At 36.4% G+C, this 139342-nt stretch overlaps 9 protein-coding genes and 1 long non-coding RNA gene across 15 annotated transcripts; 4 read left to right on the forward strand and 6 right to left on the reverse strand.

Annotated features, from left to right (window-relative positions):
* Positions 1–23042: 23042 nt before the first annotated feature.
* Positions 23043–24994, forward strand: LOC116167176. Its single transcript, XR_004144472.1, has 5 exons — positions 23043–23368; positions 23431–24008; positions 24067–24253; positions 24303–24668; positions 24717–24994. It is a non-coding gene; the product is annotated as an uncharacterized LOC116167176 (long non-coding RNA).
* A 4826-nt stretch (positions 24995–29820) lies between these two features.
* Positions 29821–61502, forward strand: LOC116166728 (cadherin-99C-like). Its single transcript, XM_031481807.1, is given in 23 exon segments — positions 29821–30077; positions 49439–49517; positions 52747–52812; positions 52864–53042; positions 53090–53476; positions 53523–53672; positions 53719–53937; positions 53985–54179; positions 54226–54831; positions 54884–55024; positions 55069–55353; positions 55403–55576; positions 55621–55830; positions 55879–56010; positions 56059–56175; positions 59374–59623; positions 59671–59775; positions 59778–59947; positions 59993–60477; positions 60523–60750; positions 60798–61042; positions 61094–61202; positions 61249–61502. Coding segments are annotated over 22 exon segments (4656 nt in total). The 5' UTR covers positions 29821–30077; positions 49439–49447; the 3' UTR covers positions 61382–61502.
* Positions 61503–65191: 3689 nt separating this feature from the next.
* Positions 65192–66967, reverse strand: LOC116167104. Its single transcript, XM_031482343.1, has one exon. It carries the CDS (start codon positions 66965–66967, stop codon positions 65192–65194), a length of 1776 nt encoding a protein of 591 aa, XP_031338203.1.
* A 4733-nt stretch (positions 66968–71700) lies between these two features.
* On the reverse strand, positions 71701–88489 carry LOC116166743 (aminopeptidase N). Of its 3 annotated transcripts, none has more exons than XM_031481832.1 (13): positions 88336–88489; positions 78347–79038; positions 78141–78296; positions 77797–78090; positions 73800–73983; positions 73594–73750; positions 73466–73547; positions 72762–73413; positions 72515–72714; positions 72154–72465; positions 72026–72107; positions 71819–71979; positions 71701–71766 (listed from the first exon to the last, which is right to left on the reverse strand). In XM_031481832.1, the coding sequence occupies exons 2-13, from the start codon at positions 79033–79035 to the stop codon at positions 71754–71756; spliced, it is 2982 nt and encodes a 993-aa protein (XP_031337692.1). In that variant the 5' UTR covers positions 79036–79038; positions 88336–88489; the 3' UTR covers positions 71701–71753. The 3 variants fall into 3 exon arrangements, with proteins under 3 accessions (XP_031337692.1, XP_031337693.1, XP_031337694.1); XM_031481833.1 differs by having other exon boundaries at positions 78347–79055; positions 88336–88482; XM_031481834.1 differs by lacking the exon at positions 88336–88489 and adding an exon at positions 79589–79652.
* Positions 88490–94114: 5625 nt separating this feature from the next.
* On the reverse strand, positions 94115–97656 carry LOC116167299 (V-type proton ATPase 116 kDa subunit a-like). 2 transcript variants are annotated; one of them, XM_031482630.1, is made up of 12 exons: positions 97483–97656; positions 97085–97434; positions 96858–97034; positions 96470–96811; positions 96248–96424; positions 95989–96201; positions 95786–95936; positions 95258–95741; positions 94863–95208; positions 94599–94818; positions 94380–94551; positions 94115–94329 (listed from the first exon to the last, which is right to left on the reverse strand). In XM_031482630.1, exons 2-12 carry the CDS (start codon positions 97199–97201, stop codon positions 94230–94232), a joined length of 2499 nt encoding a protein of 832 aa, XP_031338490.1. In that variant the 5' UTR covers positions 97202–97434; positions 97483–97656; the 3' UTR covers positions 94115–94229. The 2 variants fall into 2 exon arrangements, with proteins under 2 accessions (XP_031338490.1, XP_031338492.1); XM_031482632.1 differs by having other exon boundaries at positions 96473–96811; positions 97483–97655.
* A 5789-nt stretch (positions 97657–103445) lies between these two features.
* On the reverse strand, positions 103446–108703 carry LOC116166726 (V-type proton ATPase 116 kDa subunit a-like). 3 transcript variants are annotated; one of them, XM_031481803.1, is made up of 12 exons: positions 108474–108703; positions 106560–106703; positions 106335–106511; positions 105943–106287; positions 105721–105897; positions 105461–105673; positions 105263–105413; positions 104733–105216; positions 104557–104681; positions 104066–104509; positions 103845–104016; positions 103446–103797 (listed from the first exon to the last, which is right to left on the reverse strand). In XM_031481803.1, exons 2-12 carry the CDS (start codon positions 106674–106676, stop codon positions 103698–103700), a joined length of 2505 nt encoding a protein of 834 aa, XP_031337663.1. In that variant the 5' UTR covers positions 106677–106703; positions 108474–108703; the 3' UTR covers positions 103446–103697. The 3 variants fall into 3 exon arrangements, with proteins under 3 accessions (XP_031337663.1, XP_031337662.1, XP_031337665.1); XM_031481802.1 differs by lacking the exon at positions 108474–108703 and adding an exon at positions 108108–108255; XM_031481805.1 differs by lacking the exon at positions 108474–108703 and adding an exon at positions 107787–107934.
* Positions 108704–115307: 6604 nt separating this feature from the next.
* LOC116166958 lies at positions 115308–116691 on the reverse strand. The gene is made up of 4 exons (XM_031482180.1): positions 116396–116691; positions 116245–116340; positions 116017–116157; positions 115308–115957 (listed from the first exon to the last, which is right to left on the reverse strand). Exons 1-4 carry the CDS (start codon positions 116629–116631, stop codon positions 115657–115659), a joined length of 774 nt encoding a protein of 257 aa, XP_031338040.1. The 5' UTR covers positions 116632–116691; the 3' UTR covers positions 115308–115656.
* Positions 116692–118588: 1897 nt separating this feature from the next.
* On the forward strand, positions 118589–120778 carry LOC116167105. The gene has a single exon (XM_031482345.1). The coding sequence runs from the start codon at positions 118589–118591 to the stop codon at positions 120776–120778; it is 2190 nt and encodes a 729-aa protein (XP_031338205.1).
* A 4367-nt stretch (positions 120779–125145) lies between these two features.
* On the reverse strand, positions 125146–126396 carry LOC116167106. Its single transcript, XM_031482346.1, has one exon. It carries the CDS (start codon positions 126394–126396, stop codon positions 125146–125148), a length of 1251 nt encoding a protein of 416 aa, XP_031338206.1.
* An 8234-nt stretch (positions 126397–134630) lies between these two features.
* Positions 134631–135477, forward strand: LOC116167111. The gene is made up of 3 exons (XM_031482351.1): positions 134631–135110; positions 135168–135301; positions 135349–135477. The coding sequence occupies exons 1-3, from the start codon at positions 134795–134797 to the stop codon at positions 135475–135477; spliced, it is 579 nt and encodes a 192-aa protein (XP_031338211.1). The 5' UTR covers positions 134631–134794.
* Positions 135478–139342: the final 3865 nt, after the last annotated feature.

Raw genomic sequence — 139342 nt, forward strand, 5'->3', positions numbered from 1 at the left:
ACCGTCTGGGAGCATCTGTTCGTAATTTTTGGAAAGGAACCAATCAAACTTATGATTTAAAAATAGTGAAATTGGGACGAGTCTGTATGGATAGTTTTAATTTTCAGGTTTTTTTTCGCAATGGTACTTTTCTAAGTAAACAGTTACAGGGAAGTGATCTGATCCACTGGTTTCTTTTTCAACATTGTAGGTATTAATTTTGTCGACTAGGTTGAAGGTAGTTAGAACAAGATCAATGTTTGATTTTGGTTGATGATGCAAGACAATATGTGTAACAGAGTCTTGATTGTGTATAATTAAATAATTTTTGACTATAATTTGTAACAATTTTCGCCCATTGCTCTCAGTATGACCGCAATTCCATACGGTATTGAGATGAGTTTGTGGACATGCTTTAAAACTTCATCGAAGGCAGTTTGATTATCAGAATATTTTAACAGAATTTCAGACGCATTGGGTTTATCGTACATACGAGGGCCGTTTTTTTTCAACTATATCTCATGCGGTGACGGCTAGACAAGTCGCAGGCCCGCGGTGTGCGTCGATCGCACATCTTCCCCACCACAACATATGTCACTGCCGAGTTCAAGTAGCCGCAGCTTGTGCTGAGCTGCAGTCGCATAAACATTGCCGTGTCTATTGATTCTCCCGCCAAGTTGAGAAGTGTTATTCGTTTCTTGCAAGCAGAAGGAAATAGTGGAGCAGAAATCCATCGGAGAATATTCCGCGTTTACGCAGAAAACATTATGAGTGATGGTGTTGTACGGGAATGATGCCCTAAGTTTAAAGATGCCCGAACTGACGTGCATGATGAAGGAGGTCAAGGACGCCAGTCTGTCGCTACAGACGTCCTTGTTGAATGAGTTGACAAGGTGGTTAAAGAAAACCGTAGATTCACAATAAGTCCTTTGTCTGTGGAATTTCCAGAAGTGTCAAGATCTTCTCTGCACTCTATTGTTACTGAACATTTAGGCTACAAAAAGACTCATTTCAATACACTGGCGGTAACATTTTATGAAGAGGGTATTGGAAAGCTTGTCCACAGGTATACCAATGCCTCAATCTTCATGGTGTTTATGTTGAGCAATAAGCGTAAGTTTACGTACATTTTGGTAATAAAACAATTTTTTTCTCTTTATTTGTCTTTTATTTATAGCCCACCGGAGGTTGAAAAAAAAACGGCCCTCGTATTTCTACAAAGAGTGGTAATGTTTTCAAAGTTGAAGCCTTTCACTTACTCCACTAGGTCAACGCATTTATGAGCAGCTTCTAGTTTTTTAAGTTTTAGGCTCCCCGACAGTTTGGTGACTAATTACTAAGACATTTTCTTTTGAGGTTTGGTTATTAATTGATTTAGCCAGTTGGTTTCCGGAATTTGATTCTGAGTTTTTACAAAACTAAGCCATCTGCCGTTCATTTCTACACATAAAGTTCAGTCGACAGATGGATCCATTATTAAGTCGTCGACTGGACATTTCGAATTTGTCTGAGTCCTTTTTGGAGTTTAAACAATTGTCATATGAAACTGCAGCGACTGATTCAGACGTGGACGGCGAATGTTCAGCTATCTTTAACAGGATTTGTTAAATTTTGCTAACTGCTTCCTTTTATAATGAATTTTTTTTAATTTTCTTTGGTCAAATTATTTATATAACGTTGTCTCAAAAGCGGTCCACAGCCCCAACTTAAAAATTCTAAATGCGCACTCCGCGCGCGTTTTTTTAGTTTTAGGTCAATTCTAAGACAAATCTATAGAAGCTAGATCTACGAGTATAATGTTTTTACCGTTTTCGAGATAAAGGCTTTGTATCTTGATAATTGCAATATGAAATAGAAATTGAATTACTTATTCCAAATTGTGACACGTAGATTTTTAGTAAATGAAAAATATATGTAAAAATTTAAAGTTAAGGGCATTTTAGTAATTTCAAAATGCCGGCCAAATATATAAATTTTTATGCTAGACGCATTTTAGATAGTTTTTCGGATTGAGGCACAGAAATTGCATTATACAGACTACACGATAACAATATATACCTAGATATCGGCAAATTTTATATGCCCTCAAGATGTGAAACCTGGCTGCGTCAGAAGTTGGCGGGAGTAGTTCTGGAGCGGGCATTTTCCCAAAAAGAGCAGCAGCATTTGTAGATTTGTTCACTATAAGGGGATGATTTCCAAAGCCATCCTGCAGCTTGGACATTCCACGTTTTTAATTAGAGCTTTAAAAGGATCGGACTTATTTCCAGACTCCAGAGAACCATCAAAGGGGTACCGTGGAGCTCATGCTTAAGAATGTCGATTTCTCCCTTATTTGCGAAAGCAACACGCCACCGCCTACAGTCTAGAGGACTTACTTATCACCAATACCACACAAAATAATTCTGACATCGGGCGGTAATTTTTTCTTTTATGATCGTAAATGTATTTTGGCGTGTCTCGATTACCATTTTTAATCGATAATCAGCTCGTGCTCTGGGTGTATACGTGAAACCAAGGCAAGCCAAATATGTTTTAACCGGTACCGGCAACCTTGTAGACAACATATGTAGGTATATTTTGATATACCTATTTATTATTTAAAAATTTTTTATTTAACATTAAGTTTCGACAGGTCGAGGGGGAAGGTTGTCACAAATCAAACGGGGCAAGTTGTCACCAGTAAAATAATCTAAAAGCGCTAAAAGAATCTGTCTTCCACCCAAAGGCTAAGACAAAATAAATTTCATCAAGGGAGGAAGACTGTATGTGCCTTATTTGCGGAAGACTCTACAGATTTTCAGTTGAAAGGTGTATTAGATGTACAACTTGCAAACAATGGGCACATGAAAACTGTACTGATAGAAATCCGTTTTATGTATGTCACAATTGTGACTTAGAAGACGATGTGTGCGTATAGTACTTCTTCGTAACTGTAACTTCTTTTTCTGAATACAACCCTTTGATTTCTTATTATCTTTATTTTTGTAACACTGTGACAATTTGCCCCAGCTAGGGGCATGTTGTCACAAGAAATCTACTGCAGGTTAAAATCCCATACTATTTTAATGGTTGGTATCTAAAATTTCAAAAATATGTAAAGGGGCAGTCTACATACTAACTGAGTATTTAGAGTAATTTTGGTTCCAAAATATTCAAAGGCGTCCGAGTTATAACGACTGAGTCCAAAATTGTGTTAACTAGCCCCGGTCTCCCCTACTTTTTTATTAAAAAAAAAGTACAAAATTATATTTACAATATTTTTTAGACAATCGTCGAAATGAAGAGTTATTAGAAGAAGAAACAGATATTCAGTACGGCTACAAAGGTACTGGTAGAGGGGGGACCTTTGAAATCACTAACCCCGCCAGCTGGCCTGGAGGAGCGGATTTCTGTATTAATGTCCGAAATCGGCCTATGTTTGCTATACATACACTATAATCATATTCCTGTCATTTTAGTGACCATCAATAATATGAGGATTCTCTTACAAGAGTTAGTACCCCGAACATTGACAGTGCCACCAAGATGCAACCCCAACATAGACGCCCGCAAAAACCAAAGAATAAATTAGGTGAATTCTGTACTTGAAGAGTACAATATAGGTAGCCAACTTGCACTGCAATTAGCCGAATCAAACTTTGCTATTGCAAGGGCACGATGCTATTACTTTCGCAAATTTCCTCCAGTTATCACCTGGTAGCCTCCTGAACCATTGAATTGGATCGTTGCCAAAATCTTTACAACCACTCGGCCATCGAAGTTGTTCTTTAACTATGCTGCATGCGTGGAATATGCATAGGTATCATTGATAATTCTTACGGCATCTTTAGTTAATCTAAACTTCTCTTTAAATCTTGCATCCTAATGTCACCAAAAATCCTATTTAAAGGTATAGGTAGTAATAACATGAAATTTTAAAGAAAATGTATAGTTAGTTAAAGGCTTTTAAAATTTATAGAAGACTTTCGCAGATTCTTCTGCTATTAAAAGTTATTGGGAGATTCTAAAGAAGTTTTTCAAAAGTTGTTGATGATCCTTCAGATTTTTTCTAGTATTCTGCAAAGACTGTTCAATGGATTTTAGAGGTTGAGGTTCTTCAGATTTTGTCCAGATTTGTGATGGGTAATCCCTGTATGTATTTTAACACAAAACTTAAAAGTCACCCCCGTCTCCCACGTATCGCCACCCCTGGGTATCGCCGGGAGGGCAGATCTGGAGTCTGATGCGACCGCACCGAGAAGGTAACGATTTCCGAGCAATTTCTCGGTATGGTTAATTTCTCACCCCACTGCACTCCCCGGCACCCCATAGCGTCTCGCCTAAGTATGGCCTCGAGTAATTTTGAGGGTATATCTGGACTCTGCGTTCCTAAATAGCCCGAGTCACAATTTCCAAGCGACTTCTCCAGCTTTTCGTATATACTTATGTATAATTTTGCAATAATGAATACATTTTTTGTACCGGAATTTTCAAAAAATGCCTCAACCAGTACCCTATAGTAGGTACAACATTTTTCTTCGTACTTTTCTGAACACTATGCCGAAAACCGCATTTCGATACGAGTTGTTTGCAAAAATTTGCAACTTTCGTTCTAATTTCCCGGGTATATTATGGGATAAGAGGCCTTTCTTTGAAAAATCGCTGTACCTATCTTATTTGAGCAGAAAAGAATGCTTCCAAACAGCTCGGATTGATGTCTAAATTTGAGCAAACCTTCGGTTATTCACTGATTTCGTCGGGTGAACGACAAAGCCCATTGCCTTGGTGCAGAAGAAGTGCTCTAATTTCGGTATATTTGTACTGAGTGGAGTTGCATACTTTTTCAAGGTTTCTCATTAGAGCTTAGGAACAAGGGACAGCTACAGAGGTAGAAATAAAAATTGCACCGTCGTTGTAAACCTTCTCGTGACAATTTTCTTAATTTTCACTAAATGTCTTAAATTGTATACTTAAATCTCACACAATTTAATCTTCTTTTATATTTACAATTCTATATACCTAATGTAGATCGTCATCTCGTTTTGCTTCAGGCTTGGTAAAAGAGAGTGTTTTTTTGTAATTTAACGGCATATAACTTGAAGGTAAAATTAATTGCCTAAATTATTTCATATTGTGTAATTTGCAAGTCTTAGGTACATGAAACATTTAATTCTTATTCACCTCGCCTTTTGCAATTTTTTTGTTACCTCATTTATTACTTAATACTGAGACCCAAACAATTCATTTTAGAAACAATTGAATAATGGGTCGACTGGTGCTTTTTTTTCCTGTGAGAAATCATTGGAAGATACATAATGAATTTCAAATGCCTAGTTATATACGATAGATCCCTATATATGTAATACCTAATTGAAGCTCTTTAGGTAGGTGAAACCATTCAAAGTAGAAATTAACGCTATAGGTAGGTATATAATTTCCGCTAGTATTAAAGCGCTACTAATTGATTGTTCATTTTATAACATACAGACCTATCTAATTAAAGGAGACTATGGTATACTGAAAAAAACTAATTAGGTATACCCTCCATTACTATATAATTGTAAAGTTACACCTTAGGCTTCCGCTAATTTTAGCAAGCGTTAGAAAGGAAAGATAAACACGCTGTTTGTTATGATGTGTATAAACTTCTGTGATTTCAAAATGGTTTCTGTTGTAATTTTTTAATATAATAGGAATAATTTTCAAATATGGTCGGACTTCTGTTACTTTTAACGTTTTACCATTGGTAGATAAAAGCACAATGGAGCAAGGAACCTCCTACTTTATGACGATAGATGTTGATGTTTTGAGCCTTTAGCGCCCTTCAAAGGGATCGATACACAGGGCCTCATTCAGTACATTTTCCCCTTCACGTTGTTTACACGTCTGTAGTATAAACGCGATGCACTTTTCCAGGACCACAGATACCAAAGTACTTACATACCTCTAACTATTTAAACAAGTAGGTATATACGGTCGAGTTATAAGCGAAAGTTAATACCTACCTATGTCCATTTTCAGAATCACAAAACGCAACCTTGTGCTAATTATTTGATTGTCTCATTACACGAATTAATTGCATTTTTACACACTCTATTTCATATCTGATAAGTGGTTTATTTAAAATTTAAACATTTATAAACTTCGCATTGCATATATTTACAATCCATTTCTGGACCATTAAGCATGGTATTAATAAGAAAATGCTATCCAAAAGATGGCATATTTTGGCTGTGCGCAACACTTGCTAGGTAAGCGTCGCGTCCGTCGTGCAGAAAACGTTAAAGAAATATAGACACAGAAAAGTACCTATGTGGGTATCAGTATCATTTGTATTATATATCCCTTCTATCTAGGTATAGGTAGGTACATGGCTGTATGTTTAACAGGTGACTAAAGAAAGTACCCCATCAGAAGAAATTGACATTGTAGTACTGTATAGAGTACCTATATGATCTTATTCAATGGTATACCTTATATCACGTACCTACTTTTAGTGTACAGTGCTGAGTGCATACTTTTCAGTGCATTTTCTACGAATATTCCGCTAAAACTTCGCCACCGGTTCGCTTAATTTGTTACGCCGAATTACACGGGGAAAGCTTATTATTATAACAACTGTAGGTACCTATGTAGGCATTATGTTGCTAGTCGGAAAACCGCAGCATTTTCATCTGAAGGATGGTGTTACAGGTTACACAATCTGTGAAAGATGTTAGAAAAGCATAAACATTATTGACCATCCAAACGTGCGCAATAAAACTGCACTGCATGCCTGGAGTGACTCTGTAACGGTAGGTGTAGTCTAAAGTCACTAAAATCTAAATATTCTGTAGTATTCAGTATTCACTATTCAGTGAGTGATCAGTGTTGGCAGTCAACGATTTGGCTATTCGGCATCGATCGGCAATTCGCTACATTGATGCCCAAAATAACAAATGCTACTGAGGTGAGGTACCTGCGTCCTGCCTTTCACGAAATGACGAAAATAAGAATTTTAAATTTTTAAAACAGGAATTTTTTTGCCCATAACCTTTGATTGAGACGTCTAATCGAAAAAGTACGAATCGTTTTGGATTCTACGCACCCAAATTAATAAGAAAAAGTTTTTTCCCGATAAATTTTGGTGCAGTCGATTTTTGGTAAAAAAGGAAGGTTATACACTGCCTTTTTTTTGGCGCGAAAAAAAAATTGTCTCAGATCAACCGGAAAAAAATATTTTCTTATAGAATGTGGCCTGTAGAATCCATAATTTCAAACAGTTCCAAGATCGGACTACTAGATCAAAAGTTACAGCCCTTTGAATTTTTTGTCGAAATTGGTTGACTAATTAAAGCAAAAGCAATAAAGGGGCCTGTCAGCAGTAAGAAATAAAATACCGTTCTAATCTAATCTTTTTCGCCTGTACAATAATAAATAGATAAATGACTACCAGCATCAGCAACCTGCAACCCAATTTCTATTTCTTACCCTCCCCCTTCTAGTACGCACTGGGTGACTGTATGTGCCACGAATTGTTTAATCCCCCCCAGAATACATTTCTACGTACGCCACTGACTTATACAAAACTATTTTAAATACCCACTAGCATGTCTACAGTAGATTGTGACCCCAGTTCAGTTGTCTTTCTTTTCTATTTTGATTTGGAACACGTTCTCAGCTACTATAACGAGCAATCACCTATTAGGAACGTCTAAAATCTAAAAATATTCATTTAATACGCAGAAAAAGGATTCAATTCCGAATATCTTTTAAAACCTCTAGTATTATGTACCAAAAAAAATTGAGAAATTCACCCAAGAGGCTTAAAGGTATTCATTTACCATCCCCTCAAAAAGGTTTCATATTATATTTCTTATTAGAAGGTTAAGATTAAGTCCTAGTTTAACCAAAAAAATCGGCGATCATCGAAAAAAGCGAATCAGTCCTTAAGTAATACAAAAATTTACCTATGTACCTCCCGTACAAATTCACAAATTCAAATTTAAATTGCTTTTAAAATATCACGATTAGGCTATTAACAAATCATTACCATTCACCAAAGTATATCGATTGTTTGAGGGGATGAAAATCGACGTTAAATTTCAATTTATTTAACACCTCTGAAACGAGGTTTCAAGTTTTATTTTCTTCTAGAAGCTTACAATTAATCGCTATTACAATAAAAGGGTTGGGATTTACGTAACTAACGTCTAAAAGGAGGTGAAGACCGTCCTTAAGTATCAGAAAAATTCATATAACACCCTCAAAAAGAGGTTTCAAGTTCTACTTTCTGTTGGAAGCTTTTTGTATTAGGTACCAAAAAATGTGGATTCACTGATCCATCGTCTAAGATGGGAAAATCCACCCTTAAAGCCCAGAAAAATTTGTTGAACACCCCCAAAAAGAGGATTCGGGTGCAATTTGCTTTTAAAAGCTTGAGATTAGCCTCTACTGTACAAAAAAATTTCTCTTTATTTAGCAACCCTGTAAGAAGCTTATATTTAACACCAAAGAGATTTCAAGTTCTAACTTCTTTTAGAAGCTTAAAAAGGATTGGCATTCACAACTTAGTCACCGTCTAATTAGGTATAGAGTGGCCTTTAGTTTAAAGCATTTTGTAATAACTCTTGTATAGGTGTGGAGATCCCGCGCATCCTTATCTTGGCCACAGTGTATAAGTGATAAAGAACGCAAGAAAGCCGCTATACGGTCCATTCCACCAAAGTAGGTGAGCTGGCGTAAATCTGTACAGCGCGTGTTCTAATTCATTAATTCATTCATTTATTCGTTTAATACCCCCAAAAGGAGGCTTCAAGTTCTAATTTCTTTTAGAAGTTTAGGTTTAACCATTATACTATCAAAAAATTGACACTCATTTAACGACCCTTTGAAGAAATGAAATCTGCCTTTAAAAATGTTAGAATTTTTCATTTAGCATTCCCAAACAAGGTTCTAATTTCTTACGATTAATCTCTAGTAATTCTAGTTTAATAGGTGTATGTTTAAAAGTTGTGTGTCCGAAGTCCAATTTTTCCCCTACATATTAAGTACATAGGTACCCTACTAATGTGTAATCCACACTTAAATTTATAATGTAAATTCCGTTGCGTATTTTATCTTAAGCCGCTTGATGAAGAGTTACTAAACATGTAGCAACGCAGCACACCCTTTTTAAATAAAAAATAGATGAGGTTTAAAGTCTTTTTTCAATTCAATTTTTAACCGTCTCTAAAGTCCCTCTCATAGTCGATCTGACTGGGCGCATAAAAATATTACTGGAGAGCGAGAGCCTCAAAGAGGAAAATACTAGGTATCTATTGCGATTCAATCAATGTATCTGTACGCGGCGGAAGTGTGGGGAGGTGCAGTGAAGTCGAAAATTCTTGAAACGAAGAACCGTTGAGCTACAGGCAATATTAGTGGTGGCAGGATTGCCATACACCCAAAGGATTGTGGGATGAGGGATGCTAAAGACCATGCGGTGTTCGAATATGTTAGGTGGAGACCTCAAAGAGAAACACTGAAGGAAGAACTTAGACAAGTGATTTCCCATAACAACATCATCGAAGGTAGGTGCTCTAGCATAGAGTAAATATATTTGTATTTACTCTATGGCTCTAGTGAGGAGAACTGCGACAAAATAGCGAAACTCTCTGCGGAGATATATCGGGCAATAGAAACTGACTAGGAAATGCCGGCACGTTATAATGAAAGGAGACCCTTCATTAATCGAAACTATCCTAGAAACCAAGGTGATAAAATCACCTTGCTAGAAGCTATTGTGACAATATTATTGTCACCATAACAAAATTAATCAATTCGAATACACCAATCAGCTCAGGCATAAATTCGAAAAAACAAGGCTGACATGCTCCATATGGCCACACTGTCTTTATAAAGTCTCTGTAGGAGTATGCCGTAGCGATTCCCGGGGAACGAACACTAGTATGGAAGTCCCACACTACCACTAATGGATGGTGCTTATACCTCACGAACTTACAAATTAAGATGGACTGCTGATCAAACAGTTGCATAGAGGTAGAAATGGCCCTAGCATGGGCGCCGCCATGATGTGCACATTTTAGTTACCTTCTAGGGGAATTTTCCTAGTGCTCAAGTTTTGAGACTATTGCAGGAAAATGACATGTGTCACAGTAATTTATTTAGAAAACGTGAGGTTAATGTTGGGTTAATGCTTGTTTATTAGTTGATTTGAATTTCGCGCCATTTGCCACCAAGCCTATTCAAATCAGGTGCGCGATTACTTTGCACTTAGTTTCAAACTATTAAAGTAAATGGGTATTTAACATCATTTACAATTCCATGAATATCATGTCATATTTTTCCATAAAATTCGATGGAATAGTATATTAAAGCATAAGTTGCAGAAGGCGCTATATTCTAGCACGAGTTCAAGTTTCGAACCTGAGCCGCGTAGCGGCGAAGGTTCGAATGAACGAGTGCTAGAAAGGCCTTCTGCAACATATGCTTTATACTATTTTCTCTGTTGAGCATTTTAATTGTATTAAAAAAATTAACAATTCTGACATTTTCTGTAATAAATATTTCAATAAAGAAATTAAGTTGGCAACACCAACAATTTTTCAATAAAGAAATTAAGTTGGCTACGCTACATTTTGAAAAAATTCAATTTAACAAGCGCGTCAAATACGAATTTGTGCAGTATATTTTAGTTTTTTCAATAAAAAGTGAATAATGTGCGAAGAAATTCTTCCTTCCACTCCTCCAGAGCTTCGACAGTTAGCAGAAGAGACTGTTCATAATTTGCTACCAGGCAATAATTCCACAATTATTCTAAAAGTTTATAATAATTGTACATTTAGCGACAAAGATTAGTTTTGTAATTTTGTTAGGTTATAAAACCTCATTTGTATTAAATGTGCATTTATCTAAGTACCTACCTACACTGAATTTTCAATACCTAATGATTTCAATTACCCGTATCGTTAATAACTGTAACATAATGTTATAACAATAGGTGAAATTAGTCCACATTTTACTAAACCGTTGAGATAAGTATTAACGTCTAAATCATCCAGGCAGAACTTTGAATTGAACATTCGCGTATATATGGTCAGCCTGGATGATTTAGACGAGCATGCTAACCACTGAATACCAAATGTTCTTAAAAATCTGTCAGTTGTGGAAAATAGTTACCAAAAATAGTGTTGGAATGAAACTCATTCCAGCACTATTTTTGATGTCGGAATAGTGTCATTATAAACGCAAAACAGAGAAACAAACTACCCCTTTGTCATTTCCGTCAACATCGTTCCTTCTTCAAGACCAATACTCTCATTCAACTGTTGCGATAATTGTGTATTTCATTTTTATTAAAAATCATCGCTTATTCCTCTCCAGTTTTTTATACCAGTCCGGTAAAGAGTTGTATAAATTAGATATTTGATACGTAAAGGATCTCTCGAATAGAGTTGTATTATGATATGGAGGAGTAAGTAAATATTTCAATCTAGGATTAGTGCTAAACTTAATTTTATCATAGTTACAAGTATGAAGGTACTTGTGTCTTAATGCATTTGAACGAGGCCTACGATACTTCGTAGGCCTCGATTTGAACTAAACCCAATAAAAGTTAGTTGACTTATTAATATTTTATGAATTACGGTATCAAAGGGCCTGGAAAAGTCCAATACCGCAACTAACGAACACTTACCACAATCTGATGCTGTCAACACATCGTCAACTAAATTAAGTAAAGCAGTGTTGCAACTGTATCCACTTCTGAAACCAGATTGATTTTGTGGTAAAATATTATAATTCAAGATGTGGCTACGCATTTGCTGCATCAAAACCTTTTCCAGTACCTTCGATAAAACCGGAAGAATGCTGATGGGTCTTAAATCCTTGTATTCAGTAGGTGGATTAACTTTGGGTAAAGGTATAATGTTTGCAGATTTCCATACATCTGGGATAGAATTGGAAGTTAGACAAAAGTTTATTATATAAGTAATATATAAGGTAACAAAAATGGACAGCACAGCAAAATCATGTTCAAACCATCTACACCAACCGCTTTGGATTTTAGCTTATAAATTATTTTCATTATTTCAATCTCCGTAACCGCATGAAATTCTAAAAGTTCATGAAAGTCATCAGCCGAATTATTTTTATAAAAGTTTATTAACTTATCGTAATTCACATTGTTAGGCTCGGAGCTAAATGCAGTATTGGATTTCGTTGGGGATACATAGATGAAGATGATAAGGAATTTCAGTATTCCGTGGTTTATTAACAATGTCAAGTTTTTTTAAAGCGGACCAAACTTGCTGTGGTTTATGTTTCTTAAGTTCATATTCTATAAAGGCTTTTTTCTCTTTATTTATTGCGTGATTTGTGTAATTCCTCAACTTGTAAACCAAGGCGGTTGCTTTCTTCTTATGCGTACTGTTCTAATTGGGGCATGAACATCAAAAACATATAATAAACATTTGTTAAAATAATCAATTATATCGTTAATATTAGAAAAAGTATATATAAAATTCCAATAGATTGAATGCAATAGTATGTTGAATTCACTTTCAACAATTTTATTTAAATTTCGAGTAGTTATTGAAAAAGGGGTTTGCCTTATTATATGAGCTTTGTCAAACCTCGGTGGCTGTTCCACCAGAAGACCCTTTTCCCCTGGCTGGCCGTGGCCAATTCCCTCTCCTTCTCGAGGTTCGCTGCAGCTTACAATACCATCCCCTAAAATTGACTAATGACTGTATACCTACCTAATAATATACGAAAAGGTCAAAGTAGTGCGCCGATCTAGAGAGAGATACTTTTCAGTTATCATTTCTTGTATAAATTTAAGCAAATTTACGAAAAAGCTCATTGGAAGTACGAACATTTTCAAAAATCAAGACACCGAGCGAGAGCACTACCTACAAAGTAAAATAGTGAAAGATAATAATCATATTGGAGACGATACCAGGCAATCATACTGAATGCTTCCGGTTGGTTGAGTTAGGTGGCAGTTCCTATCCGACAAATTTTCCGCTGTAGTATTTTCGCACGGTAAGGGCGTTGTACGCGGGAGCACCATCCTGTTGAAACCGACAGTTTTGAACTTTTGTTTTTGTTTTGGTGTCGTACATCACTACAGTTGATGACAATTTCTCCGAAACGAAACGTTGTATTGAACAACGCTGTCTTGTGGAGCTCAAAAGGTGGCAATAAGAAAGTGGTTTTTATTTTTTTGTATCTGTTGAAATAGAAAAAAATAAAAACAATCGACGAATTTCGGTTTTTCTGTTATATCATGGGAAGTAATCGGGATTCTTGGTTTCCTCTACAGCTGATAGTTAGACTTTCATTGCGCAACTTTTCACTAATTTGACCATCTTAGTGTCATGTATGGTTTCCGAGATCCCTATGATAGACATCTTTATCAAAGATAACCTTTTTATGGTATCCAAAATTATAAAAAGTTTGCTACCAATCTACGTACTTTAAATTTGTGGTCAGTGGTGTATTTCTACATGGTGAAGGGGGGCATATTTTTTTTAAATGCCAACAACTGCTAGGGCAATTTTTTCTTACTTTCATCGAATCTGCCACACATTGCTCTGCTACTGCGTCACTGTCCCAATAGCCGTGTCTTTTAAACAACCTAATATCGGCACCGCTCTCTGCCAGAATTGTTGCAGAAGTCCTTCGGAATGAATGGTATACAGTTCAGCATTCGGTAACTCCAAATACGTTCCAATATTCGTAGGATTCTGTCTAAATGTATTGATTTCTGCGGGGTTGCATTTATCTGTAAAACATGTATGTACATACTTTTTTCTACAACTGTCAAAAAAACAAATGCAGATATTTTTCGTTTGGCGCCTTTGTCAAAAGCTCCGTTAATTGCTCCTTTGCAAATGCATTTTCTGGTACATAAGCAATGGAACAACTTTTTATGAAGACAAGCAATTTTGGGAAACTGCCAGTATCCACGTCATTTTTTACTTGCAGCATACATTTCAGCTTTGAAAAAGTGCACCATAAAGATGGGGCTTTGTAAACCTTCGACTAATAAAAGAAACGGGAATAAATATGAGAAAAATTAAAAGGCTCCGTAATACCTGGTCCAAAAAGTAAGCAAATAGAACTTGTTCTGGCTAAGAGGTTTCAGGTCTTCTGGGAACCAAACTAAGCCCTGTTTCTTCCCCATTTTCACTAATTTCGTAGTTTTTCTGGAGCAAATTTAATTGTTTAGAAAAAACGTCACACTTTGCCATTTTGTGTTTTTCGTAGTTTTGTAAAAATGAAGATTTAACTGGTTTCCATTGCGTTTACTCGACTACAAAATAGCTTAAAACATTCGTTTATAATGTGCGATTATGATAGTCGTCTCTGTCACTCCTATCATAATCGCTTGCATTATAAACTAATGTTTTAATATACTATTATAGCAGATATTTAATAGAAATTTTAATAGGTTTGAATGAGTAGAGTAGAACTCTCTTTAACAGTGAGAGTAGATAACGTGATCACTTTAACGACAAAGGTATATAAAGTAAAACAAATCATTGTGCATTCTAGTGACATCAGTCATTGGAACGTGGACCACGAAATAAAATGAAGTTCACAACAGGAAACGACGGGAAAAACCGAAGCTTGCCATTTTTGACGTTAAATTCAGAATTTTCAGAAGTTTTCTAATGGCTTGGGCTATATAATAAAGTTTTGTATTCTACAAACGATAAAGAGAAACCAGCTTGTAAAAGTTAAATCAGTCGGTGGTTAAAAGATCCATAACTAATGAATAAAAATAATAGTTTTAGTTTAGAATTAAGAATACATGAATCTCGTATATAATTTAAGCTATTTTAACACCGTGACCACTTGAAATTAATCTGTTCAAAGCTCCGTACAAAATTTTAATTCCGAAATCATTTCCTCAAACTTTCGTATAACAATAAATTAATTGTAAGCACTTATGAGGCGCTAAAATCGTAAATGAGATCAACATTTATATCCATTTAATGCAAGTCCACAATTTCCAATACTGGAAAATTAGAAAAAATTGGACAGGATACAGGATTGGAAAATAAGAGATAATAATGCGCCTTGTAATTTTGACAATGGATAGGACTTCCTACTTTCTCCCTAAGCTTTACACGGGGTGTTAAGCAATAAGCATTATATTTAAAATCATTCACTGATATGTAATTAATTAATTAAATATTTCCGCATGTTTTGAGTTTTCGTAGAGGACAGCTTTAGCAGATAAAAGTCCAAACATTCGCAAAGCAGTTGTGAACATGAAAAACAATTTTTCTTCGTTCTTTACGGCGGGGGGTGTCTATTGCTTTTAATTTAATATGCGGTATACTTTTGAAATTTTATCGCTGACCGTCAACTTTTTAAGAATTAGTACAACCAATGACCAAGTATCAATCTTGTTGAGTTTGTATTTTGCATTAAAATGAATGAAACATGTAACAACTTTTAATAAGGTTAAGTACCACTATCCTTTACATACAAAATAAAGAACGTTCAAAGTTAGCCTATGGCGCTGTCACCACCGATTCTCCGCATAGAGGGGGTTATATACAATTTATGAGGGCGCTGAAGTCGCTTACGCTACCATTTTTAAAACGTTTTCGCGCTTTCACGGTATCTAATCACACAGAAGGATTGAGACTCAAAGAATGGTACTTACTTAGTACTTAATGATTTATGTATCCATTTCAATGTCATTTCCACAAACACACTAGAACCGAGCTTCTCTTTCAACTATTAAGTACGGGTGCACGTTTGACTCGACTGTCACGCGTCAGAGGAATAAGGATTGAAGTTAAGTAGGTACATCGGGGTAGGTACTTTACAGAATCTCATCGTCAACTGTTGTAAAGTTATTACTAGCAATATACAGCAGAATTGGCCCCCAAATGTGCCGTGATGGCCCCAACACATCCTGCACGCCCTGTTGCGTGCTGCACGGAGGAATGCGTCTCTTCTGCAGACTGTTGCACTTAAACACGCATATATGACAACAAATTAAAATCCCTATACATATTTGTGTATTTATGGTACTAATCATAAATTGTAGGTAAATACTGACTAGACGCCGTTGAAGTGTTTAGTAGATATTAACGCAGCTCTTGATTTATACGGCTTCGTATTATAGGAAAGTTAAACAGCTTCTTGCAAATTTTTAGTTTTTGTAGATTAGTATTGAATATAAACGTTTTAGGCGTTAGGTAAATATACCTAATGATAGCCAAGTTACAATTGATTGACTCGACAGCAACTCATTTTTCATCGCATAGTATACTGATCCATACATATTCTTATGCGTTAATGTGGTACTCATGTGCTGTAACGTCTGTAACCGTACGTGTTGTATTGAATAAAAAAACGCAAGAGACAGGATGCAACTTTTACGATAAATACTTTAAAAAATTGTATATAGAATTCTAAATTTTTAGAATATTCAGAATCCTTCTAGGACTGTTATTACAGATCTAGAACCTGCAACACCTTCAGGGCTCTTGGAACTTTTAGGATTAGGATATTAGAATATTCTTAGAATTCCCTTAAAATCACTTTATCACGAAAATATTTTTCAAATTTTCAAAAACAAAGAACATTTAATTGCTATTTTAATGTTTGCTGTTTTTGGATATGAATTTTGTTAGTTTTTTCCTGAAAATGGAATAATCCTGGGAAGCAAAAACAAATTAATACATTAAAACCCGACACTGTGTAGAAAAACACTTTGCAATATGTGGCTTGCACTGGTTCTCATCTCTCCACACTACCACAATTATTTTGTCACTTTATAGATCTCCGGGAACGATGGGAGACATTTCAATATTCATTGAAAAACTGAATGATGTATTACATAAAATATATAGACCTGGTCATAATATAATAATAACGGGCGACTTTGATGTGGATCCGGTAAGAGACATCTGTGAGTATGAGAGGATTTGTAATTTGTTGAGATCTTTTAATTTAACATTAGTTATCAATGAAAGTACACGCGAAAATCGAACTCTTGGCCATTTGTATGTAAACTTTGAGGCCTCTGCGTCATATAGGACCTTAGATAATTGTATTTCGGATCATAGAACTATTCTTTTTCAAAGTAATATTGAGAATGGTTCTATATCCGAAACAATATATACATTTAACCGCTCCTACTATCCAAATAGAGTGCTAAAATTTAAAAACTTTCTAGAAAATGTAAATTGGTGCCCTCTAAAAGAATGCAGAGATATCAATGATGCATACAGATGGTTTCATAATGTTTTCTCAAATAAATTTAATTCCAATTTTCCCATATTAAGGCGACGCCATAAAGCGAACGGCCCATCAAAAACATGGGTTGATAATGGTATAAGATCATCGTCTAAAAAACTACTCGATTTGTTCGTTATGAAAAAACAATTTCCTGAACCAAAGAATTATTACCGTACTCAAAGACTGGCACAGTTGATACAGAAAACGAAGATGCATTACTATCAAATGAATATTGAAAACTCACAATACTCACCTAGGGCGATTTGGTCAGTAGTGAAGTCAATGCGTAACAGTGGAAATAAGAGCAGCACTGTTGACTATTGAGGTCAACAATAGAACAGTCAATCAACCCACAGATATAGCCAATCATTTTAACGACTTTTTCTGTCATATAGCACAAACTCTAATAAATAATAATCCACAAAACAGAAACCGACATTACATCCCAAAAATGAACAATAATCCCCATACATTTGTTTTGCTTCCATTTACCACTAGTGAACTATCAGTCCTTATAATTTCCAAATTAAAAAATAAACACTCAATGGGGTACCACCAGTACCTACTTATAAAACAAATTTTACCATCAATAATATCCCCACTGACATACCTTATACTTTCTCTAAAATATTTGAATATTGTTTCCTTGAACGCCTCCAAAGCTTCATTACAAAACACCAACTAATGTCGAAACAACAGTTTGGTTTTCAACCGAAATGCTCAACAACAGACGCTCTACAAAATTTTTATTGTAAGCTAATTAAATACATAGACAACGGAGAATGTCCAATAGGGATCTTCTGTGATCTTACAAGGGCCTTTGATTGCGTACACATTGACAAGCTGCTCTTAAAATTAGAGAATTATGGCATCAGAGGTGTTGGACTCGGCTGGATCTTTTCTTTCCTTTACAACAGGGAACAGTATGTTTCTATTACCGGACTAGTAAACGGCACCAAGCAAATATTTAAATCGCAGAATAAAGTTACAAATGTTGGGGTCCCGCAGGGATCGGTACTGGGACCAACGCTGTTTCTGCTGTATATAAATGATCTACCCACTTTCCTCGGGACAGAAGTACCCCATTTCTTATATGCGGATGACACGTCATTGCTGGTGGACGAGAAATTACTCACAAACTTGTGCAATAATTACTTGCATAAGCTTAGTGTTTGGTTCAAGGAAGCTTCACTTGTTCTAAATGCAAGCAAAACCAATTATGTTCGTTTTCATCACCCACAAAAAACCATTAACCCTGTCGCTCTACAAATAGAGGACAACACTCTGCAAGATGTTTCCACCACTAAATTTTTGGGTCTACATTTTGACAACCACTTAAGCTGGAAAGTACACTGCTCCAAACTCGCAGCTAGATTGAGTTCGGTTAATTACCTAATTAGAAATCTCAGACGCGTCTTAACTCTAAATCAACTCGTTAATATATACCACTCGCTTGTGGAGTCCATCCTACGATATGGGATATGTCTATGGGGTTCGTCTACTCACTCGCATGCTATTTTCATTGCCCAAAAGCGCATTATAAGAACAATTGCAAACGTGTCAAAATTTCATTCGTGCAGAGATCTCTTTAAAGATCTGGAAATCTTAACGGTTCCTAGTTTATTAATTTTTGAAAATTGTAAATTAATCTTCACTTATTCTCATAAACTGATTAGGAACAAGGACACACATAGCTATAATTTACGTGATAATGACCTTTTCCAAATCCCCACTTTTAAAAGACAATTAACCGCGAACTCTCCCATGGTTCTTGGAGTACAAATGCATAACAAGCTACCTCACTACTTAAAAGGCTGTGACACTCTAAAACTGTTCAAACAAAACCTGTTAAAGTACCTTATTCTTAACCCATTTTACACTACACCACTAGTGAATTTTTTAATCTTTAATTGTTACCTAATTGTTAGTTTGTAAATATATTATTATTATTATTATTAAAAATGAGGCTGTGAAATGTCTTGTAGGTAACTGGGTCTACAGTACAATAGTATATACTACAGGGTGCATTTGTTTTATTTTGATGTAGGATATCTAGATTAATGTTACTGATGTGATTATAATACGTTTTTTTCAAAAAATTTATTTGTATTAGAGTAGTAACATGTTATATCATCGAAAAGAGAAAAAAAATCTCTTTCAAATGAGTCTAATGAAAAGGTGCACTGCCATTTAAAAAAAATCATTTGTTTTTCGTTATTCATTTGTTTTCTGAAATAAAAACAACTGAATGCTCGTTCTTCAAATAATTGAATTTTAATATGTCTTTGGGTATCGATTTATACACCGGTTCATCATCAGACCTGAAAATATAGAGCGTAAATGAAAACGAAATCGATAACCTAAAGAAATATTAAAATTCAATTATTTGAACAACGAGTTTTATTACTTATATCAAGAAATAAATCATATGGAGCACTACATCAAGAAAATCAAAAAGAGAAATTGCAATAACTAGATCTCTCAACACTATATTTATTTTATATTTCATTTCGTTTGCAAAAAGTCAAATTGATGTTCAAGGACGCATTAAAATTTCCAAAGCAACCAAAGCACAATCTGAGTCAACACTGTGGTACCAGTTGAGGTGTTGTAGAATCAATGCTTCAAAGTTTAATGAAATTGTGCATTGTGTATTTCAGCTGCTTTTAGAGATAGAGATTGCGGTTTTCGCTACGTTGTTTCGGACATACAGGGTGAAAACAAAAAGTTTGACTTTTTTGATGTTATCGTATCTTTATTTACCCATCTAAGGTAGAAACAAGGTAAAAAACTGCGTATTTTAGATATGTTGACGTAGAATTCGGTGGCGTCGTATAAATTTTTGCCCGCAGTTTCTGAGATTTGACCCAAAATTGGTATTTTTTAAATGCAATACCCTGTATATCTTAACGTAAATGTTTTGACATTATTTTTCCTGATTACATTGATGTATCACAACCTATATTTTTTTAAATTTTAGCCCTGAACCAACAATAAAAACCTTACTTTTTACGGTTTTTAAATAGTAGGCCATGGATTTATGGAGATTTTGTTTTGTTTTTTGTTTCCATTACTAAATCACAGTTACATTATGGGTTTCCTGTCACTAGCTTATAGAAACTGTAATAAAGCCATCGACACTTCCTCATCAGTACTTCCATTATCAATAGATTTCAATGCAATACATGGACCTATTTACTTGTCCAGTATTTGTTGCTAGCAATGTTGGTGCAATACTCTTCAAATGGATGTGAAGTTCCTCAACAATGTGCAAACAAATTCGAAATTATTCAAATTTGGCGAGCGTAACAGCATTTAAGATTCTATTGCTGTAAATTTCACATGCATTTTAGGTATGCATGTAGAACAGCTCCAATTACGTTATGCCCACCTCATATTACCATCTACCTTCAAAAAGTGCCGAATTTATCTCCTCTTAAAATAATGCAGCAAAAAGTCGCTAAAAATGCGCCGAGACAAGAAGTAAGGTAGGTGCAGTTTGCCCAATTAAACTTAAAATACCACCTGCTATATCAATTACACTAATTATCTTATTCTTATAAGCAATAATTAAATAACGTTGATTTTATAATTAAAACCCATGGCAATCGAATGCAAAATACTTTCTTTTACTGGTTCCTCGCAATTCCTTTTTTACATCGAGCGCGTCAAAGAGTATTTTTTTACCGTTTCCCTTTTATTTTCTAAAATTAGTGCAATTATAGTTAATAGCCGTCGGTTTTCGGATTATCTCCCGAAGACTAATTTTCTTGTGCAAGAAACAAATTGTGAGCGGCTTGCGGAATAAGGCTTGCGGGTCTGGGATCAGATCGTACGTCTGGTCCGACTTTGCTCTCATTTAGCTGTCACGATTTCATCAAACAGCCCCTATAATTTAACTAGAAAATAAGCCGGATAAAAGCTGGACGGAACGATTTACCTACAATTTTAAAACAACAAACAAAGAAAATACTCGGTTCGATATACGCTTTTTCTATTATTTCTTAAAATCGCCGTAGACAACCGTTACACGTAAATATCAGTTTTGGAGAAGAAGCGCCAGGAGTCAGACTACGAATTAAATGTGATTAGAAAATATTTTTTTGGGTTCGATAACATATTTTTTTTATTTGAATAATTATTGATAATTTTTATTCAAAGTATATTATTAAATTCCTGCCTACCGTTCAAGACATAAGGTTAAGGCATATTATACCTATAGGTAGACCCCCATTAAAGTGCACAAAGAATGATTGGAAAATTGCAATCATACGAAGGGTGGGTGAAAAAAGGTGAAATACCTAAAAAGTATGAGAATATTGATAAAATCTTCAAAACACGACGGATGTTGGTAAATTTGATTTTAACAATTACATTATCTCCCTGCAGCAGTGATTAATGTTCATAATATTATAGTAGTTCTCAAACGAAATATTTTGGACGCTCGGTTTATTCGTAAAAAATGCCCCCCCTACATTCAAATGTAATTTTCTCCATTATCGGTTTTTCGAAATTTTTCAGTTTGTATTTTTCCTCTGCATCATTATTCATTAGGAAGCAAGTTAATTCATTTTTACTATATTTACTTGCTTAACTAGACAAATACCGTCAACTATATGACTATTTTCAAGCATATGTACGGCAACGCTAGATTTATCCCAACGATTATTAATTTTGAAATCATGTGCTCTTTATACCGATACATATTTTATTTAAAATATAAATATGTAGATAGATAGGTAGCTAACAGGTTACTAATGGTCAACTCTCATTGCTATCTTTTCTTCGTGATCTTCATTGTTTTGGAAACACGTCTATCAGTATACACCCTTAGAAAACAAGGGAGGGAAAATATGTGAACGTGATTGCACATTTTTAAATTTATTCTGTTTTCATTATTAATAAAAACGTTACTGTCTTCTGGTGTCGTGTACCCTGTAACGAGAGGGTTTTTTTGCATAATTTTTTTGCGATGTTTTTCCACTAAAATATGCGGAGGGAAAAGTTTTCAAGTTTAAAGATGGTCAAGGTTTCAGTAATATTCCACCAAACATAATATTCATTATGTCGTATTCAAGTTTTTATTTTGTCGATTGGATTCCGACGAGCGATTTATCATCTCTGTCAACTCTAGCAATAACGCCTTTGTTCTCATTTGACGAGATTTTTTACGGGATTAAAAGAGGTCGTATTAAGTTTCAAATCTTACACTGCGAAAGAAGTTTAATTGGGAAAGAGATAAGTATATTTCTGTCATATCAGCGTTTTTGTAGACCACCTTAGAGTTGGCAAACCAAGAAAAATTAACTAATTATGTTAGTTCAGTATAGAGAGAGGGGATGAGCTTTGCACGAAATAAGGGATTCGTGTTTGAGCCGTGGTGCTAGTAAGATTCTGTTTTTGGGGCCAACCAGAGAGAGTCTCGTTTTGGCATCCGAAGAGTTTATACGAGAGCTTGGTTTTTTGGTCAGTACGACGTAAAGCGGCCTTTAGAGCCTAAGTAATTCCATTTAGGGTTCTGGAAAACAGAGCTTCGAACAAAAAGTTAATCCAGATCAAAGCGATAATTAGTGTCTATTCTATCCAGTAGTTTTCTGGAATTTAATATTTTGCCCGGTGGAAAAAATTAAGCGAAAAAGTGAAACTTTTGTTTTGTGCGTGTTAGGCCATAATTCCTATCAAGGCTGTACAAAATGTACAACAGAGGATGTATTTATCAATAACAGGATAACATATGCCGATATCCCGACCATTCGCATATATGCTCAGTGCAGAGTAGACGCGCTGTTGTGTGCTCTCTCAATTCCATACTTGTATTTTAGGTAATTCAAATTTTCCGGTTTCTACTATCTATTGATATGCCTCAAACACGGAAACAAACGCAACTTCATGAAATCAATAATACAGTGGCACAGTCAAGGGTCTGCTGGAAGATGGAGACTTCTTCAACAAGTTGGTTACCAGCATTTCCGAGAGGATTTTTGAAAAGTTAAATACCTACGTCGCTGAAAAAGTGTGGGAAAAAACTACTGTGCTCAATCGTATACCCATAGAAATAATATTTTGATATTTGGCGTTCGTGAAGAAGATAACGAAGTTTTAACGGACAAGGTTATCTCACTATTGAATACAAGAATGGGTGTCAAGTTGGATAAAGGTGATACAGACCGCCTGCATCGGTTTGGGAAGTTTGGTGACTTATTATAATTAAATTTAAAGGATATAACCTAAACAAGACATCATTAGGAAAAGGAAGCTTCTTACGGGGACGCCCGTCGTTATCAAGGAAGACCTAACTAAAGGACGACTATCCTTGTTTAGGGAGTTACTATCCAAGGTTGGGAAGAAGAACACTGGTCCAGGGATGGCAAATTGCATTGCAAAATAAATAACCAAAATATTTACTTAGTTCATGTTTTCTCCTGATTTTCGAATGTATTAATTTAGGTTACCTTGCTATATCTCACCTTAAATTATGCAAACTTTTGCCGGAAAATTATTCTCATTTTTTATGGGCTAGATAATTAATATGTATGTTTGAACAGGACCAATCAGCTTTGGGAATACCGGCCAAACAACACGTGTCATTATATACCTATTTCTTTAAGTTTAAGCAACCCCTTTTTAATACTTGTCTTACACCCCTGCACAAGGAGTTCTGGTTCGGATGTATGTTTTGTTTCAAAACTAAACTGCTCTACCGTCATTATTAGTGTCCAGGTCTGGTTCTCAAGAGGGTAATAATCCAGTATTTATTTAACCTCATATCGTACATACATACTGCAAACTAGGTGATGGTATTGCTCCATTTCATAATTTTCATTTGTGTATTGCATGTTCAAATCTTTCTTCTAGGTGAAGTTCCCGATTCTCAATCCCCAATGAATAAAATTGAGGATTTTGCAGAGGATTTGAGACAAGAAACTGTTCCTACTATATGGAATCCAGGGTAGGTATCATCCGCTGGATCACATGTTAACGGGTATTATAGACATACTAGCTGCTCCAGTAATCATCACTGAAAACCCACACTATACCTCTTGTAAGTAATAAAATTGTGTAAGGGTAAAATATGGAACATTTTGTTTTAGTTGAACAATCAGTTCTTAACCACTTGGTGGAAATTAAAGCCACACAACAGGCCCATTACAATTTTGTAATGGATATGCTAAAGAGAATAGGTCTATCCAATCACAGTGCCACAATTAATAATTATGACCCATTATCGTCTTTGCCCTGTACCTCACTTTTAGAAATACAGGAACTGGGAAATCTATCAAATGAAAAGAGGTGGTAAGTGTGGGAATATCATAACGAAAGATGAGCTGCCTATTCCAAAAATTTCGTGGGGAGATGCTTGTCAACTGTTTTTCCCATTGAAGTGGCACAACAATGTTTGTGGACGGGACAAAGGCACAACTAAAATAAAGATTTAAGCATTACCAAGGCAATAAAAGGTGATTCAAAAACTCGCCATCAATCCAAAACTAAAAATTAATTTGCAGGAGGACTGAGGAGTAATAAAAGGTTTCCCAGAAATAAGCTAACGAAAGTTTGAAGAAGCAGTTATAAATTGGTTCCGATGTGCGACCCAAAGAACCATAAGGGAAACTGGAAATAAATAATGTCGTACAGTTACAGTATTTGGCTTGTTTTATACTCCTTTGGTATTTAGTAGGAAAACTCAAACCCACCGAAAAAGCAATATCTCAAACGAGTTACTTATACCAAAGCTTGACTTTCAGCATTTTGTATGATCATATCTGTCATTCATAATGTATGAATGGGATACAAACTACTTTCTTGATTCTTATTAATCTTGTTTAATTAAATAAAAAAGAAGAGTAGCGATATTTTTACGTTTCCTTTTAAAACCTCTTACATTCTGATAATATAAATGAAATTATTTCTTATTACCGTCTAACATAGAAGAAAAAAGATCGAAAAATCATCATGCATAGAAAAATACAAAAATTAAGTACCTAATAATATAATCTAAAAGTGAAAAACAGAAGAGATCAGTCTTACGGATAGCAAAATATTACAAAAAATTATGAAAACAGTCATTGTTACTAAGGAACACCTTATAAATCGTCTAATTGTGCCTGTGGGACAATCGGAAACACTTTACTCGTGTCCGTCTTACTAAATGAATTTTACCATTATTTACACATACAAATTTCCAGTTTTGTTGAATTTTGAATTTACGCACCATTGCCAGAAGTTTCTTCCTTACGGGGGTTAGGGTTTCGTATATATAGGCGAATTGTTATGTAAATCTATATGAGTAGTATTCAAATCACTTTTTAACTTCCTACATTGGAGAAACTCAATCTTCTCGGTCTTCCTCAAAAACTTAATGAGTGTAGTAGGGGACTCAATGCCTGGAGTCTTTTTAGCTGAAAACAAGTATCTATTGCATCCGAATTTTCACCAATCAATTGATCAATTATTACCTGTTACTTTTCAATAATCTAAATTAGCTTGGCTGGAGGCAACAACATTACTACTTTTTAAATCCGCAAACATTTCAATAAGGTTTGTTTGGTGACTGACTGAGAGCCTTAAACAAAAATTGCTCCCCGTCCTGAATTTTATCGGCTTTAGTTTTAGTGGACTTGGAATCCTTCGCCATATATTTAATGTAGAGTCAGAGAACGTTCTACTGCGGCGTCCTCGGTGGCGTCTAATTTGTATTCATTATTGCTATTCCACTTACCACTTAAAATTTCAGCTTCAACTTGTGAGATATCCACACAGACTCCTCGGGGAGATAAACCACGTCATGTTAACATTTCACCTTTTCCGTGCACTGTCTAATCACAAAATTAGGTACTAACACTACATGTACCTACTCATAGGTAATGTTCCATTCTATCACTAACACCGGCGACTAAACAGCTATTTATTTCGCCTAGTATAATGTAAACACGATAATTTCTAATATCTTTATCTAAAACCCAACCAGTTTTTATAATGATAACACTGCATATTGCATAACTCTATGAATAAATATACAATACACAATTAAGAGAACGACCAAACGCACATTTTTACAGCTTCGATTTCTGCTTTTTTTAATGCTTTTTTATGCTTTCATGATAAATTCCAACAGCTACCGTCACATTAAAAAATTAATTAAAAGTTGCTGCTGAGAAATGTCATTGGTTTTGCTCTAGGTCAAATATTAACGCCAGAAAAGAATAGTTCGTAAAATCGAAAAATGCCCTTTTTTACAAATATTTAAAACACCAAAAATTTTTCAGACATTTCTAAACGCTGTCTTCTTGGACCTTTACTTGCGCAACTTTTCCACATTTAGCCAAATTTGTATCTTTGGCGGTTTTTAGAATGCCCATACTGGCCATCCTTTCGGACAGTGTATGTTGAATAAACCATTGGCACCTTGACACTTTTGGACCGATAGACAAAAAGTAGGTACCTACCTACGATTTTTAAACAATGAAGGGTTGCTTCTTAATCATTTTTTAGTCACAACCGCTTTTCAATAAATCTTAACCAACCTGAAAAATTTAATTGTAGGTCTCGTGTTTGGCTAAGAAACTGAACAAGGGTTCATTCACAATAGTGTTGGGCATATGATAAAATGAACTGCTTTGGCTGACCATTAAGGCGTAAGACGCCAATAAGATTGTAAATTACGTTAAATACCTTAAGAATTTCGATATTTTGGAAACAATGGGCATTTATTGTTCTGACACAATTTATATTGCCTTTCACAGGGCGAATGCTCGCTTAGTACCTAGTTCTGATTAATCTCTTACGTAAGAATTATAGAAACTAACCAATCGGTTGTACATACTGGCACTTTGCCTTTTTTTAAATGAAAACAATAATGAAACAAAATTACACATTTGGTGTCGATTATATTTAATTCTGCAGCAACTCAAAGCGCACAAAACTATGCAAACGTTTTTACTTCGCCCTGTTATTTGTGTTGCATGGTATTCAGGCGGGTTAAACCTTAAAATTGTTAAAAAAAAATAGTTTGTTCCAGTTCCAAACAATAAAAGGCTCATTTAGTAATATTGAATCTCATCATTAAATTAATATTCTAATCGAAAGGGTAAATAAAATGTTTATAATACCACTTTATTCACACAATTATTGACAACCCAAATCAAGTGAATAAAAAGTACCTACTGTTATAAAACATTCGACCTTTCTCGGAAAATTCGTCTAATTTACTACGTGAAAGTGTGCTTGAAATGGCAAACACGAAGAAATCATACAACAAGATATTCTAATTGATGCTGGGGTTGCAGTATCCAATTTATTGCTAGAAAAATCGAAATTATCGTACGAAAAAGAATAGGTACAACACTTTTGTGAATGGAAGGCAATAAAAAATCTGGAAAGATGTCGAGAACGTTATATCGATGAATCAATGACTCAAAAAATACCTACGTCAAACCTACGCAAATTTAAAGGAAAGACTTGGAACCTCCACTGCCTACAGAATTTTCTCACCAACCCTCTTCAGTATGACAATAGCCCCATTCCTTGATTCTGAAATGGTGATTTGGTTTCCATATTTCGTCTGAAGACCATTTTTCATAATTATGCAGTGGAGTAGATTGTCTTTCCCAATCAGATGAATCAGCTGCTGAATGGAGAACTGGCATTCCTCACTGTTCTCGCCTAGGTATGAAAATCTCACTTGCATGACCTCGTCAACGCGCAATCCAAGATTACATTTTTTCATATATAATTAGGTATTACAAATTTCGTCAATATCTTAAAATCTTTCAAAAGATTACCCAACTGCATCTCATTTAAAAAAGGCAATTTAATGAACTTTATTGGCCCTTTCCTGTCTGCTTTCTCTCCGAGATTCTTCAATGATCTTCACAGCTTTCTAGGTGGTCTTTGAAGTCCATACCAGGCCTTTAAGAGATATTGAGAGTATTGAAAAACCTTTAATTTTTAACAGTATTTCATATTCGAATCTTGAATATCTTTCAAAACCCCTTTCGAGCCTTACGGATCTAATATCTTGAAAATCTTTTTTAAAAGTGTGTCTTTAAAAACCTTGTAATCATTTGAGCGCCTGTAAAACCTTCTATGATCTTTAAACACCTCCTAGAAGAAGAGTCAGGGTCGAATTAATGCATAAGCAGACTAAGCACGTGCTTAGGGCACCAGCCACAACATAATGAGGAAATAAGAAAAAAGAGAAAATAAGAAACTTCATTAATTTGAATTAATTTTTTGTATCTAATTTATTAAACAAATATTAATTTAGTAAATTTTAACAAGTTTAATGAATAATTTCGAAATAATAATATAAAATATGGTGATTTAGTGGTAGATTGAAAATAAAATTAATTTCTTGTCATTGTGGTAATCTCCCTCTAATGCTGGCTGTCTTACCACGTTGAATTGCTAATAAAAACCTTTATAGAAGGTAGTTTTTGGCCCTGCACTTAGCAGATTCGTAGATGAGCTTTGAACCAAGAAGCAATAAAAAAGAATTTATCTCTTTACTACCGAGCCCTAACGTTTTGAAGGCAAGTGATGGACTTGCCCGAGTTAAGTTGGATATATATTATGATCTTCTGTCGCTCATCAGCTATTTCGTTGAGTGCTCCTGCAGTTTTTGAAGTATTGTGGACATAGAATGGAGCAAGAGTGTTAACACATGTGACATCTCACACAAGTCGTAAAATATGCACTGGCTAATATTACTTTATCTATTCCATGTGACATAACTCACGTACGGTGGAATAGTCGCACTATAGTCATTGCGTCAGGCAGGAGTTATGCGCGTTTGCAAGATCATTCCGACGACAACAAATTAAAAACCAAAACTGTACAGAACAAAAACTGAAAAATCACCACGTTAGTAAACCACGCTCGCGCTCGGAGATGGCGCCCAGATGTCGCCGACTACACATCATGTATCCCCGTCGTTTAAAATTGTTAATTACACGGCTCCGCTACAAAGGTACACTGCTTTTCTACAAGCCCTCATTTGCTGCCAGCAAGCCAGTCAGCAAATAGGTCACAGATTAAAAGCTACCAGCTTCTCCACCGTTTTTAGATGAAACATTCATAGGATGATGAGTCTGTAATCCTTCGCCATGTCATATTTGGCACGATTCGGCTTAGGTAGGTACGTACACAACTCTTACCTTTCTCCAGCTTTTGAGGATATACCCTAAAGCCAGAGAGGCTCTAAAGAGGTGCAACAAATGTAATAGCAGCGGTTCCACACCCTTCTGCAGAAGATCTGGGAATATTCCGTCCGGTCCTGCACTCTTAAATGGGCTGAAAGTGTTTATTGTCCCTCTTTCAAGACTACTACCAAAGAGTTGGGTACTCTTTGCTAATACTTAACCAAATGCATTCTTATTTTCAACCCTCTTTGAAAATTTAGGGTACGTAGTACAACGCGGCCAATGGAGGCTGCCAGAAGTCGTTTTTGTGAATAAACAAATAATGAATATTCAGTGACTAATGAAATGTCAACTCAAGTAAGGTGTGTTGCGTACCCAATTTGCGCCCGTAGTTTAGGCAACCGCCACAACGAGAGATTGTTTAAAAAATTCCTACCTGTAGTATCTAGAAACAATCACCGTACCTGGTAAAGGTAAGTCGTAGGCACCGCTAGCTCAAGAGGTGGGCCGCGAGTGTAACGGACAGGTGCGGCTTGTGCATTCTGTAATATTTTTACACTTTTCTCACAATATCTGTATGTCAGTGAAACGTGCCTGAAATAATTCCGCCTCTCTTATAATTTAAATTATTCAAAACGCGGAGGAAAACTTAAACGGGTACGGTGTTACAAGTGCCCGTGTAGCCGACGAACATGACTTAGGATTATGTTTAATATACAATTCAAAGTAAGTACCTGTATGTTAATTAAAACTTTTATAATTAGCCACTAACGCTTGTTTTACTTACCACTTCAATTAGATATCTACTAATTATATTGACTTTTAATCAATGGAACCATTTGGCAAAGTGTATTGTTTAACGATTCACATACAGGTACGGGAATGGTAATGGAATTACGCAAGTAATGTGAAAGTATCTTAGATATCTGCATAATATTCAATTATATGGAATAAGAATTCCTACCGGTAACAGGTATATTATCTTGTAAGAAGAATCGCAGCTTCTTCGTGGTACTTAAACGTGTCGCATATAATTAACACATTCACCTTTCGAGAATGAAGTTTAAGATTATCTCAGCTCGGCCAATGTAATCCAGTTCAAAAGGAAAGAAAGAGTTAACGTGCCCACATACACACACATTGCGATAAATCTGTAGGTTTAAGGAAGTTACTGGTTACTAACACCCATTTTAAATTAACCAAACGAGTTTTAGTGAATTTTATTTTTAGTAATGAAATTAAAAGGTCAGTAGACACGAAGTACTTAAGAAACAAGTTATTTGTATTACTTATATGAATGAGGTGCCTTTCTATTCTTGTAGGCGGTTGTAAAGCTGGACGATTTATCCATTAGCCCTACGAAACGAAATCGCTATACGTATTTTCCAAAGCCACATTCGAAAATTCCAACACTTATTGTGTTCTAATGGAGCTCATCTCATGTTAGTTCTGGTTCTGTATATACCTTGCACTACCACCGCAATTGACTTGCAGCTGAAAAAAGAGCCATAAATTACTTGTAATCGCTCTTTGCAATTTTCTAAGAATATGGTCGAGAAAATCCACAGCCAGTTTACGTTCATACATGGTCAAAATCCGATGCCATAACATTGTGTATGGTTTTGTTGAACTCGTACTCAATTTTTACTTCTTTATTGATTCTAACGGTTTTTAAATGAACGATTCATTATTTGGACCATGTTGTGTTTGGCGAAAAGAATTTATAGACAAATTAGCATAAAAGGTTAATTGGTAACAACAGCGGGGGCATTTCTACAAAAAATATTCATTTAGAAAGTACCCTTCATCAAAACAACATAAAAATTTTAATTAGTAAAATTTTCATGTATACATCCATATTAAAGTGAATGTCACATCGCGTAATATGAATACAAATGGAGTTATTTATAAATTATGATTAATATTAATGCTAACGGCTCTATTCAATGACATCTCAGATGCATTGTAAATATTTTCTCATGTAGTAATCCAGGTGCTACTTGATGATTTTTTAAGTATTATGATTTTAGTAACGTATGTAGGCCATTCTTCAATGTACAGTTACGGGATTCCTCACTTGAAATTTGGACGATATTTAATTTTACGCCCGAAACACCGTGACATTGCCAATGAAATGATTGAATAAGGTAATACGAAAAAATGTGTTATTAGGAATATAATTACATCATAAAAGCACATCATTACATAATTAAACTCGCACTTCTAAAAGTATCTCTTTTCCACTTTATATGGTATTTACATACGGGGTATAATTACCAGTCAAATTATACCGTGAATATGTAATTTAGAAATTAAGATTTTTCTCTTTGCCAACAAGAGCTTAGAAATCATAAGATAAATCAGCAGTTAATGCGGTAATCTTAAGATGATTCACTTTCACTGATGGGAAAACTTTCTACGGTTGGCAAACACTTTGTGCGTATGGCCCAATAGTAAAAAAATACCCATTTTTTAAAAATTCAGTTTTGTATGGTCTAGTTAACACGAATTCAAGTTGATAACACTCGGCGAGTATTACATCCGGCAGATATGCGCCATTTAACAAAAAACATCACAAAAAAAGTCAGGGAACTTTTGCTTATTTTTTTAGAATGGACATTATTAATAATTCGTTTTGGAATAATTGCGGTTGATTATGCGACAAATATAACGTTTTTTAGTGGGTAGTACCTAATAGATTCGGTTGTGAAATTGCCGTGTAATAGTAGGACATTATAAAACTATAAAACGTTGCTTATAACGACACTGTTTATGGTGTACCTTTAATCGGTTTTTTGCTGAAATGCAAATTTAGATCTGTTTACAAACATAGAGTTTGTAACAATTGGATATGTTGACCCATTGTTAGTAATTATGATAACATTACCCGGAAGCGTTGTAGTGTAGGTACGGTGCGTTTTTTGTTGACATTGTAAATTGAGAAAGCTTTGTGCCAATAATAAAAGCAAAAGACTTAAAATCTTAGTTTCATTTCGCAATTGAACGAAATCGATATTAAAGTTCGCGAATATGCAATGAAGTTGCTCATTCAGACAGTAACAAGTGCAATTTGGCCTCGATCAATTGACCATATTCCACGAAAAATGGGACGGAAATTTGTTAAATCTTGTACGTTTAAACCCAAAGTTTGTAACCTCAGAAGTACATTGCGGCACTTTATGTGCTATTATCAAAATTTGAAGCAGGACAGTAACAGTAATTTGAGAACAGTTCCTTTATGCTTATTCCAAAATTGAGCCTATAGTACAATGCAAATAAACCCAAACCTCAACATCCAAATAAAAGTTTCTCTCCAACTGTAAATTGTTCTATACAGTCCACAGATTGTTTGATAAAAAGTTACACCATTTTAGTTCAGTTTTTCTTAAATATTTAGAAAATTATACGGTTTGGCGCCAAAACTGTCGTATACTAACAGTCAATTGAAAACAAAAATGGTTCTTGGTCTTTCTCGAAACAACCAAGCATTAATTAACGGAATACGGAAGAGGCTTTTATACAATTCAATTCTTAAGCGTCTCTTCTCAAGATACTCTCGTGTAAAGTTCCTCTCCAGTTCCCCCTCAAGACCTATCAAGTTTCCCTGTGTTATTCCTCTCAAGTTCCTCTTTATGTTCTTCACCTACTTAGCTAGCTCAAATCAAACCATTATTTTCTTTTCTCTTTTTAAGTTTCTCTCAGGGCCCGACTGGGTTTCGAAGCAACAACAAAAATCCTAACAGTGATTTAAAATTCATATAAATGCCTCAATCAAATTCCGTAAATTTCAATGAAATCTACTACTCACATTTTGAATTGAAATTAACATTCGAATTAATTAAAAAAATCTAACCCTACCTGGATCTCAAATTGGGATACAAATTAACATATAATTGATTAATACAAAGAAATTATAAGAATTTGTTCTAACACACATCACGAGAATAAAATCAAATACAAAAACAAAACCTGTAAGAAAAATTCAAGCCTAGCACACCCCGTTGGAAAAAAAACGATTCAAGAGATCTAAAAAAATGACTCACAGTTCCGTTAATTATTATCCTAATTATATGGTCAGGATATGGGAACGTAATGATCGACGAACCAAACACTTTGCACAGAAATTACGTTAACAGTACGTATTTTTCTTCCCTACAGGGTGGCCCGCTCTCATCTTCGGCATTGTTTTAACCTAGAGAAACGACGCCCCCTGTAGTTTATACAACATGCTAAAGTGTTATTGAAAACTGTAATTTTCAAGTTCTTTTATGCTATACAAAGCTTTATTTAATAATAAAGGTATTTTAAAGGATTGGTGGGTTAGTTTGACCAAAGATTCAACATATATACTTACGTGTTGAATAATATAATGTGAATTAGGAAGAAAAATTGAGAAGAATCTGAGAGAAGTCTGGGGAGAGGAGCTTTCTCCTCTTAATCCCATCAAGTTTCCCTAAATCGCGTGTTCCTCAAGTTCGATCTTATGTATTCATCTTTCAATCTCCCATTGCATTTCCCTGAAATTTTTCTTTCCCATTGAATTTTTCTCACTTTCTTCTCCCTCCATCTTCACCTTAAGCTTTTCTTAATTCCTTCATAAGTCGCTGGGGCCTCCTCAACTCTTAGGGCCTTATGTGTTATATACGAGTATAATCAGGGGAGCACTTATATTATGTCTCCTTATGCATATAATAGGTACGCAATCAATCTCACAATGTTCCAAAATACCCCAATTGTATCTCACATGGCCTAACTCCGAAATTTCTCCTCGAAGTAGTTCTTAATTTGCTTACAAGCATCTTATTTTCATAGGTAATTAGATACACACGTAAGCAATATTATTTTCTAACGGCAACGTAACTTTCTTCACATTAACAGCAGAAAAATACTTTCCTTAATTTCGAAAACGACATACACAAGAGAAATAATAAACAAGCAGGTTGTTAGTTCATTGTCTTCAGTCTAGTTATAGTTAATGTATTTATTGAATACATGAGTTTTCCTTGTAGACGATGATGAATAATTAAACTCCCACGGCACATAAATTCAAAACAAAGTTCTATTTTAGAACTTGATATTGTTCTAATTGCCTCTATTTTTAATTTTTGGGTAATCTTACGCTTTCATCCACTTCTTTAGCCGTTAGCATTTACTTATTCAATCCCTTGAGTATCAAAGCTATAGTGATCGTTACACATACAAATCATTTACGATATGATGTTCCAAAACGTTGAGTCTAGTTCTAAAAATAGACACCACGACAAATTTAGTAATTCTGTTCTGTTCATGTGTAGTCGCCTATACTTCTTTGGTACTAAGCAGGACCATTGTTTAAATACTTTATTACTTTATTGTTTAAATACTTTATTTAAACAATGGCAGAACCCTAATTAAGGACTTATACTGCAGAACTTGTGTCGGTGTGAGGGCGGAATGGGCCCAAAATAAGTTTTTGTCGCAGATAGAAGACCTTTGGTTAATATTGCCTGCTATAATTTATATGTATTTTATTACAATTGCCAAAATATTGCACTTTTAATTTTAACTAAGAACCCGATTGACAATAAATTATTCCACTGATTAGTCGATGACTGGAAGCATAAGAACAGTGTAGGTAATACACAACCCATCAGTGTAATGTATGTACCTATAGGTAAATAGGTAAATAGGTGAGAATTTGCAATAAAAACATCAAATCTTGCCCTTGGCCTCCTTTTAATGCAAAAACATCGCATAAAAAACATTATGGTTTCGGTTTTAGTTGGAATTCTAATTACAATACAATTTTAGAGAAAAGAAAAAATGTGCGCTTATCTCTAGTTGTAGGTTTTTCGGTTTTATTTGGTGCTAACAATACAATTAATGTAAGTAAATAGTTTCACAAGAACCTAAATAAACAGACAGAATCGAGGACAGAATGTTCGAGCTCTTTTTGAAGTGGGAAGGGCTATTGCTAATCTATCTATCTTGTTAATATAAACTAGACTTCTGACATCGCTCTTCTTTTATAAACCTAGTCTGATTGGTTTTTTAGTAACCCTCCCAGTTTTATATTAACATAAAACATTGTCAGTATTTTGGCTTACATGTTTTAGAACTCTGAGCCCCCAAAATAGTTATCTCGTGATTCTTTTGAAATAAATCTTAAAAATAGATTCAAGCCATATGGCTATATAGTCTAGGCTGAATAGCTCTAAAATAATTTATTTTCAAAAAAAATTAGTTACCGGGCTAAACCGGGTTTTTCATGCAGGTGGAATGATTAGAAATTTGGGAACAACTGAAAAGGGATGGAAAGTGGTGTTTTGCAAATTATCGCAAAACTATAATCCACAACAATAATCCTGGGTTATTTTTTTTGTGCAACTGGCCGTTAGAGAATAAAAAAATAAACAACTTTTGTATCTACACTATTTTCAAATAACCTCCAATTTTCCTAGAGAACCTGGAAAAACTGTTTTTTTCGATTTTTCTTCTAATTTTTACGAAAAAAAGTCGTAGGGGTTTGAAATTTGGAGTAAAGATAGCTTGTTTTATGATAAAAAAGGAGACATTTTTTTGGGTTCGTAAAGTTGAACCGTTTCCGCGATCTCAAGACTTCTGAAAAATCGCCTCTTTTTCAAGGGGATGAAAAATCTATTTTTTTTTTCATCGTACACAGTTGCTCTAGCCTCTAGGTAGCAAAATGTTCGTCAAAAAATAAAAAATATTATTCCAATAGAAAAATGTCAAGAACAGCGGCAAAAACTGGGGGAACAGTTTTAAGATATACATGGTTTTTGACATTGGAAAATAGCTTTTTTTTGCAACTAAATTAACGTATTGGATCCGCGCTAAAGAATTTTTGAAATCTGTCTTCTCTCTCCTCTTTAATGTTGCTAAAATATTTTCTTTTGTTTCCTAGTGCCCAACTCTGCATTGTTACCGCAATAAAAGCAATCCGAAATAAAATCGAATTTTTCGCTTCCTGAAAAATTTGTTTTTGTTCACTAACTCTTCTTCCTGCCTCGAGTCCTGACTGCTTTACACCTGATGCAATTGCACTGGGTCTGTTGATTGTTAATTTACAGGAATTATGAATTAACTCCTTCCATAGGAGTAACTCGAGGAATAATATTTTTTATTTTTGTTTATTACAATATAAGTCTTCCCGAAAAGTTTGCTACCTCACGCACCTCTGTACGATCATTGAATAATAAATTATTATTCAATGGTACGATGAAAAAAAATATATTTTTCATCCCCTTCAAAAAGAGGTGATTCAACTTTACGGGCCCAAAAAATTGTCTCCTTTTTATCATAAAACAAGTTTCCTCCAAATTTCAAACCCCTACGACGAAAAACAGTTTTTCCGGTTGTTCTAGGAAAATTGGAGGTTCGAGGCTTTGTGAAAATATTGCAGATATAAAAGTCGTTCATTTTTTTATCTGTATAACTTTTCTATTGAACATTTTCGTATAAAATTAATAGTTTTGCCACAAATTGCAAAATACCATTTTCCATCCCTTTCAACCCCCGGGATATAACCCGCGTAAAAATTCAGCTGTTTTAATTATTTTTCCCTAATTTCTAATCATTTCACTTGCATGAAAAACCCGAATTGATCCGGTAACTAATTTTATTTGTCAAAAAATATTATATAACCTGGACTAATAGGTACAGGGCCCTAAAGAAAAGCAGTCAAACGTAAATTTTGAAAACCTTGATGCTGGGTATAGGGAAAATGTCAAACGACGTAGATTTTCATGCAGATTTCGAAAATGCAATAAAATATATAGTGTTGTATTTAAAATGAGAAAGTTTGCTATCCTCATCCGGTAAAACCGGAAGTGAAACGATTATGATAATATTTTCTTTCGATAGAACATGAAAAATTATGTTGGTATGCAAATTTTCAGATTTAAATTATTAATGTGAGTCTGAATATTTTTAGGTATAACGGTTTGCGTGAAATAGCCTGTATAGCATCCTATTGATCAATTGTTTTAGGGATGGTTCGAAGCGTATTTTGCAATTTACGAGTACATTTCCAATAGAATTTCATTAAACTATTACTAAATATGTGGGCATGCCTATTTTACGCTCTTATTACATAATAATTAATACAACTTTTGCAGTAGAATATAATAGTAAGATAAAATAGAACAGACATTTTTACTAACACAATTTTCATTGATTCATAAATGATAAATATTTTAATTGCTTTGTACGTTTCTACTCTACAACCAAAGCATCTAGCAGCCTAGTCTTGAAAAAAAAAATGCTTAGTAGTAAACCTCAATTTGCCTTCTGGCCTTTTTTGGAGGAACGAGAGTGTAGGTTGTAACATTACCTGAAACCATTTACAACATAAATAAGTAGCTCCGTCTATATAATTCTAAAGCTCCAGTCTAAATACTTACCTACTTTTCATTGCGCCAAGCCAATACTCGGTAATAATTCCGCACCAATGTCTTAAGATAATGGGAAGATTAGGAAGGAATAGTTGCATTCCAAGTTCAATAAGATGATTTTTTCACAAATTATGTATCCATAGTTTCGTCATGGCCTAATTTCCATAAGTCATTTATTAAAAAGTTCACAAAACCTACGCGGATTGGGAAAACGATGATGTCTTTTTGAATTCACTGCACAATACCTTTTATGTCAACACGACGTATCCATAGTTTTAATCTCGGTTTTAATGTTTTGAATTGACGCCTAGAAAAATGGGAAGATTGCACTATATGTATAAAATCGATTAAGGTTTCCCGAAAAATAAAGTAGGTTTATCTGCCTGTGTATGTGCCTGTATTTAATTTTTGGGAATAAGGAAAAGGTACACAGGACCTAATTGGGAAAGGCACAAGACTTTTGTTTTTGAGTACGTTTCGCTGCTTCACAGATAGGATTTTCAGAACTTCAGAAGTGCCACTAATTAACAACTTGGTCTTCTGGAACCCAGTCGGTGACTCGAATGTGACAGAACATCTCGGTTTGCTTATTTTGGCTTTTTTCAATCTGGACGGAGAAGGAGTCGCAAGTTATCATATTTTTTTTAGGAAATGTAGTGCCCTGGAATGGATTCCTAGGGGTTGTCATTTTAAATTACGAAGTACTAGCTACTTCCGGTATTTAAGGAAGTTCCACCATTTGAAAATATTGTACATCGAATTGACCTTCAGGATAACTCCTAAGTACAAATTTTTAAAAAAACCTACCTATTTTACTTTCCCATATAAACATTTAACCGAGCATTTAACTAAAGCTTCCAATTAGACTCTTGCGTTATCTAACCGTACATAAAAATTGTGCACCAGAGCAAATTTAATGAATATATACGTAACTTCATCAATATTACGAGGTTTATGGAGCAAGATAATTTTTCTTCCCTAAAGGAATAATGAACTCAGTTTGAAGAATTGAGGGATTTCTTTCAAGCACTAACAGCAGGCAAAGAATTAGTTATCCAGGATATGATTTGTTCTTCGTCAAGACATATATACATATCCACAATTTGTTATCAAGCAAAAATGTGGTTGAAGTGTGGTTGAAATAACCTTAGAATAACCCTTTCGACGCACTTTTAATTTGAACCCGTCGAAGAAAAGATGAAAGTCACGCTTCCTCCTTTGATCCCGTTACTCACTGGCATCTAATTAGTAATCCTAAGTTAGTCATGGCTTCACTTCTTCATTAATACTCATTAGGGTTTCACTAACGACAATTTATACGAGATTCTTGCATGATACATTTCTTGCGGTTAGATCCGGATGTGCGCTTCGAAGGAAAAACGCGAATAAAATATTCTCTTCCAACATTAAAAAAAAATGCTACATGGATGTGTGACATGCAAAGCAAACGTTACTAAATTACGGTAACAATAATAATAAACTTTCCAGTTTGTGGTTACTTTCAAAAACGATTCTTTTCAAACGACTGTAATAGTAAACTTTTATATCACAACGCGTCAACCTTCAAGAATTCAACTTCGATCCTTGGGTTTAAGATGAAAAATGCCAAGACTTTCACATTTTAAATATTAACTCTTTATTTATAGAGCGTTGCTGTGGACTGGTGATGTGTTTTGCAAACGGTACTTATATGAAACCAAAAATGGTAACAGACAAATATTAGAGAAAGGAGTTTCTACAGCTACATATTAGTGCCTGCTAATTAAAGTTTAAATTCCCTGTAATGTAATTGGTGACATACAAAACGGTTATAATTCCGTTATCATTACCGTGGTGCATTTGAAGAACATAAGTAGCTATTAATTTTATTGCAGTTAGTGAAAGTAATAGTTTCAAAATGTGGAAATTTGGGAAATACCAAAGATGATTTTGGAAAACTGAACTGCTGCGAACATTCGGCTAAACTAACTGAATACATTTTTGTGATCTTACATAATGGACCTCACAGTTTCGATTTATAAATACCTAACTAATAATTTTTCTTTGATAGTAAATTTCGTTAGTTATAACATACTACTTTTGTGAATTTGTCATTGTAAGGCTTTTGTCACGTGCTCCGTTTTACCTCTTCAGAAATTAAGTTTCCAAGGAACAAAAATTACGTTTTCTATCAAGTTATGAACTTGTAAGCCTTTGACCATGATTACTAGTAACACATCAATTTTATGGCTATTTACGACGGAACTAAGCAACGATTATATTACATCAACGATAATTAGTGGCAATCACCAAATAATTTAATGATTGTTTTTCTTTTTTTAATTAGCACCTACACTAATTACACGTTACGGAATAAATTCGAATTTTATGAGTTTTGTTGTGGCGCTTTCCTATAACGTAATGTGTTGTAAGTACCATTTGCTAGTGCGCACTTAATGGCCTAACTACCCCAAACTTGATACATTGAACTACTTTAATGAACCTGATAGGGTTTGCTGCTGTTAATTGTGATTATGAAATAAGTAACCGGTAGAAAACGCCAAATTAGCGTGAAATAACGAAAGTAGAAATGACATTTTTTCTTCAATGTCTCTCTAATAGAAACGCCAATCGCCAACCTACATGTTAAAATTGTCGAACATTTGGAACACCTAAAAGACAACAAAGAAATCGTCGCAAAACCGCGACTGGCATCGGCGAGACGTGACGAACAAATTGATAATTAAGATAAATTTATTATAAAATATCCACCGTGAACGACACAATCCGGTAGTGATTACAGCTCTATAATAAGTAATTACACTTACTTACCGGAAAAAGTATGAAAAACAACGCCATTCGTCGAAAATTTTTACACGTACTTTCCTTCGTAATTGCTGACTGATGAAGTAAAGGTCTAACCATTTTTTTGTGCCGATTTAGTGCAGGCAAAACGCCCCAAAACGGAGCCTTTAATTCTAATAGATTTGGAAATTATGAATTGTCAAGCTGACTTGAGAAAATCCGAAGCATTTCTTGTAACAATTGAGTTACAAGTGCTTTCCCCCTATTTCGACTCTGCTGAATCCGATTCTGCCTGTTGCTAAGTCTGAAAATAGACCGGAAGGGAGATATTCAAGATGACATCCAATATGGGGGCTTTTGCTGCCACCCTCGCGTATTCTTCGTCTAAAAGGCCTAATTTTTACAATTCAAGGGTCAAGGAACACAATAGAAGGGTTAAAAATGTGACCGGACGTAGATGATTTTTCATATTTAGTCGAATTAATAGCCAAATAGTTAGTGAAACCAGCAGGAAATTTTGGCGCATTGTTTCTATACTTAATAACCTTTAAAAAAACACCGAGACACAAGTTGACAGACAGATTATACAGGGTGTTCAAGATTTCAAAGACTTGCCATTCCTGTAAGTCAGATATTTTCTAAAATTCATTCAATTTTTTATATTCTTACTTGGCTAAAAACCTTGGACGGCAGCAGTACGATCCTTTTGTTAGAGAACGTCTTATGAAAGGGAGAAAATCTATCCATGAAATAGGCAAGCGAGACAATCTGAAGTTGTTGCATCGTTGCAACATTAGAAGAGCATGTGCAAGATTGTTATTTTTATTATTATTATTTTTTTATTTCGTACTTTAAAGTTAAAGAATATTTTTAAGAGAGGTCTGTCGCCATCTGCCGGCGAAATACCTTTATCTCTAAGAATGTTTATTTTGGAACACCCTCTATTAACTTCAAAATGTTCTGTAACCTATGATGGTTAATACCTATAAATTAGTCCAGGGAATAGAGGGTTTTAGCATGCAAAATGAGAAGTAGTTCCAATTTCTTTTGCATGTCATAGACAGTCATCTGGTGGTTAAGAATCTAAGTTTTCGATCTCCCACCCCTTGTGCTTCCCCCGTACCACCCCCAAAACCCCGGAAATTTGGTTGGTTTCTTAGTTTTTCAATCATATCTTTTTAATGGTTTACTTTAGAAAAAAATATTGTTATCAGAAATTGTAGACCATAAAATTGTACACAACTTTGATATACACTACTTTTTTGTGAAATGTTTATTAAAAAAGATATAGAGCTTGAGAGTTGGTTATATTTTTAAGAATTCTGAAATTTCTATGTAGATGTTTTAACCAAATTTCATACTTTATCACTATAATTAAGAGTTTTATGAGAAAATATCTTGAATTAATCGTGGTATAAATCCCTCTACCCTGCACCCTTACCAAAGGGGATGCATAATAATGAAACTTGCAACCCTTGCTAGTGAGGATATTTGAATCACTGTGAGATTATAGCGCTTTCTAATATACTTTTGAAATTAAAAAATTATCTCACTTCAGTTCAGTTTCACCCCCTCCCCTCGCGCGGTAGGAATAGATATTTAAACGCTCTTGTGGCGATTGTGAAGTTAGTCAGAGAGTACAACGCTTATTACATAATATTTTCTATTCCTCTTAAATATCTATTCCTACCGCGGTTGGGGGGAGGGGGGGGGGATGAAGGATTTGAAGCTGAACTGAAGTGAGATAATTTTTTTGTTTCAAACGTATATTAGAAAGCCCTACAATCTCACAGTGATTCAAATATCCCCACTAGCAAGGGTTGAAAGTTGAATTATTATGCATCCCCTTTGGTAAGGGTGCAGCGTAAGGGTATTTATGCCACGATAAGTTGAAGATATTTTCTCATAAAACTCTTAATTATAGAGATAAAGTATAAAATTTGGTTAAAACATCTACATACAAATTTTAGAGTTCTTAAAAATATAAGCAACTCTGAAGCTCTATATCGCTGTTAATAAACATTTCACAAAAAAGTATGTATATCAAAGTTGTGTAGAATTTTATAGTCTACAATTTCTGATAACAATATTTTTTTGTAAAATGAACTTATAAAAAGATATGATTGAAAAACTAAAAAACCAACCAAATTTCTTTGGTTTTAAGGGTGGTACGGGGGAAGCACAAGGGGTGGGAGGTCGAAAACTTGGATTCTTAACCACCAGATGGTCTTTCATGACATGCAAAAAAAATTGGAACTACTTCTCGTTTTGCAGGAAATGGTCCATTTTCAGTCTCTATTTCCTGGACTAAAATACCGCAGCTTTAGTTTCTGCTTGGCTCAATAGAATAGAGAGAATAGAAGATTCCTAATGAATTCCTGAAATTTATTCATACTCATACTATGATACCTGGATTTCGATTAAATTGCACTGAAAGTTCATATGAAAGATATACTTATAAGTTTTTCAAGTGGTTCATGTGGTTTGTAACACCCTGCACTTACCCTGTCTTCCGGAATAAACATAAATAATAAAGAATATGAATAAAAATAAGAAACTTTGTCAAAATACAAAGAATTAATGAATTTGAAAACAACCAGCATTTTGAACACCCTGTATAATCTGTCTGGGTGACCGGTCAACTTGTGCCACGGTGTTTTTTTCAAAGTACCTCCTTCAGTATAGAAGTTATGTGCCAAATTTCATGCTGGTTTCACTAACTAAACTATTTTGGCACTAATCTACCGTACTATAAAATTATGGCGCCAAAATTTCGAAACGTTGCTACTTTTTTCATAATAATGCTCGTAGATTAGCGAGTCCGATGTGTTTCTTAGGTCAAAGGGTGCCATTTAAGGTACTAGAGCCTTTTTTTAAGTAACCCAGCAAACAGACTTTGAAAGGATAAATTCGGTATTGGTAGTATGCAATACGTTTTTGTATAGACCGATTTTATACCTACATTTAAAATACGATTCTTATTCATATATATAAGCCATAGAGTTCACTTTCTACGTTGATAATACGCATATAAATATCGGTTTTATAAACTTATATAAGTAACACCACTTTAATATACGCATATAAATCGTATACCAATGGGAAATAATAAACGCATAATATTCCTACAAGAATACAGCAAAATCCGTATTGGATTTTTTTATTACTTTGCTCGAAATTCTGATGGTCTGTACGGTGGAGAATCACATCTGAATCTGATCCCACCGGGGGCTGTCCCTTGTTCACACCGGCTGCAGCTTTTATTTTTGGGTGCCGCCTTTATCACTGTGTACTGGGTAGCAAGCCCAATGCACAGGTGTTCGCAGGAATGTTCGAGAGTCGCGATTGGTGGCCTCGTCTACTTCCTGGGACATCAAGTCTGTGAAAACCATGGATCATCGCCCACTTGCTCAGGTACATCGGGAGCGCCAATCCCCGTATGGTTGATTAACATCCACCCCTTATTTTATTTATTTATTTATTTATTTTTGTTTAGGAATTTTTGAGTTATAATAATAATCATAAGCATTTTGTTACACGAAATCCTTCTTACGTAAATAGAATAGAATAGATTATTTGCCATGAATCACAAACGAATTACAATGGTATACTCAGAACCATATAGCTGTGTTGAGTGTACGTTTTCCTGCTCCTTCTTAAAACTAAAAATTTCACAAATGAAAAGAATATAAAAAATATGATTTTGGAGTTATCATAACAAAACAAAACAAAGATCATAACAAAATGAATATAAATAAATCATAAAAAGAAACAACGTGGCGCGTTCCAACTCAGAAAAACTCTTGCTCCACAATATTCGGGTGAAATGTGAACAACCAATCTTTTAACTTCGGAAAAAACTTATTTTTCCTTTTTTCACTGATAATTTCCAATGGAAGTTTATTGAAGAAGGTTACGGAGGTATAGGAATAAAATCGTTTAAACGCTTCAGATGTAGGTTTCGGAATTACTGCACAATTTAGATATCTTAACCTAGCTGAATACACCAGAGAGTTTGAAACTGATTGGCCACCCCTTAAATAAATACGTAAAACTATGAAGATGTAGAGGTGTCTAAATGGAAGTAGGTAGTTTCAGAATTTTAAAGAATGGATAAGAATGCTCACCCCTCCTAACGCGAAAAATCTGTCTATCTTTTTTGCGCTACAAAAATAGGATGGACTGTAGTAGTATAGGCCCCATCCCAGCAGGACAACGACAACCCGTACTGTATTTCACTTTCTACAATCGCAAAATAAATTGTTCGCAAGACAGCCAGTGGACAAACAAACTTTAATAAATAAAATTTCCTCAAAACCATATTTTTTTACCCCAATTATATGGTTCTTCCAATTCCAGTTTTCATCCAGATGTATACCCAGATACTTTATATTACACACCTGCTCAACCACAATACAATTAACAAACATTTGAATTTTTTTCTTCCTTTAAACAGTTTCCACATTTAAAATACATATTGTTAATTCTGTTGCCTTTAAGACTCAATGAAAAATTAACCAACTTGGTTTTTTCACTTAAAGCTGATTTGTAACAGTAAACCATATCTTTAAATTACCAGTATTTAGATCTTTTTGTATTATATTTTCCAAGCCACAAGACGTACCTATTTGCTGTATAACAAAAAGCCGTGTCGCAAGAAGAGCTTTTACTGGAAAGTGGCCTTGACTAGAAGTCGCGGGGGAATATCTAGTATCATATCGAGGGCGTCATGGGAGAAGGGCATATCAACAAAAATGTGAGTTTTCAGGAAATGAAAAAAACGATTTATTTCACAAATTTATTATTCTACTGAAATTTAATTTAGGGTGGTTATTTCTCATTACTTACAGTGAATATGCTCTAGTTATTCTTGTGTATCTTTGAATAAAAAAACAATCAGAGTATATTTTTGATCTTACCCCCTTTTTTATCAGTGGTTACGCCTTTTTTAAATAAAAATTCCCACATTCTAAGGATATATAGTAATACGCCCTTTCTGCGGGACATTATTGGATTGGAAGTTATTCATTAGGCGTAAAAGCAATTTTTGATAAAAAATGTTCATACGCACTTCTCGCATGACGTCCTTAATATAATTATGTTATATGTGACTTTTTTGTATACTCGATGCAAAACCTTTAGCCGAAATAGATTTATACAAATGGGAGTATTGCTCGGAGTATTGAAAACGAAGATACCATTGAGTAATGAACTACAAAATTAGCAAATGCACCGTGTAATCCGTTGGTATGAACACCCTTTTTCGGTTGCCAAAGAAAATCGCCGAGTTTCTGAAACTTTTGGATTTTACTGAAGATCGTGCATCCTCTTCAACATTCCCTGCAGTCTTCGTCAAGTGTCGACACAGCATCGAATCATTTTGTGTCCACAGACTGCATTTTCAAATTTAACAAATTGTGTGCTTCTACAATCATTACTATCATTAGATCATTAAAAAATGACCAATAGAATCAAGGGTTATTGTGCGTCGCTAACGAACGAACCATGTTTTTGGGTGGTAATTGTGTCGTTGAGTGTCTTCAATATCAAGAGATTGATCTACTTACGCATGATTTTGAATAAATCGTCCCAGCATGATTTATCTCGTTTGTGAATCGGATGTGTGTTCCAATTTATATAAATGATGGACTATTACTAGAAAACGTAAGGGTTGCAAATATGTGTACCATTATCAGGTACGTGTCGACCGTACTCTTATATTCTCTATATACCGTTTCGATGGTTTTGCCGATAGTAATAGGTAATTTATTCAAATCGCAAGACCGTGACACAGAAGCAAAAAGCAGGACGTAAGACACAGGTCAAAAGACTCTTCGATTATGGATAACATCAGTATCGTGAAAAATATTGCAATGGGGTACCACATACGCCCCATCCTGTATCCTTTTGTTTAGCAAATTTCACACTTGTGGCAATCGTTACCTTCCTGTGCGCCAGGAACGTTATGCAATAAAGTACATCCGATATCTGTAAATTACCTACTTAGAAGTTATAAATTAAATCTATACCTAACTGTACAGCATCTACTTACACAAGATTGCCGGGTCATGCATATATTAGCGTACTATGTAGGACATGACAAAGGTTACTGTTGAGAAGGTGAAAATTTCCGTCAATAATTTAAATTTGTTTTCAGTCCCAGGTGAACATTTTAAATAAGTAACCAAGTTGTAACCCAGAGAGTGAGTCAATGATGAAATCGTAACGGTAATCCGGTCTGGTTAAGTAGCTCGAGCGAGATGATAAATGTAGTGTTCTCTGTAGTCGTTTATGTTTTATTTTAGGTAAAAAAAGCTTGATCTTGTACTTCATTCGATTCGGTGATGCATTCTCTACATCAAAGTTCTTATGACATTCTCTCGACGAGTATTTTTATTATGTAATCCTTTACTTAAAGAACTGTTACACAGAGTTACTGCATTAAACCTCATTACAAGCGCGTCAACAATCGCGCAAAAAAAGGAATGCAACTAATTTATCAAGTAACACACTTATTTCAGCACAGATTCGAAGTGTGTCAATCACGAGTTTACTCCTGCCGTTTCACAGAGATGTTTGGTACTAAATCCATTGTTGGCGGTTAGATGCCTCAAATGGGGCGTAGTATATTACATCAGCACAAGACAATAAGGCGCAAACACAAAAAAGCACGAGGACAAAAGGGCGCGAAGGCAATAGGGCGCCGAACATTCGAAAGTTGGACACTATGCTGCGAATAATTTTTCAAAATCTATTAATTGGGGAGGGTGAAAAGGGGCGAAAATCGCATGACGGCAATTTCCGGCAAAAGTGTTTTTTTGTTTTTTATTGTTCATTTCCGAAAAAATGATTTTCTTTTAACGAGACAAATAACTACACATTTTTTCAATATAAAAAATTAAAAGGTTTCCGTAATATTCGTTTTTTTTGGCAAAAAACTTTTTTTTTTAAATAAAAATTGTTAATTCACCTGGACTTAAAGGATTTGGACGTTTCTATAATGAAATTGTGGCCTATGTCAGATAGGTGGGATATTATAATAGTTATGTGTCCAACATAACTATTATAATATCCCACCAAATTGTCCAAATGGACAAGCGTCATCTATATAGAAAAACCCATTAAGAGCGGTTGTTCAGACTCCAATACAAATAAAAGATTATATTACGAAAGGAGGTATGCATCATGAATAAATACATTAATACAAAAATTGTACAAAAAAGCGCCATTCTCTAAGGGAAAAATTGTCTCGCTTTCAGAGCTGGGCAGTATTTGAGCACTACATAGTAAATACTTTACACAAATCAAAGGTATTTGAATACTAAATACTTTTTCGTCCAGCACAAGCGAATACTAGATACAGATACATTGAAAAGTATTCAAATACTTTAAAAAATAAGTATTCATAATACTTTAGAATGTATTCGAATACTTTCAAAAGTATTCTATTCTAATACTATCAAAGGTATTCGAATACTATAAAAAGTATTCAAACACGTTTTGTCACTCAAATACATTAAAAATTTAAAGTAGTATACTAGATAAAAGTTTGAATACTACTTAAAAATCAAGTTATACTTTGTATGGGGTTAGCTTTTTTTATATTTCTATTGTTATACTCGTATACAAATTTAAGGGGAGTAAAAGCGTATTATTATTATTATTAAATTATTATATAGGAGGTACTTACCAGGACCTTTCTTATACCAGTTATATCCTTAAGAATATGCGTACCAGTCGTCGTGAACATGATACGTACGCCTTTCTGAAATTAATCCTAGCGATTTTGGAACAGATCCTTTTTTGACCATCCGTTTGTCCGTGTGCATGATAGTTTATTTAGAAACCTGCGATCGCTTTGAAAATTGGTACATATGGTCTTAAGGATATAAGAAAGGTCCCTATTGTACTGCCTTTTTTTGAGGCCGGAAAAAAAAATTCTCTGAGATCGACCGAGAAAAAACATTTTCTTATAGAATTTGGCCCGTAGAATCCATAATTTCAAACAGTTCCAAGATTGTGCTACTAGTTCAAAAATTACAGCCCTTTGAATTTTCTTTCGAAATTGGTTTCTAGTCTATAACTATTGATTGAGAAGTCTGATCGAAAGAGTACGAATTATTTTGGATTCTACGCACCAAAATTAATAAGAAAAAGTGTTTTCCCGAGAAATGTTGGTGCAGTCGATTTTTGGTGAAAACGGAAGGTTAAGTATTCAAATACTATGCAAAGTATTTGAATATTTCTCAAAGTATTCAAATTCCTTGCGAAGTATTCGAATACTTTACGAAGTATCCAAATACTTTGCTAAGTATTCGAATACTAAATATTTGTGAAATACAAATACAAATACTGCTTCCATAAAAGTATTTAATTACAAGGTATTTGAATAGTTTAAAGGATTTGAATACTAAAAAGTATTTACAAAATCGAATACTACCCAGCTCTGCTCGCTTTTAATGTTTTAATTTTGGCAAAATTCTTGCGACAATATCTTAAAAAATCGAGCACACACTTCGTTTTGTTACGCTAAAAAAGGCAAGATCATTTACTACACACGTATGTAAATGTAATATAAACATCTTTAGCCGCTTGTAGCGGTAAATTAATTAAATACAGTAGATGAAATGGACTTCGACTGCTTAATTTTTTGGTGGGCATCTTATTTAATCACTACGTTAAAATACATTAGCTAATGCTTAATAAAAGAAAATTCTGCAGAATGTTAAATGCGAATAAACATGTAGTTAGTACCATTGTATATACACTTTAATGGTAGTACCTAACATGTTACCAAGTTATTGCACTATAATGTTTCGTAATGCTTCCTGTATATTACAACAAATCGCAGGTTATTGTTTGTACAAGATAATGACGAGGATCGATCGTAACATACAATGTTCTTTTCAGGTGCACTGAATGGCTGTCACCGTTTTGAAGACGTGCATTCTGCTCCTGGGGTTTGTTCACGTGACCGTGGCTAAAGCAGGTAAGAGATGGAAACTGTTATTTTCTTAATTTTGCTTTTTTTTATTTTACGACCTTGATGAGCGACTAATTTAAACTAGAGTCTTGCTTTTATTGATTGTTTCAATCATAAATAATTATCTTCATGACATGGCACAACATTTATGGCACTGAAAAAAACTTGAGGACAGCTAAAAAAGTAAAAACCACTGATTTTTGTATGTTTGTTTTAAATTATTGGTGCGGTAAGACCTATGCCAGAAAGCGTTAAGCTATAAAAATCTAGGAAACCTTCTTGGTAGGTATTGAAATCGCCACGCTAGGAAATAAGCATTTACTTATACTGGATATCAAGTTAAGATTTAAATAATTACCCAAGTATCCTGGTATGTCCAAATTTCTAATCCCGTTTTTCACTGAGAACGGTACATAGTATCAGCAGTGATCCATGCAGTAAACGCAAAATAAAAGCTGAACGGTGTATCGGTGCGGATAACTTAGCAGGGCCGTCTGCATTAAACGCGTGAATGGTCGATTAATTCCATAATGGTCCATACTGTCCTTTTTACATTGTTATGTAAGTGGTTTGTCCATTATAAGTGAAATGAAAATGATAACCATTAGCCTTGTAATACCATCAATGTGATATAATTAAACAGCGCACGTTTTATGAACGTAATTACGACACTAATAACACCATATATTAACATATTTGTTAATCAATGGTTTAAGCACCTACACATGTTTGGGGACAATCAAATGGTTTTGGTACAGATTCTGATACTGGAAGCTCACATGACATTTTTTTAAAATTCTATAATTGTCGTACAATTCGATAGTGAAGCTGTATATAAGACGATGGATGCGAAATATTTCGTTCGAACGAATTGATTTGAAAGGATTCATCCAAAAGAATCCATAACTGATCATGAACAAATCAAATGTAAATTTAAAAAATCGATTCAAGTAAACAATCTGATTATTTTTAATTTACAGAAAAATCACGATTTTTATCAACACTTCCTATAAGCTCCCTTAAATTCTCCCCTATTTACTCTCAAATGATTCTCAAATTTCCTCAAAGATTTTTTCTCAAGTTCTCGTATGTTGTCGTAATTTTTTCTCGAAGTACCTAAGTAAAATTAAATTCATATCTCTAGCATGTTGAATTTTAGACACTTTTGAAACCGACATGTAGGAAAAAACTAGAGTGGATGGAAAACGAAAACTGAAAATTGTCAGAAAAGTAAGAGAAAATGTGTTTCTGCGAGGCAATCCATTATGAACAATGTAAATAATGAAAAAAAACGGCGATAAGGTCTTTGTTTTCAGTATATGCCTGAACGTGAAGGCTTTTTGTTCATTTTTCCCAGGTTATTACGATTGATAACTGAAAAGAAATGGGCATTTGCGTAAATAGCACCATAAGCTCAATGATAAATTTGAAAAAAAATGGCGGATATGAGCATATGGCCACACTGTCTCTAATGTAGATTGATCCTTAACTTGCTAAAGGTACTTGTGGGCACAGGGAACTCGATTTTTTGCATATCAACCATATGCATATTTTGTGTTGACGTACAGAAAATTGATTGCTCTTTTCAAATATCGTAAAAAAACATAGGCATTGTATTTGAAAAACAAAAGTTGCATCGATTTTCGGTTAAACCGGAAGTTGGGCCTGAAGTTTGAATATACGATCAGATAAATCGTAATGTCACATATAAAACTATATTTGACAAATTTTTCGTATCTCGCCAAATAAAAGAGATATTGAGGTGACCCCCTTATTTCAAACGCACTGTAAATTCACTCATTATTTTATACTATACAGAATAATTTATTTAAATTTTTTTCCGTTCAAAAAAACGAACACGTCGTGTGCCGTAGTTTACACAAGTACCTAATTTGATTTTAATTAATCTTGTGAAATGTGTTAATTGCGAATACAAATATCAATGAATATTCTTTAGCAATGATAACCTATTATTTCATACAATTCTGAGAAAAACTTAACATTTCCTTAAAATGTTATTCGCCGTGGCCCTTTTTTCAGAACGCACAATTTTGGGAGAATTGTCCTGTTTCTAAAAGAAAAATCTGACAAGAAAGTTTCTGAATTACAGAGAAATGGGAAAGCAAAGGAATACGATTCTTTCAAAATGCACATTTGTGGAACGTTCGGAGCTTAAAAACTTGGAAAGGCACTTAAATCTTGTCCGCTTTTTTTTTCTTCTTGTAACGTTTTACAATTCCTTTTTTATTATACAATGAAATAAGCTTTAAAAACAATCGCTAACACCGAATTTTAATTAACGAATTAATTTTGATACAATTCTGACGAGTATATCAAAAGAAAAAGTGAAAAACCAGTCTATAAAACAAAACTAGATAATTCTCATGTAATTCTTTAGTTCATTCGAAGCATTGGGGTTGAGTTTTGAGTTAATAAAGTAACGGGGGGTTGGACTAAAAAAATCAGTCGGCCTGAGTCGATCAGGTTATAGATTGTCTTTGTACAAATCATTCGCCCTCTTGAATGTTGAGTATTAGCCTTAGATGCAAGCAAATTCCGAACGGTGTAAGTATACATGTTTTGAAGAACATCCTGATGCAGACAAAAAAAGCAATGCTAGGGCTTATCAATTTCAGTTTGTATTATGTCAGTAATTTGTCTCCAACATCATGCTGCTTGTCAAAATTAACCTGATTAAATTATGCTAACTAGCATAATTATGAGGATTAACAAGTCCGCGGCTTAACTCACGTACAGAACAGTTTAGATGCGCCTTAATGGCATCGTTATGTTACAATGTAGCACAATGGTGCCAAAAGTTTCCAAAAAGAAGTGCTTTGATCAATACTAATTGCCATTATAGCAAATCAAACAATTATGCTAGTTACAACTGTGAAAGAGAATGAAGTATTTACAAGTCTCTGTGTAATTACTCACAATCACTTCTGGATATGATCTGACGAAAGCGATTATTCAATTTTTTTACATTGAGTGCAGACGACTATGTAGCTAATTACCACATGCCATATAAGGGTGCCATATTACGTATATTACAGTTCTTATATTGACAAAATTAAATACGCAATCGATTTTCCCAGGAGTCTCATCAAGGTTACATAAATTTAGGTCATTTTTCCAAAACGAGAACAGTGACTTGAAACTTTCGTCTAAACATTTAGACCGCATCAACACTTAAATTTCTGCATTACCTGCTTAATGTGTTATCATTTTTTAGGACCATGCGAGGTAGAAAACGGTCAATCAAATATAATTGTAGATATAGAAGAAAGTAGAGGGACATGTAAGTGCTTATTATTTAATACTTAACGTAAATTACGTAAAGCAATTTCAGCCGTAAGCCAAGAGACAAACCCGCCAGAGTTACCAATAGGAGGTGAACCCAACGTAGACGTTTTTCTAGATTTAGTTTTTCCAAAGGGGGCGCCGATCTTTTTTCTTAACGGAAAAAAGCTGCAATTACTGTCACCATTAGATAGGGATGAAGATAGTTTATCTCATATAGTCTTTCAGGTAATTTGGTCCTTTCTTTACAACGTTTCATTTTACGAATTTTTCAGTTATCATGTACAGTAAAGTTGACGCGTAAGAAGAAAACCATTCCTGTGATTGTAAGACTGACTGATATTAACGATAATGCACCTGAATTTATAAATACACCTTACGAAGTTAGTATATCTGAATTGACACCAATTGGAACGACGATTTACCATCATGTCTTGGCCAAAGATAAAGATATCGGAGTTAACGGTCTCGTCGAGTACAAGATAGTCGAGGGAAACTCGACGGGAGTTGGCTACGAGCAAGGTATTGGAAGGGCGAGGGTGACGAGTGCTGATGGTTACGGATTCTTCGCGATCAACCTGCCCCATCAAGGACAGATAACTGTCAATAGAACGCTTGATTACGAAAAGACCCAGCGGTACTACGTCACCATTGTTGCGTCCGTAAGTTGGTGCATCTTCCCGCAACATTTTTGACGTAGTGTTCTAGGACCGAGCAAAGAATGTCGAAGAACGACTGTCATCAACTACAACGCTTACGGTGAATATTAAAGACGACGATGACCAGAACCCTGCGTTTATTTATCAAGGTTGTATGTTACTCGACGGCGCTTGCATCAATCCTGAATATTCTGCTTCGGTACTCGCCTAATTGCCAAATGAAGGTAGTAACACTATTAGTTTAGGTATCAAGCGGCATACTCCACGGAGTACTTGCAATATACCCCGAAAGGATTCAAGCGGTAGACATGGATACGATCAACTCCCCTATTGAATACAGCTTTGCAAGCGGCACCCCACTGTCTTACTCTGAGTATTTCAAAATCAATTCAGAAACGGGAGCTATACACCAAATTAAGGCAGTAGACACCTCCACCACCAAAATGTTTACAATCATCATCAAGGTAACAAACAATCGATCATATCTCAGTAAAATGACGCACCTATTCAGGCACAAGAAAAATCAGAAGCAAAGCGCTCAACTACCGCCAAACTGCTTATAACGGTTAAACCTGTGGACGCGAATCCACCCGAAATCTTCGTGTCATCAGCCGAAGGTTTCGTGGATGAAAATTCTCCAGTGGGAACCGTAGTCGTGGATTCCGAAGGAAAACCGTTGGAATTCACAGTGGTAGACAAAGATTTTGTGAGTATTCATCCAAGCGTCTCCTCATTAAATTTGTATTACTCAGGGTCCTAACGACATAAAACCCGAGTATGTGTACGAACTTACGACGCCATTCTTTGACATCGACTCCCAAGGCCACCTTATCGTGAACGATAATAATCTCGACCGTGATCCGCCAAATCCTGGTCGATTTCGATTTCAAGTCGTCGCACGCGAGAAAAAAGGAAAGGCCGCCAGTCCGCCCATATCCCTAACGATTCACTTGAATGACGTTAACGATAATCCACCTGTACTGCCCATGGTACCACCAGTCACGGTACCTGCAGGTGACACTAGACGCCCGATTATAACGGTTACCGCAACAGATAACGACGTGGGGGAAAACGCGCTTGTAACATACTCAATTTACCACGTTTCGAACAATGGCAATAATAAATTTATTATAAACTCGAAGACTGGACTCCTCGAGACTGTTGGAAAGTTGCACGCTGGTGAACAGTACAGTTTGACTGTGAAAGCGACTGACAGAGGAGGGTTGAATAGCCAAGTTATTGTTGAGGTAACAGTGAGTCCGGGTCCCAATACAAAAAGTCCGGTTTTCGAACAGGCGGTGTACGACATAGAGGTGAGCGAAGGGGCGACTATTAACTCCACGGTCGCTACTATTGTGGTAAGTTTCTTGCAATTTAGGCTGAATGGGATGCTCGAGTGTTTAATTCCAGGCAGTTGACCCAGAAAACGACCCAGTTTCTTATAGTATTGTCTCCGGTAACGACTTAAGACAGTTTGCGATCGGCGCGACCTCGGGCGTACTGACAGTGATTCGGAAGTTAGACAGGGAAGACTTAACCCGCTATCAATTGGTACCGTAAACACAATTAATCAACTTTTAACCGAAGAGTTGTAGGTAATCAAAGCGGAAGACAATGGGAAATTGTCCAGCACTGTTATAGTTAACATTAAAATCACTGACGTCAACGACAAGAATCCTGAGTTTATCGGAGATCCCTACACCTTCTCTGTCAAAGAAGGTATTAGCAAAACTACCGTTGGGTTCGTGCACGCTACGGATGCAGATGAAGGGGTAAACGCCGTCATCAGTTATTCAATTCCCAGCGGTCTTCCTTTTAATGTCGACCGTGAAACAGGGGAGGTAACCACGACTCAAGCCTTAGATTACGAAGAACAGCAGGTGAGTCCGATTTGGAAACAAAGGGAAAGGCGTTATTCGATATTTCTAGAGTTACCAATTCGTGATCACCGCAAAAGATGGTGCTCCCGATCCGAGAATTGCCACCGCTACAGTGTCAATTGCAGTAATCGATATTGAAGATGAAGTTCCTATATTTCGTCAGTCCGTTTACGAGGCATCGGTACCCGAAAACATACCCGACTACTTTGTGACTGCAGTCATGGTATAAGTGGCATCAGTTATACAAAATGATCACGTCATTTCTAGGCACAAGATCCGGACACCATCAAGAAAATCACTTACGTCATTCAACAAGGCCCGACCGATCTCTTTAGAATTGATGAAACTACGGGATCTGTTTACACGACAAGGGGTTTGGATTACGAGCGGGAGAATGAGCATGTTTTAGTAATAGGAACCCTAGAAAATATGTCAAATGAAAAAGGAAGTACCACAAAGGTGATGGTTCATGTGGAGGTAATCAGGAAATTTGCCAATAGTTGGAAGTTAAGCCATTTGTTTTAGGATCGCAACGATATTCCACCAGTGTTCACCATAATTCCGCACCCCATAACTTTGGACGACGACGTTTCGATCGGTACCTCCGTTACGAATCTCATCGCAACAGACTCCGACGGTACCGCGCCGGGTAACAAAGTAAGCCTCCTCCTTTCCGCTTTTCAATTTAATTTCTCTGCTGTCTAGGTCCGATACGAGGTGATTGGAAGAGGCAAGGCAACTAATTACTTCCAGATCGATCCTGATTCGGGCATTTTAAAGGTCATTAATGATTTTCGGAAAGAAATTGACACAGAGTACCAGGTAAGAGTTGCAACGGGGGGTAATTTGTCGACTGGAATATGTACACCAAATCCCAAATATTTCATAATTTTCATGTAACTTCCGCAGTTACTGAATAATTTCTTGGAACTGTATTTTCGAAGCCGATTTTATGTCCAAAGTGGTTAAAAATCTGACATACCGTAGCCAATACAGAATGTAGACCTTAGTAACTTTATTGAGCTGACGAACCGGCCCAATCTTTTTTTACCATCACAAGCGGGCAACTGAAAGGACTAGTCCAGGGTTCGATGGCACCCTTATCCAACATTTGCTGCAATTCAATAAAGCAGGCGAAACTGGATAATGTCGCTATTTGATGGGTTTGACATTTTCTACAAGTTGAATTTTATGCTCTCAGCAGTCTCACTAAGCCTAAGTTGCTGGTCAGGATTCAGGTTTTTGTCTTGAATTCACGGTCTCTAATAAATTCACCCCGATCCAGTTGAGGATGTACCAGCAGGTTGAGTAGGCTGGAGCCTAGGGCGGCAAATTTCAGGGGGCGGCAAATTTGGCCTAAAAATTTGTATCTTACAGAAATAAAAAAAGATATTATTGTACAAGGTGAGTTTTTTTTTCATTTTGACTATGGTAAACCGTAAGAGATACAAAGTCGCTTAAATTGGCAAAGTTATGTAGAATTTTATGCTGATTAATTTTCCCTTTCAAAAGTTCTCGTAGTTATGACCAAAAAACCGAAAAATGTAATTTCCGAGAACGTGCTAGCGTTCATTTATGTTGGAAGATATCAGAAAATAATTTTACAAACTTTTAGTGATTTTTTTTAGCTTTCTGACGATGCTAAAATCAAAGTTTTATGACTTGTGGGTTTCGAGTCAATCACATCAACTTTCTTATTTCTTATGGACATCATATTGGATTTTTACACTACCTAGATAGAGAAAAAAATATAAAATCGGAAATACCAATATATTTGATATAAATACATAAATAAGAAATTGCAGACAATAAACGAAAAATAAATAATTATAAGCAAGTCATGAAATTATTGCTATAAAAAATTCATTGTAAACTTCAATGCAAACCTTCAAGATTAATTTCCGAATTGATTACTAAGTAATTGGTATTATTAATTTGGGATCTCTAAAATCTTTGAAAACACTGATACTAATAAGCTGATTGGCTTTATATTATCCAACCTTATCGTAGGCTCTTTTTTGAAAATTGGAACTATCACACTTAATTTTAAGACTTCAGGAAATTTACCAGTACTAAAACTTAGGTTAGCTATGAACAAGAACAGGTACAATTAAAGGAGCTATGTTTTTATAATATAATATAAGTTAAAATTGCAGTCGTAAGGACGCTTCTTGGCTACATATAAAGCTTCCTTCTTTTTTTTTGCGTTTTTTTAACAGATTAATGTTCTACCAGAGGGTAACAGATTTAGCTTTAGTTAATTTTTTGGGCATATTGTTGTGCAACTGACAATCATTAATTTCTGAATTTAGTAAATCTATAAATTTTGCAAAATAGACGTTTATATTTTGTGTTGCATAGCATTCGCCCTACTCAGTATTTCGCAGATTCGTTTTTAGCTTATTTACGTCCCAGTACAAAATTTAGCGTAATTAATTATCGTTTAATTTAAGATATGACATCCAAATTATATTGAATTCTGTAAGAGGTCATCAACAATTTTCCTGTGGGAAACAATGTAGTGTTTAAGTAATAAAACGGCACATACAGCAAATTAATATGACTTTTGGCAATGCATATTAGACATAAATGATGTCAGACTGTCAAAAACGTTTTTTTTTTGTTAAATATTTGCTTTGAGCTAGGAAGCTGCTCTGTCAACATTTGGCAACTGGATTTCTCTATCGAGTGAAAAAAATTCACTATGGCGTCCATAAGAAATAACAAAGTTGATATAGAAAGATGAGAAACAATCACTAGGGTTTGTTAAAATTATTTTTTGATATCTTTTGATCGCCAGTCCATTCTCGAAAATCACATTTTTCGGTTTTTTGAGCAGAGCTTAACAATTGTAGAGTTACAAGAAATTTTGAAACGAAAAATTAATTAGCATAAAATTCTGCATAACTTTGCCTACTTAAGCGACTTTGTTTCTCTTGCGGTTTAGGAAATCCTTATAGTGAAAATGAAGATCAGATGCCAAATTCTTGACAGAACAGCTTCCTAGCTCAAAGCAGATAATTTTAAAAAAGTCTTTTCGAGTCTTTTATGTCTGATGAACCCTGCCAAAATTTGAAAGAAATCAAAATATCCGTTTTGTCGAAAAAAAAATTTGGTAGAAAACCATAATGTTCGTAGGTTGTACACAGAACAAGAAAGTCTTTCGCATAGTTTAATAGAAATTTTGCGTTGCGATAAGAAAAATAAAGTTCGTGGCCTTTATGACACTCCAAATATTTTTTTTCAAAATCCAGTCCGTTGTTTTTCGTTTCCGTATGATTACTATACAGATCTAAAATTTAAACAAAACCGTCGAGTCGTTATCTCGGAACAAAAATGTTATTCTTTAAAAGTTGCTTAAAATAAACGTCGACATTTGATGAAATTTTGGCATGTCCAAAAAACGATGATCGTAATAGTCATCTAGCTCAAGCTAGGAAGCTGAAATACTCAATATGTATAAATAAAGAAAATGAGTCTATAAAAATTAACAAAAATCTCAATATTTAGGTACTGGACTGCAGTATACTCTACGTGTGTATATGAAAAATTACTAAACGCTCTGTAAAATATACTTTGAGATCATGAATTTTTAAAATATCTCAATAGCGATCCAATATTACAATTTAAATTTAGTAGTTTTGTGTAAGCCGTTTTCCTATTGGTATAAGAATTTTTAAAGCATACCTTACTGCAATACTTATAATCAGTAATCAGTACATGATTGAGCTTTTTTTTAGCTCATAAGTTACCCAAAAATAATTTCGCGTGTAATTTGTACTAAATCGTGGATTGTAAAAATAATCAAGAAACTGATACAATGATCCCCTAGGGCCTAATTCACAATAATCATGCTAATAAGGGAAAAAACTGTTTTACGAAGACGATAGAACACAAATCAAAGTTGCAATTTCATTGTTAGAATAAATGTAATTCAATAATTCCCTAAGAATATCTGGTTCCCTCCCCAGTGGATTACCCCTCTGTAGGTGTAATGACAAGCTACAAGTGTTGTTCCAGATCGATGTGCGCGCCTACGATTTGGGTGACCCTCAGCTGTCTTCAGTAATAACCGTGGAAGTCTATATACAGCATGTTGCAACAGTAGCGCCTGAGGTAGGATTACGCTTCGCCGACAATGCCTACAGTGTACAGGTTTTCGAAAACGCAACCGACGGAGATTTGATCAAGACGTTGACGATTGTCAACAGTCGGGCGCACGGCACTAATATTCCTCTGAAGTGTCACATCATTTCTGGAAACACGCAAGGTACCTTCAGCTATGAAAGAAAGGGCCCTTTTCACTCAGTATTGTAGGGAAATTTAAGGTGAACATAACGGAGGAACGAAACTGCGCTTTGCACCTGAATGGAAGCTTAGATTACGAAAATGAGGAGTCGTACCAATTAGAAGTCCAACTGATTTCTTACAAGGCTTTATTAATCGCGACTTTAGCACAACGCAAGTTACAATTAACGTGGCCGATATCAACGATAACGCACCTTTCTTTATTCTCTCGGAAAATTACGGTGGAAAGTACTATGCAGCAATACCCGACAATGCTCCAGTATCAACCACCGTAACTCAAACCAAGGTAAGTTTCAAACTCACTTACGACATGCGTAAAGTGTGTATTTAGGCGGACGATAAAGACAGCGGTAAATTTGGCAAACTGAAGTATTCCCTCTCTGGCAACTACAGTAGGGAGTACTTTGCGATTGATCCAGGTACAGGAATAATAAAAACGAAACGTAGCTTAAGTGCGTTAAACGACGATCTCCCATTACGATTGACAGTTACGGCAAGAGATAATCCAAACGCCAAAACTGACTTCAACTCGGTTGACATGGAGCTGATTGTAAACCTTATTTCGGAAATAAACCGAATGATTCTGGTAATAGGGGATGCGAAACCGGACGTCGTTGCCATCAAGACCGATACAATTATACACGCCATTCAAGACCAAACTGGCCTAATAGTAGGAGTAGAGAGACTAAATACACGGGAATACATCGGAGAGAATGGTACCTTGGAGGTTGACCCCCATGGAACCGATATTTGGTTTTATGTCATCGACCCAAGCACCGATTCCATTCTTCCCGTCAATGACTCGATTGTTGAACGGTACAGTAGACGCGTAAGGTACAACTGTGTAATTTTACATTCCAGGGTAATTTTTGACAAGGCGTCAATGGACAACATCACGTTTTATGTGACCGGCCAAATAAAACACACCGCCTTCAACATTCACACCCCCATTGTATTAATAAAGCCAAAATCGACAGCCATAGCCGCTTTTAACGGAGAAGTTTTCCCCTATGCTCTCATCATTATAGCCTGTATTATATTTATATTTGGAACGATCGGTATCATCTACATCTGTGTCTCGTGGTCCAGGTGAGGGTTTGAGATTGTAAAGGGTGGCGCTAGTGATGTGTTTCCAGATACAAATCTTTCAAGGACCAAATGCAACGGTCGTATGTTACCCCCTCAAGCCCAACGCGCTACGACACGGTGTACGTAGAGCCCAACCTGAAGGAGTACGAAACGCAGGTACTACAAATGTGCGTACCGGTGGACGACCAAGACGAATACAACGACTTACATTTAGACTTTAGCAATAAAAACCATGCGTTTAGTTTAGACAACGTTAGTTACATATCAAAGGATAATAATTTAAAGAAATACAGTAAGAATAAGGTTGCAATTTCTAGCGGGGAGTTTCCACGCTTCTTTTCAGATCAACGAAGCCCTGTCAGTAGCGAGTCCGAGACAACAGTCAGAGCATCGAGCGTCGGTGATCACAATTTATTACAATCAAAACTAGATCGTGATCGCATGTATCATCGGTAAGCTTCCATATAGTGAATCCTACACCTAATGGTGCCCTTGCAGATCATCAGACGACGATGAAATGAGTACAAGTCCAACAAACGACAATGTGATGTTTAGAGAGAAAAAAGACTACTCTCATCTAGGTTTCTCATACAGTGATCATTCGCCCATCGAAACAACGACGGAATTGTAGATATTTATACATACTGTAAAGAAATTTAGCAAACTAAGCAGGTTTTAGGTATATTATTATGAAAATTTGAAGCCATCTTTGTATTTTTGTTTTTAAATAAATATTTATGTTTAGTTTTCTATATTCGACATTATATATCACTTGCATTCTATCAAAACGGCTAAATCACCTTGGCAACTAACACGCAAAGCTATTTTCGGGTAAATATACATATATACATTTTCCTCTCTTTTTATTGTAGGTATTTATTTCTTTGAATTTGCTTATTGAGTATTGACTAGGTCATACATGAAATAAGTGCGGTGCTTAAAGCTATAACCGCCAATTATTTTTCCGGGATGAAACCGCGCCCCTTTTCCCCCTAAGGATAAAACCTATAGTGATACCCCTGGTGTATTTACTACGTACAATAAAAAAACGCTGATTTCTTTCTTTGGACTCCTATGCCAATTATAGCTAGAATGCCTCAATTTCGACAAACATTTTTTTTAATCCGCTCCAATTTCAGTTCCAATTCCTCAGGTTTATCGGCTCCTAACGCATTCATTTTGTTTTTAATAAAGATCGATCGACCGTGTATATGTATTAAACAAAAGGGCACAAAAGACAAAAGAAATTGGACAAAAACAGCGGAAAGGGCAGCGTTTGACAGAGTAGAAAGGGAAAAGGTATGGGAAATGATGAAAAATGGAAAATAGACAAAAATTTAAAGAACAGAATAAATGAGTTATATGTAGAGACAAGAAGTAGGGTAAGGATATAGGAGGAAACGAGTCATAACTCATAAGTGTTCTGGATAACAAAAGGATTGAGAGAGGGATGCCCACTTAGCCCCACCTTGTTTAATATAAGACATATGGAAAAAACATTAAGACAAAGTAGAGGAATCGCGATGAGAAAAAGAAAGATATGGTCCGTGGATTACTCGGATGACACAGACTTATTGGCAACAGAAGAAAAACAGATGAAGGAAATGATGATAAAAAATAGAGAGGTACCGGGATGATAAGATTTGGGAAGGGAGTAACGATGAGGCAGGTGTGGGGATAGGAGTTAAGAATTAAAAAGAACACCTTTTTGATGCAATGGTGGAAGGGGTTTTGATGTATAGAGCGGCGGAAGTATGGGGAAGGAAAGGACGGGACGAATTAGAACGAATACAAAGAAGGACACCAGATTACATACAAGAGGAGGAAATAAAAATGAAGAATATAAAGAATAGGGTCCGGATGCAGGGCAGTAAGATTCGAGGAAAGGAGAGAAAAGGAAAGTGAATTACAAGAGAAACGGATACGGAAAGGCAGATGTCAAAAGGAGAAGAGAAACAGGGAAACGATGGAACAAGAACTTACAAAAAGGAACAAACATATGTACAAGTTCAGCTGTGGAGAGTGAGGAGCGAGAATTCAAGAGAAAACAAAAGGTATAGGGAGGTGATAACGGAGGGGGTACCGAAGTATCTAATGGAGGGAAAGAATATCAAAATAATTGCAAGGTTCAGATCTTGAAACGAGGAGAGAGGAAGGGAAAAGTGGAAAGAAGAGGAAGAAACGAAATATGGAATATGCGGAGAGAAAGAAAAAAATATTCATCGCCTAGTACTAGAATGCAAAGAAGTAGAAGGAACAGGAAAAGTCGAGTGTTGTAATGTAAATTTTTGTAAAAAGTTTTTTCCAATTGGCGTAAATAAATAGGTATCTAACTTCCCGGTTTATTTTGCAGAATCGTTGCTTTCTTTTCTTACCAAGCCCGTAGGTATACAGTCGGTATGGGAGGGGTTCGTTTGGCTCATGGTCAGTAGCCTAACAGTCCATATGTATTTATATGCATTGTACTTATCTTTTATTATATTGTTATTATACGTTGTGTGTTGAATTGTGCAGTACCTATTTTTGTATTACCCGGGGGAAATAAATCAACGAAACAGTACCAGAAAGCAAAGTCAAGTAGCTATCTATTTACTCACAATACTTTCAAATATTTAAAATGTGCACAGTGTGAATTTTCAACACATCACCACCAGGTCCTCAAAATGGCTCTTATGCCTATTTAAATGATTAATTTCGATTGCGATGAAACATTGGGGAAAGATTGGACGACTAACTCAGAATCTTTCGCGGGCATACGTAACGTATACTCGCGAAAGATTCTGAGTTAGTCACTTTCCGAAATTCCCACGGGAACGGGAAAAATTTTAAGTTTTTCAGTCGAAAAGAGACTTTTAGAGCGTAGGTTTCTTTGAAGGCTCTGACTCTGATTCCGAAAGAACTCCCAGAACTCTCCACGGGAACAGGGGTACCAAAAAAACTGGATTTCCCAAAGGCGGTAGGAAGTTCGCCGGGGCTGCTAGTAAGTTTATAAAACTAATTTTATAGCCTTTTTCTGCGCAAAGCAAGTTTCTGTTTTTAAGGTTTCAGAACCTTCGACCTCTATTCGCAAAAATTAATGACATTATGCAATATTGCAGTTTCCGAGTTAAAACGTGGGCATTTGATTTATCTGTTGTAATTTGGAAATTTGCTATTGATCTTCTCTACTTCCATATATGGGGAAGGTTTAAACCCTATAAATCCCACCCTCCCCTCCTCCTCCCTTTACCTACGTGCTTGTCTCTTACTGTTTTAAGATGAACCAAATATTAACCGGTTGCTGCTCATAGCGTTAACTGCACTGGATCCCTTCAAGAATAATAACATTCACCATCTGAAGATGCTGCAAACGTAGAGAAGAATTGGATTCCACTCTTTCTCTTAAATTAAACTTTTGAGTGGGTATATAATCAATATATCATAATTTAATGTATAATAAATTAAATTATATCTGATTTAAAACTTTACTACGAAATGTCAATAAACTTACTCTTACAATTTAAATTTTCTTAACTACCGTGAAAATTATATTTCTCCATAAACTGTGTGGCTATTGTTTAAGCAATAAAATTAATTACGTATATTGAAATGTTATTGATTTTATTATGGAATGAAAAACATGCAAATTAAATAAGCAGGCAAGTATTTTAGAATACCATATCTACCATAGGGAATCAAATTCATTGCTTATGGAGAAACCTATTAGTACTCTGATTATAGTATTTAAAATACCATTAACAATGTATTTCAAATACAAACTGTATTTAAATAAATACATATTATAAATACAAACTATCCCCGAGAGTATTATTTGACATTTCTTGGTTACTATAGCACAATGCACAATAAACTCCTGGTAATTTTTTTTAATTCTTTTGTCTTGATCAAATTACCATTAATCATTAAATGCACTACAAATCTGTTCATGTGTAATTTTCACAGATCCTTTAAGGATATTATGCTTACTTTAAATAAATATCCCTTACAAATTCGTAGATAATCGACCAATACTTTATTATACAATAAAAAAGTAGCTTACGGATATCGCTGCAGTCTGTGTTTTTCTTTAGGTTACAAATGGTGCGACTCTCCCTTGAAAAAGACTCCCCCCAAGAAAAATGGAACCTGGATCGTGATACGATAAAACCTTCGAGACCCACTCTGATACAAATTTGCCGCCTCTACTACTTACTATTTTAGTTTTCTAGTACAAAAAATGCAACTTTAATGCTCTAAGGTCGCTCATTTTTCGCAACAATAAATACTACCAAAATTGCCGAAGGTGACAACTGAGTAATTTGCTTATACATACATATGACGTCTTTATCCGGGAGGTAGACAATTAAAAAAACGCCCTCGTATGGAAATCGATTCATACTGTTAGCGATAAAAATGCACTAATTGTATGAAATCATGTGCTAAGTATTTGAATGCGTAAGATTTATAGTTTAGGCATGACATACAATTCGATAATAAGTACTATAAAACCACATACATATCCCGTAAAAAGTAAAACGAAAACCATCACCAAATGCGACATTCCCAGTTGATTTTGGCTGCCATGTCTTCCCTTGTTCACCTTACTCTTCAACTTTGTGTTGTACACCTGCTTTTCCCAATGAGAAATTAAACCGGACGATGTAATCCTGCCAATCAATTTGCGAAAATCGCGCGTTAATGGGAAACCCTTCACAAAAAGCATTTCTAAAGGCATAGACACAATGCTGTTCTTGAAACAGTGGATAAGAGGTTCTTCATTATCGATGTACTGGTACGCAAATTCTAAGACGTGTCTTGGTGCACAAGTAGCGGAATGTTTGTTTATTGCAGTGTCCCAAAGGCAAATCGCTATGTCCTCACAAACTTTCGTCAATTTTTTTAACTTTAACGCGTTTGCGTCATTACGTTTCTGAAAGTATCTCCCATGATTTTCCATAACCCACACAGTCCAATTTTTTTCCAACACATCTCCTAGGTTGTTGACTTCCTGGTCATATCGAGGCTTTGTTAACGTACTGATAATCGAACTTTCGTACACCGCGGTTATGTGCAATGAGTACAGCACCCACAGTATAAACAAGAGTCTTGCTTTGGTATATCTGGGTTGCGCCTTTACTGGGATATTATATAGTATTGCGAAAGAATTCTGTAATCCTCCGGCGAAACTTTTGTAAGTGTTTGGCTCATTAGACTGAAGAGAACACAGTCCCCACAGACACAGACCAACAGCGATGCAAAGAACGTAGTTGGAAACAAAGATTTCAAGTGGTAGCACCATTAACAGCTTTTTCCATTTATCCGCATCTTTGGCGTGAGGGACGCACCAAGTGAGCGTCTCGCGAAAACTGTAGATGGCATAATCAAAATAGCGACTTCGTTCATTAGTTGCAGAAAATGACCCAATAAGCAAATCGCAGTGTTCTTCTTTCAACTCCAGCAGAGGTCCTGTAGCACTACCGTTTTCATGAATGTACCCCCATTTCTGGGATGTATTGGAATACAGGTATAGTATGGAACCGTTAATTACTTCCGCTATAGTATTTAACAACTTGACTTCAATGCCATTTATAAATTTACCAAGTACTGGCGGTAACACGTACGGTGGCCAAATGACCGCCAATACCTTTAATGGACACCCTTTTAAATTGTGGCGAATTTTGTCGGGATACCAGTTTTTACCAACCATCAAACTTCCGTTTGTACAACGGTCAATAATCGCAACATCTTTCGGAGTAACATCGCAAGTGAATTCCCAAGACGGGTTCCAAGCATAAACATTAAAGGTACTGCTGCTGTTTGGTTCGGACAACATCACAACGGCGTTCAAGGCTTTCTTTCTCCATAACTGCTTTATAATTTCGTCAACCACAAATTTGGGATCAAAAAAGATGGCCGCCGATATGATTAAGAATTTCGCTTCGGAGTTCCACGTGGGCAAACTTCGCAATACCTGTAAGCTTTGCTCAAATTCATCTGGGTGTCTTATTTGCAGAATGTAGTTGTTAATAGTTTTAATGTAAGATTCTCCAGCGGGAGCGTTTGTTTTTTTTATAACAATCGTCATATTGCTCCGGGTAAACAGCTCGTCCAAAACTAACGCATCGCCAGCGATTGGTGCCAGGTTCATAACTTCTGTGATAGATAACGATAATACAGTTAAGTCACCTTCATAAAAAAATAGAGCCGATGCCTGGCCCACGCATTTTGACATGGACATTCTGGTGGTTACGAAATTGTTTGAAATGGGTTCCATTTTACACCACGTCGTCGTGCCTAAAAAACTGATTAAAGCTGCTGCGACTATAAACGCATACATTTTTCGAGTGCGAGTAGTGCCATCAACTATATGTAAAGAATTGCGACGTTTGCGTGTGATCGTATCTCACCTAGTTATTGTGCAAACGCTATAAAAGTAATGTGTTTGGCTTACCTCGATAACGAGCTCTTTCGATTAATTCAAAGATATCTTTTCTCTAATTAGTTTCAAAAAGTGCGATCGGACATACTACTCTATGCACGTGTATAGAAACATTGGGTGTTATGCAATATTTTTCTGGGTAAATTTCAACCCAGAATATTATCCCCATGAAAACTTGATCCGGCAGATCAGCCTCGTAATATTCACCCTCAGAAGGTCGGAAAGTTTCGCTCTTATACCCTTAACCACCACAAAATTAGCCTTTAGAAAATTTTTTCCGGAATATTCACGTGGCTCTCCACAGATATTCCCACAAATATTCGCTTGTAGAAGATTCTCCTCGGAGTCTTATGCGACATTCGGGAATATTCGTCCTCTCCGAGGGATACGCCTATGGAATATAAATAAGACCTCAAAATATTCGTTCGAGGAAGGATCACCCCAGAATATTTGCTCCCTTAAAATTCTTTCTAGATGATTCGCTCTCAAGAAAAATTTCTCTCCGCTAGAAAGTGCGCTCGCTAAGAACTTGCTCCATTAGAAAATAAGGCTCGAGTTTGAGGATACGTCGCCTTTGAGATCAATTGGCGAATTTTCCAGCAACGAATTTGGCGTAGGGGTGAGTTTTCGAAGGGGAACGTACTGCCGCGTGTCGTCTTAAGCGAATTTATCTTACATGTGGATAAGATTGCGTGATGGGAATGGGCGAGTAACCACAGCTACAAATTACGTTTCACGATCAATTTTAATTGATGATAGAGGTGGTTACTTTGTCTACTCCTATTTATACTTTAAACCTTTAATAAAAATGTTGTGACATCGGATCATATGTTTTTATTAACTTTCTCAAAGCTGGTTTATTAGGGGGTTTAAATTGTACTGAAGATACCCTATACATATACGTACCCAAAAATCTCAACATTAATATTTGTCGTAGTAAGCTTAATGCAAATAGAAGGATGAACAACATTACACTACAATTGGGTATTATGTAACCTGTTGTAAAGTATGCAAATAAATAAATAAATAAATAAATAAATTTCAGCTATTACAACGCATAGAAAAGAGCTAATAAGAAAATTACTCGACTCTAGCATTTGATGATTTTTTCAAAATTTTGAAAACCTTGGAATCAAGTCTTACATCTATGTTTTCTAGTTGGGGGGTGGTTACCCCTTTTAATTCAATTGCACATGAGGCCGTGTGAAATATATTTTGAAATGATATTCAGTTCTGCTACCAGGCTTCACTTTAGTTTTGGTTTCCAACCCTTTTGACTACAGAGTTTATATACAGGCTGATTCAAATTCGAGGGCCACCATGGGGATCTCGGGAACTCTAAGAGATAGGTCGGTAGTTTAAATTTGACAAAGTTGCGTATTCTAATGGTTAACAAAATGCAGTTTGGAAACTGAAAATATTCCGACTACTTTCGGAGCATAATCGCTTTATTTTTTACTGAAGTTATTTAAAAAGATATTTCGAAATAACTGAAAATGAAACATTGTTATGACCTTTTTTTTCCCTCTACAAGATGCTATTTTTAAATTTTAATTTTGACGTTTCGTCTCCCGTCCATCAACGTAATTTTTGTTTTTTCTTAAGGAAGTCATTCTTACTTTTTGTGTCATTTGATTTTTTTCTGATTTCAAAAATGTAAACATCACTATCTTTTAATCAGAAATGACGCTATTAATTCGTAAAAACTCAAGAAATACGTACGTACACTACCCAAGAAAAAATTTTCTAGGTAAAAAAAAGATATTTTAGAAATATTAAAAAACCGTGATGTTTACATTTTTGAAATCAGAAACAAATTCTCTATCAAATGGCATAAAAAGCAAAAAAGACTTCCATAAGAAACAACCAAGTTCATGATGATGGTTAACCGGTGACGAAGCGTCGGATTTAAAATTAAAAGTAGCATCTTGTAGAGGGAAAAAAGTGGTCATAATAATGTGTATTTAATTCAAAATATCTTTTTAAATAACTTCAGTAAGAAATAAAAACGATTTTGCAAAATTTCGTTTTTTTAAATGGAACACCCCATATTTTATTATCTACTGATTTGGAACATACTTGAAAAATACTTATTTTTTTATGTAACTTGTTAAACCCCTAACTTTAACGATTTCGCTGTTATAACCTCTTTTCGTCAAAATTTGACAGTTTTTCGAAAATTTTTTGGAGAGAATCTAAATCGCGTGGACGCTTTTGGACTGAGGTATAGGTCCTCTTCTACATTCACATAATTTTTTTTTAGGTACTTTATAGAAGAAATAAAATTTTTTATTGACCGTCAAATGTCATATTTTTTAAAAATTTCAAATGGCACCCCTTTAAACAAATTATACCTTTGGGTAGCCAAAACTATAAATTTTCCCAATAACTTTATGTGTGTGATGTGGTTAATTTATTTAGTTTCAAAATGAGCAAGCAATCAAATCTGTTTGGATTTTTAACGAAATCTGGAAGTGCTAAAGACAATAACAAACAACATAAATCGCTCAATGTCAACATTTAGTTTTTTTTTGTTAATTATTAAATTTTTTAAATTGTCTTAATAAATATTGACTTTATTGGAACCACTGGAAAGCATTTTTCAGTAGCTTTCCAACGATGTGTCACAAGTATGGGGTTGCTGGGGAGTTAAGAGGGGTGGTGGGGGGTTGTTGCTGATAACGTCATTCTGGTTCACCCTCGGTACCCCCGAAACGGTTTTGCGCGATTTTCAATATCTTCTTTAGTTTGGAAAATATGGCCGACTGCATAGTTTTAAAATTGACACTCCGTATAAGGGAATTACATAACTGTTGTATGTATTCAACTCGCTAACAATAAATAAAAAATATTTAGTTTAGCGTGTAGTTCATTTAACTGGGTTCCTCAATGGCATTAACAATAGGATTAAGTACTAGGGGGTCGCGATTACAAAAAGGTTGAGAATCGCTGTTATAACGTGTTACAAAAAAAACAAAAAAAAAAGTATTTTTTAAGTACGTTCCAAATCAGTAATAAAATATGGGGTGTTCCATTAAAAAAATGCAAGTTTGATACGCCACTGGAATACGGCACGCCCCTGGTGATCAAAGATATATTAGAGAAATATGCCGGCGGTAATTGCGTACAATTTTGCTCTAAGACTTTTTTCGGTATCTTCTATGGTAACGTAATTATGATCCGAGGGATCTTAGGTGCTACACCCTGTATATAGGTTAACTGTGTAAAGTTTGAACCTAAACGGACCAAGTGTTTAGCAGTTCGGGTTCACGGACAGACGGACACCATCGATTCTCCTATTAAGTTCCATCGCATTGCTCGGCCGCTTGATAGGATTTATACGTCTTGTGGATGGGGAAAAAGTGAGTAATAGCATAGAGGCTATGGTAATAGCTATTAAGATAACTAGGTTTTTTATGGGTACTTTAAAGGACAATGGCTATTAAAATCCGAGCGACCGAAGGGAGCAAAGTTTTAACGGGTAGAGTACTTTAAACTATAAAACACCGTGTTACCTTCGAGATTTTTTATAACACTGAAGCATATTTTATCCGAATTCGTCTTTTATTAATATTTTATCATGAGAGAAAAATGTTTCTCAAGATTGACGTAGGTAGTAACCATGGTAATAGAATCAACAACATTTCAAAAAAAATTAAACAGCGTACTTTAAATAGTGTATAAAGGACGTTACCATTGACGACGTCGAATTTGATAGATAACTTAAGACACGAGAATGAATCTTAGAAACGGTTTAAAATATATGTCAGTGTTAAAAAATGATTTTAATTCAAAAATATATAAAGAATTAACCAGGGAATTAACTGAGAGCAAATATAAAAGGGAATACCTTTCCAGATGCCAATATTTCGTAGACAAATATTCGGAGGAGTTTTTCAGTGGCAAATTTACATGGAGCGAATGCTCCCAGAGCGTGCGTTTTGGAACAAATTTATCGGATACGCAAGTTGTACGTGCGTATCGGAATAATTTTATAATCTTAATATTCTTTTCTTTGTTCGGCAAATTACAATTGAAATGTTCAAAATCACAGACGCGTTTGTAGCTTGTTTTATACAACGCAACGTACGTTAATTTAGCTACAGCAATTTAAAGTGTAATTTTATTTTAAAAAAATCTGTTTGATTGTCGAATCAACATATTTTGAAATTTTACGATTATTGCAATCTAAATAAATGTCCACTGCTTATTAAATTGTGATTGCATTTCATTTATTCTCACTTCTAATCGCCAGACGTTTCTTGAGTCGACGGCGTACAAAAAATTATTAGGGATCTTAAATCACTCGATTTAAAGTTTGTGCATATTTACAAAAATAAATAATGTTTCTAATCTCTTAATTAGTTAATAATAAACTAATTTTTGAAGTAACTGTGACAACTAGTAAACCTTTCTACATTTGCATCTTAAAATTAAACAAAGGTTTATGATCTTTTATTTTTATTACATTTAGAACAACGCATCCAGAATGTAATTAATGTATAAAATTGGCCTTCGATAAAATCATTATATAAAAACTTATACTAGAAAATTTATTTAATATTATAAATTAAGTATTTGTACCTCAACGATTATTACTAAAACAAAGCAATGTAGTACTGTGAAATTACCTAAACCCAGAAAACCTACGCGCTATCATGGCTCCTTTGATACCTAGCTAACCACCGCACGATCTTATCATAATTACTATTCATCCATCGTACATTTCCCTCAACTTGTTCTATCGATTGCTCGATGGTTTTGGCCACAACGCTGAACTCACCAACGTTTTCCCTAACGAAGGTTTTGAGCTGGAAATTTAAGGTAAAGATACAAATAATTGAAAATTTGACTCACATCATTAAGCTCCTCTTGGGTATTTATGTGCGAGATACAGGCTTTCACAATGGAATTGAGCAGTGATAACGACGAACCAACCCTGCAGCGTTTACTCAATTTATCAAATTATCGGGAGTCGTACTTACGATTTCTTCAACAGGGCCCAATTGTTTTTGAAAAATTTGTAAGTCAAATCTTGCCCGATTATGTTGTTCGCGACTGCGGCAAAGACACGAGGTGCGTCTTGTTTACGTATGCCGGAACCTTCGGTGATGGCCCAGTACAAATAACGACTCAGAATCCAAGTGTCGCGCGAGCACCCTAGAGCGGAGAGAATCGTTTCCTTTTCTGAGCCGACGTTTGTGCGTTGGTAGCGCTCCCACGCAAATTCCCATTCTTCCTGCCCGCCGGCCCGGATTGCCACGCAATAGACTACATTCTTTTGATTTGGTGAAATTCTGAAAAGTGGTAATCATTTTGTGCCATGGTCGATTATGGGAATCATACGGATTGTACTGATCCGAGTTGGGAGCGGTTCGCCAATTATGGAAATAAGTCACCGCGTTCCTAATGCAATCGATGTTACCCAAGAGGCAAGCGCGCCACAACACTTCCATACGGTTATACACCGTAAGCTGGGAATCTTTGGGAGAATCCTCAAATCCGACATGCGCATACACCTCTTTTAGCAAGGATGACAAGTACAGCTGCAAGTAAACGATTTGAATAGCATCAGTCGTCACCTTTGCCTTACCTTTAATTTATCAAAATCGGCAGTTTTCATGAACATTTCCTGAATGTAATCCAAACCAATGAACGCGGTCATCCACGGAACGCAATCGCGCTCATTGGTCAAATACCGTGTGAGATTAAGCGCTATATCGTAATCCAAGAAACCGGCCGCCGCTAAGTTTAGGGAATCGTCCAGCAATTGTGCCCTATTTGTGGAACTGAAGTTCTTAAATCCATTCTTATCCAACAGCTGTTGCGTTAATAACTGCCAATTTTTATTGTCGTAGTTTACCCGATAGTAACCCCTTTGGTCAATATTAACTAGCAGCCACTCATTCTTGTCGAGCTTAGCGTCGGTGAGGACTATTTCAGGTTCGACAGGTAACCACTCAGACTTGATCTCCCGGTCATCTTTCGACACGTACGTTAATGGTATCCACCATAACGAAGACTCGGGGTCTGTTCTGTTTGAACCGATTAGAAAGCGTTCCTGTTTAAAACTGATGAACTTGGAGTCGTAGCTTCTCGTCACGGTAACAAGCGGGAAACCTGTCTGCAGGGTCCATGTATCCATTATTTGCTTCACGGCCAGTTCTTTCTTCAAAGTTCCATCTTTGTGGGCCTGTTCTGTTAACGCATGCCATAAATCGTCTTGCTCGGCGCTGCTATACATCCTGAAAACCACGAGATTAAGCTTCGTGCAATACAGATGTCTCAGAGACCAACCTGCTGGTTAAGTAATTTGTCAAACCCCTTCTAAACACTTCAGATGTTAGAAAATACTCCATCATCCTGATGATGGTAGCACCTACGCAGAGTATGACAGTATTCTAGTCTAAAAAACCATCGCTTACCTTTCGAGTAAGAGATCCTATCAAATATATCGTTTATCTCCACAGGATTGTTTACCTTAATAGAAACTGGATGCGATGATTTCAAAACGTCGAGAGAAAAAACGTTTTGAAGTTCAAGTACCACAAACTGATCCATAACCTTCCAATCGGGTTGCACCTTTCGAAGAACAATGCTTATTCCTAGTCTTAGAGAGGGTGAAACTTACTGCGTCAGTGCCTATGTACTCCATGTAACTAGCAAAACCTTCATTCAGCCATATATCCGTCCACCATCTGGGTGTTACCAAATTGCCAAACCACTGATGAGCAAGTTCGTGAGCAATTACGCTTGTTACCCTCTGAAGGCTCGACCTGCTCGATACGCCTTCTTCGTATAACATTGCCGTTTCTCTAAAAATTTCATTGATTTACGGTCACAGTTAATAAATGTATTCATTGTGTCACTCGTAATTTAAGGATAAATGAAGTCACTCACAAGCTCTAAAAGTGCCAGGAAATTGACACAGATATTGCCAATTGAGTGAAAGATATTTTGACAATGATCCAGCACATCAATTACATTGGATCACTGATGGCGTATTAACACGCTCAGGGTGTATTTTAGTACTAGTGCGTTCGTTCAGTGAACTGAAAAAAATTGCTCGAACTTCGATCTCAACTAACGACACAATTTTTATTTTTAACCCATTCACACATTTTGTATTTTTTCGTAAATTATATAATCGAGATCTCGCATATCACAAAAAAGCGTGTCGATAATTTATGGAAGCATAGGCTTCGTAGTATACCTAATAATAACGTGACTTTTTGGAATCACGGTTACGTTATAACAAAATTAGATCTATCTATAGAAAATCCCATTGGGCGAAGATTAATTAAACTTATGCTTTGCTGTAGAAAAATGTTTAGATTATTACCTACTTAATCTAAAAATGTTTAATTTTTAATGCAGTTGGCGCGTGTACATGAACCCAATTTAAAATAAAATAAGAAAGTTAAAGAGCCCGCTTTCACAAGCACCAAAACTTTTCTGCAATTTTTTTCATTTCGTCCAGTTTATGTCTTGAAGCTAATTATTAAAACAAAACTTCTTTCTACGTGTTCTCAGTGCTAAGATCTTAAACCCTCGGGCGGACGGAATTAGTTAACATCTGTTGTATTTGTCATAAAAATACGCAAAATGTATAATAATAAATAAATCCCTGTAAACATGATCATAATTAGACGCTCGGGAAAACTCTCTCCAGTAAATTCGATCCCGAAACGTTAATAAAACTTGCCTTTGAAATAACTGCTAGATATAGCCTGTCCCGAATTCTTGCGTTTATTAAATGGCTCTCATAATGAGATACAATTCTACCAGAGGTTATTATGGTGGATAGATAGAGATGGTTTACAGTATACAGAATTTCGCTTCCTGATTATCCTCCTCTCCCACAACATCATTTAGGCTCCACAGTATTTGCCCTCGATGTACCTACCTAGACCCTTGGAAAATTCGCCACCAGAAAAGTATCCTTCAAACCCAAAGTGCAGATTAACTCGTTTCCGGGGGCGAATTTACCACTGCGAGTTTTCCAGAACCGCACAAGAATTAACAAGCCTTTTCTCAACAAAATCGCTAATTAATATCAAAATTGATTAGAATTGCAAAATCCGATCCAATATTTCGAATTTTATTTTAATAGATCATATTTTAATATTAAAAACAATTTCAAAGTTTTGTTATTTTAGAATATGTACAGGGTGTCCTATTAATAAGGGTCACAGGCCATATCTATGGAACCGTTAATTGCACAGCTTGGGGAAAATATTTTTTTAACAAATGCGGCCAAGAAAAATCGCTGGAAATTATTTTCAAGTTTCTAGGCTTGCCGCTAGAAGGCTCAAGATTAATGGTTAAGCATAAAATTGATTTTTTCTTGAAATATACATGTATAAACAATACGACGGATATTGTCCTCTTATTTCAAAACAATATTTCAGCTAGGCCTGACGATGGGACGTAAGTGCCCGAAATCATCGCCATAGAAAAAATTAATAAAAGTCTGTTCGGAATATACTTCATACTTTAACATAAAAAATACATGCACCGCCATTTTGCATCATTTTGATGCAGCAAATATTTCTCTCGCTAGCTCATAAAATATGAGGGGTGGGGAAGAGGAACATGAATTGAGTGTAACTTAAGTTTAGGTTAACCGATTTTTGGTCTTATTGGAAAGTTTAACCTGATTTTACATTAAAAGAGTGTTTTTATGGTAGAGGGCGCGGTTTGACATCCACAGTCACTTGGCATTGGCACGTTTTCTAAAAAAAATTCAAATAGAACGATATAATTATTATAATATGATATCAAATAAGATGAAAAAAATGAAAATATCAGTGAAAACCGCATTTTGATATCTGTTTCCTAAGCGGAGATATGACGAAACTACGCACATGCACAAGTTTAAATTGCAATATTTATGTTCATCCAAGTTGGATTTGAAACAAAAGAAACACCCCCACCCTTCGCATTTTATGAGTTAAAGCAATATGTGCTGCATCAAATTCGCCCTCTAGCGACAAACCTAAAAACTTGAAAATAATTTTCAGGATTCTATACAGATTCTATGAAAAGATGCTAAGGCGATCCGAAGAACATTCCAAGTGTACGAGTATTTGAAAATAAGAATCTAACAGAAGGTTTTATAGAGATTAATAAAAAATCCCATGTGATAATGATAATGAAACATATGCCGAGAAGATTCTATAAAAAATGCTAATTGTATGATGTCTAGGAAGGCTTCAAACTACTCTAGAGTCGCGTAATCCTACGAACTTTCATACAGATCCTAACATCCTAAGGTGATGCTAAGACTAGAGAGAAGATTTCAAAACATTCTCTAGGAATCATTAAGAAGATGCAATGGCCATTCTAAGGAATCTAATAGATTTATAAAAGTTCTAAGACGGATATTGTGAAATCATTAAGAAAATTGTGGGGAGATGAATACTTTAGAAGAGAGTTCTGAGAAGATTACAAAAATATTCGGAAAATGCTTCAAGAAAATTCCTAGAAGATATTGTGTTTGTACGAGTATTTCTAAGATGAATGAATGAGACATCGTATATGTACTTATTTTGAAAACAGCAAATTACTCAGCAAGTACTTTTGTAATAAACAATTGACAATTTTTGATTTTCCCCCGTGTCTCTTAAGCGAGAGAATATTTTCACATTTTGATTGTGCCATTGTGACCCAAAAAGAACACATGTCACCAGTATTAGAAGCTTTTTTGATGGCACTAAAAATTACGGAATTTTTGCTTTATATCATTTTTGAATAGTTTATCTTTCGGTATGTGATTTGAAAGGGCCCATATCCCGATTAGATCTATGGGATCGTATAGAACTTGTTCCATTCAAACATCCTTCTTTTTTAAAGGTGTCTGTAGATTTACACCCGTGGATACTCTAATAACTTTTTTCAAGAAATTCACGTGCAATAAATCGTTCGCTTAAATGTTGGAATTTTTTCTACATCCCTAATCCGTAAAATAAACTAAACTCGAGCCATACTTTTAAAAGGCACTTTTTTACCAATCATATGCACGGTTGCGTATCTTCTGAAGTAGAATCAGTATGAAAGTTTAAAATTTTTTGCTATTTAGCGGAATTCAATTGGATTTAGGTGTATTCAAATGGGATTTAAATCTATTTAACGGAATTTATGTGTAGTGAAGGGGATTTAAGTGTATTTAATGGAATTTAACTATTTTATTGATTTTAAATGTATTTATTAAATATATTTTTTTGTAAACTTGGCTGAAATTAAAAGATCTTCAAAAACTATTAAATATAATATTCTTCCGAATTTTTCAAACACTCAAGTCAAGCAAATCAAAATTGAGAATTGAAATTTTTATAATTTCTCCTCGTACTTCCGGCATCAGCTACAAGGAAAGTCCCAATATTTACCTAAATGAATGATTTGGGAGAGTCAGTGGCCTCGCCAACTTCTGAAGATTCCAAAGAATTTACTACGCAAATTTTGACCTGAAATAAATCTTGGATAGGAAAAGAAAAAACTGACATGAACACTCTCTCCGGATCGGAGAATGAGTTCGAATAATCACAAAATTAATTGAAGTATTTAAAGAGATGCCTTCATTTTACTAACGTCTTCCATACCGAAAATTCCAAAATAGTTCAACTTACCTATAAGTAACCAAACCCCAATTCTCCATTGCTCCAGCTGCGAAATCTGGTAACGCGATCATATCGACTTTCGGAAGAGGAAACTTGATTTGGAAAAAGTCCTCGTAAAACTTCAACACTTTCGGTCCAATTTCCAAGCTATACCTCGCCTGAGGTTGGGCGCCCTGCCGAACCCAAACGGAAAAATTGCCGCTTTTTAAACTAACAAAGTCGGAAACAACAAACGCGACTAGATACGTCGACATCGGTATCGACTCTTGATACACATCCCACTCGTAATCCTCAAGACCATCGCTACAATAAAAGAAAATGAATGCAACTAAATCGAACAATCCTCAACTTACACGGGCTTTGATAACACTTTAGGCATATTGGATATCGACGACATATTTTTAAACCTCGCTAAACTGATTTTAAATTTCGCTTTCATAGCCGGCTCATCGAAACATGGAAACGCTCTTCTCGCATCCGTCGCCTGAAATTGGGTCGCCGCAATCCACCTTTAAAACAAAGACTTAAAATTCTCGATTGGAAAGATGGAGGCAATTACCTCACTTCAGTCTCAACATTGTAGGAACTTCGATAAAACCCCTGCATTTGGTCATTTAATATTCCTTTAAACTCGATGTAAATGTCGTATTGACCGGCTTGGAGTTTCTCCTTCGGGAATATTATCAGAAATTGTCTTTCGGTGTCGTTCTCAATTTTCTCAACTGCGAAAGTGTTATTTTGTAAATCGTTGACGGTGATTGACTTCTGGTTGATTTCCAGCTCATCAGAGTGTAAAGTTATGTTACTAACGGCTTCAGTAACATTCACCCTTATAGTTATTTCCCCTTTAAAAGTGAAATTTCCTTCCAATATAAACGGGATGAGCTTTACATCGTAAGCATCTGGCAGGATGGAGCGAGGAAGTCTGATGTCAACTATTTTCTCTTTTGGCACTGTTGTGGTCACCGGATCAACAGTTGTGGTTGTGCTGTATTCCCGAACTTCTGTTGTAGTCGTACTAAAGTTTTCGTATGGCATCTGGCCGCATATTTCTACTTGCTCAACGACCTTTGTTGATGGCGACGTACACGAGGATAGGTGGTACACGAGCAACCCCGTGCCGACCAGGCAACCGATAAACAACAGTGCCAACACAAAAGCCAAGCTCTTTGATAGTGACAAATGATTTTTTTTTCCAAACGATGTTACTGCATCCATCATACTAAAATTGTCTCTATCATGAGTCATTACCTAAAACAACAGAAAAACTGATTTCATTAATTAGATTTAACAATGTTACAGGGAATAAAAAGTGCATTCAGCATAAAAAGCAGCAAATTAATCAATGCATATGATTTGCCATCATCAGGGTGGAATAATTTGCAAATTTATCCATCATTACATGTTGAAGATTACAACATAACACGTAACATTATTTTATTATATCAACAACGAGTAGTTAAAGATAACGTTGGGCAAAGGCTATTTTGACCTTGATATGAAATCTATTACTTGGGCCACAACTTAACCAACAACTTCGGAAATTGTACAAAAATACTAAATTTATAATCAATGATACGTTAATTTTCGTGCAAGAGAGAAATCTTTAAAGAATAAATAAAAATGTTGTGAAGATCATTTTTCGGAACTTTGTAAAAGCATGAGAGGTACCTATATGTAACCGATACCTTCAAGAAGTTTGTAAAAGATTGCAAAGAATTGTAAAAATCTTTAAAAGATCCTTGAATAGTCTTGATATTTGATTAATATCGAATGTATTTAATTGTTATATCTTTCTCACCCTTACTAGTCTAATTGGAAGTTCAAAGCGAAGATACTTCCGTTGTATAGTTTGGTCAGCAGCACTTAAAATCTTACTATAATATTATTTTTATTTTTCAACAAATTTATACCATCATAGATGCTATTTACATAACTTTTATCGGATCGGGTTTTCCATTTGGACGGGTACTTCCAACGCATCATCGGTTATCACGGAAGTTGCTAGCAAAGATAAGGTGGATTGGTTTGACTCTGTTGTTTTAACTCAGTGATTTCAACCCCTAATTTGGTTATTAAATCTTTAGCTAATTAAAAATCAGTATTGGGCTATTGGCGAAAAAAATATTGTTGATTGGATCCTTTTCCCTTTGACAATCGCAGGTAGCCGTCCACTGTAAAACTGGTCGCCTGTAGGGTGTACTATGTTTGTTGTATGTTTTTATACTAGAAGACGTATAACTGTATAAGGATCGTTCGAAGATCTCTGGTAAGCAGAAAATGGCAAATTTACCAAAGGAATGCTTTTCCAATGATCTATGCGTTATAATACCGTTTCAAATGTTAAAGATCACTACACACTAGGAGATCAAGGATAAATGAGAACTTTATATCCTTCGAATCTACAGTTTCAATTTTTTTGAAAATTAATTTTTAATTACACGAAAATACTGACATGTAACTAAGAGAAATCTTGTTTTGCTTTTCGGTAAATAAATAATATCCTTAGTATTGGGATTTGGAAGGCCATATTGGTCTCGTTGTAAAGTTAGACATAGAAAGAAACTCGGGCACTTAATTTCAATTGAGCTTTGTTGGTTAATTGGTTTACCAAGCCGTGGCGACAAGATAGGGAGGGTTTGAAGGCGTACGAACCGACAGACAGAGGCGATACTAAAATTCACTGGAAGACCTCGACAATTGGGAACACCCACACCGAATTAATTATAAAGAATGTTATGTTTACAAACAAGTGTACATTGACATTGCCGTTGACACGCGGTCTTGTAACACATAATTTCGTTTGGTGCCAAGGAGGTCAATGTTAAATATACAGGGTGTCTGGTTTTTCATTGTAATTAAATGCGAACGAAGCAATCAAAAACTATATTTAGAATCGAGTCCGAATTGTGACCCATTAACACAGTGGCAATTTGCTAAATATAACCGATGCTCTTGAATTAACATCTTGGACAAATTAATTGCATGTCACGACAAAGGATTTACTCAATCAGCATAATAAATTGCAATGTCTCTACTTTAATCAGAATAGTAATTTTATGAACTCGTAAATTGTGATAAATTTATATTTACCTATTGATTGACGTAGGGAGTGATATTTTTACTTTAGCTTGATTGGGGTTCGACTCATTTTTTTAATAACAACTTGAGCAAGTCGTTGCTATTTATATTGGTATTTGGAGCAATTTGTAATAAAACTCAATTGGCAAATTGTGTAAATAGTTAAAGGTGATATACATTTCCTGTTTTATTTTCAGTTAGTCTCTGCTCAGATTTAATTTGTTGTATTTTGTTAAAAGTTAATTTCCTAACCTACCATCCAACGAGCTTTGGTTGCCAATGGTCTGATATAAAACTCCTAATTTGTGGTAAATTTCATATAATCCACTGTTAGAAATTTCCAGGCTCTATTTCTGTTTCAGGTTTAGTAATATAGAAAAGATTAAACATACTAATTTAAAAGCACTAAACGGTTAGTGTCAAATGAAAGACAAATTTAAACCAAATGAGCAGCTTTAATTAAAACATATTTTCTATACTGTAGGGTAATTTAAAATGTAGATTTCGCACATTCTAACGGATTAATTAAGCTGTGACCGTCTTCGTCTTATTCATTTACAAGGAGCGCGACAAAAAGAGTGTTCAAGTAAATGATCCGATGACAAACAAGCTTTAATTGTGGTTAATTAAGCTTTGGTATAATGTTCTCTTCAACTGTCTTTCATAAAATGAAGTGAAACAAAATCGATTTTCTGTTTTTTTTTCAATTTCCAGTTGCGGAAACCGAACGATGATGAAAATTTTACACCTTGTAGAGCGTATAAAATCGCATGAATCCCTAGAAGCTTTTCCTTATACTGCTGGGAAAGCTCTCATCAAACTTTGCAGGATGTCAAGTCAATCATTGGAAGTGATGTTAAATGTCGTAGTAGGTTTATAAATCGATGGTAAATTTAATGGGAAAGTTGAATTGCTTCGGAAACTCGTTTAGGTCTTTTGTTCTTTGCACCATTAGATATTCGATATACCTACGTCATACAATAATACCAAGTTGGCTTTTAGATTGACGCATCATTTTGCCTTGTATCAACAACTTTTAAACGTAACACTCAAATTGTGTTGTCATAGCTTCGATGAAGCCGAAAATAGCTAAAGTACCTACCCCTTCCGTCGAAGAATATTTACGTTATCCAGTTATTGAATATTTTATGAAAACAACGGGAATACATTAAGCGTACCTTCCTGTTATCCACTTTATAGACACAATTCATGCATAAATTTGCGTTACTTGCTTCAAATATGATAACAATTTTACAAAATTATCATACCTTCCTTTTGTGCGTATTCCTATCTTAGAAATTCCCGTTTTTACATTATTCAAATGTTGTCTTTATTCAGAAAATGTTTTTTTTAACTTCTATACCGCCACAACAAGATTATTATTCTAGCAAACATTGTGGACAAATCAAAAACGTGAATCCGGCTTGTCTCGCATATATGTATGTGGTTTGTACCGTTGATAAAACGGTTTGATTATAATAGTTATTTACATAAAAGTCAGGAAAATGACACATTATTTGCGAAGAAATATTGAAGTACGAGGCCCCTTTGGGGCCGAGTACTTTAATTTCCGAGTCAAATAGTGTCATTTTACTGACGAGTTTTGTATTAAATTTTATCAGAAATGGTATTTTGGTTGAAAACTGGGATTTCTCACATCCATATTCACCCTAACAATTTAAAATAAAAAATAGAGATAACATATCACTGATGTGGGAAATGATCATGGTCTGTCCACTATATAGGGATCGATGGAATTTTTGCCGATATTTCTATGCCCGAAGGCCGATACCGAAAAAAAAATGTATTTTGAAGATTACAATTTCGTAGTCCATAGTTTTAGGAAATCTGAGATGTGGGAGCAAATTGTTTCTCTTTGCGCATCAACCGCGAACAACCTTCCGAATTTTTGAGTCAGTTTCCTCTGTGCGCGATATGCGGTATGTCTTTCCTCTCAGTGCATCGTACGAAGCTTTGGATAGGACACATAGGAAATTATTTTGTAAATTACAGTTGTAACTGGGAATTAGTTTATAATTTACAGTTGTAATTGGGAATTACACTAATTTACAGTTGTAACTGGGAATTACACTAATTTACAGTTGTAACTGGGAATTATGCGAATTTACAGTTGTAACTGGGAATTAGTTTATAATTTACAGTTGTAATTGTCAATTACACTAATTTACAGTTGTAACTGGGAATTATCCTTGACGCAGGTAGTATATAGTTACAACGGTTAGTTTAATTCCCAATTACAACTGTAAATTATAAACTAATTCTCAGTTACAACTATAAATTAGTATAGTTCCCAGTTACAACTGTAATTTACAAAATAATTTCCTATGTGTCCTATCCAGAGCTTCATAGCATCGCCCCATATGGCAAACAAAAATAATTTGGTGCATTATTTATTGCAAAATATTCAAGATACAATCGGATGCGAACTGAAACTACCTACTTCCTGTACACCACTGACTGAACGATATGCACATGTAATATTTTTGTGCCAACATCCTATATAGAAAAGCTGATTTTCGCGCTTTCGATCTTTCTAGCACATTTAGTAATCTTAAAAGTAATAAAATAGTACAATTTCGTGAGAGTTAGTTTACGACAAAATCTTATTTCGCGTGCGTGTCCTTTCGTTGAACGCAATAGCAGTAACTTTTCACGCCTATTATTGTCATGCGTTAAGCTGCGATTATTTATTGTTTAGACACGACATATTACTCACTGCAGGTAGTAAATTAATCATTCCAGTTTAACTACCGTAATGCTATTTAATGGCGTTGGAAGCTTATTGTTACTTACTAATAAATAAATACCGGAACAAACAACTTTTTCGCAATCATGATGCAATTAATTCTGATTTTAGAAACCAATTCGATTTGTCCAAGGGTAAAGCATAGGCCACTTTTAAAGGTGTCAGTGTGGAAAGGGATGTTAGAAAATGCTAAGATTAGAAAAAAACTAAGATACAGAGTGTCCCAACGAAAATTGACACCTCTCGAAAATTAGGAAAAAATCCAAAAACCCGTCCAGTTTTGTATCGACGGGGAGGATTGAAATTGCAGCATATAAGAAATTAGTCTCTCCGGTACTGGCAAAAATTTTAATACGACAATTATTTTTCACCCATGACCAGCTCAGCAGTAAACAATATTTTCAAACCCCTTTTTCGTGAAAATTTAATTCTTCTCTAAATAGCAGACCATGATTTGGCGAACTGCGCGGTCCTTTGTAGTTTCGTAATGGATCTCTAAAATCTCAAATAATTCGCTGTTTACCATCATCCCGTATTGTGCTTCTTGAATCTCGTCCCAAAGCTAGTGAATTCCTGTCTTCATATAATTCCAACATTCGTTGGAAGTGCCTCGTCCAGTTCGACCCGTGTGTTCTGGATAAGTTTCATAAGCAGTTCAAATCTCATTTGCTGTCTACGGAAGTCTGGGTGCGTGTGACTCAAGCTGGCTAGGGAAGGTATTTCTTGGACACCTCGCACTCCAGGCTTTCGTGCCGAATGGGTGTGCGTTGGTATCCATGGCTTCCGTCGTCAGTTAGAAAAGAAGATTAAAGCTAACCAAGATAAATTAAGAGAAGAAACTATAGGAGAAATTAAGGAAAATCGATCCAGGTTGTACGTGGCAGAAGTCAACCAAAGACAAAGGAAAGCCTGCACCAGTGTGAAGAAAAATTAGAGATCCACACCCATAGAATTACCAATAGGCTGGATGACCATATCCGACTTTGTGGTTCAATGGTAGAGCGTTGGGCTATAAATCCGGAGGTCGGGTGTTCGAACCTGGGTGGAGGTGAATTTTTCATCTGTGGCAGAGATGGGAATTACCTTAGACCAGTTTCGAGCATTCTGCCGGTTACTCCGAATTAGGTTTTCCTGCAGTTTTCCTAATTAGTAAGGTAAATACCGGAGTAGTATAGAACAACTTAAGACCTTCTGCAGAGGCACCTCTAAAAAGCATTATACGGGTCACTCTGCAATTGGGCACAAGCCTTTTGAGGGCCCAGAACAAGAGAGGGATAATAAATAAATAAATAAATAAATAATTAAATAAATAAATAAATGACCAAAGCCAACACAATATTAGAGATGCAAAAAAGACATGAACATTGTCGAGCGCGAGGTGAATTAGAAGAGGGGATGAGGAAAAATGAAGAGAGGATTAACCAATATGATGCAGATATTGGGAACTTCAAAGCAAAAATTGAAGAAAATCGACCCTTGGGAGAAACAACTGCCACCACAATAGGTGTACATACGATTCATTTTATAAAAACTTTAGGAAGCTATTTGAATAATTTCGACCGAAATCATCAGAACCTCTTTTATTGGAGTTCCTCGAAGGTAATGCTCGGTGCTGGTCGGATCTACATAGTCGAGAATGGAAAGATTTTCAAGAAAGAAAATTTTCTGAGGGAATTAATACTGGTCGGAAATGATCCAAGATAAAATAAAAATCCGATTGGCAACGCCCAGAAGATACAACCGCCGCGCCAGCAATTATGTAAACCACGTGTGGTACTCGGTCAGCGAAACAGCATACCTAGAGCCTGCCATTCGTGAAAAGTAGCTAGTGCATGCTAATCTAATGCCCGACATTTCCCACGAGAAGTGGAACACATTTTAATTGAAGCAGGAGGCAAGACCTTTCAACAGTTGGTTTCAACACTGGAAAGAATCCAAGATCTAATTTGGAGTCGAGGAGGTGGAACAACGGAAACAGGCAAGAAGATGAAACTGGCAAGTGGAACTAGTTTTATCCTTCATGGTGCTCTAATGGAAGGTCTCAACGAAAGTAATTAATTTCTACCAACCATAGCCCTCCTCCTCGACCTCTTATCGTGATTGGGTATATTCCCTTATACCTCAAGAACGGATTGTCGGAAGAGGGTACTCACAAAGGGCGATTGAGACGTCTGCAAGAAATATATCCATTGGTGATCTCAAAACAAAACCTATTTCGGTTTAAAAAAATGCGTTTTATCTGCACAAGAGTTGTGCACAATTTATACTTGTTTTTAATTTTAGGGATGAAACAATAAAAACCTTATTTTTTACTTCTTTAAATAGTAGGCCATGGATTCATGAAGATTTTTGTTTTGTTTATTGTCTCCATTGTAACTAAAGCAGTCGATGCCAATCAACAAAAATGGCTGACGGTACACATCATTTCAAAATTTTGAAAAATGGTAAATAAATATAGGACGATACATTAATGTAATCACGAAAAAGAATACAACAAAATTGACGTTAACATACAATACAATACAAGGTGTCGCATTTAAAAAATATCAAATTTGGGTCCATTCTCAGAAACGGTACGTAAAAATACCTAAAATAGGTAGTTTTTACCTTTTTTCTATCTTACATGGGTAGTCAGATATGACAACATCACAAAAAGTCCAATTTTTCATGTTCACCCTATATCTCAGACCTCAGAAACAAACGTAGTTGGATTGATTCTGTTTTCACAAAAAAGTGGAACAGGGTCGCGGAAACCACAAGTCTCTTATCTTTAAAAACAGCTGAAATACACTGCAGTCTCAACCAAAATAGGACACACGGTACATTTTCTTGAGCGCGTACTAATGATTTTATGACTATTTGCATTTTTTCGTTTTTTTTTGTATATGTTGTATACTTTTTTGTTAATAATAAAAAAATCAAAATTTTTTGTACCCAGAAAGAATCAATAATATCAAGAATTGCACATCGCCAAAGAAGAAAAAGGAATTGCAATCATTTTTGGAAGATTTGGCAGATAAGAGAACACTACTTCATCCCAAAATTAACGTTTATATAAACTACTCGAATGTTGAATATTTGAATATTTCAAATCAACTTTTGCTGTGGGTAATTCAAAATTCTGGTTTGTAATTCCCCCAATTAGGGGGAAATTTGGTCCGAACGGAATGTCCGTCGGGTAGTCGAAAACCCAATGCATCTTAAAAGTAAACACAAAAATTTGGGTATTTTATTAGTGTTTTTGGAATAAATAATTATGAAGCATTATTTAAGTTAGTAGGGAACACGATGTGCGAAATTTAATATGAAGGAGATTAATTTTTCTTGTGTTTTGCAATTAGATAGCCCTTGATATAAATTTTAGATAGGAAGCAGTCACAAATTTCCTTTTTATAGACACCCTGTAACTGAAGTACTTCTCTGTTCAAGTGTAAAATTGGGCATTACGAATCAATGTTTCGTCTAGTTTTATGTTGTTTGTCATGTAATGTGGGTTTATCAGTAAGACAAAAATTAAATTGTGCGGAATATACAAAACTACCGATTTAAACGTCGAATTTGGCGTAACTGATACGTACAAGAATCTATTAACATATAAAGACAATGATTAAATTTGTTTATCAGTCGCAGAAGGTTACAACTTACAAGGTTAAAATTTTAGCGCCTGTTTAGGGGGATGTCAGGGAGCTTGTAACCCCTCACCCAAAATTAGATTCTCACAAAATACAATGATTTGCATTAATTTAAATTTGAATGCTGAATAATTACACCTTTGCGAATTTTAATTTCGTTGACGGTACTTTTCTGTCCTTTTTTTAGATTTACTATCCACCACATGATAATGATAATAATTGAATTATCACTTAAAATTTAAATTTTGTCAAATAGGTATGAACTCAGCCATTGCTGTAGAATTGGAAGGGTTGTTGCGTCGCGTATAACCTCAAGAGTATAATAACATAATGCAGTTGAAGCAAAGCATATTTAACTTAAAACATTATACTTCGGAGTCTCTCTGTGTTAGAAATTATTCAGTGGAAGGTCCTTCAGAAACTCAAATGTGTAAATTATTTTTTTGGTCCTTCTTATTTCTATTTCAGCAGCTTAGTCCTTTGACATTTAACAATTCACTGTGTAGGTCCAGTTAATACGACCTGGGCCAAAGTTTGATTTAGTTCTAACAAGATCAAGTATAATTAAATTAAGGTGGTCGCCAATATAAAATTTCAGGAAGCACGAGAAAACAAAGAAGCCCTGATTTTATACAAACTAGAAGAAGGGAATGAAAGCGAATATTTCCTTCTGGCAACTCCTTTTGTTAGGTCACGCGTTGTTCTAATATTCTAATGTTCAGGAAGCCTCCGCCTAAATTTTATTCGCACTACATAAAGGATCGGTCACCGTAAGAAGTTTAAGTAAATAAAAAATAATTGAATAATTTGGCAATTTATAACGCACCAGCTGAATTTCCATACGCGCAAATTCTTTTCTTACTCGCTTTGTAAGGAAAATTACGAAAGCTCTTCGGCAAAATTGTGATTGGCAAGGTGTAGGGTACAGATTAACTAATATAAGGCGAGAAGGACACTTAAATGACATTATCACGGACACGATAAAATAGTTATTTGCACTATCAAACATAGGTGCATAAGACGCTCACATTTGTCGTAGTAAAATTAAAATCTGAAGCGTTAACATACCTATCCGAGCACTTGGAACGTTAAGATCAGAGACTAAAAATCCATAAACACAATAAAAAATTTACAATAATTTAAATACGTAATGTATAACGAGCGGTAACTTGAATTTTACGCACACACGAACCAACGCGCGGTTATTGAATGTTGTAAATTTTACGGTTGGCTCAAATCTGCGCATGACATTACGTCCTTCAATTTTTCTCTCAAAATCATAAACAATTCTGTAAATATAAATTATAACAAACTTTCTGTAATTTGTGAGAAACGATTGGCGTCAACTGTAATAAAGGTACGCGTCGCATGCCTGATGCAAACTGGACGCCCCAAATAAGTGCTCACCCCATTTTCACAGTTAAGTTGTACTATGTTATTGTTCAGGACCCTTTTCAGATGTGTTCCCATACACTATATGGGGCCGCTTTTAATCTTCATTGCTTTTTCGGTCGTTCTCTGAACTGAAAAAAATCTCTACAACCCTTAAATGTACATTTAAACAAAAATAAACGCATAGATGCGGGTGTTAACTATGTTTAATAGTAGAATTTTTGTAATTAAATTTATAAACGGCGACCCTTCGAATTATTCCGGCGGTAATGTTGTTATTTGTATGCAAACACTAACACTGACCATTAACAATTCTAATCCCTCATAAATTGTAATTATTTTTCCGCAGCAATTTCGGTTGGAGTCGATTCTAGTGTTATTTTCCACAACGGCAGTAAATAAATAAAGAATGAAATTTCAATATTTGATTACAGTAAGATGATTAATCGATATTACCCTCAAGTGCGCAAAAATATTTGCTTAATAACTTCGTACAAACAACGCGGGGAATTTCGATTTATGTGTTTTGGAACCCCTTAGGTACAACAAAGGGCAAACTAAACTACGTCATTCAGTAAGATGAATTCTTTGCGTACTCGTTATACTTACATGCTCTTTCGTTCTAGTCTTTTCCGGAACGATACGTGACGGTAATCTTTGAATAAGGACCTAAAGGTCTAAATACCTAAAAGTGAATTAGTTGGAACTCCGAAAAAAATACGCAAAAGAAGGTTTTGAGCACATTTTGCTTCCATGCTTCCTAATATGTTTCGTTGGCCGAGTTGGGTTCCTGGGAGAGGACTGACGCGATGCTCTTACTACTGGCGTCTTGCAGTGTGAATGGTAACGCGAAGTATGTACTTACCTACTCCTTTCCGACAGCATACAATATCAGAAACAAAACTTCCCCCCGTGGCTCTTTAGCCTTGCCCCTCGTGGCTCTGTAGCCCTTGACAATTACCGGTAGGTATTAAATCCAATATAAAAATGAGTTGTGAGTTATCATGCGTGTTAAAGTTTGGCCTTCACTGGAAATAGGTATATTGGGGGGTTAGGAAAAAAGATAGGATGAAGGCCCAGAGATACTCCCAGAAAAACCACCCCCAAAGGTACATTTTCTTATGTTTGTGCAATTTTCTCGGAAACTATTGAGTTTTTGGAAAAATGTCAAGAGACCTAATTTAAAGAGAAGAAAATTTCCTATCGATTGGTGTATGCAATGTTTATAATCACTTAATAACTAATCGAAAATAAGGTAATAAAATTAAGGTAAAAATAAAAAATGTGACGAGCTGGACTAATACTACCCATATTTAATAAAAATAGAAATTAAACTTCTAATGGTCTATTTATTTTGAACAAAAGTAACTATTTTGAGTAATTTCAGTTATTTTTAAGACTAATTTTGTCATCTATAAATTTTCAGCCGCACCAGTGGGCCTACGTGATCATTACTGAACGCAGTACCTATTAGTTGAATGACCACACTAGATAGCTGATAGGTGATAATATTGTATTATACGGTATAAACTGTTTAGTGGGATCGGATAGCATAAAAATATTTCAGTGCTCGCGGCAACATGCCTTTTGCTGATATAGTTTCTGCATATATCAAAGATCAAAAATCGCCCCAGACCCCAAAATTCCGAACCTCTTACCCCCAGTAGTGATGTCATCAAATGAAAGATAAAAAGAAAACTATGCATAGACATAGACTAACTTTGTAAACCATATTTTTAGTAAAAATTAATATTAGATATGTATGATATACCTTAATAGAATCATCTAATAACAATTTTAAGATTTTAATAAAATCCTTGAGCAACTGCTAATGGGAAGACGCCCGGATGAGGATATGATGAGTACCGTATGTTCCTACTTAGATGACGTCCTCGATTACGTCATTACTGGGGTCGGGGAGTCCGAAATTTTTGGGGTCTGGGGCTTTTTTTAATCTTTGGCATATACAGTACCCAAATCCAAAAGTTCACAATCGTCGCCAGCACTGAAATATTTTTATGATTTTTAATGCTATCCGATCCCACTAGTTGTGTGAATAAGAAGTTTTTGAAGGTGAAGTTATAGGTAAGTGTAATAGTAGGCAACAAACTCTAGTTAGGTACATTATTCTTATCGTCTAATATTTATACAAATTGAGCGCATAAAACTGCCTACCTCTCCTTTTTATTTCGCGCGATGTTGTATCATGATGGGCGCCGAAGCGATGTTGTCAAGACATTTCATAATTAAACAATAATTAGTCAGCGTGCATTTTAGGGATGCGTTTTTTTAGTAGGACTGATAAATATTTTTTGTTAATCTGCAGTAATGTTTCGCATTATGGGGGGAAAGGATATAAATACGCTCGCAATCGCGTGGCAGTTATTTTTAATCTGTGTTGTTTTTTTTATATGATGGATTTTAAGTTTGCCTTTTTGATATTTCTTATATTCAAGAGTGTACCAGAGTACATGGGTATTAGGGAACTAACAATGTTTCACCTGTTGAAAATTGAATAAAGTGTCATTATAGAGCCAATGTATTTTTGCAATATTTGTAGGGTTATTTTACAATTTATTTTTTGTTGAAAATAAATATGTTATATACCAATCGATAGGAAATTTTATTTTCTTTAAATTAGGGCTCTTGACATTTTTCCGAAAAAATATTTTCTGAGAAAATTGAGAAAAACTAAAAAAATGCACCTTTGAGGGTGGTTTTGGGGTAGTTTTTCAAAAGGGATCGGCGGGCCTTCACTCTATCTTTATTTATAGTTCCCCAATAAAGACTTTTTGGGCAAAGGCCAAACTTTAACACGCACGGTAACTCACACTATAGGATTCATATCATACCTACGTGTTTAACCATTGAATAAAACTGAAATGTGTTAGTGATTCAGATGGATTTTCTGTAATTAAATGTAGGGACAGGCTACACCAAAATTACCATGAGAAGCCATTCTTTTTAGCGCATTTTTTAAACAGAAGTGGGCCGGAGCCGGACAGACGGACAAAACACAAATAATAGCACATTTTTTCTAATTCTTAAAATTAAAAAATAATTCTTAAAATTAAAAAAAAAATGTGGTATTCTACCCTTCATGGTATTCTAATTAAAGGTCTAAAAAAAAGGAACTGTTTTCTACCAACTACCGCGAAGATTCCAATTTTTCTAATACCTAGCTCTAATTAATGAGGTAATGCTAGTTTTTTTTTTCTTTCAAAAACGGCGAGAGATAAAAGCCGTCGGAAACTGGGAATAGTAACACCCCATTGGTTGTTTAACTCTATTCCCAAGAAAAATTAATGAGAAAAGATGTATTGAAGAATGAACATTTTTCCCATCGAATGTCACTTTTTCGTTTTATCCCAACCGTTACTACATGCCGTTTATTTAATGTGCACATTTCACATCTTCACATGTGAATCCAACCTCATAAATCTAAAATATAGATGGCCTACTCCAATGCTGCAATAAATCATTTTTATGCAAAAAACCATAAATCTAAAATTATTTTCAGATCAAAATACTTTAAAGTACGATTTAAATAACAAAATGATTGCTTTAAAATAATGTACGTATAAATTTTAATGATATAAATAGAGAAATTGGTATAAACTCAATCTCCTAAATACCAATTTTTGACACATCTCTTATAGTTCCTCCTATTTCGGGAAAATCTTACGATCTTACATTGTAGCGCGTTAAGTAACTATAAATATTAAAGGAAACTGTAAACAGTCTAAACATGGAAAAACTCGAAAGCAGGTTTAGTGAAATATCAAATAAATTACAATCGATGGACAATAAATTCGAGCAGCTCATTAGAGAAAACACTGCAATAAAGGAAGAGAACAAACTGATGAAGGAAAAAATAATGCAGCAAGACCGGAAAATAGAGACATGAGAAGTGCGAAGGAGGCACATAATAATTTATGGAGTGGAAGAAGGAGAAAAGGAAAAAGTAGAGAACACCCAACGATAAGTGATAACAGTCTTAAGGAACATTGGAGTGGAAGTACAATTTTGATGAAGTGCGGAGGATAGGGACACGAAACCCACTGGTTTGGTTAAACTGAGACCAGGGCAGAAGAAAGGAGAAAAGGGAACCAATATCTGGATAGACTAGGACTATACAAAGGGCATCCCCGAAGAAAAGGAAGTGTTGATAGAGCACATGCAAGAAACATAACAAAAGGGTTTTAAAGCACAAATTAGATATAATAAATTAATCATGAATGGAGAGACGTTCACTGCGCAAGATCTAAACATCAGTCAAAGCAGAGAGCAACCAGAAAAGCCACTGGGAAACGATCACCAACAAGAGATTCTTACATAGAACAGGCAAGAAAAGTAATCATCGACACCAAAAAACTAAGGATAACATATAAAGACGACAATAAGGACATGAAAAATGGCAATGAATAGGTAAAAAAAAGAAAAATTATGGAATACTTTGGAAAATGGGGACATGGAACACGAGGAGCATTACAGGAAAGGAAAATGAGTTAGCAAACGAATTTAAAAGAGCTAACATGAAAATATACTGGTAATAACGGAAAAGAAGAAGTGAGGATTTCGAAAATGGACATGTGTTAATATATAACGGAGTATATGAAGAAGAAAGATCAGCAGCTGAAGTGGGATGCCTAACACATAGAGAAGTAAAAAAAGAAATATAGAAATGGAAAGCAGAAAGTGTCAGAAAGAATATTGGCTGTGGAAATAAAAATAGAAAAAGAAATATAGAGCATTATAGTTGTGTATGGACCCAATGAAAACGACAAAGCGGAGAATAAAGAAATATTTTGGGATAAATTAAACGAAGTTACGGAAGGATCTACAGGAAACATATGCATTTTGGGGGATTTTAATGGTAGAGTAGACAGAAAAGACGCGGTTTATACAACAGTCATAGGAAATCATAACGGAAGAAGGCTGCTGAGTGGGGCGGAGACCCGAAATCAGTAGCAATCACTATTTACTGGTGGCAAAAATTAACAGTAGATGATACTGTGGAGCAGATGTGGCGTATTTTCAAAAATAGTATTATAGAGGCAGCTGCGGAAGTGCGTGGAGTGTGCAAAACAACTAACACACGGAAGCAAATACCCTGGTGGAATGAAGAAATAAATCAAAAGGTCCGAAAAAAGAAGGAGATGTAGAAAAGATAGTTGGAGAATAAAAACGATACAAACTACAGAATCTACAAAGATCAAAGAAAAGTGGTTAAGGAGAGTATACCGCTAGCGAAAAAACATGGAAACAATTCGGAGAAAAAGTAGCAGCACATAGTAAAAGCAACCAAAACCTGTTTTATAAGGTACTAAGGATCTTAAAAAAGAGAAGACGTCATCACATATCTTCAATACAAGTGAAAGACAATAACAATACTAATAATAATTTGGCTTTTTTATAGATTAGTGAACTGTATGATTAAACGGAAAATTAGGGCTGGATCGAAATGTAAGCAGTAACGTTTATTAATTAAAATATTAAACTCACATTTAAAAATATTGTCGCTAGAACATTACAGAATGTGAATAAATCATTGCTATAAAAATGTAATTTTATTTTTCTTCCGCTTCGTCTTCGTCTATGAGTCTCTTAAAACAGAAGGGCGTAAAGGCATACCCTGCTCCATCATAAAATTTACTCATGAATTCCACCCTAAATAATTAATCTCGTTAAAGTATCACGCAATTTAAAAGAGTTTTTACCAATGCAAACGGAGTGTGTGAAGAAAGGCAGATAGGCCTTCCATGAGGACTAAAATGACTAACGTTCCGATGGCCCAAGCCCCAAAAATGAAGAACAAGACGGCACCACCTACGTATAATCCAAATGTAAAACCCATGTGCATAACCATATGCCATAACACTTCGGATAACTCTAAAAAAGGTTGAGTTTTTGATGATCACACTTTCTATGATGCTTACGAGCGTGTGCAAGTGATAGTGCCCACAGTCTCAAGTATGATGCAGTGTGGGATATAGTACTCAGCACATACTCAATCGTATGGATAATTTGTGTTATCAAAATTTCTCCCATATCATCTCCATGGCCATGTCCATTTTGAGGTGCTTCGTGTGTGTGCGCTGTACTCGTCTGCAACTCAATGCCATTTATATCACCGTTACTACCGTTACCATTGTGTTTCTGAAAATCGAAATTGCAAACTTTCTTAAAGGAATTGTACTTACGTGCACCGTCGGCTTCTTGGATAGTTTGATATAAATGGGCTTGCCTAAAAGCATAACAGGCACACAAACAATAGCGCAAACGAAGAATGCCAATTGTAGTTCTTTTTGTCCGTCAAACATGTACTCTTTGCATTTGTCGAGAGGCTCTGAACTCTTAAAGAGCATCATGTTAATAAACAATATTAGAATGGAAGGCGCGCATCCAGGAGAGTACGGAGGTTCATAACTCGCCGAGAACATTATCCACTTTAGGAACATCATCACTACCATCCACAAGAAAATCAAAACCAGAAAAACCAGCTGCGGCAAAAACTCCAAGAAGATGGACGCATAGTTGCGGAAATACCTGCGAGTTAGGTTTGCTTAATAATTGCACCACTACAACATTTACCTACAAGTGGTTAGCTACACTAAGACACACTCCAAAAATCATGTGAACAACCCCAAATATAATGGATAACTTCATCTTGAAGGAATTCAAGAAGAGAATTTTGTTCGTCGCCAACTGCCAAACTGGATCTAGACCAAATTCATACGGACTCCCCGTATAGGATCCGTTTGGATTAAGCTGTAAGAATTTGTTCTCCACCATGGTTGTATTGTCGTAAGTCACAACCCAACCGGACCCAAATATGTTCACGGATCTTGAGAAGACGTCGTTATATATCATACCAGTGTATATCGAAAACAAGCCCATTAGTAGGATAATGTAGCGGCCGCCGAAGAAGATCTTCGCAATTTCGCCTGATATTTTTTCGGCCATAATCTTCTTCTCTCTCAAGACCATGATCAGGCCAGAGAGGAGAATTATTACACCGTGGCCGGCGTCGCCAAACATTACGGCGAATAAGAACGGAAAGCTTATTATGGTGTACAAGGCTAAAAATATCGGTACGGTTTGGGTGAATTAGCTTGGCAGTTACCTGGGTTAACTTCGCGATAACTAGCAACACCGTAAGCGTCGATTAAGTTTTGGAAACCTTTGGTAAACTTGTTGGTATTGTTGAAGGTTGGAGGAGTTTCCATTGTTGGTACAACGTTTAGAAATGAGCGTATTGTGCTGCCACTTTGTTCCTGAAATGGATACATACATTTAAAGTTGCTACGTATAGTGATTGTGTATTACGCATCCATCGTTGAGTGCTTGCTGCACTACTTGACGTGCTTTAACCGGTATCCAGCACTCTCCTATTAGACATCTGGTGCTAATGTCCACGTTAAACATGTTGAGCGTGTGGTAAATGGCTTTCATTTTCTTAACCATCACTGACCAATTGTACAGTTCTTTTGTAACCGTTGACAGCACACGCTGACGATGATCGTTGGTTTGATTAATAACCTGAAATATTCCCTGTGAAAGCGATCTTAGATGTTGTTTCTCTTACAGTATTTAGGTCTTCTACTCTGGTTCTAAGATTGTTTTCGAGTTCCTCGCGGTCTTTTCGCACATTTGGGCATATGTACAGAGTAGCATGAAAACCGGTACAAATCGTCCTCATGCGAGATTGCAGCTGTTCACCTTGGAAGAAAATCACAAAAACCGTTTTGAAAACATCTTGGCCCTAAAATGCGTTTACAAACAAGTTTCTAAGATGTTAAGGACATACAACCGTGGGATCTTCAAGGGGTTTCTCGATTGGGGCTTGTCTTAGAAATACGTTTCCTCTAGACACACGCCAGATCATCCTTTCAAACGCCGGTACCCTTTCGCGATTTATAACGCCAGCCATGAAACTCAAGTGCTGTCCGCCAACGCCACTTGCGTTTACTTCATCGAGTATCAAAGACCGGCTTTCCATGGATGTACGGTGCTCGTCTTGTTCATTAAAAAGACCTCTCGTTTTCTCCAAAACTTGTTGCAATTCAATGAGCTCTAATAGATTAGTTTTCAACTTTGCTTCATTGTCACTCAATTTCTTAATATCCCCTTCCGTACTTTCCAAGTGGGCCTAGAAGGTATCAGTACAACCTTGTATTTGACCCCTTTCAACCTACCTCCAGGTCGATCATCTCGCGGGGAAATGGCGCTCGTGGTATCTCCGAAGGTTCGGGAATCATTATCTTATCTTTTTTAATTTCCGTCTCGATGTATCTTAAGATACGCTCCATTTCGTCGCACCGGCGTACCTCGTTGACAAATTTCCGTTGGAAAGAGCTCACATCCTCATTTAACTATCAAGAAAGTATTTGAACGGAATCGAGGCGTAATTACGAGTACTTACATCTTTAAACTGAACAACTCCAGCTTCCCCCAACTCCGATATGGTGTGATACGCCGCTTCGGGTTGTATAAAAAGCTGCACCAGACTCATCTCCTCGCTTCGAAATAGGCTTCCCATTTTGCCGATTTTATGAACGCTGTTGCATGCAGTATGTTTTCACCGCCCTTTTTTTTCAATCAAACCGGTATGTACACCTCAAGAAGCACTTTACGAATGGATGGAACCTTTACCTTATCTTAAAGATAAGGCCGATAAATTTAAGCAGATACCGTATCGGCATAGAAATATGATGATAAGTCATTTGTAGAATGCATAGATACCAACAATGGCTTTAAGTTCAGATAAATGACCTGAATAAAATTTTTGTAAAAAAACACTTTTTGGGTGTACCTACTCACTGAAAACAATTTAGGCTGACACTGGTCTTCGCCCTTCTTTATGTGTAATAGCGCGAGTTTTTTTATTGTTTACAGGGTTACTATCGCACTTGACGTGTGTAACTATCACGAACTATTGTTGTGAAATTTCTGCACTCGTTTCGACATTCGTACATTTCACCTACATTATAGTGTATACACTTATCGTTAGTAGTCAATTTGCAAACGTTATTTAGTTCCGTAAGGTGATATACAGTTTTACGATAAATAAATGCTTGTATACCATCGTCCATAACCCTAATATTTTGATACTTTGAACTTTAGTTTAAATTTCCGAATCCGGCTTCTGTTAAAACTTTTGAGTAGTAGTGGGATTATCTTCCAATGAAATCATTCAAAGAAGCACTAAATTGCTTTTTAATTGATATTAACAGTGAAGTAAATATTTTGACGAAATTGTATAACTTATATTTGGTTAAAAATTTTTGTTAGGGCAATCGATTTCCAAATGTCACCTCACTTTCAACACTTTCAGCGCACCCCTTACACGGGATTTAATAAAACCCATTATTCTCCCTCCTTCGTGTGTTCAAACGACATTAAAATTAAGACCGATTACAGAATTATTTTAATAAGCTTTAAATAATACCGCATGACCCTTTGTAATATTAAAACTTTTAAATTGGGGGATTTAAATTTGCGCTTTCTTCGATGTATTTGACATATTCCTGCATTTTTTTGGTAAACTTTCCGGAAAATGATTTTTTAGTTGGGACCACCCTCTTCGGTTATCGCATGGTAAAATTTAAGATCCGGCTATATAGTCGAGGAATCGAAACTTGAAATAGTATAACACCTGCCAATTTTTTAAAATTCCATCCATTTGCATGAAAATTTGGAATTAAGTTCAACTTATCCTCCACTTCAAAGTCTACATTATGCCGACAGGCGCTCTCCATTTTTTAGAGGTGAAAACTCCCCCTTTTTGCCTAAACCCATAAAACTACATACTAAAGCTTAATGTGAGTAAAATTTAGTTCAGATGAGTTGAGTAGTGATTGTTAGAGGCTTTGGAACATTATTAAGCGGCAGAGCAAAGCGATGCAATCTTTATAGGGGAATCGATGGTGTCCGTCTGTCCGTGAACACGATAACTGTTAACCGCTTGAACCGATTTGGTTCAAACTTTGCACAGTTGACTTATATGCCACATGTAACAAGTCTATTAAAAATGAGTCAAATCCATCCGTGGGGTCACACCACGACCACCGTGGGTCACACCGAGGTGCTCTGCCGCTTTTTTAGACGCTCTTTATGGGTTTATTTCAGAATATTTCAACCATTAAAAATCAACCCTTATTGTGGTTTAATAAAAACAAGTATTTACACTCAAAAAGTTAATCTATTATTGACGACAGTTCTTCACAGTGGCGTAACTACAATGTCTCAAAGGTACGCAATGAGGACGGGCCCCGACTTAAAAGGGGCCCCGGCAAAAATGTACAAAAAATGTAATTTTTATATAAAAAATACTGAAAAAAATTGAAAATTTCCAGAACTCCTTCAATGTTACGCTTGTGTTAATTATTTACATAGTTTGCGTTACTAAAGGAACAGATAACATTGTTCACAGGCGGTAAATAGGTACCTATAGGTGAAAAATCCGGACCAATATCTACAACATACAAAATTAACAATCCGAGGAAGTAACTATTGAATTTAAATCATCATATCATTTAAATCTGACCTTAATTTAATACGAAATTTGATATGCTCAAAAGTAGCCAGCTCAAAGAGATTTAAAAGCAACTCCACCCGTTTCTCATTTGTGAAACATAAAATTCCGAAGTCTCTTACATAAAGTACCTTCATGAAACACTTTGTTAATTAGCGGGACCTTCTGCAGTCCAGAAGATATCTGAAGGTCCTGAATACGGTAACCTTAAACTGAATTTGTATTTCGAGATGAATGCGACTAAGTACTTTTAACACTCTAGCATTTACCTCTGCATGGACGAAACAGTTACCGTCATTCAAAAAAGGCGGATTCATACACAAAGAATAGAAATTGCTAATCAAACTTAATAACTAAATGAGTTTAAATGTATCTCCAGCGGTGTCTGTAGATACGCCACCTGTACTTGTCGTTTGAAATTTTGAAAGCAGACATCTCAGAATGGACGAAAATACCATAGTGGAACCTCCAAGAGAAAAGCAAAAAACGAACGTTGAACAGCGAATAAATAAGTTCAGAGTTAAGCAACGTCGGAAGATCGATATGAGGGTGATATCTTTATTAAAGAATCCAAATCTTCTGGAGTGTATTTCTAGTGAACTTTCATTTATATATTTTTAAGATGGTTGTCATTAGAAATCCAAGCGGTTATATTAAGCGTAAGGGAAAGGGCCCCCAAATATTTTTGAGGACGGGCCTTTAAAATGAAGTTACGCCACTGGTTCTTCAGTGTGCAATAATTGTGCATTTCGAACAAAGTATGGACATCCTAATAGATGGCATATCGAACGTTGATATAAACTTTAAACAGTTCATAGAGAAGAAGTGTTTATGTATTTCCTATTTTCTAGTGGAAAAAAACCTTAGTTTAATACTCTTCATTTTGATATAACACTTATGGTTGTATTTTGTTGCTTTAATTAACTTTCAGATTTTCGAAATGGTAATATTCTTTTTGAATCGCCCTCTATATACATTACATAGTGTATAGGTGTATGGAATGCATGTAAATGTGCATGTACGTTTCTAATGTGTATTATACGAAATATATGCCGGTCATGTAGATCGTCATGCTCCAATTTGTGCTTTCAGATTTTTTCGAAAAAAATGTTGGTTCTTTTTTTAATCATAACTTTTTTACTGTTTATGGTAGAAAGTGCTTTAAAAAACCAGGTTTTTATAAGAGCTGCAAGGTTATTTACATCAATACCCTTTAAAACTCTTAGTTTTAAAATGTGGTGAGCTTAAAGGGCTAAAACAAGGTAGTGCTCGCATATAAATACGCGTTTTAAACATCTACATCTCACTTAATTTTTGTCATACAAAAAATTCCCGGTGAGAAAAATGTTTGGAATTAAAAATTCTACCATTTTACAAAATTTCAGAAATTCGTTTTTCACTTTTCGCTTCAATTATTTTAAAATTAAGTCTTCTAACTGGTCACACTTCTAGAATGTATTAACAATACGTAATTAAAGAAAATTTGGGGCTTGAGCCATCGGAACGTTACTCATTTTAGTCCTCATGGAAGGCTTATCTGCCTTTCTTCACACACTAAGTTTGCATTGGTAAAAACTCTTTTAAATTACGTGATACTTTTAACGAGATTAATTATGTAGGGTGGAATTCATGAGTAAATTGTATATTGGAGCAGGGGATGCCTTTACGCCCTTCTGTTTTAAGAGACTCATAGACGAAGACGAAGCGGACGAAAAATAAAACTACATTTTTATAGAAATGATTTATTCACATTCTGTAATCTTCTAGCGGCAATATTTTAAAATGTGAGTTTAATATTTTAATTAATAAACGTTACTTCTTATATTTTGATTAATCATCCAGCCCTAATCTTCCGTTTAATCATAAAGTCCATTGATGTATTTAAAAAACGCCGAATTAGTATGGTTTTTTTGTAGTGAAAAGTATAGTACCTTTCTAAGTCCATCACCCATAGTATCTTAATTCATTACTTTAAAGTATTTTGATCTGAAAATAATTTCAGAATTGTGGTTTTTTGCATAAAAATGGTTTGTTGCAAAGGTGCGCGTGTTTTTTATTGTTCCTTTCACAGAAAATAGTTGCATGCACTCAATGTAGTAACTAGTAACGGTTGGAATAGAACAGAAAAGCGACATTCGATGGAAACCATGTTCATTCTTCAATGTATCTTTTAAACTATTTCTGATAACTTCTTCTTGGGAATATAATTAAACAATCAATGGCAGTAAGAATACTATTCCCAGTATCCAACCTTTTTTATTTCTCTCCGTTTTTGAAAGAAAAAAAAACTAGCATTTTCTCACTAATTAGGTATTAGAAAAGTTATAATTTTCACGTATAATTGGTCACTTTTCAAAAAAAAGGAGTTAAACCATAGAATTAATAATTACGGTAATTCTATGAGTTAAACCGAAGAAAGTGGTGGTTGTTGAGATAGTAAGAAACAATGGAAGAAAGTGCAGAAATAATGGAAACGACAATGAAGACGTCAGCCACTGTAGGTATGGTATAGGTACTTACGCGTAGTATAAAGTGTATAAACGTAAGATTTTACAAAGTAATTGAACAGATCTTTAAGTATTTAAGTAACAAAGAATTCAGTGAGACTTTTCTACCTAAGTTACATTACCAGATACATTTTATGAAAGCTATCTTTTAGCTGCAGAATGTTAAAAGAAAATCTTTAAAATACGCATAATAGAAGAAATTACTCGTGATATTCGGTGAAGCTCCGAAAATGGCCTCAGATGGTAAAAGATAGAAGAAAACTCTAAAATGGAAAAATCACTGTTATCAAATTCCTGATGCGCTAACAATGCACTCTCAAACGCATTTAAAAACCTTTCGAAAACCTTCTAGGACCTTACATGAGCTTTCTTAAATTAATTTCAGAACACATAAATCCTGTAGAACCCTGGAAAAGGACTAGAAGTTTCTGATAACTGCAACTAAAGAAGTAGAAAGGATGTAAAAGCTACGAAAGGCGTATCGAACGCTCTAGTAGTCTTCGAAGGAGTTTGGGAAGAAATCTAAATGTAGAATTGTTGTAGAAAGCGTTTAGTAGTTTTTCCAGAGGCTTTTTTCAGTTACCAGAAAATATAAGGTGCATTTCAGGTACACCTCTTCTTCAGTTCTCATAACCTTTTGTGCACTCCACAGAACCATATAACTCTGACATAGGGGGCGCTCAACGAACCCAGAACGCCCTCAAAGTGTAGAAAGTTGTGACAAGATCGTATAAAGCGTCCTGATATTGAAAGTACCAACAGACCAATTTAGCATGAGAACTCTTTAGTTAAATCGTAATTTGGGCTGGATTAAACACAACTTTGGTGAATTTCCTTGGTAGTTACATCGGTGATCATTCGAAGGAACTTGTTTTGAAAGTGTTGGGTAACGTCTCTTCGTTTAGTAGAACGCCAGAGCTGGATACCATGCATCCATATTGGTTTTATAATTGATAAGTAAATCAGTCGTTAGGACTTGAGTTATGGCCAACTAACCAGCACATTTGTCGCTGCTTCTGCTTGATTTGCCGTTTTTTGCCTACCGGGAATCTCTTATTCAAGTCGAGACCAAGATAAGATTCTTTTTGAAGAATTTGGACGTCTTTGAAGCGAGTGTTGAGGTTGCTGGCCTTCTTAAATTTTTCTTATTTGGCAAAGGTCAACGGCTTCTTTGCCTAAGACGAATTGGAGCTTTTCGACTGTCTTCTTTTGTGAAGCTGAAGTGCCAGTATCCATGATAGTATTATCAGCGAAAGTTTATATAAACGTGTTTTTCGTTGTCAGAATATCTGCAATGTAAAGGATACATAGCAGGGCGGCCAAGAACACTTCTTTTACTCAGTCGGTGCACTTGATCAATGGGCAAATGATTATGTCTGAACCCAAATTGATAGTCAGGACTCAGGGATCGTTTGAGACGCTCCAGAACAACATAGATATTGAATAAAGTAACAGCGATAAGACTCTAAATGATGTTCTGCATGCTAATTCGGTTTTTTTCGCCTCCGGAATATTAATCCCGAAGTACCCCGTAAACTTCGCGCAATTATACGTGGGAGAATCAGCCCCTTCACTCTAGAAATAATTCGAACTACCTACACCCCCCCTTCTTCCTTAACTTTGCAGACAAGACGTACAGAGAGGCGAGGCCGGCAGATTTAGATATCATATTCTTCACCTTCAGACACTATGACTCGTTTATGGCTAATCCATATAGTATGATCTATACGCCGGATAATTAATTACAGTGATAACATTTATTGAAGTAAATTTCGTAGTCAGAATGTAATACAGTTTGAAACTGAAAGTTTAAAATATGTATACAAAATAATGTTTCTTTTTGTAAAATACATAATTTGGGCCCACATTCAATCACAGGAAATTTTAATCACATAATGTTTGTATATCAAGGCACATGGTGTCCAAAAAAATACAAAGCGTGACTCTAAAGTAGACTACATCTAAAAGTTCGACTACATAGGAACAGGCTGTTCCTAACTCTCCGACGCCTCTTCCGTCTCCAATATTGCCTTAAAACTGAACGGTTGGAACGGATAGCCCAGTCCAGCATAAAACTTGCTCATAAATTCGACCCTGAAATTCTCCAACATAACGAGAGGAATTACTAGTAAACATCGTACCAATGCAAACGCAACGTATGCAGGAAGGCGGACAATCCTTCCATCATTACCAAAATTGCAATGGTACAAGATGCCCAAAAGATGAACAGAAAGTAGATCATCACAACTCCCACATATCCTTCACTTTTTAGACCCATTTGTAAGACCATGTTCCATAGTACTTCGGACAGCTCTAGATTAGTTTTCGTGATTATTATTATCATACTGGATTTTATACTTACGTGCGTGAGCAAGTGACAGCGCCCACAAACGGAGATAGGATGCGGTATGTGAAACCGTACTGAGCACATATTCTATGGTATGAATTGCTTGGTGAATCATAATTTCACCCATTCCATCGTCATGCTCGTTATGCGCAGCGTGAGGTACTGATTTTTGTTCCTCCACGACTTCAGGTTGTAATTCCATACCCTGATTGACGTCTCCGTTTCGCCCATTCACGTGAGGCTTGTGCGACTTCTTTGTACAAAGTAGGTAGATGGGCTTGCCGAGGAGCATGACAGGTATACATAATAGCGATACTAAAACCAATCCCGTTTGAAGATCGCTCTGCTGGTCAAACATATACTCGTCACAAAGCTCCGGGGGTGGCGCGTGTTTAAATAACATCATATTAATGAACATTATCAGAACTGACGGAGCGCAATAAGACCCTTTCTTGACATCTGAAAGTTTATACTTAGTGCCCGAGGTTGGGTTCGTTTGGCCTTACCGCCTCCTTGGCCATACATTATCCACTTAATAAACATCATAATCACCATCCATAAGAACAAAAACACCAAAAAAATTAGCTGCGGTAAAAATTCGAAAAAGATGTTGGAATACCTGCCGAAATGCCTACAAGAAAACGTATTCGTGATTATAATCTCTAATTCGATCTGTACTTACACGTGATTAACCACGCTGAGACAAACCCCAAAGATCATGTGAATGACTCCAAAAATGATGGATAGCTTCATTTTGTACGAATTTAAAAATATAATCTTGTTGGTAGATATCTGCCAAACCGGATCTACGCCCATCGCGTACGGACTACCTCTATACGAAGTTTCTGGAATTAACTCCAAATCCTCGCTGTGTAGCACAGTTGATTCATTAAACGAAATATGCCAACTGCTTTGAAAGATATTGAACGATTTCGAAAATACATCATTGTAAATCATCCCCGTGTATATAGAAAAGAAGCCCATAAGTAAAATGATATAACGGCCGGAGAAGAAAATATTCCATATCTCGCTATCGATTTTCTTGGCTTGAAGTTTCTTTTCGCATAAAACCATGTACGCGCCAAATGACAACATAATTACACCGTGTCCAGCGTCACCAAACATTACAGCAAAAAGGAATGGAAAGGAGATGAGAGTGTATAGAGCTGAAAACACACTGGAAACGGGCGTTGGTGGCAGGGAAACGCTTACCTGGGTTCACCTCCCGGTATGAAGCTACGCCGTATGAATCGATTAGGTTTTGGAAACCCTTGGTAAATTTGTTGGTTCTGTTGAACGTCGGTGGATCTTCGACGGTATTGATTATGTTGAGGAATGAGGGGATTGAGCTGCCGCTCGCACTCTAGAATATGGAAATGTAACCGTCATTTACCTCCGAGGGGTACTCACTGAGCCATCGGACAGAGCCTGCTGTACGATGTCGCGATCCTTTATGGGTAGCCAACATTCGCCAATTAGACATTTCTTGGTTACGTCCATGTTGAACAGATTTAAGGTGTGATAGATCGCTTTCATTTTTCTAACCATCACGCTCCAATTTTGGAGTTCCTTAGCAACGCTCGTCAACACCCTCTGGCGATGATCTTGTGTTTGGTTAAGAACCTGTACAGATTGCTAGTGCCATTGCAAAGTGTGTAGAGGGAAATTACCAAATTCAGGTCTTCCAGCCGGGTGCGTAGTCCAGTTTCCATTTCGACCCTCTCCGCCTTGGTGTTCGGGCATGCGTACAAAGACGCGTGGAAACCGGCGCACACTTTCTTGATGCGCGACTTTAGCTGCTCGCCTTGGAAAAACGCGGCAAATACGGTCTTGTGTATTTGGTTACCCTAAAAGAACGTTGGCAATTGGCGCGCGTGCTAAGATGCACTTACAGTAGCAGGGTCCTCGAGGGGTTTCTCAATTTCGGCTTGCCTAAGAAAAACGTTGCCTCGAGATATGCGCCAAAGCATGCGTTCGAAGGCGGGTACCCGTTCTCTGTTAATGACACCTGCGACAAAACCGAGTCGTCCTCCGACGGTGCTTGTGTTTTGAATGTCATCTGGTATTAAAGCTTTATTCTCCATTGTCGATCCATTAACCTCATCCTGCTCGCTAAAGAATGCCCTGGTTTTATCCAATACATGTCGCAATTCGGTTAATTCCAAATAGTTTGATTTCAAATTTACGGCACTCTCGCTGAGTTCCTTGATATCCCCTTCGGTCTTCTCTAAGTGCGCCTGAAAAGATCATGGAGTCTACCAAGGAATAAGCACGAATCAGTTACCTCCAAATCGATTATCTCTCGTGGATTCGGAGCCTTTGGTAACTCCGAGCAGTCGGGAATTGTAACACCATCCTTTTTGACTTCGCCTTCAATGTAACGCAACCGGCGTTCCATTTCATCGCAACGTCGTACTTCGTTAACGAATTTCCTTTGGAATGCATTTACAGTTTCATTCAACTGCAAGCGTTACGACTTTATATAATGAAGCACACCTAATATACGCACGTCTCGAAATTGGACTATCCCAGTCTCCCCAAGTTCCGATATTGAGTAATACGCTGCTTCAGGCTGAATGAAGAGTTGGGCTAAAGCCATCTCCTCGCTGCGAAAAAAACTTCCCATCTCTGGCGGCTTTGCTGCTTGTATATCCTAAAATTTAAAATATTTTAGTTCAAGCAAGTCACCGTGATTGTTTTTTAACAAATCGTGAATATCATCACGCCTGCGTCCAAAAAAATTATAAACCTTGAAAACGCGTTTGCTAATTATCACTTGATAAGAGTTTCTTGGTCATAAAGATTAAGCAATTTAATGCATGTTGTAACGGTGTTTGAAGTAATTATTTTCCCCTTTTTTCGATATTTATTGACTTTGTTGTGACTCCTGATAAGGTGCAACATTGTTTGTAATTTGTAATTGTTACTCTTCTAGTCTAGTGTGATTTTTAAGGCAAAGGTCATCGACTTTCGATGCCGCAGATTGTAAAAACTGCGGCTATCATGGAATGTTGTAACTTTACAATAAACCAAGCTGTCACAACAAATTTTATGAATCCATGAGAGAAGTTGTCCAGGTTGTCCCAAAATTGGAAAGCGATGAAGGGGAAAGGAGTTGGTAAAAAATGTATGGTCAATTTGTCTGTAGAGATGGGCCATTTTGGAAACAAGTCACAAAAAGTACCCCTTCATCTCAACTCAACCCAAGAATTATTGATTGATGCAGGCAGAAAACAGTGACAAAAACCTCTCCTGAGATCATTTTCGGCTAATTTTTGTATAAGAATAGAGCTTATGTCAATAGACACCTCTGACAAATAAAAAAATTAATCATATGAGGTCTGTTACATTTGAGTAAGGAACGGTTAAAATTTTATTAATTAAAGCGAAGCACGTGAGTGCGAGGCGCCATCTATGAGGGCCATTATATAATTTCCATAATTTGAACCAACTTAATTCCGCCAAATTAGTTTTAGACCTATTATGGGGTTGATTTTTGTATCGGGGATGCTCTAATACATTTACAAAAAAAAGCGATTAGCTGTTAGATGTAACGATTTCGTTTTATATTGCAATTAAATAGCGCAACCACACCTAATTGAAAAAGCACGTGAGTACATCCCGCCATCTTACGAAAAGTTTGCTAAAAATGTTCATATAACAGAATTTTAAATATTATGAACGCACAATTATTGATTTAGGGATAAGTAATTACTATAAATATGGAAATACGAACCTGTAGGTTTAGAAAACCACAAGACACTGTTTAATTCAATTATGACACACAGATTACAATCCCAAGATGAGCTTTTGAAATGCAAAATAAGGTAGAAATGCATACGTTTCAATTGTGCCGGCAAACTGACACCTTCAGGAAAGCCTTCCTGAGATAATGCTGATATTAATATGTAAATACAGCATTTACAGACGCTCTTTTTTTTAGCAAGATATCTCATACTCAAATATGTACAAAACCGTTTAGCGCTCATTATCGCATCACAAGAATGTAACGTAATCAGAAAAAAATGCTTAAAATAATAAATTTGAAAAGATTTACCTTATGTTTAAGATTCATTTTTGAAACACCACTCAAACTGGAAGCAAGTTAATACCTACATAAAAATGAACGAAACAACCTTAACACGATAATGTGAGCAAATAACGTATCGTACATTTGTATGTTAAATAAACCTCGAAACTACGTAACGTGGCCTTTGAATTTAAATTTTCCAATTACATTTTCCCGTATAAAAAGTTTGCGCGCGTTTATTAATTTTTCTCCGGGTTGTTTTTCTTCAAAAAGATTTGCACATAAAATAATAATTACGCGAAGGTAATAAAATTAATCGCCGTAATCTTAATTATTTTTTAGTTACGCCTCGCCTGATCGCGTTTCGCAAATAAAGAGTTCGAAATGTCTTACTTTTTTTTGGTGTAAGAGATGCGCCGGATGATTTCGAAAACCTAACTGTCCAACAGGCCGTTCGTTACATCACTGAGATGAATTAATCCCACTTCCCATCACATGAAAAAATAAAATTTTGAACCCTGGACCCGAATTTATAATGAAAAAGTTCCCCCAATCAAAAACTTAGTTACAAGAGAGCTTCTGTTTTTTCCATTACATTTATTTAGCATTTTAAATAGATTTGGTGGAAATGCAAGTTTCCCGAAGTGCTAGAGCGAAGGAGTCATCAGCGAAAGTCTCGGCAATAGCGAACTATAAACCAACGCCCAACATCACACGTATTGCTAGGTACCTACTGCTGTACAATTAATTTAAAATTGCAAGTAAACAAATTGTGTAATGAATAGGTATAGTGTTAATTTTATTTTATAATAAGTTGCATGATTTTCGCGTTGCCATAGGAACTACCTACGTTCCTAATAGTCCCAAAGTTTGCATCCCTTCATTACTTCTTTGTCAGCAAACAAAAGGCGTAGAGGAATGGAACTAATTACTGTAGCTAAGTCTTTTGAGCATATCACTGCTGCACCCCACAAAAGGGGTTTTCACCCCGACGAATATTGGTATCCGAATTTGGAATTCCTGGAATTTCATGAAATTTAAGAATAAAATTGTGAACTGGTCTTGCTGTCAAAATATCGTAACAGTAGTCATGTATACAGTATACGCCGAGTAAGAGCAGGTCAATGGAAGGGAATTTTTCGAAAGAAACTCTTATGTGGTGGTTATGTCAGTATGTGTCCGTCCGTCTGTCCATCTGTTCCTCGTCTAACTCGAGGACGAAAAGAGACAGTGATGTCAAACCTTTACCAACCAATTTCTGTGAGTTTAAGCTTTAAGCATCAGTGCTATGCATTATAAGCCGAATTTCTGAATGTGAGCCGAGTGTCAAAAAATTTCCTTGCTGAATATCGCATGCCAAGGGTCGGTAACCCTCGACTCGCGACCCGCATGGGGCTCTTTTATGAAGTTGTCCTAAAAAACAGCTTTAGAAATTCACCTTTTTAATTTTATTACGAAATAGAAGGTATACACTTGCAGCAAATAATTAATTTGTGACACTAATTGTTTACTTTCTGGCATTCTTTTGTTTTTTATTATCACAACCTACTCCGGTGTATACACATGTAATTCATTAACGGGTAGGTACTTTCGTAAAAAATATTGAATAACCTAAAAACTACGGGGATTAAGCACAGGACACCTCTTATAAGAATTGAAAAGAACACAACAGACAATCGAATAGCGAAATAAAATAGTGGTAGTTCCATTTGAAAAAGAACAGTTATGGCACTTTGAAGTTTGAAGTGTGGAAATTTTGCCATTTCCTTGTGCACACCCTGTATATGACTAAATGCAATAAATAAAACGTTGAATGTTGCTGTATACTTATAATTGTTTTTACGTTTTTCTTTAGGTTATCGATTTCGGCACTAGGCCATCGTCAGACCTTGCTGAAATTACATTTGTGAAGTGGTGGATAATATAAAGTTAGCGGCTTACCGTCATAAAATACATGTAATACTGAAATTCATCGATAATGACTTAATGCAACTTTCTCTTGATCAAAGTGTTTAACGTTATTGATCAACTTCATAATCAAGGTGACTACGATTCATCAAAGTGAGATGCTTGTTCGGAAAAAAATTAATCAGATGGCAACGTTGACAAAAAACCAAAAAGTGAATAGGTTTTCGTGTAGAGGAAATGGAAAAATATAGTATTTAAAAAAATTAGTTATTTGTTGACACCGTAAAAATGAGACACTGTACATTCAGCAATAATTTCTGTAGATCCACAACCGTGTGTAGTTAACACTGGCACAAAAGATTTTTTAAATATTTTTTACTAGGTATGAACTGGGAAACACCAACGCACTGTTGCAAGACCCTGTATATAAACACATACTATAATATTGAATATTGAATGGAACGTATTTCTCTACTTTTTGAGATAAATTGCAATAAAGCCATTTGTAAACAGTATTATATGGTATAAACTATTTTTTGATTTTTTGTATGATCAACAAATAGCTATCCATTGGTGGCGATATTCACGTGTTGTTTTTCTCCTTGTATTTTTTCATCCTCTACGGTCATTTTTTTATTTTAAATTCTGGTCCCACGATGTTTACTTTGCAAAAACATCCAAAAAATTTTTTTAATTTTTATTTAACCTAGATTGACTGGGCTATAAGAAGTATTTTACACATCCGAAATTATTAGGCGAAACACATAATACAAAACCAAGGCAACTCTATCGTCCTCAAGCGATTTTTTGCGGCTGAAAGTATTCTGACCATGAACAATGGGAATCCAAACCGATCATCGACCTCCAAACTGAAAAAGACATTTTCATGAAACGAGTAATAATTAAAACTTTCAGAATTTCCGCCCCGTCCGGTACCAGACAAATTGAAGACAATCAACAAAAGTTAAAATCAAGATGACAAGTGTCGCTCGCTGTTCCCTTCGTTTCGTTAATTTACTTGATTGTTTATGACAATTTAAGTGAAGTCATATGAGAAAGGAGGTCAAGTTTTAATTTGTCAATAAAGAAGTATACTAAACAACTTCTGTGCCTTATTAATTGAAACGATTGAAATGGGATATTATACCTACACCTATTTCTGTTTTACTTATTTGAGTTATTTGATTTTTTTATCATGCATTAATTCGTAACGCTAACATTCACGTTCGATACATTGCCATGACCCAAAATGAACTGCTGTTCTCCATAAATTAAATATCAGAATTAATTGATGAAAGTTTTCTCATTTTCGCTACGTCGTTAAATAACCACCTATTCCCTAAAGGGAAAAGTGAGGGTTTATCCACAATTCCGTGATGTACGAATTTTTTTAATGTAGGTCATCATTGATTTGAATACAGAAATGAAATGAAGGGCAGGAGATTGTATTGAAAATTCCGGCCGTTGAACCAAGCAATTTGCATCATTTTTAATGCGTGCGTGACGCGCTTTCATTTAAGACCATTAAGTTTTCAGTATTTCCTTACATTTTGTGAGAAAATTGGCACTGGCAAAACAGAATTTCGTAATTATACTGGATATTATAAAATATTGATAAAAAGACGCCCTTGACATTTCTTTAACAATTACACAGTACTACCCTTCACCTTGTTACTTCGTACATGTAAAATGTGTAAATGTTTTTCACATAAATTTGCATTTTCATATTAAATATACAGCCCTATCCGGAAGAAAGTATGAAATTTGTCATGCACGTACCTAAGCTTTCATCTCTGCTTTCGGTCAAGTTTTTCTGTGAAAATTTTCGAAAAGAATTGTCAGTACGGAATCATTTCTGGCATATTAAAGTCATATAATGCCGACCCAATCCGGTCTATCGACCGCATATAGGGTTACTCCGGACGATGTAAATAAATGAAGCTACGTTTAGTCTTGTCTTGATTATTTCTAGACTCCTGAGGTTGCGCTGTTTAAATTGCGCCCGCTGACTTTTAGTGCGTCATCATAAAAAATTGATACGCGGACAGCTGGTCTCTCCTGGCTTATTGGATCTTAGGTAGTGAAAAGTTGAGCTTTTTTGTGAATATTTACAAAAAATTGGAAGGGTCAATGCGGAAGCATTTCTAGAATCTTTGAACCATATAATTTCATTGAAAATTGAGTACTGCAAGTGGTGTTATTAAACGTCATGTTATATTTGAACTAAAAAAAATAGTAACTAATAAAAAATCTTATATTTTCCATACGGAATGGGTGTCCAAACCACTTCAACCCTATTTTTTTCGATTCTATGTATCTATCAATGGATATATTTCGTCCTGAAGTTCCAATCGCTTTCTCCTTCGACACTCCGCTCTGGAGATATGAAGAATTACAACTGATTACGATAAGGGGCCGAGGAGGAGGACTGTGGTTGGTAGAAATGAATTTATTTTGTTGAGACCTTTCATTAGAGTATCATCATAAAGGATAAAACTAGTTCTTCCAACCACTTATTTTGGGGGGTTTAATTAGAATACCAATTTCTAACAACCCCCTCCCTCCTTACCTATCTCGAAAGGGAGTCGCGAAGGAAAGCTATAGTTTGTATAAATCAATTCCTTTCGACGAGAATACCGTGAAGGGTAAAATGCATTTGTAAATATATTTTTTGTACTCCAGAACTAAATCCACGGCGTGTTTTGTCATTAATTTAAGGGACGAAAGTGTCACTTTTACTTTGGAAGTAGAAATGAGCCTGTGACGAAAAGGAAAGGCCCAACGCGAGAGAACAATGTAGGCAGTCCGCAGTCCGTTTGAAAGAATCGCCATCGATACTGCAGGCCCGTGTGTTGGTGAAGGAGATATTTAGCAGATTTGGAGTCCCAATGGCGGAACTTTGAGTCATTTTCAGAATATGTACCAACTACTGGACATCCAAAAAACTAGAATGACAGCCCTCCACCCACAATATTTAATATTATAATTATTAAAGAATTAATTAAGGTATAACTAGAGTAAAACATAAAAATGAATTGCAACCTTTGCACGAAAATTAATTCTGCCCCTTTGCATAATTTGTGTTTCGCACATAACAGTCATGAGAACGTATAATGGCACTCACGTTGTAAGATAAAACGTGCGAAAAGTGCCCTTGCATTCATATTGTTAAAGTTGATTGATAAATGCGACATTAGTATTTACGACAGCGTCGTAATATTGACATTTGATACCTATTGTTACAGGTAATAACATAAGTATATAGATTGAGTCATGTTATGACCGGATATAAAGCTATCGTCCATAAAACCGTGTATCGAAAATATTAGGTATAGTGAAATCGGATGTAATTGACACATAAAGGGCGTAGTTGTGTGTTAACCTTTTGGAAATTTGACGCAGTAATTACCTTCTGCGAAATTATCTTCTCTACTGATTTGTAACGATATACGCAAACTAGTAGTATAGTATAGCCGGTTCAAAATCAATGTCACTGGAAGGTCAAACGTAGACGTGGGTTTGAAACTCTGCTAAATAAATGTCACTGGCAAGTCAAACGTAGACGTGGGTTTGAAACTCTGCTAAATCAATGTCACTGAAGATGAAACGTGGACGTGGGTTTGAAACTCTGCTAAAATCAATGTCACTGAAGGTGAAACGTGGACGTGGGTTTGAAACTGCTAAAATCAATGTCACTGAAAGGTCAAACGTAGACGGCGGTTCTTGCCTGAACTAAAGTGGTTATGAGCTAACGTCAAGGTCAAATGGTTCTGAACTTGGGTCAAGCAGGACCTTGAGTCGTTGCCTCGTAGGTAACAGGTCGATTGTGAAAACTAAAGTGGTTCTGAACTATGCTCATTGAAGGTTGTAACTCGATCGTGGTTTATTTCTTGGGTAATGGTGCGTATAAAGGGTTTAGCAGAGCACCGTAGAAGTCATATTCATAAAGAATAGGTACCAGTAAGGATGTCAAAAGTAAATAGGATAACTGCGAAAGTGAGCAGACAGAGACAAGGAATAGACGATTTACTAAGAAAAATTAAAAAGTTGAAGTGGGATTTAGAAGTGCTAGATGTACAGCGAAAATTGAATAAAATACAACTAAAGCCAAGAAGTCCAACGCGCAATACAGGAGAATGCCGAAAAAATTAAGTGTGTTCAAGCTAATAAGCAAGAATTATGAATTACGACGCGTCGCTTAAATGAACCTAAATGTACCTACTTGACGTACTTATTGATAGAGGAAAATAAAGATTTGTATACATTGTATTTCTTATTTTACTTGACAAGTGAACTGGTCCATTTACCCTAGCAAATAATAAAAATATTAAATACAAAGGCCAGTTTCTTATGCATTCGAATGCAAATCATAATTTCTAATTGATTATGTGTTCGATTGATCGATTATAAAATTTTATACCAAAAACCTTTATAATATAAATGACATCCTAATTAATCATGTAGGTGAGGCGTACATTTAAATAGACATAAAGCGCAAATAATAATTATTAATTTTAGCTCTAGGAACTTCTCGTAAAGCAAAATGAATAAAACGCGCGCATCTACTGCACTTCCAATGGTGCGCATTAATTTGCATCTACAACTAATTAGCTATTCTTAAAACGTCGAATTACCTACGAATGCAATGTTTTTGGCATTAACACATCTATGATAATCGTTATTATTAAATACATAACGAAAAAATGCGGCGACGTTATTGTAAATGAACCCGAATCAAATATGTGCAATTTTTCATGTTGAGTTTTCTCTAAAAAAATATTAAGCGTGAAATTGTCTCATGCACACGTATTTGTTTGACCTAATTTCTATAACATCGTACCTAGAAAAGATTATGCATAGAAAAAGTGCATCGCACAGAATTTAAACGCGCGATAAAAAGATATTCAACCCGCAACTGCATATCCGGCGCGCGGGAACGAAGTTCATTCTTTGGTCAGCTGCGGAAACGCGCTTTGAATTTTACTACCGTTATTCGTGAAAAAATTGTTTTGGGTGTATTTATCAGTTTAAAAATTCCAAAATACGTAAATGTAGCTTTTCTTAAGTGCAAATGTGTAAGTACAAATTAAATTTTCACGGCACTTTTCGGTAATATGTAGAGGACCTCATTTTGCGGTTAATGCATTGAAATTTTTGGAAAATTATACTTCCAATAGATAAAACACTTCTTATAAAATGCATTTGCCTTTGAGAAAAATTTTTAAACTGCATAGAACCCACGACAAATTTAAAAATTCCAGGAGCGCAAAATTTTTGAACTTATTGTTAACCCTTCCCCTCTACCCCCACCACCCCTGGGTAACGTACCATACCATATCAACTCGTTTTGCATCTCTTTCGCTACTTACGGACGTACATCTTATTCTCTATCGACGTCCACCTTTACTTACTACACACGCTTTTCCATTATAATGCAACTCACTTTACATATCTACTTAACCCATTGCATTGTGCAAAGTTACACTTATGCAACTAATCACACTACGTTATGCACTTTTGGTTGCATACTTTTTCCAATGTCACATTTCTTTATTAGCAGGTGATGTGAACAATTTTTTTTTGTTCAATGTAAACGACAATTATCTTACAACCTTTTATTTATTAAAACTATCTTACAACAATTTAATTTATTACAACTATATATAGACTATTTCCTACCACAAAAATTAACAAAGCTTAAAATGTACCGCATGTCCCCTTCAATTTTTCTTTCCTCCATCCGGGACGCCTCCACTTGACGTTCCAATTGAGAGGTTTTGTCCTGCGTTTCTTGCAGTTGGATGGCATACTTCTGCAGCATTTTCTGCAGAAGTTGGTGCGCCTGGGAAGCAATCTCCCGCGCTGCAGGAATTGGAACCGCCGAAGTGGACGGCATCTCAGGTGTGTACCCCGCCTCCTGCCCTTGAATTTTCAACAGGGCTTCTAAATTTTTCTCGCCACATTTGCGCCTGTAACGATGAAACAAATTTTTAGTTATATTCGATTTCATTTTTTTTTAACAACTTACCGTCTCTTCGCACACACCCTGGGATCGACCGGTTCGTCTTCGGACTTTCCGGCCTGCTCTAGAGGTGGAAGAGGAGCTCGAAATTCTGGTGGTGGAGTGGGCGACTTCTGCTGCTCTGACAAATGTGGCGTTGGGACAACTCTACAAAGAAATAGGTGTGTTCTTGAAACATGTACTTTCCAACATTAATTATTATTATTATTATTAAACATAAACTTTTATACTAACCGTTCGCTGGAGTATAAATGGTCCGCAGCGTCACCTCCGTCTAATTGGGCCATCACTAATTCCACATCAAAATTCTCCCACAGGTTGGCAGGAGTTCTATAACAAATTATCATTGCTACATAAAATCAAGGGCACAATTAATGATACTTACTGGACTGTTGAATTATCCGAATGGATGGTGATGACACTACATTGGTCACCATCCATAAACGGCGCCGCCGGGAACGGTTTATTGTTACCGGGTACCACTTTTTTCGGCGAGTGGGGGAACAGATTATTATCGGTGCAAGTACTACTGTTCCCCACTTTGTTGCTTTCTAACATGTTCTGTAGAATGTTAGTTGGTGCCGGTTTTTTCAATGATAGTTTGGATTTACGTGACGACATTGTAATTGTGTTAATTCTGTTGCGCGACGACGATAGAACTGACAAACGGAAGGAAATTTCTACTATTACAAACTCTCTGTTATCGTTTGCAAAATACTAAAGAGGGATATATTTAATAAGTGAGAACAACACATCGTATGATTTCCGGAATCAAATAACTGCATTGTCAGCTTTTGAACACCTACTAGTTGCTTACAGTCTTGCGCAAAAGGTGACCTTGAACACTTTGTCTATATAAGGCGATAATTGCCCTTAATTTGGTTACTTACACCTTCACCTTTCCACTCGTGGAGATTTTCGAGAGTACGAGTTCAACACTATCAACACGCAAGGTGACTGTGGAGAGTTCAATCCGGCGTAAATTTTAACAGTCTTGAGTTAAAGTTACAGTAAGTACCTACTAATTACAATGGAGTCTACATCCCTGGCAAGACTTAGCAGTGATATAGTTAAGACAACCCGAAAAGCTGTTGCATTATTAAAACATAAGTCTGAATTTGTAAAGCACATTTCGATAATAAGGGAAAACATTTCTTTGCTACGAAATGCTATCGATAACAACATTCATTTAGATAGTCGTAGTGAAAATCCCATTACGCTAGAAAGTAATTTGGCTATATTGAGATACTATTTAGTTACATTACGCGAACAATTGAAAGATGTTTCGAGAAAAAGCGGTTGTGGAATAAGTCATACGCCTGCTCCTTCTACTAGTGATCGTAATTCGCCAGTCCTAATTTGGCAAACCTTAAATTCTTGCTTTCAAGGTAGATTACTTACTGGTATTATTGTAAATACCGGTTTCAAAGACCCTTTAATTTTCTTAGAGAAAGCATTCGGCAATGTTGTACGGAAAATTCGGCCCATGTTAAGGCAAAGTATGTTGAAAGTTAATGTGTCTCTTTCTTGTGACTTTGTAAACCCCAACAATCTTGACGTCAATATAAAAACTTTTGCCACAAAAAATTCGGTTCTTGACATTGGCACTAATCTCGGAGAGTGGTATCTAAGAGAGGTGTATCATCCATTGCAGACAAAGCTTGGGGGTTTCGAAGAATGTAATTCGGGGTGGGCGTTAAGGGAGGTTTTGTATTTAAAGGTAAACATAAATAAATATGTTCCCATTAGGGGGGGACGCTTTTCCACATATATTAATCTCCCTCGGTTTATAGCTTATAAGAGAGCCGTAGTGAATGTTAAAAATAACGATAAGTGTTGTTTCCTGTGGTCAATTGTCTCGGCTCTTTATCCGGCGCAATCGAATCCCAACCGAACTAGTAGCTATCCCCACTTCGATGCGGTTCTGAATCGTGGATCTATTCAATTCCCAATTAAAGTAACCGATATAAAGAAGTTTGAAAAGTTGAATAATCTCGCTATTAACTTATACTGCATAGAGAAGAGAAACGTACTGCCTTTCATGTTGAGTAGAAATCATGCAAATGGAGCCAACCCGATCAATTTGTTAGTCTTGTCATCCGAAAATGGCATTACTCGAACCGATAGTAATAGATCGTACCATTTTGCTTGGATAAAAAATCTCTCTCGCCTATTGTCGTCGCAACTATCAAATAGGGAGCATTCCAAATTTTTCTGTCACATATGCTTAAATCATTTCTCTTCGAAGCACATACTGGAAAAGCATACCGTCCGCTGCCATCAAATAAATAAATGTGCACTAAGATTGCCCGTTGAATCTGAAAAAATTGTGCAGTTTTCTCACTATTCGAATAAGGAAAAAGTACCGTTTGTGATTTATGCTGATATAGAAAGCATTTTGGTAAAGTGTGACAATTCTTGCGGTGTGGGGAAAAACACTAACCCATTTCAAAAGCATATACCTCATAGCATTGCGTTTTATTTCAAGTGTGCTTATGACGATTCACTCTCTAAGTTTTTTTTGTATCGGGGCCCGGATTGTGTAAAATGGTTTATTAGTCAGTTGCGTACCATTGCTATGTGGGCAAATACAAAGATTAACAACCCTTTGCCGATGGAAAAATTGAGTGCAGCTCAGCAGAATGATTTCGAGAACGCCACTCATTGCCACATATGTGAAAAGCCGTTTTTGGAAAATGAGATTCGTTGTCGCGATCACTGCCATCTCAGCTCAAAATATCGCGGCCCAGCGCACCAGCAATGCAATATAAACTACCAAGACAGTCACACAATCCCCGTGGTCTTTCATAATCTGAGTGGATACGATGCGCACTTCATTATCCGCGAACTTGCAACCGCTATACCTGGCCAAATAAAACTTTTACCTTTAAACAAAGAGAAGTATATTTCGTTTACGAAATATGTGGAAAATACCAGCATTAACTTTAGATTTATCGACTCCTTTAGGTTTATGAGCAGCAGTATAGAAAAACTCGCTTCGTACTTAGGAGACGACAAAAAAACTATAGCGAAATCGCAAAGTCGCAACGATGCCGAATTCAAATTGCTCATGCGAAAGGGTGTTTTTCCCTATGAGTATGTCGACTCGTGGGAAAAGTTAAATGAAACCCGATTACCGCCGAAAAATGAATTTTTCAGTTCGTTGCGTAACGACGGCGTGAATGACGAAGATTATGAGCATGCTTTAAATCTTTGGAACGTATTTTCTATTCAAACTCTCGGTCAATACTCGGATTTGTATTTGAAAACTGACGTGCTTCTTTTGGCAGACGTATTTGAAAATTTTCGCGCCACTTGTCTGAAAACCTACAAACTCGATCCTCTTCATTATTACACTGCGCCGGGCCTCGCTTTCGATGCCATGCTCAAAATTACAGAGATTAAATTGGAACTATTAACAGACATCGATCAAGTTATGTTCGTAGAGAAGGGTATTAGGGGTGGAATCACTCAATGTTCCACTAGATACGCGAAGGCGAACAACAAATACATGAATGACGACTATCGTCCTGACCTTGAATCGATTTATTTAATGTATTTTGATATTAACTCCCTTTACGGAGCTACAATGTGTGAAGCATTGCCTTATGGGGAGTTCTCTTTCGTAGACGATTTTGAATCGTTAGACATATTAAATCATCCCGATGATGCAGATATCGGTTACATTGTGGACTGTGATTTTGATTATCCGAAGGAATTACATGAGTCCCATAGCGACCTTCCTTTGGCCCCCGAACACATGTGTCCTCCCGGCTCTAGAATAAAGAAATTAATGCTTACTTTGTTCCCGAAACGCAACTACGTATTACACTACCGAAATTTAAAGCTTTACATTAAACATGGACTGAAACTTGTTAAAATTAACCGTGTGTTGCGTTTCAAACAATCGGCGTGGTTAAAAAAATATATCGAATTGAATACACGTATGAGAAAACAGTCTACAAACGATTTTGAAATAAATTTTTATAAGCTAATGGTAAATAGCGTTTTTGGAAAACTGATGGAAAATGTAAGAAAATATAAAGATGTTCGCTTGGTGACAAAGTGGGAAGGTCGCTATGGCGCTCGTGCGTATATTTCCAAGCCAAACTTCCATAGCTGCACTCTTTTCGATGATGACGATATCGCGATAATAGAAATGAATCGGTTGGAGGTATTTCTTAACAAACCAATTTATGCGGGGTTGACGGTTTTAGACGTATCGAAAACTTTCCTCTACGACTTTCACTACAATTATGTATTACGGGAATTCGGTGATCGCGCAAAACTCCTGTACACCGACACTGATAGTCTTGTATACTCTTTTGCAGTGCCGGACATATATCAATCAATCAAAGAGAACATTAATCGATTCGACACATCCAGTTATAACCCAAATAATCCCTTTGGTATACCTCCTGTCAATAAAAAAGTCCCCGGATTGATGAAAGACGAAAACAATGGAAAAATAATGTTAGAGTTCGTGGGTTTAAGGGCAAAAATGTACGCGTACCGAGTGGACGACAAGGTGTTAAAAAAATCAAAAGGTTCGACAGCCGCTAGTATTCGTGAAATAACTTTACAAGATTACAAACGTTGCTTGTTTAACGATGACATTGTAAAAAGGGATCAATATCTAATTAGGTCACAGAAGCATTCTGTGTTCACCATAAGGCAGAATAAGGTGGTTCTTAGTCCTCACGATGATAAACGTTCTATCAGTTTAAATTGTATCAATACGCGGCCTTGGGGCTATAATTTGGCCTAATCCGCATATTTCGCGACCTCGAAACATCTTTCAATTGAATGCCTATTTTTTCAGATTATGAGCAACAGTTGCGGAAATCGTTCGGATAAAAAAGTGCAATTGGAGCGAGAATTATTTCAATCGTCTCACATAATATATACAAAACATTTAAAGAGTGCTTTAATGGACATTTGGTCAATTGAAAATTATGTGATCATTAATCAAATATTGCAAAACATTGTAATACCCGACGAGTGCTTCAACTGGTGCATCAAATCGACAAACGTTTGTTGCAATAAACTAACATTTTTATTTGACAAGAAAGAAGAACTTGACTGTACAGTTAGGCACTTTGTAAACAGATTTAGCATTTTAAGTGAAATGTGTGTTAGTAATAATCTTGCATTGTTACCTGAAGTTCCTTTACACATCAGAATGTATATCCTGGATTTAGTTAAGGACGCTCAATTTAATGTAGATAGCATAGTGAAAAATTATAAGAATTTTTTGTGCATAATGGACGATGCCATGTGTACGGCCATAGAATATGCGAACGTCAAGGCTCTTGAAATGTTGTATGATATTTGTATAAAGCGAAATGTGCAGTACAGATTTAGGCCATACGAGGACGCTCGCCATAAAAAAGTCTATAACTGGATACTGGAGAACATTCGCAGAGGCAGCGAAGTTCCAAACGCATCGCTGGGATGGACATGCGGGCCAGATAGCGCATTTTGGCCCTCTACCCAATTAAGCGACTACAAAAGAACATTTACGCTCCTTAAAAAAATCATGAAAGATGAACCAAAGGGAAATGTGGTTGTTAAAAACTTTGTATGGTAAAAAATAAAACAGAATATAACAGTTTATTTTAGTTTTATTTGTAATAGTACATCATACATTAAATAAACTTATAAAACTACGTTATCTTTATCAATCCACGACCTCTCGTCTAATCCCCACCACTTTACGTACACCTTGTCTTTCTTACGTTTTAACACTTTTTCCACCAAATATACATCCGAATACTTGGCTTTTTGCAGTTCTTGTTCATAAAATCCTCCTAGTATCGATTTTCCTTTCATGTCTTCCAATAAATACGTCACCGGATTGGTTATTCGAACTTTTACAATTTTGAAGAGTTCACTGGACCAGTTTGGTGTGTATCCTTTCGCAAATATGGATTTAAATTTGCTAATTCGAACAACATCGCCAACATTAAAACGATATCTCTTGTTGAAGAGCTTGATGTGGTGGTAGGCGTACAGATGTGTGTCGCCCTTTACTTCGATCGGCTTCATCCCCGTTGTTCGATGTTTACGATTATTGTACTCGCTCGTGATTGATTCGATTGCATCAATCCATACATACTTTCCACGTAGACTAAACTGACGATACAAATAATTTTTGATCGTCCTAATTGTTCTTTCGGCTATGGCAGCTTTCTTTGTGCTGTACGTGGAATAGTGATTAATGCTTTTCTGCGCCATCAATTTGTTAAATGATTTGTTATAGAATTCCTTCCCGGCATCGGTTTGTAGATTTTTCGGTCTCCGTTTGGTAGTTTTGAAAATATCCTGTATGGCTTTTGTCACCTCCTCACCCGTTTTAGTCTTCAATCCTCTCGTCCACAGATATTTTGAAAAACAATCGATAACTACTAATATGTATTTGTAGCCTTTATTCTCTTTAGCGTAAGGTATAAATTCGGCTAAATCTGCTTGCCAAAGATCATCGAACCCTTTAATAACGGTGCGCCTACGTGGGAAGTTTTTGCGTGCCGCTTTATGTAGCTCGTTTACCACCTGCTGCATCCTCTATTACTTTATGCAAGGCTTCTTTGACCGCTTTCAACTCTTCCTTTAGTACTTCCACGTAATTGCGAAGACCATCTACAGGGGCTTTAGCGATCTGCATATAATATGTGAAGTATCCTTTATTTATGGCATCGCCGTCGTCTACTGGATCGGCCACATTCATCAACCGATTTCCGTTCAGATCCAGCCTTGTTGATAGGTAATGTTGTAAGGTTACAGCATCATGGCGCTCAATAGGATCCTCAACATTACTAATTAGTCTCTTACTTTTCACATTTATAGTATCGTCGGTAATGGAAAATTTTGTCTTGAGCAGTTTTCCAAATTGGGCATGGGTATGCGAACGTCCGAATTTATCCATGGCGAATGTAAGCAAAAAGACGGAATGGAGGTATTTATACTAGCTGACGTAAAAATCGTTGCGTGGGCTTTTGTATGTAACCCTCTTCGTATAGCTCTTCCACGATTGATATTATATCATTTCGTACTCCTGTGTTTCCTGCCATTTTTTCACCCCATAAAACCTCCAAATCCCTAATCAATTCATGCACGCTATTCCAGTATTTGTATTCGATCGGTCGGTCGAGTTCCTTGAATAGAGTAATACCGCTACCCGATTTCGCACGCCCCTTATTCGCCGCTTCCTCCTCCTTCAGTAGAGGCTTTATTATAAGCGTATACTTTTTGCTCTTATTGCCACGAATCTGTTCGGTGGGGTCGTAATTGCGCCGTGCGACATGAGTTGCTATTATTATCTGCTTATAGTTACTTCTATCCTGCTTGGATACTAGCGATTCGTCCGGTTCATTCATGATGATAAGTTCGTATAGCCCTGCAGTACCTTTGTACCGGACCCCGTTAATGACCAAATCTTCGTCATCTATCGTCACCTCCGTCTTGCCCATTCGCCACTTATCCGTTTCGACATTATAATGAATTCCAAAGGTGCTGTCAATTGCATTACTCGTATCTCTTATCATGCGCTCAACGTATATACGTGGTAGGTGTTTGTATTGTTCCAAAAAGGCTTGCGAACCTTGCATATCAAGTAATGAAGCAGATGATTCTGATGCAATAGAGGACTCGTCTTCTTCTTCCTCCAGTTGATGCTCTCCTATCACTGTACTCTGTAGAAATGATGGCGGCTGTCTCAATGATGGAGTAGCCGTGGGGTGAAAAGGTCTAACCATAGGACTAATATCAGTTGGCGGATATTTTTGAAAGTAGGGAAGTCTAGCCAGCGGACTGATCTCGGTAAGGGAAGAGGGCCTTCGTCTCACTCGCGAGTAATAAGGTATCGCAGGAGTCGTACGTTGGTGTGGTGACTTTCTTTTTACAGGAGATTGACGTTTTTTAGGGGGTGATGTAAATACTTCGTCCTCTGATGGCTCCTCCTTTTTCGTTTCTATAACCAATGATGACGGCGGTTCGATTTTCTTTACGATCTGAGCTAGCGGTTGAATTAGCGGTTTATACGTTCGTACAAATTCCACTTCTTTAATAAAACGATCCGCTTTGAGACGATTGTACTTTTGCTGTATCGCTTTACGCGCCTGAACTATTCGTCGTTTCAAGGCCATCTCCTTATTATCCATGATCAACGGAACAGGTAAACCGATATCAAATGAACAGATCAACTGGAACAGGGTCTGTTCCCCCCAATAAAGCTGTTAAGCTGTTCAGCGGTTAAAGCTGTTCAGCTGTTAGTTAAAGCCGTTCAGCTGTTAAGCTGTTAGAGGTATTAAAGCTGTTAAAAGCTGGTAAAGCTGTTAAAGCTGTTACAGTTGAACTGAACAATAAACATGTTTTCATGGTATTATATAGTGATCGAAGCCTTTCCTGAAACGACCGTTTTGCACATCCGCATCCTTATTTATCACCATAAACCCATACGGGGTTCGCCAGCTTTCCGAACACATCTCTCGAAACAGCTGCATGGTTATTATGGGTGCGACATGATCTTCATAAATATGTCGCAAATTCAAGTCGTCCTGTTCGAATAGGACAATTCAGTTGGCATTATCTCTAATCAATTGTTTAGGAATTTTAGAATACGTCTGACCCAAGTAGAAACAATCGATGGCGTTATGCCTGCCCATTGAAAAGTACGCTCTAATATTATCCTGTTTTTCACAAGCGATATCGTCAAAGATAAAAACCGAATTAGGTTTGGCAGCACTGGGCTCCATAATGTCCGCGTTCTTGTTGAATGTGAAGCAGCCAATATCCTTCATTGGTTGTAAAATTTCCCCCAAAACCCTATATTTGTCCTGATTCAGCGATTTGGAATAGACGTACACGTGTTTGAAGCGAAGACCATTAGGTTCAGTTAGCAGACTGAGCATCGTATTCGTTTTACCACAATTGGACGGTCCACAAATGACGCATCTTACGCTGTTTGGAAGTAATACGCCATGGGTTTTTTTGTGGTCCACATTTGGCGTCGTGTCGAGATTTTGAACGAGCAGCTTTTGCTTCTGCATCACTACCTTCATTTTGGGGTCGCGGTTGAAATAAGACTACGAACATTTTTTATCATTACATTTTATTTATACATTAAATAAATACAAATCATAGTTTCTTCACTTCCCCGGTCAGAGGATTGTATTGAATTAGTGCGTCGTGCAGGATCAGACAATAGGCAACCGTTCCCGCCTCGAAGGCCTCCATCGACTCCATTTCCAACTTAACATCTACCGTCGAATGCTTCAGAGATTCGTTTTGCTTTGAACAGTCCAGCACGAAGATGGGGCAACTTTTAAAATACAAATAGTCAAAGAGGGCGTCTTGATGCTCATCTTTCGAGTAATAATCGCGCCGAAAGTTTAAATAGTTTTGATATGCAATGATGTACTTGTTGGCATTAAAATCTAAATGCATCGCTTCGTACGGATAACTTTCCGAGTTGAGATGCAGTTTTAAATTTCGAATATTGATGTTATCGAAATTGGCCGCTCTTGCTTCGTGTGAAAACTTTTTACCGCTTCGTTGAAATGCCACAATTATCCATCGTGGTTTCTCTAGTTGAGTTGAAGTTTTGATTGGCCATATATCCGACTGTGCCTGTTTTAAAGCGGGCAATTCGTACAGTTCCCATTGACGAAATGGCATTGTGATTATAGCATCTTTATTGATGCGTTCGTATAGGCTAATTTTGGCGCTATCGCTAACGGTCACGTGAGGAACTTTCCATTGAATTTTTGTTAATGTTATTGTTGCATCGTCGGCGGTACCGATGTAGCAATTGGCATCGCTTCTAGCACGAATTAATACCAATTCTTGTCGCATGTTTACGATAACCTGTCGATAGTCCTCCATGCATCCGAATATGTGTTTTAGCGGAATGCAAACAGCGAAATGCTTCTCCTTGTTGCTCTTATTGAAATCTACTTGAAGGGATTCATCGGTCGGTGACCACCCCAAATGTTTGAGACCTTTGCTTTCAGTAGACGTATACGATACGTATCCCTTCAGTGAGGATGTAATACCAGGATTCCTGCATACATCCACTTTCTGACCTCCCAACTCATAGCGAATTTCTTCGAAAAGGAATGGTGCGAAATTGTTTGTTAGGTTGCATGTTTTTGCGATGGCACCCTCTCCTTCCGGCTGACTCCATTCAATTTTTCCTTCCAAGTACAAAAAACTGTCGTAGGTGGCGCTTATCAGCTCTTGATTTTGAATTAATATTCGTATTTCACTGGAAAGTCCGTAATCTGAAGATCCTCCGTATGGAAGATGGGTATGAATATCGGATTTAACAATCGTTTCGTCAAAGTGTACGCTTTGAAAGACGTTTAACGAGTCTGCTGCCGCCGCCATTTTGCACTTTCAGGCCAATGGATTCCAAGAAAAATTTTTCTACTGGCATTAATGTGCCCGGTCCCTGTCTCGATTGAGAATAACTCGATTTCCGGTTATCTTGTTTATTTATAGTGTTGAGGAAGGTTGGCAATGGACCTTGATTAATACGTAACCCCATATTCTTTTAACTCCAATCGTACTGTAAACGGTTCACTTTCCCCGAAATCGATCGGTTCGCCCTTTTGATTCGTCAACTTTATAGTTATATTGCTAATTCTACTGGTATTTACTTCCAAATATTGAGTATTACTGGGAATTTTATCTAAGCGATAACCTGGTGGAACGGAAACGTCTATTTCGTAAAGGACCTTAGCGCGATTTCCGTTTCGATAGGATCCCGTAATGAGATTACACTCTATGTGAATGTTGGTATGCTTAATGATTTGAATATCTAAAGCAGATGTATGTAGAACATTCGCATCCAATATCTTCGATTCGAAACCGAGCATGCGTCCTATGCAATCTCTTGGGGTGAAATCTATATCAAATTCGCAGCTAAGTTCACACTTGAGCGTATTGTTATTTGCACGTAGACTAAAGCGGCTTGTAGGAATGTGAGCTTTTATATACTCGCTTACCTATCTCTTCCAACTCGTACGCACCGTGCGGAATTGTTATCACCTTGGAGTATACGCTATTTGACTCAGTTTTATAGTAAAACTTATCGTTTCCCGCGTGAATGTTTCTTATGCTGTTACAGCCATAAAACCCCACCATCCCGATAACGTACATTTTCCCCGAAGGAAGTTCAATGGGGGGATAGAAATCATGACTCGCCGTATTTCCAACGCCCTCTATGCTGAACGTCGTCGACATGATTACAGCTACTGCTCGTTTAGTCAGTGCTCGTGTTATTTATACAGAAATTTTAAGCACAGATGGCCGCAATTCGTTGTACCAAATTGTTGCTCTTGTCCGTAATTATAATAGATTTTACAGTCGCGGAAATACTCGATCACTTCTCGTGGTGGTGGAATATTACCGAAACTATCATAGTACCAAACTCGTCTACTACGTTTTTTGTACGAGACCCAATGAGTGTCACGCCCCCTTTGACTATCTAAATTAATAACCCCGGATTCATTTTTCCATGGCGATATAGGCATATTATCTCGCATAAACACGTCCCTAAAGTATGGTACACACCCTTTTGCGTGCTTACGTAGATCTACATCTGTTAACGGCCGCTTTGGCAATTTTTTGAAGTTTTTTTTTTTTTTAAATGCAACGCCAAACTGCCTCCCGATTTGTAAGGTTTCAAATACAGCGCACCGCCACTTTTATTTCCTATAGCGATCGATTCCATCGTGCGATTATGGCGTGAAGTTTCATCTTGCATTTTACGTGCGTCACGAGATGCATTAACTGCTTTAGCAATGCCTGCCGCGCCACCGGCTAAAGCTCCCACTGCCGATAAACCGGCGAATAGGGGTATCAAAAATGGTAAAACCCCACCCTGTTTTGGTATGGGAATAACTCTAGGTACGCTTACATTTTTCCTACCACCTAAACTTTTTATGGCCATATTTGCTGCAGTAACAGCTGACTTTATAACATCCGCGGTATTGCCGCTTTTCCTCATTTTCTTAGCAATTGTCCTGCGCAAGTTCAATAAACTGCTCTTCTTCTTCTTCGTTTTCACTCCCATCCCCAACTTTCGTTTTACCTTCATGATGGTGCCCACTGTGAGAGCCGCTGCTCGTTCCCCTAATTTTGCGTTAGAAGCTTTCAACCGTTCCCAAGCTTTGCGCTCTAAAACTCGATCTGCTTGATGTCGACTTTCCAAGTCTTGGTTATCCCTATAGCTAATGTCGTGCTCTTTACACTGAGCGTCTAGTGGATTAATGCCGGGATCTCCGCGCCTTAACCTTTTGTCTAATTTAGTACCAGGTCCGCAATATTGATAGCCGGGAATATGTAGCTCAATTGGAAGTTTGTTTATGAGAGTATTAACCAAGCCACTTCCATCCGTACACTTCCGCTTCCGATTCAACATTGTTGACATGCTACAGTGTGGTTGCATATTTATAGGAAATCTGGGGGCAAATGAAAAAATGCTAAAAGGCAGTAATCGTTTATTGAGGACGTCGATATATGTGGTACATTAAATAAGTAGGTCTATAGTGTAATATTTCCATCATGCACACTCTGTATTGTGAGAATTTACATTATTCTTATAGTTTAGCACATCTTCAATATCCCGATAGATGTTAGCGTCGTCATCGTCCTCTTCCTCCTCGTCACCAAACTCCATTTTACGAAAGTGACGGTAGTTAATCACCTGTTCGATAAAATCTTGATAGAAACAGGACAGAGCGTATGATTCCAGTAAATCAAATCGATAGTTGATTATATCTTTCAAATTAAACAGTTCTTCAATATCGTTCTTTTCCATCGTGCAATATTGAGAGCTGCTGTTGCCACATTGTATTCTTACACTCTTCAACATTTTTTCAGTAGCCCCCTTCACTGACTCCCACGTATAGTAGATGGTGATATTACTATTAAGTGTATCCGAACTTTGATCTCGTTCGACATCTTTCTCTTCGTTCACATTCGACCAATCTATCCATCTTTCGATCTCTTGTGATCGGAAAAACTTCATTTCGAGATATGTTTGCCATTTTAAAAGTGTCACCCAATCTTCTCTTTTCATGAGCATAACACTGCCGCATGCGATGCGAAGGATTGGTTCAAGGTTAAGGTGTGTACTGTAACCGATTTCGATGTATTTGGAATTATCTAAGCTGTCGAAGAGGGCGTAAGAGGTACAATCTATTAAACGTTCCTCAATCGCTTTGCTATGCATATTTTCAACTTGAGGAGATGATGGTGGCGTTGATCCATATCCATTATCATTACAACACCAACACGAGCACGTGAAATAGTTACTATTACAGCTATTTTTCGTCGCCATGGATGATAGTTTCTTTAGTGTATTCATGAGAGAGCGAAGTACACAACGACGATCACCCCACAACTGAAGTATATTTTTCGTGGGGCATTCATTTTATTTCGAAATGAAAAGACAATTATCTATAATATTATGTTTTATTTTACCACAACAACAACAACAACACTAATCTATTGTTTACATAAATTTTAAATTGGTAGTTTTTCCCGCTGTTCCGGCGCTTTCGATGAATACATCGCTAGTCTTCAAGGACTCTTTGAGGACGTTCAGGCGATCGCCTTCCTTGAAATATTCATAGAATCGTAATGGCAGCACACATTTAAAATTTTCAGTTTCCAATACTATTCGATCACCATATTTTGTATTTATGGTGTCGGCATTCACAATTCTAAACTTCTCCCCCACTTCCAAGTCCTTGACATTTTTGAATACTTTACAGAATGTACTGGTGTTGAGTGCGTTAAGATCCATTTTAACTGTTTCAAGAACACTATTGGACTGATTGAAACCATCGCTGCCGCTCACCCTTATATTTCCAACTCGTGACCTTGAAATCTACAGCGATACATTGCCGAACGATGATCGGCTTCTAATACTGGAGAAATTATTGCATGATATTGCTCGATTCTACGTCGGAATCGAACTCTATCGACTGCTACAGTTTCCCATGGGCCTTTCCTTGCTGCCCAGTAAGCAAAATGCCACGTCACCATTACATATGTTCTATTATTGGATTCATCGAATTTAACACTCTTCACCGGATTCTGAAGACTCATCCTTCCACGCTTGCAACTGTTCACTAAACTGCTCCAACTTTGCATCCCTTAGTTTCCGGATAATACACTCGTCACATATTTTATAGCTTAAGTAACTGTCACATATTGCCTCTCCTAACTCATACTTTGCGGCAATAGCTTGGCACTCCTCTGGGCTATATTCACCGCGTCCATATATCGCCTCGTGCTCTGCATCAAATGCTAATGCAGAAAAATGCTGCTTAAGGCGTCTCACGGCCGTTACGAAATCGACAGCTTTGGCCAATGATTCCTCAGCATATGCCATCCACGACATCTTTAATACATGTACACCTTGTAACGAACATATAGAGGCTTATATAAGCGTCAATCCCCACCACATCTTCAAAGTCATATTTAGAATATAGTGTAATTTAGAATCGGCCACCTCCGATACTTTATCTCGAGCGCAAACCTCGACCCCCTTGACTTTGACGTTAGCACAGGCGCAAACCTCGCCAGCAGAGTTACAAACCTAGTTACTTTTCTAGTGACTTTTTGATTTAGAATCGACCCCTATATCACTAGCAGAGTTTCAACCCTCTCGAGTGACGCAGAGTTTCAAACCTAGTTACTTTTCTAGTGACTGTTAGCAGAGTTTCAAACCTCTCGTGACCTTCTAGTGACTTTGAGCAGAGTTTCAAGCCTACACATGGCCTTCACTTTTGAGACCCCAAATGACCTTGAACACGCGTATGGGAATTTCAATGCAGGACCTGGCCCCAACACCGAGCGCAATAACCCATGGGGTGACTAACCCAATGGCTTAGCACACGCGCAGTAGTTCAAATGACCTTGGAATTGGTGCATGCGCAGTAGTATCAAATTTGGAGTTGGCGCATGCGCAGAACTCAAGGTCAAAGTGGTCCAGGATCGGTGTTGCTCTACTACGCGCGTCTTTAACAGAAAATATTTTATGAATTGCAAATAAAAGGAATAAGCTCTATCCCGGAAAATTTGCTATGAACATCGAACTGTATCGCCGGCGTATATTTTTATCGGGTTGAAGTTGGTTCAACCCGCAATTGGTTCCATTAAATTCGCTGGCGAAGGCGTCAAGGTCCCAAAACTGACTCCCAAGGTAAACCCGCACGATCCGAAAGTTTCCTGCGATTTTTTGAGGGAACGAATATCCCGGGGCGAGCTTTCTACTACTTACTGCTTTTTTTGCTTGAGAATGGCAATTTTGGGGACGAATATTTCGGAAACGAATGCACCTATGTGGAGAATGTAGGTCTTAATTTCCAAAAGTACTTTTTACTGGATTAAGGCAGTTTCAAAAAGTTTACTGCAGTCGTCAGTGAGGCCAGAATTGAGCCCTAAACTTTGGTTCTGTAAACTTCTGGCCACTTCAGCCCTTTATACCGGTTCGCTTTTCAGTGGCGAATCGTTCCTGAGTACTGTCACTCGTCCGTGCGCTCGTAGTAGACCCCAAGTTACGGGTCAGTCGACGAAAAAGAGGTGGGAATTCAACTTCACACTTACCGAGAAACATAAAATGGTATACAAAGTCAATAGAAGTCGGTGGCGGTTAGGCCCGTCGAAGCCCCATCTACAGTAAAGAAAAGGAAGAGAAGTACCCTAACCTCGACCCCAACTGTGATTTAGGTAGAACCTGCTTGGTAGGTCTAGGTTTTTTGTTCCTTCAGGTTTCAGCTCATTTCCTAAATGTTAATTAAGGAATACACATAATTATTTCCTATCATGTATTTAATTTATCTTGTCTCTGTGCTTTAAATTAAAATCCTACAGGGCACAACGTAAGATATAGGGTCCTAACGCTATCATCTAGGAAGTCTAAGCCTGAAAGAAACTAAGTGTGTTTATCTTCCGATTCGCCACAGCACTTCGAAGGCTTTGGAAGATCTTAAAAACTGTTAAATAAATATTAAGAAATACTTAAAAACGGCTCGGTTAAATTCTTAAATATTTTTGGAGGCTCTAAATATCTTTACTTTAAGACTTTTAGAAGATCTCACAAATTCATAAACGCTCTTAAAGGCTCGGAGAAATTCAAAAGCTTACGAAAAAATTCTGAAAGGCTCTTTGGTGCACTTTTGGAAAATGCGTTCTGAAAACTCTTAAAGCTCAGTAAACGATTTTAGGGTCTTTCACAGACTCTACAACCAATGAAAGGCCTTTATAAGATCCTTGGAGAACCTTAGAGATTCTAGAAAACCTTTGAAAACCCATGGACAAAAACTCTTGGGGGAAAACATTTGGAAACTCATGAATGGTTAAACACTATTACATCTCTTAAAAGCTCTTGAAGACTGTTATAATCTAAAGGCCTTTAAAAGCTTTTTAGTGCTCTCATAAACTCAATTCCATTGGGGTGGGGAAGGGGTGAGAATTTTTTTTGAAGACAATAGGTCGATAGATTTTCTCCCGAAGATTCCGGATTCTGGAAATATATATTTTGGATTGAATAATGAATATTGAAGAATCCTATTCTTTTCATAAGGGGCACTTAGGCACACCAAAGGCCAATTGCGCCTACTCAATTTATTTCCCAAGTAGGTTCAGAGCCCGCTAGGAGAGGCCAGTGGCTCTTTCATGGTGCTCGGGAACTTCCCAGTTATGGCGTCCTCGTATCCCTGTGTATACGCTCCATCCTTGTTCAGAGGGTCGAGGAGGCCGTTTTAGCACCAGGCGCTCCAGCGGAGTGGAGAAAACACTCCCCTCTGTCCGGAAGAGAATATACGGCGACGACGAAAAATTCCTGTTTCAGCGCAATTTGACCACAAAAGGAACTCTCCGAAGGTGAATATTGGCGAATAATTTTAGGATAGCGAATTTGTTGCGAATGTTTCTTCAGGGGGAATTTTCCAAGAGCTAGCTTTCGTAAGTGAATTTTCTGGGTGTCGTTATTATCAAGGTTTGCTACAAGAATTTCTTTTTCGGAGCAAGCTTCTTAGCAGCCGGGTAAATTTGGGGCGACAAAACGGCAGGGTCGGTTTGTCTATACTCAATATTATGGAAACAGTTTTTCTTGTGAGAATTGCCAAAGGACGACTTCACAAGGCCAATTTTCCGGGGCGAATTTTACAAAGTCAATATTTTTATGGCAATTTTACCTGGGAGTGCTCTAAACGCGATATTTTGCGAACTTTCCAAGGGAAACGTGGTGCATACTCCTTGCAGGGGAGTATGCGAAGAGTGAGCTTTTGTGAGGGGATGATACCAGTATTACCGAGCATTGCCACAGGAATTTTTTTAGCAATTTATTTGGGGCATTACTGCGCACGTACCGAACTCTGTCCGACATTGGGGACAAGACCGATCGGGCTCTGCAGTCGAGCATGTGCATCTCTGCTTCGGGTCTCAAACGTCTTCCCGCACTTCAACACATAACACCGATCGAGAAGTAACAGCAAGTACGTGACGGGACAAACTGGGTGTTATTGATAGGGTTGCGCGTCTCTTTCTTTAGCTCCTTTTACCTAGGACGTAAGTCCTTCGCAGCACTTAGCCCTTCCACTCGAGGAAGGTTACCGGTGGGAACTACGAGGAGGTAGCTGCTCGAAACTATGACTTGTGCAAACCTTATCGTATGCACCACTACGATAAGAGGACTTAGTAAGTTTTCTGGTTCAATCGGCTCACGTTCGTAACTCTGAAGAGAGTCATAGTTACTCCTGCCCATAGCAGCATCAATTGGAGCAAATATACGGAGGTCACGGAAAATTTCTGCTCGAGCTCAATTCGACTCTAAACATGGTTTGCTTTTATACAAGCGTGTTTCGCTAATTTTGAAGCTTGTTCTCGTACCTTGTATTTTGAAATTCAAATTTTGAAAAATCAAAACCTTTTCGAAGACGGTAATTATTCAGTTACACAATTTTCCATGAATTGATGTGCTTTTTTTATATACAAGAATGTGATGCGAGCTGTTTTGCTCATTACATTTTATACTGAAGCAAATAAAACGCGTTATCTTTAAAATAAAATGTTACAACGCACAACTTTGACTGACATTTTATCAAACAAATTTAAAAGTACGTGTTAAATATTTACAGGAATTGAATTCCAATGAAAACTTCTTTATTTTGCATTAATTGTTGATGTTTTCCAGTCACTCCAACGTTTATTTGGCACATCTTATCAATTTGAAGTGTTCATAAAAAGAAACGACCTTACTTTGGTCATTCTGTTGTTACGTTTACCTATTAGTGTAATTTATACGTGTAGATTTGCGATACTCCAACGCGCCGAAAAATATCAGCTAGCTACTGCTTTTATGTTACAAGAAACCATTAACAACGAGATCATTCGTTATGTAATGAACAAGCGTGGAAAATCCTCTTTCCGCATTGTGACGATCGCAGTATGGCGCCTCGACTGTGATCCATTAATCTCTTTGCATTAGAAAAAATGTATCGCATCCATTATTTTTTTGCTATACAGGAAGGGCGTTGCTCTCCATTTATGAACATGACAATTCCGATATTGCGTTAATCCAAATTTTTGTTAAAACAGGGAGAGCCGAACCAACAGGTGGCGCTTCACCGTCGACCTCCGTACACGCCTAGGATACTAATGTTACATTTATTTCGTCACTTCGGCATAAATCGGCAACAAGTATTCGACATGTACAAGACGATAAGAAAGAAAGTGAGGAATTTATAGTCGGGAATATATCACAATAATGCTAGCCTGCGTCTGTCAACCTACCGACGGCGGCATCTTCAGCCGATCGCCCGTGCCACTTGGCGCTCCGCCGTTGCAATCGAACGGTGCGGTTCCTAAAAGGAGCCGCGCGTTAGAAAAGCATTCGGTAATCACCACCGAACCTAACCCGAAAACGATTCATAAACATCAGGAAACCTACAAAAAAACCAAGCACGTCGCGAATAGAATAACGAAGAGGACTGGGAGGAGTGATGCTTTTGACACGGCGTCTGTTAGCGGCGAAAGCCTTTCATTGAGTGTTAATAATGAATCGAATGACAAAGCTTTAGAAGGCAAGCTTTCGCATGCAGAAGTTCTCGACGCTAATACTTTATGTGTTACAATTTTAGTTGCGAAACCGAAGGAGTTTCCCTTAGCAAATATTAATTGTCTTTCTACACGAAATAAATCTGAAACGAAACAAGAAACGATTGGCTGTGAAACACGAAACACCTCCATTGAAAAATGTAACGATCTGCGTAAGGTTTGTAGTTTTTTGTAATGCATGAGTTCATCAATCAAAACTTCTAGCGATTTACACAGTGCTCAAAGTTTTATTGGCCTACTGTAAGTAACTCCACTACAACATATTGCCTCGACCTAACTTTTCATATTTCTCCCAATTCGGGATGGAAGGTTATGAACTTTATTATTGCGTGATTTGTAACAGTTGGAGAAGTTTACAGAGCGGTCCCCCCTATTTATATCTATCAGACACGGCCAAAGTTCGGCGACAGAAGTATGCTCACATTTTGTCTCGGGTTATTGCGCCTCGTTGTTCATCATTCGCTACTCCCTTTACCAAAATTAAGCGCTTAATGTCTACCGCATCAGTTTCGAAGTGGTACTTACGTACATTAATTACGCAACTAGTTTCTCTCAAACCTGTGTGTGTTATTAGAAATTATTAATTAACTCTGTACTACGCGGCAATCTAACGCCGCAAGGTCGACTGTATAAACTCGTACGGGTTGGCGATGATTTTGAAGTAGATTGTGCGAAATAAATTTGCTTCTTGAGACGATCGCGAGCTTTTACTCCCCAACGCAGCCTACGCATCAATGTTCGTTATGGAAACTTGTTAAAATACAGTTAACAGTGAGAAATGAGCGTCTGTTCAGACTGAACATGTTTTTCAAACGTCTAGCTAACACGTATGCTTTGTACATTTGTAGATACACAACACGTTTATGGGCGTTTTACATGCCACACGCGCAGATAACGTCGAAGAATCAAATTGTATGTTTCACCAAGGTAGATAAGAGCATCTACTTACAGAATCAGAGCCAAAGTTCTACAAATAACCTTTGTGGAATAGATTACAGTGTGATAAATCAAAACTTCAATTAAATTCTCTCGATACAGATGTAGAGAAAGTACTACAATAATTATCAACCGATTCCCGATCCGGTAAATCTCTCGATCGATGTAGACGTTGCTTTGTGATTGGTCAAGGATCTTCCGTGTTTTAAATTTGTCTACCCCCGGAAGTACTTCGTCTTGTTAACATGGTTCCACGGAGGATGCCCCTGATTTATTGATGGAATTTGCTTGTTTGCTGATGTTAAATCTTCCCTTAATAAAGCGATCGGAGAGCTATTAACCCCTTTTTGGTGAAAATTGTCTCTTATGCAACCCGACGGAGCGTAGGTTAGAAGGCATCAGGTCTTTAACGAGAACTGCTGGCTCTCCTTACGACGAATGTTCTTATATAGCTTCTGTTGTATTAAGATTACACCACTCCACGCATATAAATAGGGAACCCATGCATAACCCGTTACAAGAAGATAAGTGCAGTTCTCATTTTTTCGGGCGTTTGTTTGTCTCCAGATAATCTCTGCCCAGCTTTAATCCTTACATTCAAATGTTTAGCTTCACATCCGTGCTTCAGATCCAACGTCTAAGCTTGAAACATCAAAATTGAAGCTTATGCTATAGATTCTTCACACTTTAAAACTCAAGGTTCAATCTTCCAGTTTTGACTTTCAAAAATTAAAACTTCTTTATTACCAGGCTCCCTGGCGTCCTACACATTTAGGACTAATGTTGAAATTCAAATTAATTAAACGCGCTTCATTTGAGACTAGACAACAGTCCAATCAGACGAAGTTTGTTGCAACACATTTGATTAGCTAGCGGTATTTATTCTCACACAAATGACCGGGCAGAAATTCCCAGTAATGCCTATTGTTCCGTGGAATATCGGGTCAATCGCAAAAGATATGCGATAATGGAATTTCCTGCACGGTCTTGCAGTTTTATTACTTGTTTTTGCAACATTGAAAAACTAAAATCTGTTAATAATTAATTAACGGATGCTTCCCTATGTTCTCTACTGGAACAATTAGAAACCAATTACGTCCGGCAGCTGGTTTTCCTTATCAGCGGTTAAACGGCTGCACAAATTAGAAAATTCCTTTTGCCATATATTTCTCAGTTCTAGAAGAAATAAATAAGCTATGGTTTCTTAGCCACAAAACGCCCAAATACCCGTTCATATACCGGGTGATCATGAAAGCTGGTAACTTCCCTCAATAGACGGCGAGTTCGTTCATTCTAATATAATTCCTGTACGAAAACGGGTGATTCATTACAATACATTTCTGTGGCATTCTTTTACATCGTTGACTCGTTATGCTAGCTTATATTTGTTCCGCCTCCCAGTATACACACTCGCAAGCCTGTTGAGGGCCCAGAACAAGAGAGGGATAATAAATAAATGTCGCAATTTGCACGTTATCTAACCTTCCGTACGAACACAAGTGATTCATCACCATTAGTTTATGAACTACACAGGTACCAGTGCTCTTCCTCAACTCCGTTCGATCTGGCACCTTCCTCTTCATTGCTACGTACCCCTCTCTCTCTTTTCCTTTACATCATATATCTTTTTCATCCCTCTCATTCCTCTATTCTCTTTCTCGTCCACAGTCTCTTCCAGCACGTCTCTTAACAAACTTTTTTTTTGTCAACTCGGGAGTCTAACCCATTTGACGTTCTTTTGTTGTGGTTTCTGTGATTGGTCTCCTTTCTCCAACTGGTAGCCAATACGGGTCCGTAGAAGAACGCTTGTAATAAGACGAGTAGTGTACATGTATCTACCAGGGCCGTGTAATAAACAATCTTATGGACGGGGAAGTACATGATGTGGGGTCGGCGACATCTGGGCGCCATCCCCGAGTGTTATACTAAGGTGGTGATCTTCTTGGGCGAGTGTCTTCGAGGGGTAGTCGACTTCGGGCGGCCGAAAGTTTCTTAGATCTAGAATCGCGGTCTCTCTTTCACGTGTCGCCAATAGAAGCTCGATATATGAGCAATGTACTATTTTGTAGAGGGTTTTTAGCGGGTGAACGGGACGTCGGAAGTGGGTACTGCCAAAAGGAATGTGAGAACCCTCGACAAGAATTTACTGATGGTAGAATAAAGACTGCAAACGCGAATTGCAGGTGAATGGGGCGCCGGCCGGGCGTCGACAAGATCTTATTGATAGTAAAGTCAGCAGTGGCTAATAAAATACTGATCTGCCACACAATAATGGGCTGAAGTCCCTTCGATCTCACACGGGAACTTTGATACTCTTTTCATTGTTGTCCATGTACCACAATCATATAGGTAGCATTCCACACTGCGCACTTTGCGAGCATCCTGCATCAACTTTCTTATTTATTAATAGCTAGCTCAATTTAAATAAACTCTCTCACAAGAACAATTAACATGACAGTGCCAGCGACAAATACCACGCTACAACCGCTCGATCGAAACAGATTAAATGTCTCAATTATATCATGGTAATGTCATAATGTCCAGTTTCACACGGCGATTTCCAAACAGACGCGTACAAAAAAAACCGCAAACACTAAACTGAATTCGCTTCAGAGACTCCACTTCTCCGAATATGTGACACAAAACTTCTTCTTAACTCGAACTCGACTATTCAATCACGACGTACTTAAAATCTCTTAATTTAACAACTAAAATGTCTTCAATAAACTTATAATTACACAAATTGACTTGGCTTTGGTACATCCGAAAACCGAGAAGCTGGGAGCACGGCTCCAACAAATGGCCCGACTCTATCCAACGGCCAAACGATGCCTTTTCCTGTTTATTTAGTTAAAATAAATAAAATTATTTTATCTAAACGCGCACTTACAGCAACATCTGTTTACAAAATTAATTAACTTTTGCGATAAGCGCTACTCTTATCACGACCGGAGAAAAACATGAGATTAACTTTTCAAATATTGCGCAAATAAATTCGAGATGTTCCTTATCTTATAACAGGTAATTTTTTACAATGAAATAAATAAAATAAACAAACTACAATGCGGCTATAAACAAAAATCAACCATAATCTAAACTGGGTAAATTAACAAGATTTTGTTGAAATTTGAACCACATATGCTTCTAGTAAAGGCAAATATATCGCACATAGCTATGACCTTTCGGGAAGTACTGATCAATGTATGGAAAATGCTCTAGTGAAAATGTTTTTAAAAACGGTAAAACTATCCCGAGTGCAATT

Source organism: Photinus pyralis, unplaced genomic scaffold (genome assembly GCF_008802855.1).
Source record: "Photinus pyralis isolate 1611_PpyrPB1 unplaced genomic scaffold, Ppyr1.3 Ppyr1.4_LG3b, whole genome shotgun sequence".
Classification (NCBI taxonomy): domain Eukaryota; kingdom Metazoa; phylum Arthropoda; class Insecta; order Coleoptera; family Lampyridae; genus Photinus; species Photinus pyralis.

Bases quoted from the DNA above. Each gene is read 5' to 3' on its own strand.
- LOC116167104 (XM_031482343.1), bottom strand. From the start codon at position 66,967: ATGTCCATGTCAAAATGCGTGGGCCAGGCATCGGCTCTATTTTTTTAT.
- LOC116166743 (XM_031481832.1), bottom strand. From the start codon at position 79,035: ATGACTCATGATAGAGACAATTTTAGTATGATGGATGCAGTAACATCG. The intron at 73,548-73,593 runs GTAAGCGATGGT...TACTCTGCGTAG, and splicing joins TAGGATCTCTTACTCGAAAG to GTGCTACCATCATCAGGATG. The intron at 73,414-73,465 runs GTTGGTCTCTGA...CGTGGTTTTCAG, and splicing joins ACAAATTACTTAACCAGCAG to GATGTATAGCAGCGCCGAGC.
- LOC116167299 (XM_031482630.1), bottom strand. From the start codon at position 97,201: ATGGGAAGCCTATTTCGAAGCGAGGAGATGAGTCTGGTGCAGCTTTTT. The intron at 95,209-95,257 runs GTAGGTAAATGT...CCTAACTCGCAG, and splicing joins CTTAGTGTAGCTAACCACTT to GTATTTCCGCAACTATGCGT. The intron at 94,552-94,598 runs GTAAGCATCATA...AACCTTTTTTAG, and splicing joins ACTATCACTTGCACACGCTC to AGTTATCCGAAGTGTTATGG.
- LOC116166726 (XM_031481802.1), bottom strand. The intron at 105,898-105,942 runs GTAAGTGCATCT...ACGTTCTTTTAG, and splicing joins CCCTCGAGGACCCTGCTACT to GGTAACCAAATACACAAGAC. The intron at 104,017-104,065 runs GTAAGTATAAAA...AAACTAATCTAG, and splicing joins GCTGTCACTTGCTCACGCAC to AGCTGTCCGAAGTACTATGG.
- LOC116166958 (XM_031482180.1), bottom strand. From the start codon at position 116,631: ATGTCGTCACGTAAATCCAAACTATCATTGAAAAAACCGGCACCAACT. The intron at 116,158-116,244 runs GTTAGTATAAAA...ATTTCTTTGTAG, and splicing joins CATTTATACTCCAGCGAACG to AGTTGTCCCAACGCCACATT. The intron at 115,958-116,016 runs GTAAGTTGTTAA...TCATCGTTACAG, and splicing joins AGGGTGTGTGCGAAGAGACG to GCGCAAATGTGGCGAGAAAA.
- LOC116167105 (XM_031482345.1), top strand. From the start codon at position 118,589: ATGTGGGCAAATACAAAGATTAACAACCCTTTGCCGATGGAAAAATTG.
- LOC116167106 (XM_031482346.1), bottom strand. From the start codon at position 126,396: ATGGCGGCGGCAGCAGACTCGTTAAACGTCTTTCAAAGCGTACACTTT.
- LOC116167111 (XM_031482351.1), top strand. From the start codon at position 134,795: ATGCTAGCCTGCGTCTGTCAACCTACCGACGGCGGCATCTTCAGCCGA. The intron at 135,111-135,167 runs GCAAGCTTTCGC...TTACAATTTTAG, and splicing joins GAATGACAAAGCTTTAGAAG to TTGCGAAACCGAAGGAGTTT. The intron at 135,302-135,348 runs GTTTGTAGTTTT...CAAAACTTCTAG, and splicing joins AATGTAACGATCTGCGTAAG to CGATTTACACAGTGCTCAAA.